The sequence below is a fragment of the Antechinus flavipes genome, chromosome 5 (genome assembly GCF_016432865.1).
Source record: "Antechinus flavipes isolate AdamAnt ecotype Samford, QLD, Australia chromosome 5, AdamAnt_v2, whole genome shotgun sequence".
Taxonomy (NCBI): domain Eukaryota; kingdom Metazoa; phylum Chordata; class Mammalia; order Dasyuromorphia; family Dasyuridae; genus Antechinus; species Antechinus flavipes.
The window spans coordinates 44,136,052-44,280,230 of NC_067402.1; the positions used below are offsets into that span (position 1 = coordinate 44,136,052).

The 144,179-nt window shown below is 36.9% G+C and overlaps 3 protein-coding genes and 2 non-coding genes across 5 annotated transcripts; 1 reads left to right on the forward strand and 4 right to left on the reverse strand.

Annotated features, from left to right (window-relative positions):
- Positions 1-14,776: 14,776 nt before the first annotated feature.
- TMC2 (transmembrane channel like 2) lies at positions 14,777-81,848 on the forward strand. Its single transcript, XM_051962349.1, has 20 exons — positions 14,777-14,822; positions 15,155-15,202; positions 29,686-30,028; positions 31,213-31,365; positions 33,135-33,225; positions 37,151-37,232; positions 37,397-37,503; positions 41,032-41,130; positions 45,579-45,721; positions 48,566-48,713; positions 49,696-49,884; positions 53,247-53,426; positions 55,736-55,885; positions 58,650-58,778; positions 62,459-62,526; positions 63,576-63,815; positions 66,994-67,119; positions 73,631-73,709; positions 74,870-74,981; positions 81,622-81,848. Exons 1-20 carry the CDS (start codon positions 14,777-14,779, stop codon positions 81,846-81,848), a joined length of 2,760 nt encoding a protein of 919 aa, XP_051818309.1.
- Positions 81,849-110,608: 28,760 nt separating this feature from the next.
- On the reverse strand, positions 110,609-116,836 carry RPSA (ribosomal protein SA). The gene is made up of 7 exons (XM_052000739.1): positions 116,745-116,836; positions 115,727-115,893; positions 114,229-114,347; positions 112,048-112,293; positions 111,281-111,409; positions 110,949-111,114; positions 110,609-110,767 (listed from the first exon to the last, which is right to left on the reverse strand). Exons 2-7 carry the CDS (start codon positions 115,857-115,859, stop codon positions 110,673-110,675), a joined length of 888 nt encoding a protein of 295 aa, XP_051856699.1. The 5' UTR covers positions 115,860-115,893; positions 116,745-116,836; the 3' UTR covers positions 110,609-110,672.
- On the reverse strand, positions 111,751-111,902 carry LOC127539502 (small nucleolar RNA SNORA62/SNORA6 family). Its single transcript, XR_007947937.1, has one exon. It is a non-coding gene; the product is annotated as a small nucleolar RNA SNORA62/SNORA6 family (small nucleolar RNA).
- On the reverse strand, positions 114,419-114,572 carry LOC127539501 (small nucleolar RNA SNORA62/SNORA6 family). The gene has a single exon (XR_007947936.1). It is a non-coding gene; the product is annotated as a small nucleolar RNA SNORA62/SNORA6 family (small nucleolar RNA).
- A 2,200-nt stretch (positions 116,837-119,036) lies between the features above and the next one.
- On the reverse strand, positions 119,037-134,400 carry LOC127538536 (caspase-14-like). Its single transcript, XM_051962350.1, is given in 7 exon segments — positions 119,037-119,791; positions 121,183-121,292; positions 123,430-123,546; positions 125,485-125,710; positions 127,320-127,469; positions 128,449-128,590; positions 134,150-134,400. Coding segments are annotated over 7 exon segments (1,101 nt in total). The 3' UTR covers positions 119,037-119,686.
- Between the last annotated feature and the right edge of the window lie 9,779 nt (positions 134,401-144,179).

Below are 144,179 nucleotides of genomic sequence, written 5' to 3' on the forward strand. Positions count from 1 at the left end.
AGAATCAGGAGATCATTGTACATGACAACAATAATATGATAATCAATTCTCTTCAACAATGGCTCTCCTCAACAATGAGATGATTCAAACCAGTTCCACTTGTTCAATGATGAAGAGAGCTATCTAGACCCAGAGAAAGGACTGGGGAAACTGAGTGTAGAACTCACCATAGCATTCTCACTCTCTCTGTTGTTCACTTGCATTTTGTTTTCTTACTCATTCTCTTTTCTTTTTTGATCTGATTTTTCTTTGCAGCAAAAGAATTGTATAAATATGTTTACACATATTGGATTTAACAGATATTTTAACATGTCTAACATATATTGGATTGCTTGCAATCTATGGAAGGAGGTTGGAGGAAGGAGGGGAAAATCTGAAACACAAGCCTATGCAAGTGTCTATGCTGAAAAATTATCCATGCATATGTTTTGAAAATAAAAAGTTTTAAAAATTTAAATTAAATTTTAAAAAAAGGAGCCATTTAAAAATTGGGGGCAAGGTGAGAGATATTTATCCGAGAATCGAATAATTCCCCTTTCTAGCACTCAGTACATTGCCTTGAACATCACAAGTTCTCAATAAACAGTGATGGTAAGTGGTATCTATGGTAGCAAAATCCAGATCCATAACCTATAGTAGTAAGGTGGGACACTTACTCCTACATCCATAACTCTTTCCTTTCACCATGGGAGAATCTCCATCTACTGAACAGATTCAAATTTGCTAATCTTTATTAATTTCTTTCAATCAATGGGAATTTAATAAGGACTAGCATGTGTTAGGCACTGTGCAGGGATACAAATGCAAAGAATGAAACAATATTCAGGACTCTTATAAACCATTTTATTCCTATACTATTGATCAAACAATCCTTCAATCATAAAGCATTTATTAAGTGTAACCTAAGTTACTAATTGTATAACACTGATCAAGTCATCCAACCTTTACCAGTCTCAATTACTACATCCATAAAATAGAAATAATAACAGCACACACCTCAAAGAATTATTGTGAAAATAAAATTTAATAAAGTGCTTTGCAAACTCTATGTACTATAAAAACCCAAATTATTACATGCTGTGCTAAGAACTGTGCTAAGTGCTGAGGTACCACTGAGGAAATATCTTATCTAAATGTTACAGATTATGTTATGCTTTTTCTTTGAATTCCCAGAACTTAGCACAGCGCCTGGCACATAGAAGGTATTTGATAAATGCTCATGACTTAACTAGCTGATAGATTAGTGACAGAGGCAAAAAGACAAGTTCACATTGGCAGCTTCTGTGCTCACATTTGTTTCTCTCTAAGAGTATAATGTGGCCTCTTTGGCTCAGCTTCCTCTCCAGTAACATAAGCCATCTGCTTATCTTTCTTGCTTGAAGTATCTCCAAACTGTCTTAAAATTTTCATCATTTTTAAACTACATTGTAAAAAAGTATTTTAAACATCATGCTCTCTGCGGACAGAGATCATGAGGTGATCCTCCTTTAAGAGATTCTGGAATATAGTGAGAAAAGACCTAAATTTAATAAGAGACCATGGGCAAAAAGTTCAGCCTCTCAGCCTCAGTTTCTTCAACTCTCAAATTGGGATAAAATTCCTACAACTTCTCTCATTCAATTATTACAAGTAATAAATGTTCCTTCAACTTTATAGAATTATTTGCATATGAGCTATTATTATCACCCTTTTTCCCATATAAGCCTAAGTACATTGATTTCACCATGTCTTCCAAGAAAGGTAAAAGCATCATGGTGCAGTGAGCAAAGTATTGTAGTATCAGAAGATGTGGATTTTAACACCAATAATGATACCCTCTGAGAGATTGGACCAGTCACTTCAGCTCTCTGAGACCAGATTGTCTCCTCTATAAAATGAGGAAATTAGATATAAATCATTGGAGAAATATTACTCAGAAGTAGGTCAGGCCAACAAAACAAAAATGTCAATTCTACCTAAATTAATTTATTTACTCAATATTATATCAATCAGACTCCCAAAAAATATTTTATAGAGCTAGAAAAAAATAATACTAAGATTCATTCAGAGGAACAAAAGGCCAAGAATGTCATAAATTATCATGAAAAAAAATAAATGGAAACAGAACAGGTCTATCAGCATCAGATCTCAAACTGTACTAAAAAGTAATGAACATTACAAATAATTTGGTGCTGTTTTATAAAAAATGTTGGGCAATGGAACAGAAAAGGTACAAAGTATGCATAAGCCAAAAAAGACTAGCATAGTCTGATAAACTCAGTTACTGTAGAAAGAGCATACTCTTTGACAGCTGCTGGGAAAGCTGGGCAGCAATCCAACAGAAATTAGGTTTAGACCGATATTTCACACCACATACTAAGATAAGCCCCCAATAGATACATTTCCTGAATATGAAAAGTCACATCATAAACAAATTAGAGGAACAAATTACTTTGGGGATGTATGGTTAAGGAAAGAGTTCATGACTAAACAAGTGATAGAATCATACAAGATTAAATGGATAATTTTGAGTACAGTATAAAAATGTTTTAACGGTTTGCACATTGTTATAAAAATAAGAAAGACAACTGGGGGAAAATCTCTACAATAAGTTTTCCTAATAAATATTATATTTTCAAGATATATCAGGAACTGATTCAAAATTATAAAAGCAAGATTTCCCCAGTAGGTAAATGGTAAAGGGAAATGAACGGACAGCTTTCAAGGAATAAATCCACAATCACAGGGGAAAAAATGTTCTAAATCACCATCAAATCCCCTTACATCTATCAGAATGACAAGGAGGACAAAAGAGAAAATGACAACTATTGAAAGGAGTATAGGAAAACATTAGTACATAGTTGATGGAACTATGAAATGGTCCCCTATTCTGAAAAGTGATTTAGAAGCATGCCCAAAAAGTACTGAATTGTGCATACTTTTTGACTCAATAGTAGTACCACAAGGCCCATACTCCCAAAAAAAATAATAAAAGGAGGGAAAAGACTCATGATGTACAAAAATATTTTAGCAGGTCTTTTCATTCTAACTGAAAGTCAGAAACTGAAGGGAATGATTAAATGAATTGAATATTATTCATACATTAGAAATGATGAAATGGACAATTTCAGAAAAAACTAGGAAAATCTTTATGTGCTGAATGTGTAAAAAGAAGAACAGGACTAGGAGAATAATTATGATAATAACATCATAAAGCAAAACAACTTTGAAATACTAAACTGATGATAAACTGCAAGTCTAAAAGATTGAAGATTAAAGTCACCACTTATCTCCTTACAGAGATTTGATCAATTTAACATACAAAAAAAAAAGGACATGCATTTTTGGACACAGCTAATAAGGGAAATTTGTTTTGCCAGACTATGTAAACATATATTGAGAGAGTAATTTTTTTTTTAATTTGTTTGTAGCAGGGGGTAACAGAAGGCATTACTGAGAGGGACAGACTAATTTTTTTTAAATCTAAAATTCAAATTAAGATCGTGAAAAGCTAAAAATTGTAGTAAAATGAAGAGATGGGACTAGGTGACATATGAGATCCTTTCCATTCTCTGTCATTGTAAGTCTGCTCCAGATCTCAGAATCCTTTTATGTAAAATGAAAGGGCAGGACTATATGACCCCTGGGGTCTCTTCCAGCTCTCTGTGATCCTGTGGTCACTCTGGACCTCAGTTTTCTCTTCTGTAAAATGAAGAGATAATATTAGATGACCTCTAAGGTCCCTTCTGTCAATTGATAAATGAAAGGAACTGAGATCCTGACTTGGAGAAACTTTGTAAAAGATCTCCTTAAACCCTTGCTACAACACTTTGACATCCTTCAGTTCCCTGATCAGAGTAAACCTAATTCCACTGACCTTTCTCTGAGACTCCAATCTTTGAAAGTTGGTATCATTTCGTGCTGCCTTACCCTACACCCTATCCCAAGCAATGATATCTTGCTGGCTGTAGTATGCAGTAGTCTGGTGACTAATCCAGTTCACATTATCCAGATGGGGTATAACCTCCCAGGGTAACTGTATCTGCTCCATTGTATTGTTCTGCAACTTTCTCCTAATGCATTCAGGTGTCTTGTAAGGAGAGAGCAAAGTTGTTGTTTACTTTTTTTCTTTTTTTTCCAATAGGAGAATACAGCAAGAATAGTGTCACCGTTGTATTTCTTCAGCAAGTTGCCTTACAAACTAAATACTACTAGAGTTGAACTCTCAAAGACCCTTGATTTTGGTTTCAAATTATATGGCTTTTGCCTCAAGTAATCTTCCATTTGTTTCTACTGATGTTGCATTGGAAGTCAGTATAAAGACAATCACATTAAGTTGAATCACTGCAGAATAAAGCATTGAAAATAAACAACAGCAGGACTTTTGATTGCCCTGCAAGAATATTGGTTTAAACACTTCAATTATAGTTGGGGTTGCATGAGGGGAGGAAATTCTGAGTCAGCTATTACTTATGGATGAGTCGAATGTTCAATAAATGTAACTGAAGTATTAATTAGCTAAAGCCCTGTGTTAACGAGAATGAAAGAAAAGAAACCAAATATCTCATTAAAAGTTAAAAGGCATGCTGTTTTCACCACTGGGATCTGGTTACACTTTTCTCAATCTAAACTGTTTTTACTTAAAAACTGTGAGCCTGTGAAATGTCAATCAAAAGGCATAATGTTACAAACATGTTATTAGTCAATGTGATAGAGTGAGATCGACCAGTGTGGTGCAAGCTGTGGGGAGAGTCAGCTAAAGGAGAAAAGGAGAAGAGAAATATCCTTTCCTAGATTTTCCCCCAAAGACTTGAGCACCATATCTCGAGTTCGTATTGACATTAGTTTTAGATTCATAATAATACTGCTAATTTATGGGAGACCATATACCCAAATGAGCAAACTTTATGCCTCTACCCTATACATTCAAGAAGTATTTCATGCTCACAATGTCCAATACAGTATTCTAGTTTCTGAAAATATAATTTTAATAGTTCTTACCCTCAATCATCATATATTCTACATCATTCTCAGGATAGGGTAAAAGACTTTGCTGACATATGGGATAGAGCTAACAAAAGAATCATACATGCTCAAAATCTATCATCCACTATAGTGTCCTGTACTCTTACCTGTAGAATCATTCGTTTGGGTTAAAAATTTCTATTTCTAGAAGGACACAATCAGAAATGTGTTATAAATAAAAAGTAGAATGCTGAGAAAAAGGGTCATGGAGAAAATCAACTAAAATATGGGAGCCAGTAAAGCCCAACAAAACGGGCTTCTTTCAATCAGTTTGATCAAAAATATTGTAGTAATGGTGTAGAGAACAATTTGTTAACCAACTGATTCAGTTAAGTCAGATTATCTGTGTGAGAATAGGCATTATTTCAGATAATTAATACTTTTTCCACTCTCATCTTCTTTAACTTCTCTCAGCATCTCATACAGTCAACCTACATCATCCTGCTGAATACTTCCTCCTACATTAGCTTGAGCAATTACACTCTTTCCTAGTTCATCTCCAAATGCTATAATCGCTCATTCTGTAATTCATTCACTGATTCTTTATTATCTGCGTCTCTGTGTGCATTTGTGTTATCACTGCTGCTAATCAAAGAAAATAACTTTAGAAGAGAAGATCATGGAAATGAATAGCTCATTTTAAAAATTATTTACTTAGAGTTGGATTTTTAAACCACAGCTTAAAATGTAAGAAGTATAGACTCCTAGAGATAGAAAGGGAAGGAAAAGAGAGTAAGCACTTAAAAACTTTGCTCTGTACCAGATATAGTACAAAGGATTTTACAAATATTATTCATTTGATCCGCACAACATTGGTTAAATGACTTGCCTGAGGTCACACAACTGGAATGTACCTGAGTCAGGATTTGAACTCAGGTCTTCCTGACTCCAACTCAGTGCTCTATCTACTGCACCACCAGCCTAACAAGTGATAGTAATTAATCTGAAATCTTGACATTTGAATCAACTATCTTTAAATTAAAAGGGAAAGAAGGAGAAAAATATTCATATTTATTCACCAAGCTAGATATAATAGAATGTGTTTTTGAATATAAAATAAGAAATAGTGTTAGAAATTTTCAAATATTTATGGGAAAAATTTTTTTAAAGAAATAAGTAATAAAATTTATATCTCCAAAGGTCTATAAATGTGCAAAAGTTTGGGTAATAAAAAAATGAAACAGAAATCCTAATTCAGGGAAGCAAATATGACATAATAAGTATGGCTGAAATTTGGTGGAAAGATGAGGCTCAAGACTAAAGCAAACTCATGTGAACAGACAATTTTCAGATGATGAAATTGAAACTATCTCCATATGAAAGTGCTCCAAATCACTATTGATCAGAGAAATTCAAATTAAGACAACTCTAAGATACCACTACACACCTGTCAGATTGGCTAAGATGACAGGAAAAAATAATGATGAATATTGGAGGGGATACGGGAAAATTGGGACATTATGCCTTGTTGGCGGAGTTGTGAATGAATCCACCCATTCTGGAGAGCAATCTGGAATTATGCCCAAAAAGTTATCAAACTGTGCATGCCCTTTGATCCAGCAGTGTTACTACTGAGCTTATATCCCAAAGAGATACTAAAGAAGGGAAAAGGATCTGTATGTGTCAAAATGTTTGTGGCGGCCCTGTGTGGAATAGCTAGAAACTGGAAATTGAATGGATGCCCATCAATTGGAGAATGATTGGGTAAATTATGATATATGAATGTTATGGAATATTATTGTTCTATAAAAAATGGCCAGCAGGATGAATACAGAGAGGCTTGGAGAGACTTACATGAACTGATGCTGAGTGAAATGAGCAGAACCAGGAGATCATTATACACTTCGACAACGATATTGTATGAGGATGTATTCTGATGGAAGTGGATCTCTTTGACAAAGAGACCTAACTGAGTTTCAATTGATAAATGATGGACAGAAGCAGCTATACTCAAAGAAAGAACACTGGGAAACGAATATGAACTATTTGCATCTTTGATTTTCTTCCCAGGTTATTTTTACCTTCTGAATCCAATTCTCCCTGTGCAACAAGAGAACTGTTCAGTTCTGCAAGCATATATTGTATCTAGGATATACTGCAACATATATAACATAAATAGGACTGCTTGCCATCTAGGGGAGGGGGTGGAGGGAGGGAGGGGAAAAATCGGAACAGAAGCGAGTGCAAGGGATAATGTTGTAAAAAATTACCCTGGCATGGATTCTGTCAATATAAAGTTATTATTAAGTAAAATTTTAAAAAGAAAGGAAATAGCATAGGAATGCCAGGAAAAGATCATGAACCTGTCACAAGGTTTACTTTGACAGAGGAGATTTCAATTAGTGAGATATCTTGTGTAACTTTCTGTCCAAAGTAGAATTGCTAATCATTTTTAATTACTTTAATCTAAATTTCATCCTTCAATAGGTGGGAAACCAAGCAAGCAACTACTATTCCATATACCAATGAGGAATGGCTTGACAGTTTTTGAATCAAGGAAACCTTTGAGGGAAGTGACCAAATGATCTTAGAATTTCTAATAGAGAAGAAATCCAGGCATAATCTGACATGAATCCATCATTTCAAAATTACAGACTTTAAAGCATTCAGATAAAGCCTAGGTAAAATCAAATCCTGTGGTCAAAAATTCCATTGGAAAATTTAACCCAGGAGTAACAGGAAGTTCTTAAGCATGAAATATTCAAGAGAATAAACTGGAAATATATTAAAAAACAATATCCCTAATGAATATAGATGCAAAGATTTTAAAGAAGCTAGAGTAACACATAAAAAAGATAAGACACTATGATCGGGTTGAACTTTTTGCCAGATCTGTGAAATTATTTCAATATTAGGAAAATTATAAATATAATATACTAAATTAATAACAAATAATGAAATGTTCAAAGCAAACAAAAAAGGATTTCAGTAAGGAAGAAAATGGAGAATTGTTTAAAGAAGTTAATATAAAAGAATAGAGAATTTAATGGCCAACTTAGACTTTTCAAAAACATGTAAAAATATGTAAGCAAGAACAGGTATTGTGTATATACAATATGTGTATATATGTGGGAGAGAGAGAGGGAAGAGGAAAGAGAAGGAGGGGGGGAGAGAGAGGGAAGAGAGGAGGTGGAGAGAGAGACAGAGAGAGAGAAGAAGAAGAAGAGAGAGGAGGAAAGAAGGAGAGAGAGAGGGAAGAGAGAGAGAGAAAGAGAAAGAGAGAGAGAGAGAAGAAGAAGAGAGAGAGAGAGAGAGAGAGAGAGAGATGGATGGATAAGAAATTCAAAGCTGAAAACAGGATTATCACTCAAGGAAAAGGGCATAGCTGATATTTGAGAAAATGTTTAACCAATAAACTTAATTTTCTTCTATTTTCTCCGCTAGAGAGCATTCTTATTCTTCCTGGGAAGCATGGGAGAAGAGGTAAAAGGGAGAAAATATGACTAATTTGAAATTAAAGAAGATAAGAGTTAGAAAATATCTAACTTTTCTTGATGATTTCAAGGAACCAGACCCATGTGAATTGTATTTCTAAGTGCTGTCTCAATTCTCAAAAAAGAAAAAGGAAAAGGAAAAAAGAGCCTAAAGATTGCAAATGAGGTCTGTGAGTTTAATTTCAACTTTGGCCAAAATTCTAGAATATATTTAAGAGTTAGCTAGTAAACATCTAAAAAGAAAATCATTGATCACAAAGGGCCACCACAGCTTTATCAAGAACAGGCCACACTGGACTAATTTTATTTCCTTTTTTGGTAGTTTTGTTAAACTGATAAATTAGACAATACTATAAATAAAATATACCTAGGCTTAAACAAAGCACTTTGTCTCTTATGATGCTTCTGTAGAGATATGTAGGATACATGATAATACAATTAGATAGATTTGGAAATGGTTTTGTGAACAGAAGGATAGTCATTAGTGATTTGCAGTACATTGGAAGGTCTTTGGCTGAGTGCCCCAGTGATCTGTATTTTGCCTTGTTTATATTTTGTCATTGATATGGATGAAGGCACAGGCAATATGCTTTTAAATGTACAGATGAAATATCCTGGTCCAGATCTAACTCAAGCCAGTCTAGCCTAGCATATAACCCCAAGTTGTCAGAAATATCTAATGTAATATATGAGAGAATACCTATCCAATAATGCATTAGGGGAATAAAACATTTGACTGAATGAAATAAGGTTGAAATTAATAAGAATTAATCTGAATGCTTATACTTGGGTTCAAAAGATCAACTTCACAAAAGCCAGGAGGGCAGAGGGATGACTAGAAAGCTGATCATGGGGGTAAATTTCCATCAGCTACAAACTCAAAATATTAAGAGTATGATATAGTTACCCCTGATCCTAATTGTAATTTGATCTTATGCTGGAATATCAATTCAAACCACAATATTCAGTTTTGAGTGCCCCATTTTAAAGATGTTGATAATCTAAGGAGTTCAAAAAGGAAAGTGATCAAGTAGGTGAGAAGTACTCAAACTCATGCCATATAATCAAATGAAGGAACTGGAGAAGAGAAATGGGGGGGGGGGGGGAAGGGACATAAAAGTTGTTTATAAACATCTAAAGAACTTTTAGGTAGAAACGGGATTATTTTTATTTCATTTGGTTCCAGAGGGCAGAAAAAAAGGAGCAAGCAGTAAAAATTTCAAAGAGACAAATTTAGATTGGAAGTCTGGAAATTTTGTAATAATTTGAGTTATCCAAAAATATTTTTTTACTATATTTTTATAGTGAGTTCTCTCTCACTGGAATTTTTCAAGCAAATTCCAGAAGATCATTTCTCAGGGACAATATCAAGGGGATTGCAATCCCAGTTCAAGTCAAATTTTATTACTTCTAAGCTTTCTTGAAACTCAAATTCTGTGATTATTTATATTTTTACATTTTTATCTGTAATGACAATGTATTTCCCTACTAAACTATTAGGTCCTTAAGCACAGAGGCCTGTCTTGTTTAAACATATCTATCCTAATGTAAATAGTATATGTGGTGTAGTGTAAACTGTCTATATTTTGTAAACCTAGAAAGGGCCTCTACACTTGTTACCTGTTTTACTCTCAGGATATCACATTGACAGACACTGACCAGAAAATGGAATAAGATTATAAAAGCTCAAGGGCGACTTTTTCAGGAAATATGTGCTTTGTTAAATGGCTGATCCTTTCTTTTTAAAGCATCATCATGATTGTAGCTTATTTTCCAATTTAGCCACTGTGCTCAGAGCCCTCTTTTCCTGTATGTAGGCTATATGTGTATTACATTCAACTTAGGGGACTCCAGGACAGAAGCATTCAAAAAAGACTTCTCAGCCTTGTGAGCTGTCCATTCACCCAGTGCTGAAAATTAACTCTAGTTCATGAAGCTCTAAGAGACCTGACATTGAGAAACATAAGACATTGAGCCTATAAGAAATCTAATCTACTGTCCATTCTAGTTCTTTTATGTGTCATTTTCCCTGCTTCCAAAGCAATTATCAGAGTAGAGGAAAGATGTCTGTAATATTTTTGTCATTATTGGTCTCAATCTTCAGTCAAAATGAACCATGGTTTGATAAAAACTTGATTTAATGGAGAGAGGTTCTATTCTGTCTTAAAGAGTCTCATGAGAGAATAAATTATTCTAAAGTATGAATTAACAGGAAAAGGACCCCAGGTGCTGCTGGTGGAACATGAGGCTGTGTCCTGTGTCTGTGAATGAGATACTTCTTCTGTATCTATTTCCCATCCTCTCCCTATACTTGAGTTTCATCTTTCCATCTCCTTTAGATAGTAAGATGGAAAGGAATGAATGGTTCACTGGCTTTTCCTTATCCCTAATAAGTCAATGCCTAAATATCTTTTCTTTCAGTTAGTCATATTTCCCCCCTCTCTTTCCTTTACAGGCCCAATAAGCATTCTCTTTAGCAGAGAAATCAGAATTAAAATAAGTTGATGAGCTATAACTTTCTCACAGGCATCAGCTATCAAGGAATTAAATCCTCCAACTTGGTAAGGTCGCTCTTAGAACCAAGAAAGTTAACAACAATGAAATTAGGTCCAATTTGGAAAGAGAGCACAAAAGCTAGGTCAAATTGATGTTAACACCAAAGAAGAAATGAAAAAGGCAAAAAAGTAATTGGGAGAGTTGAGGGTTAGAACTAGGAATACAGTATCAAAGAAGGGTATTGAGATACAGAAAGTGGCATGGAACTTACATTTTTTCTGGTTCAGTGTGTGACCCTCTAGATTGACATGTTACTAAAATTGCATGCAATCCCTAATCTTGACAGGAATCTGCCCAGCTTCCTCCTGACTCAGCCAACCCTGCTAATTCCAACTTAAACATCTAAAGTCCTCTGCTGTCATATACTTATTGTTTTCTCCTTTCTATCCTGTAGCCAATTAACATATGGATGTTTTGTTCCTGAGCTTCTTTGCGATAACTCTGGCCTCTACAATGGGTGTAACACATCCAAGGTGCTAAATAAATGTGAAAAGTAAAATCAATACCCCAGCATCAGAGACTCCCTCTACCCAATAACAAGTTTCTATATAAGCTTTCCTGGCTAACCTCAACAAATAATGTGCTGGTGCTGCTCTCAGACACATTTCTTCTTGAAATAGTTCATGGTAATGAGCACAGAAAAGAATAGCAACCTATCTGTTTGAAGGACCAATTCCCTTTTCCTTCCCTGTAATAATTAGAATCTGTTCTGCCAGATTCTATGCCCAGGAATTCAAAGGGGAGGGTCAGTGTTCATAAGTTCATGGTCAGAGAATCCTCAAAAATTAGTCTGGCTGTGAGCAAGTGAACATTAAAATAAAAAATGTCACCTACATCACTGTGGCTAAGATTCTCTAAGCCCCAGATATATAAATACAAGTCAATCTAATCCAAGAAGGTTTTATTAAGTACTTAACATACATGAGGCATTGTACTAGAGACTGAAGTTAGAAAGACAAAAATGAAATGATCCCTGTTTTGAAGGAGTCTACATCTACCTGGAAATTATCATCATCATCATTATCATCCTCACCATTATCACCATAATCAAACATTTTTAGATGTACAAAGCACTTTAAATATGTTATCACACTTAATTATCATAACAACCCTGGAAAGCAAGTATTGTTAGTATCCCCATTTTATAGATGAAAAAGCTGACACATAGGAACATTAAGTAAAGTGTCCAAGTTTACACAACTATCTGAAGGAGGTAAATATATGAAGGGTCTATAATGAGTTGATGATTTTGTGCCTATTTGTAAAATTAGTCTTCCTTGGGAAAAGAATCCCCCCAAAAATGTCCATAAAGACAATTAGTCTCTATTTTAACTTGATTAAATGTCAATTAAATCTAAGATCTTAGTGAAGTCAACAACAAATTATATATATGATGCACCTGTTGTATATAGAGCATTGTGCTAAAGCTGGGAAAGATTCAAATTAAATTGGATGTTGTTGTCCTTGTTGTTCAGTCATTTCAGTCACGTCTGATTCTGTGATGCCATTTGGGGTTTTCTTGGCAAAAGATACTGGAGTGTTTTCCATTTCCTTCTCCAGTTCACTTGGTGCTTTTATTCTCCACCAAAATGACATCACTAAGTTAGAGTTGAGTTACAGTATGTCCAACTATGGATGATGAGATCAATATGAGCTCAGAATGCTCTGCTATTTATCTATTACTGTCTATTACTATAGATTATTTGGACACAAATAGTCCCTGTGAACATTTGGGGTAGCTTCTATAATTTTGAGAATCTTGCATTTCTTCTGAGCTAATTCAATTCTACTTTGCTTATAGAGCACAGCATCTTCTCTAATGAAGGCATGGGCAATCCTGTGCCAGTATTTCCCATGTCATACACTCAATTCTAAAGTTCTTGAGAGATACCTTGACAGTGTCCTTTTATTGCTTTTTTCTGACCATCTCGTGAGCACTTGTTCCCTGTAAGTTCTCCATACAATAACTTTTTGGTAAGCATACATCTGGCATTTGAACAATGTGGCCAGTCCAACAAAGTTGGGCTCTCTGCTGGAAAATTTGGTACTTCAGTTGGAGAAAAGACCTCAGTTTCTGGCATCTTTTCCTGCCGGGTGATCTTCAGCATCTTCCTAAGACAATTCAAATAGAAGCAATTCATTTTCCTGGCATGAGAGTGGTATAACTTCCAGGTTTCACAGTCATTCAACAATAAGATCAGCACAATGGTTCTGTGGACCTTCAGTTTGGTGCTCAGTCTAATACTCTTCTCTCCCCCACTTTCCTTCAGAGCCTCCCAAATACTGAGCTAGCTCTGGCAATGCATGAGTTAATCTCATTGTCACAGTGGACATCCCTGGAAAATATACTGCCAAAGTAAGAGGACTTATCCAGAGCATTCAAAACTTCACCATTTGCTGTAACTGATGGTTCCACATATGGATGGTCTAGTGCTAAATGATGGAGGATTTTCTTGGTGTTAATTTTTAGACCAAAATTAGTACAAGGAGCAGATGATAAATCCATACTTTGTTGCAGCTTCAGAGACTACATTGAGACACTGAAGTCCTAATGATATAGTAAGTGCCAAAAATTCTTGTTGAATTGAACAATAGTACAAAATAAGGCATGATAACTTCATTAGAAAGAGAATTAATTTCTCTGTACTTTGGTTTCTTCATCATAGAAATCATAAAATCTGAATCTAATCACAGATTTTGAGTTGAAAGGAACCTTAATGTTCTAGTCCTTAATATTCCTCTCCAATAATATGGAAAAGGTTTATCAAATAGTCTAGTATCAAAGATGTGTCCAGTAAGACAAAGGGCCAGAACTAACAGGGCTTTAAGCTTTTCATATGTTTGGGGATTTCTTTCTAATTTCCAGTGCTCACTGGAAATAAGTTCAGGCCCAAGTCAAATTTACTTCAGAGCCCTAAGGAGCAAGAGGAGGGAAAGAGTGATTGATAATACACAAGGCATGTTCATAATCAAAATGCCCAGGCATAGCTCTATCCTGAGACACTCAATGTGAGTTATAGAGCAGGCATTTTAAGGTGTTTATTATTATATACCAGCCCTGAGAAATGGTCACACTGAGCAATGATTCCATCAGCAGAAGCCAGATTGATCAAGCCTTCTGGCTGATACTCCAATGAGTATCTATTCTATAGCCTAGACCATAGCTTTAACAGCCAAATGGGCAGTCACAAATGGGACCAGACACCTGGAGGAAAGAGGCTATTCATAAAACCCAAGGTGTCAGAGAGTTGGAAGAATTAATAAAGCATGCAACAACTTCCCCAAGGGAGCTGGGTGTCCTTAAATAAGCAGGTCATCCTGGCAAATAGGCTAAAATTTCCAAGTCCAGACGGGATATTCATCTAAAAACTCTTGCTTCCCCAGACACCTCTGCCTGAATTGCATGAGAGTAAGAGCAGCCCATGATAGATAACTCCATACAGTGTCTGTTGTCCAGGGCCTTGCTTCATGTTTAAATAATGCCCTGTAACCTAAGGCGGGCCAGAGCTTGGCACCAAGGAAACAGGAGCAGAAAAGTGTGCAGACTGGATTGATCGATACTCAGCATGTGTTCTCCCATTCCTCTTCTCCCCTCTCCCTTCTTCCCTGTTTCCAGTGCCCTGCCTTTGGCTCCCAATCCCCAACTGCCTTCTGGAAAAGCTTCAAACAAACTGACCAATCCCCCCAACACTACCCCAGCAATGTTGGAAATGGGACAATGATATCTACTATGATTTGCAACAGCATGCATTGAGGACCAAGGCGGCTCCCGAGGAGACAAAATGACCCAGAAAAAGAAAAGCCAATTAGAGGTCTTTGTGGAAGAAGGTGGGTCATGGGACTCGGGATCTTTGGGGACCCTCTCTTTCAATATCATTTATTGACAATAGGACTTTAAAGCTATTTATTATTTGCTGGTAAGAACAGCCTTTTTGTACTGTTCTTTATGGTGGAAAATCTTATTTAGGACCTTTCCAAAGGATCAGAAATGTTTAGCCTCTGGGGAATAAAAAGTTTCAAGGCTTCATCAAAGGATAGTAGTCTATCCCCTAGATATAGTTGGTTTACAGACACCTAAGGGATTCTGAAATAATATAGGGAGGAAGGCAAGCGTCCTAAAGGAAAGTTCCTTCATCCTGTATTCCTTTGTCTTCATGCAGTGAAAATCACCGTGGATAAGCCTGTGAAGAAGAACTCACCCAGCGGAGGTAATGGAGGAAATTGCATGTCCTGGGATATATAGTTATTTGAAAACTTCTTTTCTGTCTTGTCTATCTGAATATTAATGGAATTGCTTAGGGATATGGTTGTGCTAGAATTCTTATGAGATTTCTTTTTATTCCTTTCTTATGAGCTGGTCTCCAAATTTCCTTATAGGTTGGGGATTGGAACCTGTGAAAGGCAAGATGGAGTGAATAGATTACTGAATTTGGAGTCCAAAAGCCCCAAATTCAAATCCTGCCTCAGATCAGTCACATGACTTTAGGCTATTTACCTTCTGGTCCTTAATTTCATCTTTGTAGAATAAAGGGATTTGGCTTATGATAGCAAAACCTTGTTTTAGTTCCAAATCTTTTGATCTCATGAATTGAATTTCTGCCCTAGGTACCAGGATACCTAGCTTCTAGACCGAGTTTCTCATAACTAGTAGTATAGCCATAGGTAAGTCATTTAACCCCTCTGTACCTCAGTTTCCTCATGTGAAAAAGGAAAGGGTTCTATTGGATGATCTCTGAAGTCCTTTGCAAGCCTGATATTCTCTAAAATCTAAGTTCTCTTGCTTTTATTCTAATTGCTTCCAAAGGGGACAGTAAAGGATCGGAGAGATGCTGGTCTCACTGTTAGAGATGTTTTTGAACTGATAGGATTCCCAGAAATGTTAGGAGAATGTGTGAAAACACTGTATCCTGCAGTACATGCTAGAATCAGCTCATAATTCTCCCGATCAAGCTGACATGGTCAGACTTGGTTTTAACTCTATAAGAGTCATTGTTTGTAATCTATATCCCTTTGTGAAGACTGCCTTCTCCAAATATAATCACTGAGGAAGCTGTTGAATAAATTGATATTGGTGGAGTAATCTTATTTAGAATTCAAAAATTCATCCTTGTGTGACAGTAATGTGTGAACCAAGAGATTATGAAGTGGTATCCTAATAACTGATATATACACATACACATATATATTTATATTTATATATATATACATATACATATATCTCATATGTTAAGTTTGCAAAATATTTGACATATGCCATCTTCTTTGAGCCTCACAATAGGCCTATAGCATAATTCCTAGAATTATCTCAATTTGCATATTAAAAACTGAGGTTAAGAGATCTGAAATGGTTTGCTCATAGTCATAGTTGGTATCAGAAGCAAGATTTGAATGTGGGACCTTGTGGTATCATCTATCATTCTCCTTTATGACAAACTATCTCTTAAAAGGAAATATTCTGGAAAGCCTTGTTCCTCACGGGTAAAATTATTGCACCTTTGCCCACAAGAGAATATTTGCAACACCAGAATTATGAAACACAACCTAGATTTTTGACATTTTAGTGGAGCTTTCTTGTGGAATTTTTAGATTGGCTCCCTTAATAGCAAGGCTACTAGATATAAAGTTTCTTTTCTCATAACCCCAAAATGAGTCTAGGGGAAAAGAACATGCTAAATGAAGGTCACTTAAAGGAAGTAAGAGAATGTAATACTTAGGAGAGGAAATAATTTTTGGCAAGTTATGGGGGAGGGGAGTGATTGGAATTGTTCCATTTGTTCCAAGAGAGCAAGACTGTTGACTATGAGAAGAACTCACTGCCCCAGGCAACTTTTTAGGAACTAAGTCATGGGTCATTTGCAGATCCACTTTGGGAGGAGGGGTTTCCTCATGAATGTTCTCTGATACACCAATGAATTCACTGGACTAGACCGCAAAAAAAATTCTATGGAAGCCAAAATTTTAAGACTTTCCTGGCCCATAGTAGATGCTGCATAAATGTTTGTTGACTAGATTTACCTAGAAGTTGCAAAGAAATATAGATTCAATGTAAGAAAATACTTCCTAACCAAAAAAGTTATTCAGAAGCAAAATGAATTAACTTAGGAATTATTCAAGCAGAGACTAAATGATCTCTTATTTGTCAGAGAGGTTGTAGAAGGAATTTGTGTTAAGGTAGAAATTGTAAATTTGTAATTTTAGCCCTAAAAAGGATCTCAGAGTGATTTAGTCAAATCCCCCATTTTACAGATCAGGAGACCAACGTTCATGTGGAGTAAGTGATTTGCTTAAAATCACACAATTAAGTACCCATCAAAGGTAGAATTTGAATCCAATTCCTTGGCTCCAGAGACAATGCTCTTTCCATTGTGCTTTACCATCTCTGAAATCCTAGTCAACCTTAAGTTTCATCAAAAAGCATTATGTAATAAGTGACTGCTAAGAATTTTCTATCTGATCTTTGATCAATGTATAACATTGATGGGATGGAAAATTTGAGGGTAAGTTGAAAAATCAAAATTTTAGAGCTAGGAGGCATTGTTGGATTTGTAAATGCTAAATTTGATTTAATCTAATCCAATATCTCCTTTTACTGATGAAAAAATGAGGCCCAGGGAACTTGTAAGCTGCTAGAGGTCATTCAACTAGTGAGTTATAGAGAAACAGGATTCTTTTTCCACCATATTAAACAAACAATAGATGCTACAACAGAGACAAAACATACATGACCCAACCCTTCAAACTTCTGGTCCTGGGGCATATAACTTATTTAATGAAGTGGTTTAATAAAGACAGCATGGGATAGAGGAGAGAGAATCAGCTTGAAAGCCAAAAAGGTCTGGGTTCAAATCTCATCCCTGATACCCAAGGTGATCCAGTGTATGTGTGTGTGTGTGTGTGTGTGTGTGTGTGTGTGTGTGTGCGTGTGTATGTATATATATATATGACATAACCTCTGGAAGTAGCAATGACATGGGTAATGGAGGAAGTTGGTCACCCAGGAGTTCCCTATTCCAGAAAAATTGTACATAGCCTCAATTCCTCTCAAAGACAAGGCACTGAAAATAAAGCATTTCTGTTTTCACTGTATTCCATGATAGGAATTTTTACCTCTGTGTCACGGACATGGAAAGAAAATAAGCTACTGTCAATTCTGGAGCTTAAAATAAGGAGCTGATCTGGCCAGATTCACATCAATTTACTACCTATACAATTTGGAACAATTTACTCACCTCTGAATTTGAGGGAACAATCCAAAGATCTAGCTACTAATTTGTAACTTAGGTTGTGACCCACTTGTGTGCAAGGAGTCTCCTCAACCCACACTGATAATATAGCCTTGACGAATTTTAGCTATTTCAGTCTATTCTCATTATTCTTCAGATTTCTCACATTGCCTAGACTTGTGATAATTGCAGACTATTTGCAACAAGGAAAAAAAAATGAACAGTGGGAATCATTAAATCCCCAGCTTTCAAACAGCATAACTTTGCAGCACCACAGATGGATGTGTGGCTTGGGGTGCTATTGTTGTCATTGTTGTTGTTGAGGGTTTCATTTAATTTCAAATATTGAAAACAATCACTCTGACAAGTTTGGGAACCCATTTTCCACTCACTTAATGATTGTCTTTAGCATTCATTAAGAACCCACATCTTCAAAACCCAAAATTATAACACAGAGCGATGGCTACAAATGTTGTTTTCAGGTTCAAGAAGACTTGACTTTCAACTGTTGTCTCTGACATACGAGCTGTGTGACCCTGGGAAGGGTCAGTGTCTCAGTCTCAATATCTCAGGTAATTCTTTGGGATTAAACCAAACTTCTAAGAATCTTCATTGGTAGATGGATATTTTTTAAAAGATGGGGTCTCCCTTATCTCGTCAGGACTAGAAGTACAGGAGAGAAGACTGTGGAAAATGGCATAAGTACTTGAGAAAGGTAGAAGAGGACCCACCTGAAGTTGGGAAACCATATTTGTAATTCATTGGTGAAGGGAACTCCAAGTGAGAAAACTCCCTCTATCAAGGCAGTTTAACACCTTCCCTGCGACATAAAATCATCTTGGAGAGTTGCTTGGGGTCAGTGAGAAATTAAGCAATTTGCCCAAAGTCAAATTGCCAACATGAATCCCGACTCCTAAACTCTATCCTATCCCTGCACCATGCTGCCTTACTGGCTAAGAAATGTACCACAAATTCATATTATCTGAAGTCATCTCTATTCTGTGATTTTCTTGATCAGTGCTCAGAAAACCTGGAAGAAGAGCAAAGAAATCTGAAGGAGGGTTTTCTCTTATCAAGAAATAAGAATTTACAAGTCACATTACTTCTATGACTCAGATTCCTCATCTCTTAAAAGGGGATTATAATAGTATCTGTTTTCTAAGGTGGTTGCAAAGATAAGACGAAATAATGTTTGTAACGTGCTATACAAAAGCCAATTATTATTACTGGCCTGGATGATTTCTGCTTTTTGTTTTGTTTGTTTTTAGTGGAGATGTTGAAATGCAAATGGGGTTAAGTGACTTTCCAAAAGTCACATAGCTAATGAGTGTTAAATATCCGAGGGTGGGTTTGAACTCAGGTCCTCCTGATTTCAGGATCAGTGCTTTACCCACTTTGCCACTTAGCTGCTCCAATTTTTTCTCTTAATATTTGAGGTTAAGTAATTTCTGGGTGAAGTTTGGAATAAAAAGATTTCTGGGTTGAGTAGCATAGAGTTGAAATGGAAGGAATCCAGTGATTACTCTGTACCCCCCATTCAGCCTCATTTCCCTAACTTATCACTAAGCCTGCTCTGATGCTTCCCCTATAGGTCAAAGAGCCTGGATAGATGGTCCTTCTCCATCCATTTTTTGTCAGCTCTTCTTGAAACTCAGCCCTGTTGGCACACTGGAATATGCCTGCAAAGGGATTCTAATAATATAACAGAAAAACTAGGAGTTAAAAGACCTTAATTCATTTCTGCCTCCATAACTCTCCTGGTGAGCCTCAGTTTTTTCATCTATAAAACTAAAATAATAATATGGGGTGTCACAAAAGTCTCAGTGCAGTCTTAAGTTTTAGTAGTTCAAAACATACTGGCTTTGGGGATGCCTTTTAATTGGAGTGTCTCCATCTCTGGGTGGTTGTAAGGAAAGCACTTTGTAAAGTGTGGTATAAATGAGATTCTATTATTATCCTCACCATCATCAGCATCCCCCATAGAGCCTTTTTTTTCCCGGAAGAGGAATTACTAGGTCAAATACATTTTCGTTGGGGAAAGAACAGTGGGGACAAATTGCATTTCCAGAATTTAACACAGTTCCTCCCACAATGTAGGTGTTTAATAAATGTTTGTTAAATTGGAATGGATGCTTCAGGAAAGGCCACTGGACTCAATCAGGGAGGAGAGAACTTAAGGGTGGAAGAAGGAGTTCTATTGGGGCCAGATGGAAAATATAGGACATAAGGAAAACAAACTGGAGAAATAGGGAAAGGGACAGATCTCTGACTTCATTGGTACATGGACCTTCTAGGGCAAAACCTTTATCAATGCAGATTAGCATGTTCTCTACAACTTTGAGTTTTACAGAATTTCCAAGGACACTTTCCCTGAGCCACAGAATCAGGATGTATTAAAAACAGAATCCAGGTCTTCCTAGCGTCAAGATCATACACTATACCAGAAGTGTGGAACAATATACCTCTGAATACAACCCACAAGAATCCTGAGCACACCCAAGCCAGACTAAAATGCATTTGGAAAACATTTAACAAAATAAGTAAAAATACAATGAAACATAAATAATGTTAATTTGTGTCTAAGTCAATATGTAGTCCTCAGGGATCCTGATTTTAATAATAATAATAATAATAATAACTGATATTTATATCACACTTACTATATACCAAATAATGGGCTAAGCCCTTTACAATTATTTCATTTGATCTTCACAATAATCCTAGGAGGTAAAGATAGGGCTATTATTATCCACATTTTACAGATGGAGAAACTGAGGCAAAGAGAGACAAAATGATTTCCCTAGGGTTGCACAACTAGGAAGTGTCTGAGGCTGAAATCTTCCTGACTCCCATCCTAGAGCTCTAGCTTCTTAATTGGCTTAGTAGTATCCATTTCCATTTGAATTTGATACCATTGCTTTATGCCATACTGCCCTTAGAAATGAAAGCAAAATCAAACAAAAAATGTGGTGGTTCCCAGACACCCCCAGCATCCATTCCAATAGTCATTTTTCCTGCATTTACCTTAGTTTCTCTTCTTGACATTTCCCTTCCTTCCCAGCCCCCACCCCCAGTTCCACTGTAGCCTGGACTATAGTCCTCCCTTCTTTATTTTTCCCTTCAATTTGGCTGGCTCTTCCAGCTATCCTAATGGCACTAAGACCAGCATGGCTCTGTTATCCAAGTTGCTCCAGGGCAGTAAGGACAGGGGATAGACTGAGATATATACATACATATATTAAAATTTCCCTTTTAATTTTCCTTTCCCTTTTAAAATCATTACCAAACAAATCACTTAATTTTCTTATCCCTCCTGTCTACATTTAACTGAAAGGAGAAAAAAAGGAAAAGTCTTCTTAAAGATTACTTTTATCATACAAACTTTCAAAATGGATCAGGTCTCCTCCTGTGCATTCAAATATGCTATTTACTTGCTAAATAGATGTAGTCAATAATTTTCTGAGGATGAAAGCCTTCTCCCTCGCTGGTTCCTAAGTGCTATTACATGCTATTTCAATATTAACCTGTGTTTTCTTTATTCCTTTTCCCTGGTTTATGAATAAGGGATCATAAAATGACAGGGTAATAGATTTAAGCTGGAAGAGACTTTAGAGCCCATCAAATCTGACCCCTTCATTTTACAGGTGAAGAAACCGAATCCCAGAAAATTGCAATATGTCCAAGGTCACAATGCTAGTTACTTGAAAACCAAGACTAAATCCTGCCTGGAGAATGAACTAAAAATTGAATGGGATGATGATAAAATCCTGCCCTGCTTAAGGAGGGACTTTTTCTGCTTTCAGAATAGCCAAGAACATTTCCCAAGGCTATGAAAGGAAACAACTCAGGGATTAGACTATTAATAATAATTTATTCAGTTGTAATTATGGAACCATGGCACAGGGTAGTGAGGAGGTAGAATTCACCCTAGGTGTCAGGATTCTTGTTCGTCCTTCATTTCTGAAGAGGACCAATGATATCACAGGGTGGTGTCTTGATTTGTATACCAGGAAGATGTAGATTTAAATTCTGACTCTGATATATACTGACTGGGTGACTCCAGCAAGCCACTTAGAATAGCTCACTACAGACAGAGGTTAAGTTGCAGACATATATCAATCTGGGACCAACAAAATCAGAGGTTTGAACAAAAATAATAACGAATGAGCAGCTAGTTCTGCTAGGCACTGTGGAAATGCAAGTGAATAAGATAAGTTAGGGCAGCAGAGTGGATATCCAAGCTAGATTTACAATCAGAGAAACTGGGCTGAAATCCTAATTCTGCTAAGTCACTTACCTTTTTCTGGTCTTCAGTTTCCTCATCAGTAAAATGTGAAGGTATTGATAAAATGCTTCTGAGACCCCTTCTATTTCCATGATCCAAGGACTTGGAATTCCTCAGAGGAATTCCCGTCCAGTAATAATTAAGCAAGAACCAAAGTGGCAAAGAATATTTAGGACAGCTGGAGATTATCTACCGTCCAGCTGTAAAGGTTTTCACCAATAGTTTCATGGATATTTTAAGGATACATGATAATAGATAATACTAATAATAACAACAATAATAGCAGCCATCACTAGCATTTGTATAGCATTTAAAGGCTTGCAAATTAAAAGATAAATATCATCTCATTTGAGCTTCATAACAGCCCTGAGAGGTAGGTGCTAATTATTAGCTCCATTTTACAGATGAAGCGATTGAATGACAAAAATTAATTGACTTATCTGGGGTCAGAAAATTAGTGTCTAAGGGAGTTTTGAACTCAGATCTTAGTTGATTCCAAGTGCAGCACTCTAGCCTGATATGACCTGGCTGGTCCAGTTGTAGGGGAGAACAAAGACCATCACTAACTAAAAAAGTTGTGACTCATGGTTGGATCCACAGTTTCTTCCTCTGTGACACAGGGAAATTGAACCAGATGATCTCTAAGTTCCCTTAAACTCTAACAATGAATGAGCCAAAGAGAGCCTGTGAGTTCATCATTCTGCACCCAATGACAGGATAGGGAATCTGGCTAAAAACCATCATTATTAAGGATGGAGCTCTTAGTGCAATTGTCTTAGAGAGAGAGGTAAGCTACCTTCAATGTGAGGGTGGAAACAATGACTCTGTGGATAGAGCGCCATCCTCAGACACTCCTAGCTATGTGATGCTGGGAAAGTCACTCAGACTCTGTCTGCCTCAGTTTCTTCTTCTCTAAAATGGGAATAATATTAACATCTTAATCCCAGAGTTATTGTGAGGATCAAATTCAATCTTTGTAAAGTATTTTGAAAACCTTATGCTCCATAAATTATTTATAAATTATTGTCTAAATGAGTATTTGTGATCCATGGTGTTCCAAAGAGAGGAAGATCTGAGAATTTTGAAGCCTGAAGAAGGGTAAGAAGGCACCATTATTAGCTAAAAGTACCTATGGGTCATAAATTGCCTTTGATACCCAATTGGATCCTAGTCTCCTGTAGCTCCTGCTAAATGAAAAAGAGAGTGATTATTAAGGTTTATAATAATAATAATTCCTCAGATACCTGTTAGCTATGTGTCTCTAAATCACTTAGTCTGTCTACCTTTGTACCTTCATTTCTAAAATGGGTATAATAAAGGTTATTAAGCAGGGGCAGCTAGGTGGCACAGTGGATGGAGCACCAGCCCTGAAGTCAGGAGGACCTGAGTTTAAATCTGACCTCAGACACTTAATACTTCCTAGCTGTGTGACCCTGGGAAAGTCACTTAACCCCAATTGTCTCAGCAAAAAAAAATATATATATATATATAAAGATGTATCTAAGTACTTTACCAACTATAAAACTATATATTCTGAAAATTCTGAAAATAAGGAAACTGACACCCCACGAGGTAAAGTGTCTGGCCAAGGTCTTGTAAGATAGCACAAACATAAGCAATTGCTGTATTTGACTGTGGTCTAATAAGGCAGATTTAAATCACCCAAATTCATAGTAATTCTGCCCTTGAAAGTGTAATCATGAAACATAAAAATGACAATGACCCCCAGCTAAAAAGAGAAAATTCTCTAATATGGACTGTTGGTTTGGGCTCCTAGCTCTTATTCAAGAAAAGTGACTCTCCCCTACATGGCTCCAGGAGCTTTTCTACATCCTTATGCCAAAAATAAAGGGCCTAAAGGAAATCCAAAGGACAGGACCAACCCCAGGTATTTATAAGACCTAAAACTACATTAGTTCAAGGAAGCCTTTAACTTTAACAAGCTTAAATCTACAATTTAGATCCCTCTAAATTAAGGCAAAGAAGGCAACTACTAGTTCCCCTGTTCTCTCCTTGGAATTAGAACCACCTGAATGACTAGCCAACATCACTTCTTGTTTTAAAAAAGCAAATCTTCAGCTTTCACCTCTTCAGTATCCCAGAAAGAAGTATGAGTTTGAGGAGAGGAATTCAGATCCTCACTGCCTCCAAAGTCTTCGTGATACTTCATGGGTGGGGAACAATCCACCTTTGCCTTTTTTTCCAGTTTTCCTCTCATTTTTTGAGGTCTCCTTTTAGTCTGACCCCTGCCCCAAACCATGCAATGTTTTCTCACCTCAAAATAAAAGCCAAAAACTATAAATCCCAGAAGTCTGAGCAGGTTCAGGCCATTCTTGCCCATTTCTAGGGGAGACATTATTCTATCTTATGCCACATGCAGATCTCTGTGACTCCAAATCGCTTGCCACTATGCCATCCTACCTCACAAGTCTCCTGTATCTAGGAATCCCAGACATATCAGTCCTTTAAAATAAAGGACCGATAAAATCTTTTAATATGTCTCCAACCAAGGAAACAAATGCAGGGGATCAAAGGGACTGTACCAAATCTAGAGATGAGTGGCAAGGATTGTGGATGTGTGAGGGACTGGGAAGTAAATAAGTGGGTGAGTGTGTAGGAAAAACCCAGATATGACAACCCAATGGGGCATTGGATTGCATCTAAGTCAAAGCACTCAGTTTATGGGACAAGGGTTCCATAAAAGTAGCCTTGTATTATCTTAGAATTTTTTTCTTTCCTGAAATAACACCAGGGAAAGCACCTTTAAAAAGTATTAGGTACTATACAAATATGAATTAATCATCAGTGAAGAGAATAAGGCTGAAACAGGTTTGAAGGACATGCTGTTAGAAGTGGACAACTCGCCTTTCTGACTCTGTAATTTCCATCCTGTAATTAGCTGGGTGACTCTGGTCCGATCATGTCTTATCTCTGAACCAGAGTATCTTCACCTAAGAAGTGAGAGGTTGTAGCAGATGAACCCTAAAGTGGATTCCAGCCTGGCATCTATGCTCCTGTGACTCAAAGTCATCTGGAATTAAGGATATACTTGCATAATAGACCTGAGCAATTCACATCGTGACTGCAGAGGGGGAGGACTTGAATCCACTGGAGCTGATAATTGCATGAGACTCTGGTTGGGAATGCTGGTATTTTTTATTGAATATCTTGGTGAACAGTCAGTGCATGCTAGTTCTATTTCTATCTATGACCAAGGGATTTAAAAATGAAGAAGTATGATAGGAAGGAAAATTATTATTAATTAAAAGTACTCAAATGAAGTGGAAGGGTTAGGAGATTGATAAGAGATAAGAGCTAGCATTTACATAGCGCTTTAAGGTTTGTAAAGCATTCTATCTATATCATTTTGTTTGATCTTCACAACAACCTAAGAGGCAGTATGGTATAACAAATAGGGAACTAAATTTCAAGTAAAGAAGGCTTGGGTTCAAGTCTTACCTCAAACCCATAAAAGCTGAATAAGCTTACTGTGCTTCAGGATTTTTTTTTTAGTAATTAATAATATTTTATTTTCCCAAATACATGTAAAGATAGTTTGCAACATTCACCTTTGCAAAACTTTGTATTGCAGATTTTTCTCCCTCTCTTCCCCCTCCCTCTCCTCAATTCAGCAAGCAACCCAATCCATTATAGGTTAACCATGTGCAACTCCTCTAAACATATTTCCATATTCATTACACTGCACAAGAAAAATTAGATCAAAAGGAGAAAAAATGGGAAAAAATCAAGCAAATAAACAACAAAAGATGTCAAAATACTATGCTTTGATCTACATTCAGTCTCTATAGTTTTCTGGGTGTGGATGGCACTATCACAAGTCTATTGGAATTGCTTTGAATCACTTCATTGTTGAGAAGAGCCGGATTCATCACAGTTGATCATCATATGATCTTGTTGAATGGTGGTAAAATAGAAAGAGTACTGGGTCTGGCGTTAGGAAGACATGACCTGAGTTCAAAACCAGCCTCAGGCACTTACCAGTTGTATGATCTTGGACAAGTCATTTAACTTTGTTTTTGCCTCAATTTCTTCATCTGTAAAATGAGCTGCAGAAGGAAATGGCAAACTAGTCTAGTAATTTTGCCAAGAAAATCCCAAATGGGGTCAGATTCGTATATGTGTGAACAACAAACCTGGAGGATGGATTGAAGGATATTTCTTGCTGACATCATCTTTTTTCCTCAAGACCCAGTCCTTTCTCTATAGAAAGTTTTCTCTAATCTCTTCCACTCTCACACCATCTTCATAGGACCTCCCCCTTCTCTCCTTGAATCCCTAGTATCACTCTGATATTTCCAATAAACTTAATCATATTTTACCATTGTGTACACATCTTGCACCCTCATGGGGAAGTTTTTTGAGAGCAGGAAATAGATGGTCTTTCCTTTTGCAATATCCAGGATGACCCAACACATTGCCTTGCATAAGTGAGGACCTTATTAAGACTATATTGAATTATACTGTATTTAACTTATATTTCAACATATTTAACATGTATTAGTCAACCTGCCATCTGGGGGAGGGGGGGAAGGAGGGGAAAAGTTGGAACAAAAAAGTTTTGCAATTGTCAATGCTGAAAAAATACCCATGCATATATTTTGTAAATAAAAAGCTATAATAAAAAAAAAGAATATATTGAATTGAATTGGATTGGTTGAAATGTAAACCCAGAGGAAAGAGAGTGAGATGAGGGATGTAGATTGCTGTGCCCATTCTTCTAATCTCCAGTTTGATTGAAAGTTTGGTTTGAAGAATATTTTGATGTTCTGATTCAAAAGTAACAGACAAACAGTACTCTCTGTTTATGTACTACTCTTTATGTAATACTCTGTGCATATGTGTATGTGTGTGTGTGTGTGTGTGTGTGTGTGTGTGTGTGTGTGTGTGTGTAATGGATCTGGACCGAAGATTCCATCAAGACAAAAGAATCCTGGATGAGGAAACTCTTACTAATGTCTGATCTTCCTTTCCTGGTGCTCTTGGTCATTCTTGAAGACTGTAAGTCCCCAAGGTCAAAGAGCTAACATGTCAGAATTGGGGCTTGACATCAGGTCTCCCTGGCTTTGAGGGCCCTTTTATCCACTCTACCATACTGCCTCTCAAACATTTATATCTAGATATATGTATGTTAATTCTTTTTTGGGCAGGAAATATGTTCGTTTCCCCTTTGCCTTATATAGTCCCAGAGTCTGACATTACCTGTCACCCTTTGAAGTATTAATGCTCCTTTCTGGAAACCATGATGTCAAAGTCAGGATGTCCATACTCAATTCTTCCAGAAAAATTGATGATAATGCTCATGTTCACTTCTGCTTCTCACCCCAAATGCCCTAAATCAGTAATTCTCAAACTTTTTTGTCTCAAAACCCCTTTATGCTCTTAAAAATTATTGAGGACCCTCTTCAAAGAACTTCCATTTATGTAGGTGATATCTATTAAGATTTAATATCTATTAATTAAAATATCTATTAATATTTATTAATAATTAAAGTATGTTAGTATTTATAATATACATATTTACATTAGAAATTAAAACATCTTAGCATTATTATTAAAATAGTTTTTACCTTACTGAGCTCCTGAAAGGGCTCACGAACTCCCAGAATCCCTGAACTATGCTTTTGCAACCACTGACCTAGACAAAATCTGTGTTTAGTCTTTTTTAGCAAGAACACTGCTAAACAGGTTCCATGACAGCCCATTCCAAATATACTGAATATTGAGTAACTTTGGCCTTAGGTATCACCATTGGCCTTTGAGTCAGGAGAGTCCTAGTTCAATTAACTGTTCTGGCACTTACTAGTCAGATGCCTTACATTTTATATGACATAAAGATTAGAAAATAGGAACTGGAGAACCAGGCTTGGTTCAAGTGCCACTTTGGATATATACTCCTATGTGATCTTGGGCAAGACACCTAACTTCTAAATAATAACAATTTGTAAGTCATTTATATTTTAAGGCAATGAAATTATTAGACTATTTCCTGAGATAAGATTGGAGAAGGAAGAAGCTGATATTTAAAAAAAAAAAAAAAGATATCTGGGATGGGGAATGAGGAGACTCCATCAGGGAGGGGAAATTATTTAAGATAGAAACTAGTGGAAAGAGAAGAAACCACATGGTAAAATTGGCGCTGGTTTCACAATTTTGTTTAGGGCCAGGACTAGGAGGAAACTCACTGAGTTAGCCTGACATCATGGCCCTAAGCACTTGCTGGGGATATACAGTGCTAGTACTTGTGAGCTACAGTCAGGCAGCTCTGAAGATTCTATCCCATTAACAGGTTCTATGACAGCCCATTCCAAATATACTGAATATTGAGTAACTTTGGCCTTAGGTATCACCATTGGCCCCCATACCCCATGCTTAAAAAAATCATTTTATTATTAGTTCCTTCTCCTTTAAGATATGAATGTTTTCATTCCCATTTTGGATTTGGGAAGTAGAATAGAGACATACTTGAGGTAACTTGGATGCCATCTAGTCCAACCTCATCATTTTATAAATTAAGGGAGATTAAGGTCACTCAGATAAATGGTAAAGACAGAATTAGAATCCAGATTTTTTAAAATTTCAGTTCTGTTCTCTGAAGGGCACAGAATGATGCTATAATATACTATTTCCCAGAAATTAGAAGTATAAGAAGTACCAGATGAACTCACTCTTCCCTATGGAGGCCAGATAGTTGAAGAAAGCCTGGTTTATAAAGAAAAATATTTTTTCAGTCCATGAAAAGGACAGAACAAATCATCATCCTCTCCTCCCCCGACAGGAAGACCACAGTAAGAAAATAAATAATATTGGTCTACTGAATCACATGCTTAGTCTGAACTGTTCCTCACCCTGAGAATATAGTTATGGCAGGACTGGCTTGCCCACAGTATCTAGATTTTGAGATAAGGCCTGGATTTGGATCTTTTGTATTCACTTCACGCTTTTCTTGGCTTTTCAATAAATAAGGTTTCAGTGACTCAAAGCTTTCTAGGGAAAACGATGAGCTTGTTTTACTTGCTACCCCACAGGTAGAAAAGTGTCTTGCCTTCCTTTCCAAATTCACCAGAGGAAATTGGGAAACATCACATACTGGGATGGGTGGATTCCCCATCTCAGAACATGAGGTGAGCTGGTCCCTTCTTGGTCTTCTTCTATCCCTGTGCAGATTTGGTGGATGGGAAGAGAACTTCCAGAAAACCAATCCCAAAGGCAGAGGCTACAGCAAGCAAGCCACAGGTTCCTTCTTATAGGAAGAGGAGATCCCATGAGAGCAAAAGAGAAGAAAAACAAGGAGGGAATACAGAAATCAAGGCCAGGATTCCCCAGCGGAAAAAAGATGTCCGGAGGAAACGCCGTGAAGTATTTGGGGAAGATGAGTGGAGCAAGGCAGAGAAGTCTTGTAATGGGAAGAGGAAGAGGGACTGGAAGACTTCCCACAAGGAACAGAAAGAAGCCAAAAATAGAGAAAAGCAAATGCAAAGGAAGGACAAACAGCTGAAAAAACACAGGTAGGGTAATTTGCCTGTAAATTTAATTAGGGGGCTCCTAATCTGGGATTGTGGATCTCTAAAGAGCTGGTGGATAAAATCAAATGAAAAAATTACATTTTTATTTTCACCAGCTTTGTCATCTTATGTCTTTAATCTTATGTATTTAAATATATCCTCTGAGAAAGAGTCCATAACCTTTACTGCCAATAGGGTCCAAAGGAAAAAAAGTAAAGAATAAAGCTTCTTCTTTAGAGGGACCACTTCTCTCTCCTAATTTGGAGTCATCTTGAAACTTAATCCAGCCTCAAGGATTCTAATCCTTCTCTGCTCTCCTTTGGGCTACTTACCTCTGCTGTATTTTAGGTAGAATACAGGAGAAGGAAGAGAAGATGAAATTCTCTTGTCAACTTGATGGTTATTAGCCGCTCTGAGAAGCACAGGGAGAAAGTAGATAAAACTAATGGTCAAAATAATTTGTGGATTTAATCCATTCATTCTCTCCCCATTCCCAATGAGCATTACATGTCACCTAAAAAAAACTCCTTCACTTTCCTTTAAATCTGAAAGCAGATGTTGAATGGTCACTTATCAAGAGTATAATCCAGATGATCTCTTCTCAGATATTAGTTCAATTTGATGGCCTTTGACATTATTTTCATCATTAACCCTGGGGTTAATAACCCTGGAAAAGTGCCAGTGCTCAAGAACCCAGAGAGATCCCAAGTAATCAGAGCAATGGGTTGTTATGGGATCTAGAGGGAATCCTACCCTTCCTTCTCAATCTAGCATTGCTAGATGGCAATGGAAGCACAAGGAGTATAGCTAAGTGTGGAGTATATAACAACCTTCTTCACTGACATAATTGCTTATGACCAAGATAATACAGTGGGGAGAGCTCTGATTTTGGAGTCAGGAACATTTCACACCAGAGACTTCTTGTGTGGTTGTGAGCAAATCCCACAGACTCTCAGTTCCCTTCTGTTTAACCCTCACTATCTCAGTTTTCTCATCACAGAGGTGTTGTAAAGAAAATAGCTGTTAAACCTTAAAGCACTACTGAATGTGAGTGACATAATTATTGTGATTATTTCTTTATTTCTTACATACTTCAAGTTCCTTGGAATAGGGACAACATTTTAAAACAAAAAGTCTGTAGTTAGATTTTTTTAAAATTCTTCTTTCTATTTGAAATCTACCTCTAGCTCTTCTCCATCAATTTCCAACTCCTCGGATAATGAGTCCATTGCAGAGGAAGAAATGGCCCACATCATGGAACAGGTTGAAGAAAAAAAGAAGGTCATAGCCACTATTCGGAATAAACCTTGGCCAATGATGAAAAAATTAGAAGTTCTCAGGTGAAGTAGCGTTTTGGATCCCTTTTCTACTTGGATCCCTTTTCCCTCTCCCTCCAACTCCCTGCCGGGAGCCACCAGAGTCAGAGAATGGTTCTGATTCTGGCTGCATGTCAGGATTCTGAGAGGAATCCCAGGGCTCTTGACCCATTCTGGGGATGATCCCATGCCTTTCTCCAGGAAGGAGACATTATCTCCCTGCTCTCTTATATTGCATTCAAAGGCTACCTCTTCAGCATCCCTGGGTCCAGTCAAAAACTTTGGACCAAAACACAGCCTTCATCACACTGAGGGATGAACCAAAGCAATCAAATACTATATAAGCAGTATAAGGCCTGGGCCTACTACGATTGGTTTTAAAGTCTGATGGGTGAGATTAGACTACATCTAAGACTACCTCCTTCCAGAAGCTAAATAAGCTGTATGTTTCTATATTCTTTCAGGTTTACAGAGACTTTTTTCAGAACAATTCCATGAGGGAAGTAGTACAAGTATCATTATACCCATTTTACAGGTTTGGAAACTGAAAGATAAAAGTAGTCATATGATTTGTATCAGGTCATTCTCAGTGGATGAGGGTAGGATCTGTGATTTTACTGTTTTGGGGATCATCCCCAGAAAAGAGAAAGAAACTCCATCTAACCACATTATTTAAGAATTTGCAAACTCAAGGCATTGTCTGGGACATCTAGAGGTGAGGTGACTTGCCCAGGTCACACACAAGTACGTATCAAAAGTGGCACTCAAACTCATTCCATCTTGAGTCCAGGGCTGGTTTTCTAGTTCCTATGTTCTACCCTCTATGTCACACAAACAGTAAGTCACATAACCAGTAAGCAGCAGGATGATTAATAGTAAATGAAAGTTCTTTAGGAGAATCTTAGAATCAAGAACCAATTCTTACGTAAGTTGGCTATTTGATCCTGATGATTTATAGTCTTAAAAAGTGGCCAAAAGCACCAAGAAAGGAAAAGACACCAATGCACGTTAGTGCATTCTCATTCCAATGAAAACACAAATCTGGACCCAATCCAGAAAGATAGAGGCAGAGAGAAAGAGACAGACAGACGACAGAGAGTGGGGAGAAGGGGAGGAAAAAGAAAAATCAGCTTTTTTCTACCACTTTTGACAAGAATATCAAAATATTCCTCAAACTGAACTTGGATTCAAATTGATATTATCCTTGATTCAAGGACTGATTTGAATTAGGAGAATGGGCACAGCAAGCTACATTCCTCATCTCACTCTTTTTCCTCTGGGTTCACCAGTGATTAATTCAATTCAGTGTATTCTTACAAAGCCCCTAATCTATGCAAGGCAGTGTTCTGGGTCATTCAGGTAAAGAAAGACCATCTTTTTGTGTCCTCGAGAAGCTGCCCCATCAGGATGAAAGATGTATGCACAACAATAAACTAAAATATGATTAAGTTTATTGCAAAGGTCAGAGTGATGCTAGTGATTCAGGGAGAGGAGGCTGCTTCTGTGCTTCTATGGGAAGAGATCAAGCAAGATTTTCCATAGAGAAAGGGCTGAATCTTGAAAAAAAAAAGTATAATTTTCTAGCTTCACCCCTGTGAATGTATATGCATTCTCTCAAATGCTCTGACCTCCTGGAGAGTATTCAATAGATGGGTGGGTTTGTATCTTTCTGACCCAACACCTGTACAGATATTAAAGCTGTGTTATTATTATTAAGCCACCTGCACATCTTCAAAGACCCTATTTCTTTTCTGTTTGGTTTTTAATTAAGTGCCCGCCCTATTTTTGACTAGGGAAGCCCAAGCCTTTGTAGAGAAGTTTGAAGGAGCACTAGGAAAGGGAAAAGGCAAGAAATTCTACGCCTACAAAATGATGATGAATAAGGTATGTGCCGTACCAATGAGAGAGTAAGGGGAATGGGACACTTTGGGTCAATCTTGTCTTTCTTCCATCTTAATAAAGACTAAGAGCTTCTGTTCAAAGGGAAGCCCGTTATCAATACAAAACCTCTAATCCATGTAAACGCTTCTCAGATGTAATGAAAATGATCTCCAGAATGCCGATATGAGCTGACACAGAGTACTAAATGCCTCGCGAGGGCTCACACAATGAGTTGCTGATAGAAATGGGAAGTGGATCCAAGCTCCCTCTTCCTACCTCCATGCTCTGTCAATTTCTTTCTCCATAAGGTGGCCCTCTATATAAAACTTGGTTTTTCTCCAGCTCATTGTTCCAAGAGAAACTCTCTCTTACTTAAAGGAGTGATTTGTGGATCATTCTTGTGGAAGAATTCTATTCCAGCTATAATCTAGAGGGAAAAAATTAAATCCTATGGGCAAGGGATTCATAATCTTGTTGTCCAAAATCTCCCTTAGGTCACCTGGCTTGACTGGGTCCCTTTTCCTATCTCACACCTGGTCATGCATTTATTGCCTCATTTTTCTCATCTATTAAAAACTAAAAAGTAAAATGGAGAAGGAATTGGCAAACCACTCCAGTAATTTTGCCAAGATAACCTAAATAGAATCCAAAATAGTCAAACACAGCTGAAACAGCTGAACAAGAAATCATTATTTACATGGAATTTTTTTCTTATGCTATTCCTATAGGTTGCTGAGGTATAGTAAATAACAAACCAGTCTCAAAGTTGAGAAGCTTGGTTCAAACCCCATTTATGTTCTAGAACATAAATCTCTTGTTTCCCCAGGAAATTCTCTAAGACTCTAAGAAGCACGACCATTGCATTGGTGGAATCATTAGCCACACTAAAATGCTCCTTGCACCAGTTAAATCAAAGGTCTAAGGCTCCAGGGGTCCTCAAACTACGGCCCATGGGCCAGATGCAGCAGCTGAGGATGAAGTTTCTTTATTTAAAGACCCACAAAACAAAGTTTTTGTTTTTACTATAGTCCGGCCCTCCAACAGTCTGAGGGATAGTCAACTGGCCCCCTATTTAAAAAGTTTGAGGACTCCTGGTCTAAGCCAAAAAAAAATAATTATAACAATCTCTACTCTTATACATACTGTCCCTGGGTTTATATTTCTGTTTTCCTGGTGAGATCTTTAAGGCATAAAAAAATCAAGGGAAAAGACTAAGGGAACAGCTCAAAGTCTTTTATGTTAGAAGTTGGGATAATGTTTGGCTTTTGGATATGAACTCTAATTTGCACTCTGATCTTTTCTAATAGCATAGATTCAGTTGGTAGGTCATCTAGGAATGGAAGGCCAGTATAAAAATAATTTCTGTCACATTTTACAAAATGTAAGCTAAGGTAATGATAAATGATCATGAATAATCATTCAATATCAATGCAATGTAACAGATAAAAATGGCTGCAAGTAGTCTTTAAGGAATGTATATTTTGGGTCAAAAAGTCAACACACCTCCAAGTCACAGTGAGTAAATGGTCAAAAAATATGAAAGTGCCATGCCAAAAAGAATTAATATAAACTGTTAGTTATCATTTGAAAAAGTACTTGTTCTCATTAACAATCAAAAAGATATTAATTAAAACAACTTTAAAGAACTACCTCCCAACCAATAAATCAGACAAATTAAAAGCAATGAAATCATGAAAGTCAAAGCTAGAGGAGAAACAAAGAAATATCATTAGAAGAATTGCTAAAATGTAAAACTTTTTTAGGAGAGTAATCTGGTAGTATACAGTAAAAGTTATAAAACTAATCATTCCCTCTGACTTAACACTTATTATTGAAAATATCCCTGAAAATATTCGGGAAAAGATAGTAGCATTGTTGAAATTGCAAAAATCCTGGAGTGAAACTAGAGTCCAACAGTAAAGAAATAGTTAAGTTGTGGTATTAGCAGCACTACTCCTACTCCTACTACTAATAATAATAATAATTAATCTATATAGTGCTTTAAAAGTTACAAAGTTCTTTACAATTGATATCTAATTTTATCCTCATAACTCTGGAAGGAAGGTATTTTTACTATTTCCCACTTTACAAATGAGGAAACTGAGGCAGACAGAAATCAAGTTACTTGCTCAGAGACACACAGCTAGTAAATCTCAGAGGCTGAATTTGAACTCAGCTCTTCCTGACTTAGGTCCAGCCTCTTCATCACTAAACCACCTAGCCACAGTGATAAATTAATGTAATGGAATACTATAATATAATGAGGACTAACAAGTATAAAGATATACAAAAATCTTTTTTGAATTATGTTAGTTTTTTTCTTTTTTCATGTTTTTTGTAAGAAATTGCTCTCTAGAATAAAGCGTAAGAAAGGATACATTGGGAAATGTAATTAATATAAAAACAAAAGATAACAATAAAATTTATTTTAAAAGAAATATTTTAAAGTGAAAAAAAACAGAATCATAAATACAAAGTTCACAAAACTACCACCACCTAAAAGGAATTGTAAATTAGAAAGAATGGACAAAGCATCCTGGTGAAGACTTAAAAGAAAAAATTGAAAAATTCTTAGAATATTTTATTCATTAAAATGAGTATAAATGTAACTAGTTACTAGGCAAATTTAATTAGTTTTGTTGATAATCAATGTCACGTTTATAACAAATCATCTTAGTTTTTAAAGCAGGAATTGCTTGTATATTGAAAATTATTTAACATCTCTAGAGCCTTAGACATAAAAACCATCTATGTTTTTTTAATTGGATTAAAAAATAACTTCAACTCACATTAACTAGAATTTTAGCATGTATGAGACAATAGACTGGGCACTAAGTAAACCAAAAAATTTAAGAATATATTCTCTTTTTATGACTCATACAATCTAGGAAATTGGTCTTAGGTCTTGACAAATAGGGAAAATAATAAAGATACAAGGTTAGAATAACTCAGAGGGGGAAACTGCCATTTGCAGTGTTGGAAAAGCCTAATTTGGCTAGGGTTTCATTCTCTCTACTAATCAATCTGTGTCTGATGAATACTCAAATATTCAAACAGATCTGCAATCTTATTGCTGTGAATGCTCTTTCCATTGACACAGATTGCAGTCCATCCAACCTTTCCCATTCTCTTGTCCATGGAATTCCATAAGTTCACTGAAGAGGGTCCACCCTATTCATTAGTGATATCCCTCACTTAATTCACATTTCTATAGCACCCTAAGGTTTGTAAATCACTTTTCTCACAATATCCCTGAAATAAGGTGCTCAAGTATCATGATCCCCATTTTACAGATGAGAAAGCTGAGCACTAGAGAAATGGCAACTAGTAACTATTACACAAGTAGTAAGTGTCACAGACAGGATTTGAATCCAAACCTTTCCTGACTGCAAATCCAACACTCTTCATTGCCCCATTCTGTCTTTCCCTCATAGATAACATCACTATCTTTTTCAATCAGCCTGAGATTCCAAAATGATAAGATTTCAATTATGTTACGTTCAATTTTTTAAAGCTGTATTTGTTCTGTGCTGTTTCACTCTTTCCTAAGAGAGAATTGTATTGTTCCTAGTACAATGCTTGACACACAGCAAATGCTTAATAATTGCTTATTGACTCAACAATTAACAAAGCATTCAAGAGATTTGGCAAGTGAGTGTGTTGCTATCATACTTTTCATTATTTTTGCCATTGCTTCTTAAATGCTTTACAAGTGAATGGATGGAAACAAGGCTTGTCCAACCTAACTACTTCTTCCCCTTCTCTGGCTGGCCCTGCCACAGTTGCAAAGTGCTGGACCAAGATGACTCCAATTGACCAATGTCCCCAAAATGGCCCACCATCCCACCCCCATTCTCCACCTCCCAAGTAAGGCTTTTTCCACTTGCTGCTCTAGCAAGGGTGCAACAGGTCAATTGTTTCCTTTCAGAAATGGATCAAATTTAAACGGGATTTTGATAATTTCAAGACTCAATGTATTCCATGGGAAATGAAGATCAAAGAGATTGAAAGTAAGTGTTTCTTGGGCTCTTTTATTCTTTTATTCAAATTGATAACATTCAGCTGTGCAAGAGTTTGGGTAGTGGGTATATTTGGTGTTATGCTTGCTTATTGCATAGACCTAGGGATTTCCATTGTTCCTGGTCTTGAATGTTTTTCTTTTCCCTCACCCCAGGTCATTTTGGTTCTTCAGTCGCCTCCTATTTCATTTTCCTCCGATGGATGTATGGAGTGAATCTGGTGCTTTTTGGTTTGATTTTTGGTCTGGTTATAATCCCAGAGGTAAGAATAGAAGTCTCATAATTTGTAAATAATGATCTAAGATTTAGCCTTAGAAAAAATCTTAAATATCATACAGCCCACAACAACCTCCCATCTTATTGATGAAAAAACTGAGGCTTTGAGAGTTAAGTAATTTGTTCAAGGCTATATGGATGAAGGTGATGATGATAGTAGTGGTGGTAATATTTATATATATATATTTTTTTCCCTGAGGCAATTGGGGCTAAGTGACTTGCCCAGGGTCACACAGTTAGGAAGTGTTAAGTGTCTGAGGCCAGATTTGAACTCAGGTCCTCCTGAATTCAGGGCTGGTACTCTATCCACTGTGCCACCTAGCTGCCCCTATTTATTAGGTAACAGTCAGGATTTAGACTCAGATCCTCTAATTTCAAGTTCAACTACTCCTCAACATGATAATCCTAAAACAGACATTTGTTGAATTTTCATGACATATGGTAAAATATAGGCTTCTAGAGAGCAAGGACAGTTTTGTCTTTGTATACTCTGTAGGTGCTTAATTAATATTTAATTAATTTAAAAGAATATGCAGTCCATCATACTAGGGTGCTGATTCTGTGATCATGAACAAGCCAAAACTTCTAAGAACCTCTATTTTTTCATCTGTTAAATTGAGATAATAATACTTGTATTCTCCACCTCGCAAGGTGGCTGTGAAGTTCAAATGAGAAAGAGTGGAAAGTATTTTGCAAGTCTTAACACAATATCTAATTGTTAATTGTCATTATTGCTCACATCTATTAGCTTGTTCCATTCAACCTTTACAACACACCTGAGAGGTGTCCAAAGCAAGTAATATCATTCCCAATTTATGGTGAACAAAACAAGGCGAAAATAATTGAATGACTTGCCCTTAGCCTCTTTAATCTGAAATCCAGGCTCTTTCCAACAGAACACCAAGTCCATTAAATGCAGCACACATCCATAATTAGCTGCTTTGCTTATGCTACTAGCAGTGTCTTATGAATCCAAATGCATTCTTTGAAAGGGCTACAGGATAACGCGCTTTCTACATATAATATTTTCTGCTGATTTACCAATCAACCTTACAATAGCCAATAATAATTCTGTTATAAATGGCTTAATGAACATACTGGACCTAATTCTACCTTTCGTCATCACCCTTGGGACATGTTGCTGTTTAGTCATTCATTATGGAATTCAAAACCCTCAACACAACGCAAATTAAAATGGATGAGTTAGAAGTGACTGCCAGTGTGTTATAATAGCCCCAGACTGCAAATGCAAGCTCCATTATTTATAAGCCCTTTGTTCTGAACTATACATTAGCTATAAAGCCTACTTACAAATATCTTATTAACTTAGCAGGACTTCTCATCAGCAAGCCTTATAATCAAATGTAACTATTCAATTGAATGCTTCATATATTTATTAAAAGAGATCATTTCCTGACTCAGGGGCAGGATGATTTAAAACCTACAGATATAGTAGATTGAGAACTTGGCTTCAGAATCAGAAAGCTCTGGATTCAAGCCTTATCTCTGCCAAATATTAGCTGTGTGACCCTAGAGAGATCCTATGAGTCCTTATTACCTTCAAGAAACTCTGAGACTAGACAAGAAATGGGCAAAGCAACGGTCATTCTGTTTTGGTAGATGCAATTCTCTATGCAATGGAATCATGAATGCTAAAAGTAAATAAAGATCTACTGTATTAAAAAATAAAATAAAAACTTGTGATATTGTATTTATGGATGATAATACTTGCCTGAAATTTCCAAAGAAGGGAATAAAAAAGATTTGTGAACATACTTACTTTCACATCATAGGAGATACTAAAAATTCCCCTGGTAGCCAAAAGAATTGAATTTATTAATCTATCCCAATCCCATCTTATGAGTATTCGTTAAATAAAGGTTAAATCCAGGCCTGAAAATGCAAAGACAAGAAAAGAAACAGTCCCTGCCTTCAAAGAGCTTACATTCAACTTGCTAGCAAGAAATAATTTAGGTGCCAAAACAAGAATTCATTAAAATGTCAGTGATATATTAGATTTTCTGCAATTTCTATACATGTCCTGATTTGGGAGGACTTAGAATTGAAAGGGATATAAAAGGATTCTTCTTCACAGAAAGAAATTAGGAGCTGAAGTCAAGGGCTTAGAGGAGTCACCACAAGTCAAATGGAGGGGTCAAAAGTATAATTAAGATGCTAAGAACTTGCTGACTGGCTGACTTCTCACAAAAAGGAAGATGTGGAAATCATTTGCCTCCAAGGATAATAGTGCCATTGATCTACTTATAAGGTTATCCATCTTCCAGGAGCCTCCTCAAAATGAGATTCAGGGCTCCCTAAAGAGACCCAGTTCAGCAATCTCTCCAATATGCCGACAGCATAGTATGATGAGAAGGGTGCGAGCAGAGTGCTCATCCACCACATCCTAGATGTCTGAAATTCTGCTTTCAAAGACATGCTTTGGGGTTTACAAAGTTTTCTGATCTGTACTGACAATGCAAATATGGGCAGTCCACACATATACACATATACACACATACACATACAGAGTTGCATATATATTTCATTTTTAAGTGAATTGTTGGAACTTTGAAAGCATTTTATAATAGAAGCAATATTCCACAAGGGAATTAGGTTTATGGGACACCCCACAAAATCCTATTTAATTTGTATCATGATTGAAATACTGTTGACAGTGATATTTCATACTTTAAGTTACCTGGCATCTTGGAGGCTATCTCCTGTGTTTTACAATCACAAAGCCACATAGACTGTAAGCATCAGAAGCTGAATTTGAATCCTTTTGTAAGTTTGGATCTTCTTGTATTTCTAGAAGGGATGTCACCTTGCCCCATTATCAGTGAACATCTTTGCAGGTATTTACCTTAGAAAGTAGAGAATAAGGCTAGGGGATAGTTTGCCCAGAATAAGGTCTTGAAAAGAAAGACAGATATTAGAAGTAGAAGAAATTGAACAGGTAAAAAGAATTCCAAAGCACAGTTAACCCACTTCACTATCTCCCCTGGGCTTGTATTGCAATAGTAATATGACTGTAGGTAAATTTTTCATTCTATTTAAACCAGTATGTTGCTCTCTTCAAAGAGAAAAAAAATTTTCAAACCTATATATTCGAAACCAAAATCACTCAGATCCTCAGAGTAATTTTCTGTAAATCACTGTCATTTTGTAACACAAAAGTGCTATCACACTGGGGTAATCTCCTGCACAACAGTATTTGAAAATGCAACTAACTGTGGAACTCAATCTACTGGAGGGAGGCTGATAATTTTATGAAAGCTAGTATAGTTGGAAGAAGACACCATTCTGAATGTCTGTCTGCTCCTTCTACAAATAAATTACGGAGTTTGCTTGGAGAGGTTTTACTGAGACCCATCAGCAAATTCAGTAAACAAGAAAATAATGGAAAATGTATATTCCCTGCTTTGGCTCAGTAGAAGCTATAGAGAAAGGCACACATATATGTGGAATGGAGATAAAGACAGTGAAATAAAATATTAATCCTTCTCTCAACCAGATTTTAATGGGTATGCCCTATGGAAGTATACCCAGGAAAACTGTACCCCGAGCTGAGGAAGAGAAAGCTATGGATTTTTCAGTTCTTTGGGATTTTGAGGTATGTATAAAATCCATCCATGCACACCATTTTTGACTTGCTGACACTCATGCATTGTATTACTTTTTCACAAAGCCTCCATTTTTCAGTATTAACAGGGAAAGGTTAATGATTTTTGGAAATATGTGCAAATTTAAGCATTAGGTAATTAAAAAGCATGGAATTTAAACAGATAGCTCCATCTCAGACTTGAAAAACTGGGATAAAAAATAAACCAGCATGGAGCAGGAATTCAAATGGGAATCCAATACTTCCTAAATAACCATTAGAAGATGGAAAATGGATTCTAGAAATCATCTCTATATTCTGCACTTCTCCACCCTGACTTCACTTTAGCATCTTGGGCATCCTTTATTCCTCCTTGTTTATCTAATGGGAAGAAAAGGCTATTTACAAACTGGTGGTTGATGTGGAACTAAAGGCTACAAGTCCAATGGCAATATGCCAGACCCAATTCAGAAAACTTCAAATGTTAATTAGAGATTTACCATGTCAATTCTCAGCTATTGCCAAAGACTCTAATCTTCATTCAACAAGCCTAGCATCAAAGTTAATCCATAGTCCCCAAAGTCACATCCAAACATGAAGGAGGGAGGGGACTCCTAAAGTAGGGAATTGATAGGAAAAAGAATAGACAGAATGCGATGTAGTGTCTATAAGAGCCCTAAGGTTTTGGGAGTAAGAGATAAATACAGTTGACCTGGAGCTTTTAGGAATCCCTTCAATTGACCCAAAGAAAATCTTGTGCAGTAGAGATAGCAAGAACTCAAGAATACCACTAGAAAATGCTGTCCATACCCAAGATGCTTCTCCCACAAGCTGACTCACTAGGAGAAGGTGATTAGCTGATAGGTAATATCCTTTCTCTTTAACTTAGTGTAAAGAATCATCCATAAGTCACTAGAGTCAAAATAATTTAATACAAGTGTTTCCTGCAAAGGAAAGAGTGAGCCCTCTTTCCCCATTTATCCTACACTGGCCTCCCAAGATAACATCACTTCCTCCCCACTCAACTCCTTGGATTAGAAGCAGAAATTCTCCAGCAGCACAGAGTAACAGCTCTGGAAATAGGAGGACCTGAGTTCAAATCTAACCTCAAACACTTGACACTTACTAGTTGTATGACCCTGGGCAAGTCACTTAACTCTAATTGCCTAAGCAAAAAGAAAAAGAAAGGAAAAACAAATGCTATCAAGAATCAGGAATTGTGTCTTTTGTCTTCTACTCCCAAACCTAAAATCTAACATCTGGATGGAATTATTTTATGAAATAGCAGGGATTTCTTGCAATAAAGCAAACACACACACTCTCCCATCCAATACTAATCCTAAGGTAAATGATCAGGTGTCCCTAACTGATAGCACATTTTCAGGACCCTTTTCCCCATAGAATAAGAAGTGATCCAAATTCAGAGCCATTTCTCCTATCCCAGAATAGTTGACTGCTTTAACTATACACTGATCATACATACAATGTATATTGGCTAAGATTTGGTTGGAACCTAAGAAAAATAATATCCACAGATGCTATGGCATTTTATTTATCAGTGTCCAGACCATAAAGGGAAAAAAGCAGTTTTTGTGAAGCTGCACTAAATTCAAACATTGATACATAATGGAAACATGTAAATCATCTAGAATGGCTTCACACACACACACACACACACACACACACCTTACTTCTAACTATAACCCTGTTTCTAATTCTACATTCCATTCCAATACTAATTGGGCTTTAAAAAAAAAAAGAAACATTGCAAAGAGAAGAAACTAAAATAAAAGGAAAGATATGATTATGGAGAGTAAAGGGTAGAAAATGCACACAAGATTCATGATTTAAACATAAAAGGTGATACTATAAACAAATTAGGAAAACAAGGGATATTCTACTTCTCAGATCTATGAAGAAGAGGGAAATTTATAGCCAAAGAAGAACTAGAGCACATTATAAAATGCAAAGTGCATAATTTCAAATATATTAAATCAAAAAGCTTTTGCACAAACAAAACCAATGCAGCCAAGATTAGAAGGGAAACAGAAAACTGGGAGGGGGAGTTTTTACATCCAAGGGTTCTGATAAAGATCTGTTTTTTTTTTAAATAACAGAGAATCGATTCAAATTTATAAGAACACAAGCCATTACTCAATTGATAAATGGTCAAAGAATATGAACAATTTTCAGACAACAAAATTAAAACCATTTTTAGTCATGAGGAAAAAAAATGTTCTAAATCACTATTGGGCAGAGGAATGAAAATTAAGACAACTCTGAGGAACCACTATACACCTTTCAGAGTGGCTTAGATGATAGAAAAAATAATGATAAAAGTTGGAGGGGATGTGGAAATACTAGGACACTGATACATTGTTGGTATAGTTGTGAACTGATCCAACCATTCTAGAGAGCAATTTGGAAGTATTCCCAAAGAGCTATTAAACTGTGTATTCCCTTTGGTCTAGCAGTGTCTCTCCTGGTTCTGTATCCCAAAGAGATCTTAAAGGAAGGAAAAGGACACACATATGTAAAAATGTTTGTAGCAGCTCTTTTTTGTGATGGCAAGGAACTGGAAACTGAGTGGATACTCATCAGCTGGATAATGGCTGAATAAGTTATGGTATATGAATGTCATTAAGTATTATTGTTCTATAAGAAATGATCAGCAGGAAGATTTCAGAAAGACTTAAAGAAACTAACATGAACTGATACTAACAGAAGTAAGTAGAACCAAGAGAACATTGTATATAGCAACAACAAGATTATGTGATGATCAACTCTAGTGGACATGGCTCTTTTCAACAATGAGATGATTCAAGCCAATTCCAATAGACTTGGTTTTTTAAAACTCTGATCAATTTATTTTGCTCAATTATGGATACTTGTTACAAGGGTCATTTTTTATAATGAGGATACATTTTAAATATTCATAGCTGCTACATTACACTTTTGATTCATTTTGATTGTGAAATTCAGTAAAAATTCCAAATCTTTATTCAAAACAGCAGCTATCTACCAAGACAATCTCACCATCTATTTCTGGAATTGTTTCTTTGTACCAAAGTAAAAGGCTTTGCATTTATCCTTATTAAAATTCATCATTCTATAACTTCATCTGATTAAGGCCTCTTCTAATTCTTCAATTCTATAATTTTCTACAATCATATAGTATGAATTTTAACAAGCTTGTAAGTCACCGGGAAGAGTGATGGTTTTTTAATGCCTTCATTTTTTTTTTACAGAAATCCATGTATGTGTTGAGTGTTGTATTTTTTTTAATTTATTTTAATATACATTGCTTTTTGAACTATTTTGGGAGAGAAAAATCAGAGCAAAAGGGAAAAATCATGAAAGAGATTTAAAAAAAAAAAGAAAAAAGAAGTAAAAATAGCATGTGTTGATTTATATTCAGTTTCCATAGTTCTTTTTCTGGATGCAGATGACATTTGTGGTCTGTAGTCTATTAGTATTGCCTTGGATCACTGAACCACTGAGAAGAACCAAGTCTTTCATAGTTGATCATCACACATTCTTGCTATTATTGTGTACAATGTATTTCTGCTTCTGCTTGTTTCACTCAGCATCCATTTGTGTAAATCTTTCCAGGCCTTTCTAAAATCAGCTTGTTCATCATTTTTATAGAACAATAATATTCCATTATCTTCATATACCACAACTTGTTCAGCCATTCCCTAATTAATGGGCTACTCATTTTCCAATTCTTTGCTATCACAAATGTGCTACATTTTTGCACATATAGATCCTTTTCCCTCTTTTATGATTTCCTTGGGATACAGACCTAGTAATGGCACTGCTGAGTCAATGGATCTGCACAGTTTTATAGCCTTTTAGAAATAGTTCCAAATTGGTTGGATCTCCAGAAGATTTGGACCATTTCACAACTCCACCAACAATGTATCCAGTAGACTTGTGATAGAGAGAGCCATGCGCATCCAGAAAAAGAATTGTAGAGACTAAAAGTGGATCACAACATAGTATTTTCACCTTTTTGTTGTTGTTTGCTTGCTTTTTTGTTCTTTCATTTTTTTTCCTTTTTGATCTGATTTTTCTTGTGCAGCATGATAAGTGTAGAAACAGGCATAGAACAATTGCATGTGTTCAACTACCTTGGATTACTTGTTGTCCAGAAAAGGGAGTGAGGAGAAAGAAAGGAGAATATTTTGGAATACAAGGTTTTGCAAGGGTAAATTTTGAAAAAATTTTTAAAAAATCTACAGCAGATCTTAAAAGTAAGGTAGCTAGAAAAAAAGAAAGTCCTGCTCCCTTTCCCTTTTTCTACCCCAAGCAATATTTAAAGCAAAAATAAAAATCATCTGGGTTTATGTACTTCATATATACATATACACACAAATACATATATACACATTGTACATTCATTAAACTCAGTGACATGTCACCAGAATAGTAAACATTTGACATTTTCTATTCTGCAGGGTTACATCAAGTATTCTGCTCTTTTTTATGGCTACTACAATAACCAGAGGACAATCGGATGGCTGAAGTATAGATTGCCAATGGCTTACTTTATGGTGGGGGTCAGTGTGTTTGGTTACAGCCTAATGGTTGTCATTAGATCGTAAGTAGAGTTCTTTGGTTTAAAATCTTTTTGTTTCCTCTATGTTAGTTAATTCTTCAAGGTTAGCTTCCATAGCTCACTCACAAACTTCCTATGCAAAGCTCACATGTTTATCCAAAAAACCAATTATACTGTGTGACTATAGGCAAGACACTTACTTAACCCTTCTCTGTCTCAATTTCCTCATCTGTAAGATAAGGATAATAATAGCACCTACTTCTTTAGACTGTTGTGATCACACACACACACACACACACACACACACACATACACACACACACGGATAATATTTGTAAAGTGGTAGTTGGTAACCTTAAAGCACTATACAAAGATTAATTATGGTCAATTGTATTGTCCAGTACTGCACCATGGACAGCTCCCTCTTTCCTTCCTCATTTTTTACTGGAACAAGGAGGATAGAAAAATCAAATAATCTCTTAAACCTAACATGAAATACTAGCACAATGTAGGCAGGCCTGGTTGAATGTTCTACTTGGATATATCACTAAAAACTAAACTTTCTTCTTGGGGAGGAGAAGGGGAGAAAAAATGGAGGGAAAGAAGAAAAGAGAGACAGAGACAGAGAGATCTAAAGAAGGAAGGGAGGGAGGAAGAAAGGAAGGGAAGGAAAGAGGGAGGGAGGGAAGAAAGAAGGAAGGAAGGAAGGAAGAGAAAGAGAGAGGGAGGGAGGAAGGAAGGGAAAGAGAGAGGGTGGAAGGGAGGAAGGGAGGGAGAGAAGGAGGAAGGAAAGGAGAGAGGGAAGGAGGGAGGTAAGGAAAGATGGAGGGAGAAAGGAAGGAAGGAATGGAGAAACAAAGGAAGGAAGGGATGGAGAAAGAAAGGAAGGAAGAAAGGGAGAAAGAAAGGAGGAAAGGAGGGAGGGAGAGAGGAGGGTAGGAGGGAAGAAAGAAAGAAGGAAAGAAAGAAAGCATATTTATCAATTTTTCATTCTCCAACCCTGTCAAATCACCAAATTGGTCCTGGTTATACTCCTCGATTCCTACCAATGCTGATTTTATTCCATCTTGCCTAAAACATTCCTAAATTCACATGAAGTATTATACTTATGAGCCAATATTTGCATTTACATGAGGACCCCAAAATGAAAGAGCTTTAGTTTTTGTCATCTATAAAATAGGCGTATTATCTCTACTTCCTAACACACAGAATTTGAATTTCAAATGAGATCATGGAAATGAAAGCACTTTGAAAATTATAATGTCCTATATGAAAATAAGGTATTGATATTATTATTTCATATCTTCTCATCTTTTTCAGTAGGATTCAGAAGGAAATAATCTTGGGATAACTCATAATCCTGCAATTCTTTTCTATATAATGTTATACAAACTGTTATTATTGGTGTAAAATTCTATGATGCTAAAAATGATTAAAAATTAGATTGGACTTGATAGCCTCTAAGGTCCTTAAATGCATAGTAATCTGATCCTAAGAAAATCAAGCTAGAATGAGATAGTGAAGTATCTAATAGTTAACACAATAATGCTTCAAGTAAATGGCAAAAGACAATCTAGATTTATAAAACAGATCTATCTAGTAAGAAAAGGAGAGCTATTACTTCATAGGAGAATTTTTCAAAATACATTAGGATTCCTTTAAGTATCAATATTCTTTAATATTTTATGAAGGAAAACATGATATAGAACATAGACTGCTAGTGTCAGGAAGATTTGTGTTTAAATTCTACCTCAAGCACTTGCTAGCTGTGTAACTCCAGGCAAGACTTTTGACCTTTCTGAATCTCAATTTTGTCATCTGTAAAATGATGGCACTAATACACGCACTCCACAGGGTAGTGATGATCAAATGAGATAGTGCATGTAAATTATGATGAAAACTTAATGACACTATGGAAATATGAATTATTATTAATACTTTGCAGCTACAGGGAGTAGTAATCCCATGTCTGTGGGCAATGTTCCTATGACACATATGACAATTCCTTTATAGGAGTATATAGTATAGTATATGGATATAGTATATGAAGTATAGTAAATGGATCTTCAAGAGTTGCTATGGATAATAATATTTATCATCTGGTGGCAGTCTTTTGGTGCACATTTATTCAGAGTCTGGGAAATGTGTGCTTGTTTTGTTTACATTTTGATAACTCACCAAAACTGTTTCCTTTATAATCCTATATATTTTATTTTATGCATTTAAAAATATTCTAAAAATAAGTTCATAGGCCAAAGGAGACCAACACACACACACACACACACACACACACACACACATGTCCCTGATCTAGGCTAAAGAAGAGGCACATGGTTCATTAATGGACCCATATTTGAAGCCATTTTTTAGACTGGCAGAATCTACCAAGTCTTATGAGCTACTGCCATATATTCTAATAACTCCAAATCATTTTCACATCATGAGACACCAACAGAGGATGGTAATAGTGATTAAACTCACAAATCCAAGTGCAATTTCCATATAATATATATATTATACAAGTAAGGCATCCAATAAAGTCAGAACTCAGTCCTAGCACACACTTGCTGTTTGACCTCAAGAAGGTCTTTAGCTATCTCCATATTTTGAATGATGAAATTAAGAAGGAAAAGGAGTTGCTCCTTTTTAACTTGACAAGCTTCACGTTTGGAAATGCTGAAGCCCAGGAGATGAACTCTATACAGAGCATCATCAGCTTTCACCAAGATTCCTGCTTTGCTGGCATTTTATGCTATAGGATTTCTGTCTTCCATATTCTCCAGTTCTTTATAGCCTTGGAGTTTTGCTAGGAGCATGGGCCAGGGGAAATCAATACAGTTGATCAACTGCATTGACTCTTGGTCCCAAGTAATGTTTCTCTTGCAGCATGGCCAGTAATGCCCAAGAAAGCACAGGTGAAGGAAACGGTGACAACTTTACTTTCAGCTTCAAGATGTTTACTAGCTGGGACTACTTGATTGGCAATCCAGAGACAGCTGATAATAAATATGCATCTATTACCACCAGCTTCAAGGTAGCCTATTGGGGAGCACTTTTTTCTTGGGGAAATATCTTAGCATTTCAGTACTGGCAGAAATCATCTTGGATAGAGCTTTGGGAAGAAATTTCCCTATTAACCTCAAGGCATAAATTGTATAAGGTAGCGTTAACCCTGTATTTCAAGCCTTGGGGGGGGGGGGGGGGAGGGAGAATTGTTATTGTTGATTAATGAATGAATCTCTTGTTAGCCATTTTTTACCATCATAGAGAATTGATACCTTCCTTTTCTCATTCCTTCTTTCACTATTTCTCCTTGTTTTCTATTTCTCATTTTTATTATATTGTTCATTCTTCTCTGGTCTGCACTTTCAGGTTGGTCCCAGAATGCCCAAACCATTACTTAGCATTTTTGTTAATGGTAAGGGACAAAAGAAGTTCTTGACTACTAAGGAAAGAACCAAGTCACTCAGCAATAAGCAAAAGTGATATTGTCTACTTAGTGCAATTTGAGAATTATTAGGCAGGGAGCAGCTGGGTGGTATAGTGGGGATGAGCACCAGCCCTGAAGTTAGGAGGACCTGAGTTTAAATCTGGCCTCAGACTTAACACTGTGACTAATGCAAATCATCAGCTCTGCCATAATTTATACCCTTAGAAAATTATCTGGGTCACTGAGAGGTTGGGGCTAGTCACAAGGCTGACATGCATCCCAGACAAGACCTGAACCCTAGTGTTTCTGATTCCAAGGCCAGTCATTCTGCCTCTCATTTTGCCCTTAGTAGCTCTCATATGTGTTGAGTGGATCACATAATATTATGCTTCAGGAAAAACAAAAATTTCTAAGGCTCCTGCCCTCAGCGAGTTTGTAGTTTATTGTAACTTTTGATGCCTGGTCATACCTTCCATTGGAGTCTGAAAGCCAGGCTATAGTTCCAGTTACTCACTTATTATTTTTGTTAATTTAATATATTTGTTAACATATATTATAATTATATATCTACACGCACACATGAAAGGAGTCTATTGTCGATGAACAAGAAAGCAACAAAGAAGAAAATATCCACTTGACCAGATTCCTCCGGGTTTTGGCCAACTTTCTCATCATCTGCTGTTTATGTGGAAGTGGCTATCTCATTTATTTTGTGGTGAAGCGATCCCAAGAATTTTCCAAAATGCAAAATGTCAGCTGGTACGAAAGGAATGAGGTAAGAAAGAAAAGGCTGAATTATCACTCATATTGTATCAAATAGTACATACAGTGAAATCTGACTGACTTGAGTCAACAGAGATGTGGACAAGAAAAGCCAGTCTAAGAAAGTTTGAACTATAAATTTTTAGACACATTATATGTAGATGCATATAGATAAGTATATATATATGTGTGTGTGTGTGTGAATATGTATATGTATGTGCATGAGGATATATAAAGGATCTTCTTCAATAAACAGATAAGACTGATTTATAATTAGTAGACCAATTATCTATAGTTTTAAATGAGTGCTTCCAGAGTATAGGGAAATAATTGGATCTCTGAAATCAATTAAATATTCTTGCTTTTGATCTTATTTGTCATACTAACTTGCTTAGCAAACTCATTCCTACTATAATTATAAAATCAATTAATAAACATCGATTAAGTACTTTTTTATGACAGGTAAACTAGGCTCACAACAGTTAGCAGTGGTAATGGATAGAAGCCTAGAGTCAGGAGAACCTGAGTTCAAATCCAGCCTCAGACACTCACTAGTCATGTGATCCTTAACCATTTTTATCTATTTCCTCTTCTGTCAAATGACCTGGAGAAAGAAATGGAAAGCCACTATAGCATTTTTGCCAGGAAAACTTTAAATGGGGTCATGGAGACATTTCTGAAATAACTAAAGAACAAAAATGAGGTGCTGGGAACTAAAGAAGCAAAATCAGAATAGCTCTGTCCTTGAGGGACTTATATTTGATCACAGAAACAATGTGTATAAGAAAATAAAAAATATAAAGTATAAGAAATATATATATAGATATATAGATATAAAAGTATATCCCTAGTAAATACAAAGTGATTTCAGTGGGGAGAAGGCACGAGCATCTGGGAGGGATCAGGTTAGTGCTCAGGTAGGAGCTACTTCTTTGAAGAAAAGTTAGCTTTGAAGAGCTTTGAAGAAAGTTAGGGCTACTCCAACTGTTTCCCCTGCTGCTCTTCTTCCTGCTTCTGTCCCTATCTCTAGTCTTTCTCCTACTTAGTTAACTCAACACTACTTTGAATTCCCTCTTTCATTAAATGTTCACAATAGCCTAGGAAATAGGTGGTACAAGAAGGTCAGCTTGACCCTGTGTGAATAATCATTAATAGACCCAGCATTCAAATTGGCCTTAATCATATTTTGCATTTCCTTCAGAAAAATAGAATCTCCTTGAAAGAAAGGATTGTTTCATTTTTAAATTTGCAATCTGTAATACCTCCAGACACACAGTAGGCACCTGATAAATTCTCATTGAATTATAATTTTACCAGGGAACACTGGCTGCTTGAAGAAATAAAACAAGTCAAAGAAAAGAAATAAATGAATTAGATGAATAAATGAATGAAAAAAGTGCCATGCTAACTACTGAGAATACAAATAGAAAAGTGGGACAATCACATTCTAATAGAGGAGACAACCCATGTAAGGTTTCAGTTATAAATTAGTTGGAAAATTTTCATAATTCTTAGGGTGCAGCAACAAAGTAAAATAATGATTCTTCCTTAATATCAGTTCTATTAATAAAATGATATTACTTTCTGGTAATGAACCATTTAACAGGACAAGGACCTTGCTGGCAAGAGCTTTCCTTTCTGGGTCTTCAGTAGCAGGGGCTACAGCCCTGTAGAAGCAATGTCTAAGGCTTCTCAGGGTGATGGAGGGCAGTGTGGGCTGGAAGCCTGGCCACTGCCAAGGCTATTAAGTTCAAGTTCCTGGGCTTTCTCAAGTAGAATTAGTTAGTAAATGGATCAAAGTACCCAAGTGATTAGCAAGCTTTTAATTTTGTGCCTAGCAAAGCATATTTTTGATAGTATCGGAACTCCACCTACTTTGAGGACAAATCTGAGGGAGCTTTCAGTGGCTCTAAGAGAATGAGTGACTTAGTGAGGGTTCCACAGCTAGAAAATGTCCTAAGTGGGCTATGAACTTGCCTCTTCCTCATCAGAAATCTGGCACTCTGGCCATGATACTATACTGACTCAGCTTTGCACATAATACGTGCCAAAAGAATAAATTTCTTCATTCACTGAATGAATGTATCTATCCTCTCTCTTTGTAGAGAAATCTGCAAAATAAATTAACTTAAAGTTTTGGATCTAAGGACAGACTTAGAAAGGATAAGAACTGAAAGATGGAAGACAAGTCTAGAAAAAAAAATAATAATGAGAAAGTGAATTAAATGTGGGTCGGTCCTGAAAGCCAAGGAAACAAATGGAAATGAGATAGAGAAAGGGATAAAGGCTGGAAAGTAGAGATTCACTTCTAATTCATTGTGAAAATAAGTAGCACAGACTGTGTCCTAGCCAAGCTTCCCAAATTCTGTTCCTCTCCCTCCTTGAAGGTCATTGTCCTTACACACCTGGGCTGGCCCGGGGAGGGTCACTGATACAGCCGTCCCAGTTTTGATCCACACAGTCAGCATGAAAGGCACAAACTCCACCAGCCTTCGTCCTATTTGCACATCAAGAGTTGCAGAGTCAGGGGCAGCAACATGAGACAGCCACCCAAGCAACTCGTGCAGTCATTTCCCAAAGGAAACAATAACTAGCAGTGGGGAGAGGGATGGAGCAGGGCTAATTCATCCGGACATAGCCGTGATGACAATTGCCTCATCCTGCACATTAGCAAGCTGGAGAGACGTCAGACTGGACCGCTGAGGTGACTGTAGAAAGGAGCTCAGGAAAACTCTCCCCAGAATCTGCTGCCGCCACTGAAGCTTTGCTCCCATCTGTATTATTAACAGAGAATAATTTCAAAACACAGCAAGAGGAATCATGTTGCTATTCACAGAAAGGAATCATAGGTGCCTTGATTACATGAAATGATGAAACAGTTTCTTCTGATTGAGGGCTGCTCCCACTGACTTGACACCCACTGCTTATAAGAATGGGAGAGCCAAAATAAAAGGGACAATGCATAGAGCTAAGAGCATAATACTCCAACAGACTACATTTTTCATTTATCCATCCATTCATTCACTAAGGGTCTACAATAATCAGAACACTGCATATAGCTTTTGAGCTGAAGGAGACCTTCAAGGTCATCTAGACCAACCTGAAGCAATTAGATTCAGTCATAAGCAACAGGAAATTCTCATTTTCCAATATTCCATCTACAATCTGAGTTGCCATCTTCTAACAGATCCAGAAACTAAGGAGATGGGGCAAGGAGCTGGATTTGATATTGTCATCCTAAGTCAAAACATTAGTGAGCCAAATGGGAATAAAATGATGAAGTTTGCTTGGGATACAGGTATTGTGAATATACCAGCAGAGATTAATAGTGATTTTCAAAGATTTACTCATTGACTGACTCCCTCCATTTGGCAGGTTGAAATTGTAATGTCCCTGTTGGGGATGTTTTGTCCACCACTGTTTGAAACCATTGCTGCCTTGGAGAATTACCACCCTCGAATTGGGTTGAAGTGGCAGTTAGGACGCATTTTTGCTCTCTTTCTTGGAAATCTCTACACATTCCTGTTGGCCTTAATGGATGACGTCCATCTGAAGGTAAAAAGCACAAACGCTGCCAAGGGCATATCCCCAGAATATTTGATATCTGATCTTTTTTTTCTTATACTAACATGAACCACAGTTTTGATTTGTAATCTTATGGCAAAATAATTTACTCTGATATTCAGCTGAATGATAATATGCATGGTGTCCAGGAAGTCAGCCTTTGAATCAGGAAAATTTGAGCTCAAGGACCACTTCTGACAGACACTGGACAAGTTCATTGGTAAACTCTCTAATATTATAAGTTGCCAAGTAGGTACCAATATGCATGTGGAGAAATTTTCCTCACTGGGAGGTCCTAAAACCAAAAAACCACAAGTCCACCCCCCCAAAAAAAAGCCACTTTATGGAGAACATAACAACCCTGAAAAGTTATATGGGTATTATTTCAATTTTATAGAGGAGGAAACTGAGATTCAGAGATTTGTTCATGGTCACATAAATTAACAAGCATAGAATCAAGACTTGCACCCTGCTCCAAATATAATGCTCTATCCATTGCCTCCCAGCATGAGATTGCACCACAAAACGGCATCCTTCAACATTATCATCTTCACTGACAACATCCTTTTGAACATTCCTAATAGTAAAAGCTGCTTGCGTTCTCAGTTTCCAATAGTCCCTTTAATATTTAAATTAAAAGGGCAAGTTTTGAAAATGGAGATCAATAAGTATTTCTTCTTTTTTGCTGTTCCAGGTGAATGGTTAATAATAAAAAAAAGCTCAGGACAAGTAGCTGAATGAGTGGATAGAACACTGGTCTCAGGAGAAACTGAGTTCAAATGTGACCTCAGATGCTTAACACTTATGAGTTGTATAAACCTGAGCAAGTCACTTAACTTCAATTGCCTCATCTAAAAAAAATCAGGTTAAAAAAAAAGACTAAGAAACTCAAGCTTCTCTTCCAGCTTAGTCACCATTAAGCTGGATTTACCTTGCCCAGCTATTATTAATCTATCCAAGCCTGCAAAATTACTATTTTCTCTTATTGTAAATTAAGAGAGTTAGATTATGTCGTCTCTGAGTTTCCTTCTCATTCTAAAATCTTATGCTTCTAGGAACTTCTAGGTTAAAATCCTAGATACTGAATTACCTCTAGCTAGGTAGTCCCTACGACTGTGTCACTGATCATTGGCATGGCAGCCAAAGTTCAAGAAAGAGATATTCTTCTTCTTGCCAGCAACTGAGAGGAAATTCTGATGCAAAGGCATTGGATAATTGTTTAAATTAAAACAACTGATCCTTCAAGACCACCTTGGGGTTAAAATGCCATATTTGGTACTAACCAGTTCTCTTCTCTGCCCTACATCCCATTCTGCAAGCCCATCATTAACCATTTTTCCATCTTTCTCTTATTGAATATCTTCTCAGTCCTTTCCTAGCAATGTACCCTTTTGAACCTCAGTGTTGGAGGTTTGATTTTTCAGTGTCATCTCATGAAGACTGACCTAGGTTCTTTTCTCTTATTTATACCCACTGCCTAAGTTTACATAACTACAAAATCAGGATGACAAAACTTTGTCCCTGAGCATCTTCAGATGTTCTATTCAATTAAAGATCTTGAGACTTTTAATGATCTAGAGGCAAAGAGAGATTGATCCATAGTTTTATCAGTATAAGGAACTCTAGGGAAAAGAAACTCCCTGTATCTGCACAGGCCATCAGATTATAGTCTGGTTAAGAGATTGAGTGGACTAGTCATACAGCCAGTATGTGTCAAAGGAAAAACTTGAACCCAAATCTTTTTCTACATTCCACACTGCTTCTCCATCATATATTCGTCATATATTTGAGGAAAATCATTACAATCCTCTATTACTTTCTCTAAAATGGTCACAGTTCAATCATAACTCCTAACTTTTCAGAACTCTCAAGGAGTCCTATACTGATTAAGGAAAGGAGAGTCAAAGAAGAAAGGTCTCCTTTCCCCAAATCCTGGTATTAGAAAGGTGGGATCAAGAGGTTTTGAAATTGTAGTGAGGTTCTAGATATTAAAACCATTCCACTGCCTACCTCCTTGCTACTCCCAAGTTCAGTGTAGCTATTTGGGGATAATCACTTATGTAAGTCATATAAGTGATAAGCCCAACAATATATCATATAATTGCTGGACTTCACCAAGGGCAGCTGGGTGACATAGTGGATAGAGCACCAGGCCTGGAGGCACAATCAAAACTAAGAGCCAGATCTCCTGCCTCTTCTCCAGGCCTTCTCTTGCTTTAAGTTACTTTCCTTTGATGGATTCACAATTGGATGGATTTAAGTTAAAACTTAAAGCTGACTTTGTCAACCTTCCTTTCTAGCTTTCTAATGAAGAAGCAATAAAGAACATCACCCACTGGACCCTATTTAACTATTACAATGTCTCCATGTGGAATGAGAGTGTGACTCGGCCCCCACTTCATCCAGCAGATGTGCCCAGGGGTTCTTGCTGGGAAACAACAGTGGGCATTGTGAGTAAATTAAAGATGCTTTGTTCAGTCATTTCATTTGTGATCCCATTTGGTGTTTTCTTGACAAAGATATACTTCTCCAGCTCATTTTACATCTGAGGAAACTGAGGTAAATGGGGTTAAGGGGCTTACCCAGAGTCACACAACTAATAAGTCTCTGTGGCTGGATTTGAACCCAAAATTTCCTTACTCAACACTCTACCCATTGTACCATCTACCTGTCTATATTCTATCACAACTCAGTTGCTTTTCATTTGTTTGTTTATCAACTTTTCTAAATAACAGAAATATCATACCTACTTTCTTTGGTGGATTCCAGCCCCCAATCCCATTTTCTTAATTTTCTGTACCTTTTTTTCACATGCCTTCTATAACCAACAAATACCATTTAGGCAATCTCAGAACATAACTGAAGCATTTGCTTTAAAAAAGGGACCTTCTCTCCCGCAGTCACATTGGTTGTAATGATTCTCATCAACCTAGACTGGTACTTCTTCCTGGTGTGTATGACACATGCACCCTGAAAACAAAATTCAAGTGTTCCCTGTCCATCTAAATGATTCATCTGCCTTTTTCCAGACTACCGAATGGCCTATGTAACTACTGTGCCATCTACTGTGAGTTTTGCCTTTCAACAAGTTAGAACACCAGTCTAGACATTTGTCAGAGAAAATACAAGCACCCTGAGATTCCAAAATTGTATGTTTTTTGGCCATATGGCTCAGCTTTAATGGCAAAGTGGGGGAGAGGATATAGAAAGGAGACAGTATTTACATACCATACTAGACCAAGGCCAAAATTCAGAAAGCCATTTGAGCTGATAGGAAAAAGGAGCATGACATTTTTTTTCCAGTATTTTGCTTTGTAATATGAAACCAACAAGGAGAAGAACACACAAAATTATAATTTTAAGGTACAAAAGACCCTTAGAGATCCTCTATCTAGTTCAGCTTCTAGTGGCCAAGACTGACCCACCAGAGCAGGGTTGGGAAAAATTGGGATTGGAACCTTACTTCCAACACAGGCTCTTTCCATGGTTTAATCCCTCCCTCAGTTGACACTCAAACCAAAGCTAAACAGGAGAAATATTAGTTTTTTAAATATTTAAATATTACTTTTTTACAAGATCAATTACTTTTTTATTATATATATACATATTTATTTAGTTAAAAAATATATATTTATTTAATTATAATTTATTACAATGTTTGTGTTCCAGAAATGCTGCACTAACATTTTCAGAAAATACATCATTCAACCCCTCATTTATTTTCTTTCTTCCTCTTGGTTATTTTCATCTCATCTGTTGTAATACCTTCTTAACCAAGTGTCACATTTTGTTTCCCCCCTTTCCCATACATTTTTCACACTGAAAACAGGATAATCATATCTAACCACCTCTGTTCAAAATTCTTCACCATCTCTTTATTGTCTACAGAGTGAAACACAAGTTCCTAAGCTTGGTCTTCAAGGTCTCCTTCTTTCTTCCTGAAATCTACTGGGCGATCCTTACTGTCTCCTTCTCCCTTCCACCACTCTGCCTTCCAGCCAAACTGATTCAAAATTTGGTACCCATGCAAGAAGTGATCACCCTACATATCTCCTCCACTTCTTAAAATCTTTTCCTTTCTGCAAGGATGGACTGAGGTGCCACTTATTCTACGAAGTCTTTCCTGAGCCATGAAGGATTTGTCACTCCTTAATGATATCTCATTTTATCTCAACCTCTTCAGTTCACTTATCAGTTAAAAAGTTTTGTTATCTCTACTCCAATGTTAACATTCCTGCTAGATGAGAATAGAGACTGTTTTCTTCAACAAGCATTTAACATTTATTTATCAAGTGCCAACTATATGACAAATAATGGAGACCCCTCCCCACAAAAAAAAAAAAAAAAGGAGTTACATTGTATTAGGGGAGAGAATAGGTACATGTGTAAATAAGTATACAACATGCAAATGTGACAAACATGGTGATTTTTTTGAGGGATGAGATTAGCAGCTGGTTAGGGTGAGAGAATGGGATTAGGAAAAAATTCACACAGAAGGTGGTACATGAGCTGAAATTTGGAGTAGATAGGGGCTTCTAAGAGATCAAGAGTGTATTCCAAGAATGGGGACAATCAATGCAAAGGCACTGAGGTGGGAAATGGGGTGGTCAACTCCTTCGAGCACCCCCAAAGCCTACTACAAGCCATTGTAAACACTAGATTTTTATGAATTCCTATTTAATTGATTAAGGCTCATGGCCTATATACTATGTGTGGCTATGGAGAAAACTGGATTTCTGTTATTAGCAAAGCACCCAGATGTGATGGCAAGAAGCAGCATTTAAAAACATCTGTAATAGGGAGAAGGCAGACACTCATAGATACCTATTATTTGGTCCATCCTGCTTCCCAAGATTTTTGGAACCCTCCTGTTCTGTGCCTTCTAATAACTAGGAAAGAGGTAGAGCTTTTCTCAGTATACTGAAGAAAATATCAATAAACAGAAGGTGCTGCTGTGATTTGATCCCAGATGCCAAAAGAGCCCCTCACTTGATTTTCAGTCTGTTTTTGAGTCCTATCTCTGAAATATGGAGTGAGATTCTGGTTGTCGTTTCAAAATAAACCACAAGGATGCATTTTAGGTCCAGGATAGAAACCATTCTATTACTCAAAAAAATCAATGAGTAGAAGTCAAGAAAGAATAACTGACATTCTTAGGGGAAAGTGAGGGAAAACTGCAACACTGACTGTCCTTTTCTTTGCTTTCCTTTTTAGGAATTTGTGAGGCTCACAGTTTCTGACATCCTGGTGACATTTATAACCATTCTGCTGGGAGATTTCCTTCGGGCTTGCTTTGTCAGATTCATGAACTACTGTTGGTGTTGGGACCTGGAGGCAGGATTTGTAGGTCATTGTTTTTTATAGGCTTTGAGTGCAAATGTTCTTAACTCCTTTATTTTATTTTTATATGTAGGTTTATAGATTTTTTAATGCCTAAGGACAGCTTATTTGCTATTTCAGAGAATGGAAGTATCTATTCTGCACATTCTGCAGGCCAGGAAATTTGCTTGGAAAGGAAAAAACATAACTTATTCCAGTTTAATTTATACTATGAACTTCTAAAATGGTGGTCTTTGACATAAGGAAAATTTAGTCAATACATTTAAGTATTACTTAAATGAATGCTATGGAAATATGAGGATGGCAAGAGTTATTAATGAGGCCAGAAGACCAGAAGAATAATGGAGAGAGAGAGTAAAGCAAAAATAGAATCATAAGGAAAGAAGAATAAAAAGAAAAAAATAATGTAAGGAGGCTTTGTTATTTCACAAAGTACTAGACAAACCAAATAATGGCGTGACTCTTAGTCTAGTCCTTTGAAATAAACCTTCAGAAAGGCCCTTCGTATTCAATTATCTCATATTTCATTCAACAGGCTTTAATGATATACCTACCTTCTGAAAATCATTATGCTAGGTACTGGGATACAAAAAGCAAAACAAAACTACTCCCTGTCCTATCCTATTTCAGTTAGGAAATAGGATGTTACTATGGCCTTTCTCATTTTCATACCTAAATGGAGCAATGGCCAATGGACTCAATCTATAGTTTAGCTGCATTAGGGTCCTTCTTCTTAGTTCAGTCATAAAGGGCTGCAATCACCATAAAAAAATCCTCCTTAGATAGTCATCTACTAAAGTTCCAGTCTTTCCACAGCTTCTCCAAGTGGGACCCAGTGAACTAAAACATTAAAATATTCTTAGAATTGGACAAGATTAGAAGTCATAAGTTAGCTTTGTGCTTTCTCTTCCTTCTCTCTCTCTTTCCCTCCTTCAAGGTGTATCTTGATTGTAGAACTATCTTTAGTAATGTACTAATTATTGCACCAAACTTGTCCTTTCCTTGATAGAAAGTAAATTGGCTTATGAACTTATAAAATTAGTGACTTATGAATTCGGGGTTCTCTTTCCTGGTTGTAAGGCTGAAGTACCCAAGCCAGAGATTAAGAAGCCAAACTGTATTTCTCAAGCAACTAGAATCTCTGAAAATCTAAATGTTCATTTTCTCCACAGCCCAAATTCCTAATGTTCCTGTTGTCTCCATGGAGGGTTACTTAAGCTTGTTTGATGCTCCCTTGGCAAATACAAAAATCCAATCCAATTCCAGAGTTTGCAAGGTTTTTTGAAGGGTTTTACACCATAAGAAGTACTCTAGGTTATCCTAAATCATAGCTATTCCACTTCACAGGCATCTTTTTATGGAGAAACATAAAACATCTGTTTAGAATAGAAGTGAATAGGAAAAATACAGAAAGTAACCCAAGCCTACATTCCTTGTTAACATAGTTCTCCTGTATTACTTTCTCCCCCTGCCCCAACCAGGCCTTTGGGGAACTCTAAAATTTAATAAATTGTGTAATATCTGAGCAAAGATGTCTCTCTAGGTACCTAACCACTGACAACCAAAAAAGTTACCAGAGGAGTAGGTCTTGAATTGTTTTTAGGTGATTGACAAAGTAAAACAATGTCTTTTGAAAGTGTGTACAACATTTCAAATATGTAAAACTCTTCCCTAGCCCTAATTTTTTATTGTTTTTAAATAATAGAAATTTCTTTTCTCTCCCTGTTGCCCTTCCAACCCATTGGAGGGAAAAAAAGAAAATAAAAACAAATTAATTGTAACAATACAGTCAAGAAAAACAAATTCCCTCATTGTCTAAATAAAAAATAAAATGTTTCATTCTATGCCCTAAATCTATCACCTTTTTATCAGGAGAGATATAATATGTTTGTTTCATCATTCTTCTGGAATAATTATTAGTCCTTATATGGATCACAGTTCTTACAGCTTTCAGAGTTGTTTTATTTTAAATATTGTTGTTATTGTAGAAATTGTTCTCCTGGTTCTGCTTACTTCACTAAGCATCGATCCATAAGATTCTTTCTAGGTCCCTTTGAAATTATCTTTTTCCTCATTTCTATTCCTCATTCATATACCACAAGATATTCATCTCTAATTGAAGAGTATTCCTTTAGCTTCCAATTTTTTGCCACCACAAATAGAGCTTCTATAAATATTTTTGTATATATAGAACCCTTATTCTTCCATTAATCTCCTCTAAATATAGAATTAACAGTGGTATGGTTAGATGAAAAAAATGTGCACTATTTAGTAATTTTTATGTATAATTCCAAATTGTTTTCCAGAATGCTTATACTGTTCTGCCAGCAGTGCATCAATGTACTTGTTTTCCCACAATCCCTTCAATATTTCTGTTTATTTCTTGTCATCTTTGCCAATATGATAAGTGTAAAGTAGTACCTCAGAATTATATTAATTTGCATTGTTCTAATTAGTATTGATTTAGAGCTTTTTCCCACATAGTTAAATAGCTATAGATAACCTGAATTTCTTCCTTTGAGAATTACCTAGTCATATACTTGGACTATTTATTAATTGGGAAATAGTTCATATAAATAGGCATATATATATATATATATATATATATATACACACACACACACACACATATGGGGATGAATGTATATATACAGTGTGTATGTCTGCATATATAACACACACACTGTTCTAGGCAGTTGGCAAACAAATTTTAGGTAAGGTCTGATTTTAAAATGTTAACCACATTTCAGGAATTAAGTTAGACTAGAGATTTAAGAGCTATTTAAGACCTGATTATTTCAAAACATAGACTCTGGAATACTTTAAGGAAAGCTTTAGATTGTTATCATTTCTTCCTTCCTTCTATATTTGGTTAAATTTTCCCCCCTTCTTAATTTAGATGCTTTCTCTACTCCCCTCCATAAATCTCTTCCTCAGCTTCTTGAGAAGTCCAACCTTAAGAATATCTACTCTCTAATCCTTCCTTCCTCTTTGCTCTTAAATACTTTACAAAATCCATATTGTAATAAAAAGTTCAAAACAAAAATCAAACACCTAAATCAAAGTCAACTCACTGCCCTCCCTGGTAGGGTTCACAGATTCATTGATGCTGGTGGGGAAGAATTTACAAGTATTCTCTTTGTTTTTCAAAGATTTCTTTTCATCTCACAACTTAATGAATGAGATCAATCTACTTATTTAATAGATTCACTCTTTACTTGTTTTCTCCAAGCCACATTTACAAGAGTGGAAAAAATAAAGTCAGTTTTCTATCTTAGCTCCCCAGTAGATGTCCAAATTAAATCAAATAGACTAAAAGAGAATGTTTAAAAACTACAACCCATAGAAAAAAGTAAATTCCATTTCCTTTTTCACAAGAGAACATGTATTAACTGCTTACTGTATATCAGAAACAATGCAAAGATATAAAGAAAGGTAAAAATAGCTTTTGGTCTCAAAGAGTTTACATTCTAATAGCCAGTGGTTAGCTTTAATAACATGTTTATTAACTCTGAAAAATCTAAGGTAACATCAAAGGAAGTGAATCCCAGTGGGAGGACGGTATCGATGACTGCATCTTCAATACCAACAGAGTGTGATTGCTGTGAATGATCACTGGACTATGACTAAGCACTGGTTGACTTTGTTTAATTATGCTTCCCCTCTTTCTCCTTTTGGGGCAGCCCTCATACTCGGAATTTGACATTAGTGGAAATGTTCTGGGTTTGATCTTCAACCAAGGAATGATATGGTGAGACACTTCTTTGATTTTTACAGGGCACCTGCTTTGAGGAAATGAGATATTGGAATTGGATTCCTGATTCAATCAGTAACAATGATGTCATATATTTCTACTATGTTTAACATGTATTGGACAACTTTTCATCTAGGGGAGGGTGTGGGAGAAGGGGAGGAATGTTGAAGAATTGTCCACGCATATGTTTTGAAAAATAAAAAGCTTCAATAAAGAAAAAAAATGATGTCAATAAGAATGATAATCAAAAGCTATTCATTTATATAGCACTGTGTGATCACAGGCAAATCAATTCACCTCTATAGACCTCAGTTTCCTTAACTATAAAAATTATTGTAGGATTAGATATCAGCTTTCATATTCATTGATTTTATGTCACCTTTCCCCTTGATATCATATTGCTCTCTAGACTTTTCCCATCTGGCTCAAGTAGGTATCCATTTCCTCAAAGAATTATCAGCCACTCTGGGACCATCCTTTTGCTGTTTTCTTTGTCTCTTTCTCTTGCCTGAACAGAAAAATTAATTTGTGAGACTTTGACACAAGTATTAGTGATTGATTGATCCTCCCTCTAAATGCCCTACTTAAAGGAAATAATGAAAAAGGGCATCTGTAGTTTTTGACAAATACCCTTCTGGATTTTAGAATTTCTAGTAGATTATTATTAGTCAGTAGCCTTGGCCCTCCATTTAAAGGGCTCAGATAAATTTCTGAACACCAACTTCATTTTATATAGGTAAACTTCCAGATGAGACCCAGAGTGATTTGCCAATGACCAAACAGCTGGACAATAGAGAAGCTAAGATTAGAACTCAAGCCTCCTGATTCTGCCTATCATCTTCTCCCCCTGCCTTATTGCCTGCCTTACATGTTATGATTTCATCACAAAAAACTTCAATAATAAACCAGATAATATGCTGAGTGGAGCTCTCCTACTCCTCTGCTCATATAGCCTTCCTCCTGTTACAATAAAAACCCCATTGGTCCACTCTTCCTCTTCCCTTCTGCTGCTGTTCGTCACCACTTCTGTTGTTTCTGTTTTTCAGGATGGGCTCCTTTTATGCACCTGGACTAGTGGGCATTAATGTGCTACGCTTGTTGACCTCCATGTATTTTCAGTGCTGGGCAGTGATGAGCAGCAACGTCCCCCACGAACGGGTTTTCAAGGCATCCAAATCAAATAATTTTTACATGGGCTTGTTACTGCTGGTCCTGTTTCTCAGCCTCTTGCCAGTGGCGTACACTATCATGTCTTTGCCCCCTTCTTTTGACTGTGGACCATTCAGGTATAGTGCACTCTATAAAAAGCACCCTAATCTAGATTATACATGATCAAATCCATTGCTTGGATCCAGACTTGAGAAAGAGCAGAAGGTTTAAGTCAGAACCCTCAGGTTTAAGTCAAAGGGCTGATTTTATTATTTTATAAACAAAACAAACATTCATTAGACACCAGCTGTGTTTATGACATAGTCGTAGGGGCTGGGAATACAAAAACAAAAGCAAAATATCTCAATTCTCAGGAAGTTTCATTCTACTCCCCACCTTACTCCCACCACAGTGCTTGGTCACCTATAGGTGAAAGGTTTTCTAAGAAAGGTGGGCTGAGGTGAGGATAATTTATAAGCTATTGGAGAACACCCAGAATTTATACATTGGCCATTTAACCTCCAAGTAAAACCGACACTAAATTGGACAATCCAGGAGGGAAAAGGAATAGTAGGACACTGTGTTGGTTAAATATTGCTGGGGGCTTGGCTCACCCTGTGACAAAGCTCCATTGACTTGAGCCCAGTCCACCTCTGCTTCCCCAAGAGCATTTTTCCCCATGTTTCTGCCTTGGCCCTGGCTGGCGTGCTAATCAAGCCCTAATTGGATACAGAAACACAGCATCTTGTCTGAGTCAGAGGAAGGCAACAAATCTGGACAAATTGGACCCTTGGTTGCGAGGTCCTGAGCTTTTACTAATGAACAGACCTCTGGCTAGAAATCTGCTGAGGGCTTAAGAAATGGCCCTGTCATCGACTTGTTAAATCAGCTATTGTACTCCGGGCACACTTATTTGTGTCTGTACACAAGACAGAATTAGGATTTCAAAAATATATTTCAGATTCTAAATTCGTTCATTTTTAATTTGATTATACTGTGTTGGGGTTGGAGGGAAAGCAGGCACCCACGCAATTTACAAATCAAATCTCTCACATTTTGTGCCTTTTGGGCATGATAGCTACTAGTAAGAAAACATCACAGATTCTGCCCATTCAAATGAAGCTTAGTCTTACTCTTTGATGCTAATAAAAGAAAAGGAAAAAGTAAGCAGGGAAATCTACTGCCCCCCATACTATATTTTAGACCATAATTCAGCTTACCTTTCAAGTTAACCATTTGCTGAAACTATAAACAAAGGGAAAAAATAATGGACTCATTGATCTTTCATTGCCATTTTATTCTATTAGATTGTAAACTCTTTGTAAGTAGAAATTATATCATTCTTTGTATTTTTCATCCAGGGCCTATCACAGTACCTGGAACATAGTACGTGTTTAGTAAATGCTTACTGATTGATTTAGTTCCTATCTCCTCAAAAAAAAATTGAAGAAGTTCTAATGCTAGGTGATAGGCAAAGTCTAGGCCAGTGGCTCTCAAAGTATGGTCTAGAGAATCCTGGGGATCGCTGAAACCCTTTTAGAGAGTCTACAAATTCAAAAATAGTTTTTATTTCCAATATGGTAAATGTCTATAAATATAACCCAGATAAACAAAAACGATTTGGAGAGATCCTCAATCATTTTTACTAGGATACAGATACTGAAAACAAAAATTTGAGAACCACTGGCTCTAGGCCCCTGGATAGAAGACTGGCAAAGAAATCAGTCTGCCAAAGGAGGCTTCAGATCTATACCAGTTTCACTCTTGGCCCTATGGAGTCAACTTGGACATATTCTTTGATCATTATAGGTTATCCCCTCTGTGTAATTGAGATATCAGTATTGATAAAGAACATTTGTAAGAGAAAATATGCAAAAGTGTAGGTATAAAGCAAAGCATTCCACAAAGAGACATACAGTCCCCAAAAAGATAAACCATTGAAGGAAGGTGCCCAACACAATGACTAGACAGAAGGATTTCATATATATAATTAATTTCTTCAAGTTCTTCTATTTCCATATTTAATCCCAATTGCACTAATTCCATCAAAATCCAATATACTCCAAAGCCTCCTTAATAAAATCTACAAGAATGCTTGTAGACTTGGCTATCCACACTAGAGAAATAGAGATGGAAAATGTATAGACTATGACATTCTCCAAAGCAGGAAGCCCATCAAGTTAGTCTCTCAAAGTACATAAAATATGTAGGACAGACCTTGCAGATACACAAGTGAGAAGCAAAAAAAAATTTTCTAGTAAACCAGACTGGATCACATTTTAGAAGGTACAATACGTACTTACAATGATCCAACATTCTGTTATTGTACAAATCCATCCCTTTAAAGCTATTGTTCACTTTGTATTATTGTATGATGCTATTCAAATGATTTGAACTCTTTTAGCCTGTTTCTTCATCTGTAAAATATGAAATCTAACTTACAATGTTATTATGCAAATCAAATAATATAACATATATAAAATATTTTGCAAACTTTAAGGAGTTTTATAAATATTAGCTATTAGTTTTGAAAAGTTCATGTTTGTTCATGTAAGTTCAAAATGAAATTAGATATTTTAAAATAAACAGAAAGGAGGGAGTGTAAAGACATAAACTTCTATAAAGAGAGAAACTAAACAACAGAGAATTAAGCATATAAGTATGTAAGGAAATCAAGAGAAGATCTAGCTAGAAAAAGGAAACAATCATTTGTTAAGCACTTAATATGTGGCAGGCACTGTGTTCAGCCCTAGAGATAGAAATACAAAAAGAAAGGCAGTCCCAGTGCTCAAGTGGTTCATTCTAATGATGTAAGGTAGTACAAAATTGGAGCTCAAAAGCAGGAGCAGACAAAGATACCTACACTGAGGATATCTACTGAGTGAAGGATCAATCACTTGTCTGGGCCCTTCTTCAAAATGGAGGTTCTGGGAGGAACTCACCGATGGTATCATAGGGGTACAAGCATGGAAGAATGGTAAAATACAAGATAAAAAAAGGGGGGAACAGAAGAAATCAAGAGAATGTAAATATATGATCATATGTTATGATATGTGAATGACATAAGTCTATGGGAAAGGAAAGCAGAAAACATGGATATAAACTAAAAATTCCATTTGAATAGTCTGTATCCTAATAATAATTTTTCTTTAAGCAAAGAGTTATTCTCTGTTACATTAGCAATGGGACTTGATGATTCTATATTGACAGGAGTAACAACAACCTGAAATAGCAGGAACATAATTGCTATTTATATATAAATCATAATGATGATAAAAAGTTAAATGGGGCTAACCAATCCTCTCTTCTTCCTAGTGGGAAAAACAGAATGTATGATGTCATCCAGGAAACTATTGAGAATGATTTCCCAGCCTTTGTCAGCAAGATTTTTGGCTATATAGCAAATCCAGGCCTGATCATACCTGCCATTCTACTCATGGCGTGAGTTGGATGTGGACCCTGTGTACTTGCATGCCTTTGCCTTGTGAAAAGACCCTAGTCTTTTCTCTGCAGCTTATGTAACTCTTACAGGGGTCCTCAAACTTTTTAAATAGGGGGCCAGTTCACTGTCCCTCAGACTATTGGAGGACCGGACTATAGTAAAAACAAAACCTTTGTTTTGTGGGCCTTTAAATAAAGAAACTTCATGGTCCTGGGTGAGGGGGATAATCATCCTCAGCTGCTGCATCTGGCCCGCAGGCGTAGTTTGAGGACCCCTGTCTTATGATGTTCTTCTGGAAACATGGACTCTTTGCTGGTCTCATTTTCTTAGTTCCCAAGATATTCTATAAACAAATCTGTTTCCTTCTCATCTCCAAACTTCACAAAAAAAAAAAAAAAAAAAATCCAGAAGGCATGTGGCCTCCTATTTGGCGATCCCTAGAGAATTTTTCCCCAGAAAATAAGAAGAATATGAGGGAAGGGAGGTAAATTCAAAATAGTGGTTGCCAAAATACCCTTGTCCTAGTGTCATAAAAGTTCCTTCTCCTAATTGTGTATGGCACCTCCCCCAGTAAAACCAGTCCATAACAGAGCAATGCACAGAAGGAAGGAGGATTTTTTGGTTCTTGATCTGCATTTGGTCAACAGGATTCCACTGAATGGAAAAAAATTAGGTACTAATGAAATTGTACAGCCATGTTTTGATCACTCACAGCAATTTTTAAAAGATAAAAAGCTTTTCTATGTTAAAAGCACCCTCTACCCTCTATTCCTCTCTAACTTATATAGCCCTCCCACCTTATACTACACCTCTTTTTGTATATTTATAAAATATAAATAGATGCTAATATCAATTTAAGTAAAATTACACCAGAAGTTATAATTACATGAGAAAAATGTAAATGGCTTCTTACCTGGGGATTATCAATCATCCACACCTGGGTACCCCTTCTTGGTGTGAGTAATCAAGAGTTATCTATATTGGATTAAGCCTTCGGGATCTTGAACATTAAGTATTTATACTTTTCTCTATTTGTTACTATTTGTAGAAAAGTCTTCCTTCTTTCAGAGTAATTCTTATTATGACCCCACACTTGCACATGTGCAAAGGTAAACTATTTCTGCCCTTCACCATTCCAGTAATCCAACTTCTCCCTCAGTCTTCTCCCCACACTTCTGGCTACCTACAACCTCCCTTTACTTCCTGAGTCTTCAGTAGGTTTACTTGCAGCTGGTTTACTGAAAAGCAAAATATTCTTCTTGAAATTCAACTCCAGGATTTTTAGCAGAGAGCCTTTTAGAAAGCAGCAGAAAATCAATACCAAGGACAACATGCCCCCCAACATAGAAATGCCCTCAAAGACACAAGAATTGTCAGATTGCACATGATAGTTCCTACAAGTCACAACCCTTCTTTCCCCATGATTCACTTTCCAATGATGCTTTAATGATTTCATGGCCTATAATAAGGGCATGGTGGTAAAATAACATTAGACCAAGTCCAAAGAAATATTAGACTCAGGAAATAACAACAAAGGGAGAAATCCACTGGGCAGTATACTAGGTGAATTAAAGAAATGAAATCACCTTGTCTCAGAAAGAAAGCAGAAAATATCACCAAACAAGGGAGTCGCCTGTCACCATGGTCCCAGCTCTGTTCTCTAGTAACAACCCAGAGATGAGAACATTAGGAAGTTGTATCCTAGGTTACAGCCTCCAGATGCCTTCCAACCTCATTAGCACACCTTACACCAGCTTAAATGCTGGATAAATAGGGGGATTATTAAGCATACCCTTTGGAAAAGTTGTACATTCCAAGGTCCAGAGATGCCCACTGACAACTGAAAGGGTTGAAAGTAGTTCATTAGTTAAATCGCTCTGCAGCCTTGAAGATGTCACTTAACTCATTTATTTCAGTCTCTTCTTCTGCAAAACAGACATCATATTTACCTATCTTACTAGAGAGCTATGAGAAAAACAGGATAAATTTAATTATTGCATTTGGGAAACAAAAATCTTGATTAACAAAAGTGAATCTCCCAGATAATAGAAGAAACTACATTTCAAATTGATAACTGACAACCTTGTCTTTGGGGAAAGTCTCCAGATTCAAACCTGGCATAGCTCGATACTATATTTAATGAACTTAATTACTTGGGGAAAAATAAAAATAATATTATTAACAATAACAAACTTAAAAAAAATTCTGGAGAACTCAAAAAAAGAACCAAATTAGAATTGGAGCATTATTATAAACCGAATTGTCACCCACAATTGTCTGTCTAAACATAACAATGATCACAAAAAATTAAGAACAATGTTTTAATAGACATTATCATACTGAATTTCCATAACCTCTCCAAACTATGTGAAATGAAAAGTTTTCAAAATATCAAGCCGTAGCAGAATAAATCAAAAGTAGATGGGAATCAAAAGGTACATACATAAAACTTTTATTGTCTTTTTGAATATTGTAATTGTCACAAATGTGCCTGAAGTGAATCTTTAGAAGACAAGCTTGAAACCCAGCACTTTCGTTTTTCCCATTTTTTTTCCTTTTTATCTTTTTTATTTGAAAGAAGAATAAGAAAAAAAGGAAAACAGAAAAAAAAATACAAAACAAAAAGAAACAAATCAAAAAAGAACATTGTCATGTGCCCAGCAAAACATCAGGAAGGATTCTAAATATATAACGACAAATTACCAGATCAAAAAAATATGTTAGTTGAAGAAATTATATTCATAAATGACCATTTTTTCTTTACTTCCTTGTAAATTATTTTTGGGTTTTCTGCTGTACACCTTATTTACTTTATTCTTTTGTCCCCTTTTGTCCCCCCCCACCACTCCCAAGCAAGCTACATTTAAGACAAGATATATTTATGTATACACATGTAGCTATGTAAATACATATACATACTCACACATACACATAACTCACATACACACCTTTCCTATTATTGCTGCCTCTTTAATTAAATTCTGCTCCTTAATTTGCCTTGCTATTACTTAACCTCCCACTCAAGGATCCTCCCTTGCCTTCTTTCTTTACCCTTGGTTTCCCCATCTACCCATCCCTCCCTCCTCATTTCTTTATAGATTTGGAAAGGTGTTATGCCCTTCATGGTATATATGTAGTGTTATCTATTGAAGTCATTCTCAGTGTGAGTAGATTTTCAGAACTACAAGCCCTCCTCCCCACTCTTAATGCCTCTGTGTCTATTCTTCTGCACTTCATTTGTATAACACGATTGTTATTTTTAGCTTAACTCTGTCAATCTTTCTTTTGAGCTACCTTATTGTGGATGTGAATCTTATGTATGTATATATATATTGTATATAGAAATATATAAAAAACAAATAATTTGTCCATGTTTAAACAATTTGTCCATGTTAAGTTTCTTAAAATTGGTCTTTCATATAGGTTTTTATATGTTAAATTTTCTGTTAAATTCAGATTTGGTTGATAGAAAATCCTGAAAATCTGCAAGTTTGTTGAATATCCATTTTTTCTCATTCAGGATTATGGACAGTTTTGCTGGATAGTGATATTTGTGGCCGCAGGCCTAGTTCTTTTGATGATCAGTATATATGATTTCAGGATCTGTGGTGTTTCATTGTAATTGCAGATAAATCTTGTACATTTCTAATTATAGTTCCAGTGTATTTGAATTGGTTTTTTCTAGTTTCTTGCAAAATGTTCTCTTTGATCTGGGGTTTTCAATATCTGGGAATAATATTCCTGTGTGTTTTCCACAAAGGATCTCTTTGAGGTGGTGATCGATGGGTTTTTTCTGTTTCTACTTTCCCCTCATATTCTATTACTCCAGGATAATTTTCTTGGATTATTTCCTTTATTGTGTCAATGTTCTTTTTTTGGTCAGAACTTTCTGGCAGTCTAATTATTCTTATATTTTCTCTCCTTGATCTGTTCTATAGTGCTGTTATTTTTCTTCTATTCACATTCTGTTCTATTTTCCCATTCTTTATAATCTGTTTTGTTATTTCTTGGTCTCTCATAGCTTCACTGGCTTCCCCTTGCCCAATTCTAATTTTCAAAGCATTATTTTTATCTCTGAGATTTTGGATCTCTTTTTCTAGTTTGTTAACTTTTTTTTTCATAAGTTTCTTACTTTTCTTGGCCGGTTTTAATTTTTTCTTTAGTTTTTTCTCAATGTCTTTCATTGGATTTTTGAATTCCTTTTTGAGGAATCCTGCCAACTCTAGGCAGGGAGTCATTTCATGTTGTTCTTTGGAGCAGAACCTTTTTTTTTTTTTAACACAAAAGTGTCCTCCTCTGAAGATAAATCCAATCTTCCCTGTTCCCATAATATGTTTCAATAGTGGGGTTCTTTCTTCTTTGCTGGTTCATTTTTTTAATAAGAGATATTAGGGTAAGCACCTCTTATCATGGGGTGGGGGGTGGGGGTGCTTCAAGCTTCCCTTTAGCTCTCCACCCTGACTAGGAACCCCAAAACAAGAGCACTACCCTCCTTCAAGTGCCCACAGCCAGCACCCTGCCCTGCTACTTCTACACTCTTGCTGTGCTGGTTCCTTTTTGCCCGGGACCGAGTCTCTGCAGCACAGTTGGGCCTGATGTTCCCAATCAATTGAGGTTCCCTTAGCCTTCCTTGAATCAGACTCTTGACTCCACAAACAATCCAGAAGATGAAATTCTCTGTGGTTCCCGCTGAGGCTCCAGCCACACCCAGCTAGTCTGAGGGGTCCCTACTTGATGTTTCTGAGGAGATAGCCCTGAGGTGTTTGCACTTCAGACAGACCCCAGCCTGGAGCCTTTCTTCAGATCTAGGGTTGTACCTAGAGGACCCCATTCTAATTCAAGTCTTCCTAGTTTTTCACCGATCTATGTTCACCTTGAGGCACAAATTTGTTCAATTTGTGAAAATTGGGAGAGCTTGAAATTTACCAACTTACTCTGTCTTCTCCCCAGAATCCTCAAAACCCAGAAATTCATTTGATTATAAAAATCAATCATTTTTGGTGTGGGTACATTAATAATAAAAGAGCAGTAAAAGAATTTGTATCTCACTTTTAAGGTTTGTAAAAATGCTTTACAAATACTTCTTTTGATTCTCACAACAAATCTAGAAGGTAAGTATTGTTATGATTCCCATTTTACAAATGAGGATATTGAAGCAAAGAGATTAATGACAAAATCCAGATCAGACAGCCAATGAGTATCTGAGGTTGAATTTGAACTCAATACTATCTGTCTCATGGTCATTTAAGAAGATTGGAAGTGAGAAGAGTTCTCAATACAGAGAGAACAGAGATAGACAAAAGACATAGAGAGATAAACAGACAAAAAGTCAGAGAGAGAAAGAGAGAGACAGACAAAGGGGGAGAGAGAGAGAGAAATGAAATAATTTCTCACATTGAAATAGTGCAATAAATTTGCAAAGTACTTAACATACATTGTCATTTAAACTATATATATATATGTATATATATATATACATATATACATATATATATATATATACTGCTCTATGGACAAACTCAGGAACATTGGGGCCAAAAGTAGCAAAGTCATTGGGGAAAGTCAGGCAGGAGAGTGCCTAGAGCACAAACCTTGAAGACAAGAAAAGCTGAGCTCAAATCTTGCTTTTCTAGTTCTATCGCCTTGAAAAAGTCAATTATCGTCTCAAGCTAAATTTTTATCTCTTAAAGCAGGAATTGAGAATGATCTACCAATTACCTAATTCTACCTACTAGCTACTACTATATTATTCTGGATTGAGCAAATTCGGTCCAGTTCCCTGGTAGTTTATAATCAACATCTGGATGAAATGGGATACATATTGGTTATTTGAAAAGAATCTCCAATAAGGATGTGCACAGAAGATGCTCCAAACTGATTCAGCTGAATGAATATCTCTTTCTTCTGAGTCAGCCATCCTGGCCCCATCAATCAAGTGTACCTCAAGCTCCTCATTTATTGGGAGACAATGTTTTTAAGGAAATATTCTGCTTTATTTTACTGGACATACTTTCTTTAATTATGTGCAAATTGTTTAACTATATTTCAATATTTGTCATATTGTATAAGAAAAATCAAATCAAAGGAGAAAAAAACCACAAAAGAGAGGGGGGAAATTGGTCTGAGTGCCCAATACTTAGCATAGTACCTGGCACACAAATGTTTAAGAAATGCTTATCAAATCAAGGAATGAATGACTCTCCATGGTTCAAGAAGTTTTAGAGTAGGAATGGGAACACTACCTGCCTTCGGGCCTCTCACCCCCAACACTCACTGTTTTCTTCTCTCTCAAGTCACAGTCAGACAACCCCTTACCACTCAGAATCATCAATATTCTCCTCCAATATGGAAAACATTTTTAAAAGGCTTTAGGAAAATAAAAAGTAACTCTTTCTCAGCTAAAGAGGCTTCAGGCTTCTGTACTCTGGATCCTTGGAAAACTGAGCAGCATTGGGTTGCATCTATGATTATCTCCAAAAAGTAACTGAACCACGTATTTATCTTTTGCAGCTTGGCTATCTACTACTTGAATTCTGTTTCTAAAGGCCTTGCACGAGCCAATACACAGCTGAGGAAGAAAATCCAAGCAGTGAGTAGAATGGATGTTCCTTCTTGTAAAGTATAGGGATAGATTCATTCATTTTCAGAATAGATTTGCCCTATAAGCCCAGATATATTATTAATACTAATGATTTTAGCTAGCATTTATATAGTAATTTAATGTTTGCAAATCACTTTACATGTTATCTCAAAATAATCTGTTAAGTGAATATTGTTATAATCCCCATTTCACAGAGGAGGAAACTAAGGCTGAAAGAGATTGTGTCAGGGTCATACACCCAATAAACATCAAGGGAAGAATTTGAACTCAAGTCTTTCAGACTCTACATCCAATACGTATCCATTATACCACCTAGAATTAAATCAAAGAATTAGTTGATATCCTTCTCAACAAAACCAAATCTCAAGTTCAGCATCAAAAAAAGAAATTAACACTAATATTGTTCAATAGCATTCATTCACATATAAAGCTCTTTGGGAATTAATTGTAATAATGGTAATGATTTATAACAAGTGGGAATATTAGCTCATGCCAAATTAGAGTGGAATTACAATGAATTCACCAACTATGCATGCATGATAAATTCATAACCCCAGCAATTTAGCCTGATTAAAGCTAATCCTACAATAATACTTCAAGAAAAGCCTATTGTCATAATAACATACTACTTAATCCCCAGAGCCCAACTCATCTGCTGGACCTCACACCAAGAAATAGTCCAACCCACCTCTGCCTTGTCTAACAATAATCACTTACATTTATATAGTAAGTCAAAGTTGGCAAAATGTTTTATATACATTATGCTACTTTATTCTATAAGCATTTATTAAGTGCCTACTATATGCAAGGTGCTAGAAACACAAAGACAAGACAACATCGCCTATGTCTTATGCCCACCTCTGTATCACAGAGATCACTGATGAGGCAGCTAGGTTGAGTAGATAGAGTCCTGGATATAGAAGCAAAAAAAAAAGTTCAGATCTTCTCTGATCAAATCATTTTACCTCTTTTTGATGCTATTTCCAGCATCTATAAAATAAGCATAATTTTAATACCCAGCTCCCAGAGTAGTTGTAAGAAAAAATAATATTTGTAAAGCAACATTAAACATTAAAGTACCATCTAAATGCTAGCTGCTGCTGCTGCTGTTATTGCTATTGTTGTTGTTATTATTATCATTCCTCCAGCTCCGAGAGGCAGAGAAAACAAATAAAAGCAACAAAGCCAGTGCAGCCATGAAAAGTTTACAGGACACAAACAACTTCAAGAATATGAACCAGCTCCAAGCCACTGAAGAAGGTAAGCAGTGCTAGAATCCCCCCTCGCTCCCCTTCAGTTCTGAATCCATTCAGACCAGGAACAGATGGAAAATGTTCGCTGAAGTTTCTGGATGTTACTGAGTGGGGCTGGTGAAGTAATATAGCTTATGAAGGACATTATTAAGATATTTTGGAGTTTAAGGGTTCCATTTCTTTCTTAAGGACTTATACTACAAATCCAAATCCCTCTGCCTCTCTGAAACTTGAATATTGTATAACTACGGCCTGATTAGTGCAAATAATTGATTCCATGAAGTAGTCACATATAGTCAAACTATTCAAAGTTATAATCATGAAAAATATACTGAACAGTTCCAACTCACTGGACATACACCATGCAAATTCTAATAATGCAACCACTTATTCACATTAATTAGGACCTGGCTACATAAAGGAAAGAGTGCCAGAAACACAAGAATTTCTGTGATCAGAGGCAAATTACTCAGCTTTTCTGAGGCTGTTTCCCTATCTCTAAAATGCAGATAATAATCCCAGTAGCTCTTCTTCAATAGGTTGTCATGAGGCCCCAAGGACATGATATTCATAAAGTGCTTTGTAGACTGTAAAACACTGTAGAAATGCCAGCTATCATTTGGATTCCTCTAGCATTCTCTCCTGTTCCCCATCCCTCTCTCCTCTCATCTTCTCAACTACCGATACATTTCACTACAGACAACCTGATTTATTTATTCCTTTTAACCTGCAAAGCACTCCAAACTCTGTTGACAGAAAAAAGCATTCACAAATGCCTTTAAAGCTCCCTTCAAATGCACTGTGCTGTGCCAGTCCCTTATGGATTGGTTTCAGAAAAATCAGCTCCAGAGTTTCCAGGAATCTCTAAAGATGATTCCTCCATTCCATGGGAGGAGGGTTATGGGGTTTGGGGGAATAGGGGAGCTGAAGGGAGGCTTTAGAGAATTTCCAGTGCAGGTTTTCTTTGTTTTCATGCTTAAGGAGGAGAAGCATAACAATCAGGAGCTTTTCTTTTTTCATTTTTTTTTCTCTTTTGAAAAGGTAACAGTTCAACTCAACAAACATTTAAGAACTCCCTGCTACACACCAGGCACACGGCTTTGGGGCACCTAGACAAAAAGGAAGGGAGTTGTAACTCTCAGGGAGTTGATATTCTACTGGGCAAATATAGCACAAACATAAATAAGCAAACACTAGGTCATACTGAGGAGGGAAAGAGTACAAACAACTTGGAGGGATCAGGAAAAAAATTTTATGAAGAAGATGGCCCCTAAGCTGAGTTTCACTTTAAAGAAAAATCAGTCTAAAAGGTGAAAATGATGAAAGAGTGCTTTATAGATATGATGGCTGGTTTGTGTAAATTTATGGAATTGTAAGATGGAATGTTTAATTCAAGGAATCAGAAGTCTTCCAATTTGACTACAATATAACAGTGGTTCTCAAACTTTCATTCTCAGTATTTTTGTTGTTAAAAAATCATCGAGGATCTGTTCAAAGAGTTTTTGTTCACTTGGGTTATGTTTATAGCTATTTACTATATTAGAAATAAAAAATAATTTTGAATTTGTAGACCCTCTAAAAATGTTTCAGAGACCCCCAACAATTCTTTGGAGTACACTTTGAGGACCACTGATATAGAATATAAACTCAAGCTGTAAAGGGAGGGAGTTTGAAGCCTGTATATTCAGGGACTTCCTTTGTTTGCTTTCTGCTTGCACATCCTTGAAGAGGGATCACTTGGGAAAGATAAATAGAACCTTTTAATCTATCATTCACATTTTGATGGGAGGAGAAGGAGGAGCTGGAAATTTACAAGATCAAAAAATGGCTTGGTAATAGATTGTTATTACAGCACATGAGAGATTGCCAACCTGATTAGTCCCTGACATCAATACTCACTTGATAAGACAACATCTGCTGTGGTAATTGAAACTCATGAGGACATCTCTGATCATCCCAAAGCATCAGGACTCTCCACTACCTCCAAACACCAACCAGCCAGGCTAGCCCTGATGGGCAACCAGCTCTATTGGAAACAATGTGCCAATTGTTTAATATTTCCTAGGCAGATTAGGAATGAATATGAAAGAATATAGCCAAATCTCAGAAAAATCAATAGAGTGGTGATTGGAAGGATTCAGAGTGGAGAAGAGGGAAGCAACATTACTCTGAAACAATCCCTTCTCCTGCCACCTCAGGACAAATGGCTCCACTGCTACTCATCTAGAGCTAATTAAAATATGTGCCAGCTGGGAAGAAATAGAGATTAGTTCCACTCATTTCACTAGCCATAGTAAACCATGTAAGAGAGGGCAGACTTATTTATTACTACTTTCTTTACATAAAAGAACATCCTCCATTTCTGCTTCCCCAAAAATTATCCTGATTTCTAAATATAGTCTCAAGGGTGAGACATGTTTACCTATAACACTAAATGTTATCATAATTTCAAGAAAATATGATAATCACGCCACTCATTTCATGGTACTTAGCTTAACCAAACTCCCAAAGCCTTTTTTAAAACCACACACACCAAGCAAAGGTAAATGTTATCACAAAAGCTGAGAGTGAAAGTGCATGGACTCTTGGACAAAGGGCTTGTTCTAATTTTCCAAGGACCTTCCTTATGTTGGAATCAGACTGAGCCTTCTGCACATAATCTCTGATCAAAGCACAGATGAAGAGAAAAGAGATCAGAGCCTTGGGAAATTGGTGGGCTGATTCCACCTATTCCATTTGTATCAAATATGAAGCAAATACATTGCAATAATTTGTTGCCTCTTACTTTATTTACTGACCATGGCCACTCAGGAAAGAAAGAAAAATACAAAATGATGTTCAGTCCATCTGGAATGTTGATTATTGATATTGATAAATTTGATCAAGAGCAATTGATTGTATTGATAAAGAGCAAAGGTGGCAGATAGTGCCAAGAATCATACTTTTTAGATTGTGATTAACTTACTATTGGTACTTTTCAATGCTGTATCCTTATCCAGTGATCAATCCATCAATCAATAATCTTTATTAAGAAATTACTATTTAAAAAAAAGAAATTACTATGTGCTGGGAACTGGAGGTAAAAAAAATGAAAAATAGGTCTTGCCTTCAAGAAGCTTACATTTTAATAAGGGAAATGGCACGTACATAAATAGATACATAGAAAGATCAGATAGAAAGTAACCTTAGAGGGGGAGGCATTAACAGCTAAAGGACTAAGAAGGACTTCCTACAGAAGGCAACTAAAGCACAGATATAATCATAGGAAAAAAAAGTCACACTCAGCAAAAACACAACTTTGCTACAAATGAAATACAAGACAAAAAAGAACTTGCACCTAAATATGATTCATAGGTTCTCTCTAGAGAAGTAAATGGCAAAGTTGGTTTCATCATGTATTTAAAGACAACATCATTTCACAAATTTTTAATCATCTCATGTTACAGTATTTCATAAACATTTACATAAAGACCATTCTAAAGATAATTGCAGCTTTTATAACATCTATCACAAAAGATAAACAAAATAGAGCAATTCAATAAAGAAGTCAATATACTCCTATACTTAATATTCAATGGCTCTAAAAATGGGCAGAAGGAAGGGAAATGAAAAATATGATAAATAATATGATTCAGGAATAAAAAAATGAAAGATCACAAGATCTCTGTGTAGAGAACTGGGAATTATCTAGGCAGCAAGCACCAACTAATATAATAAAAAGGACATTAATTATAGTTTCACACACAAATGCTGCTTACCAATGTAAGAGTCATTTCTGAATCAACTAGCTTATATAGCCTTATTAAGGCAAGGATCAAAATTGATACCAAATTAGAACAAGAATGAGAAAAAGAAACATAATATGTTTCTTTAAAACTCCAATTGACTTATTTAAACAAGCTTATTAAAGCTCATTTCAATTTATTTAAACTACTTTTAAATGCTGAAAATGGGAAGTGGATAAAAGAACAGAAGTCAACATAGACAATTATTATTTTCTTTTAAAAACTTAATCTATATTAATGAATCACCACAACAGGCCCAAAATAGCATAGAAACCCTCTATCAATGGGCACTTAATTTATTTGCCAAACAGAGTACTACAAAAAGCAAGGGCAACAACAATTTGAGATATAAACTCATTTTTAAAATCTTAAGAAGGAAAACTGGAATATTATGAGTAGTGTTGCCTCATAAAATAGTGAAAAGTAATGGAGGGAAAAACGAATGTATAGAAAACTTGGTGTAAAACCCAGTTACCCTCAGATGGTCCCAAGAACATTTAAGGATAAGCCTAGAAGGACAATAGATGAAAAATAGAAAAGATTCATCAATATTTTTATAACAAATTATTATTTTCCATCAATGACAGTGGAACTGCCATATTCAATTTCTTCACATCATGGTCTATGTTATTTATTCTAAGTGGAAGGAGCGATAGCATTAAAGTAACCAAAGATGAAAAAAGCAATTATACTAGAACAATTATTCACAAAGGAAGTTCATATTGGGGACAGTATAAATGTGAAGGTGTTGACAGATTGATTCTCCAGATAGTCAAAAAGAGGAAAAGATTATGAGTGATTGAGAGAAAAAAGTCACACTGTAATGGAAAAATGATTTGATTTAAAGTCAGAGGATCTCAGTTTAAGTGGCTCTGCCATTTACAACTTGTATGACTGTGGGCAAGGCATTTCACTGTTCCAAAACTCAGCTCTTCATCTGTCATCAGTCAATCAACAGGTAATTATTAAGTGCCTACTATGTGCTGGGCATTGGGGATACAAAGAAAGGCAAAAAACAATCATTTCGCACTCTAATGGGAGAAACAAGGTGCAAATAACAAAATATGCACAGGACTAATAAAAGATAATCAATAGAGAGAAGGCACTAAAAATAAGGGGGATGGGAAGGTTTCCTACAGAAAGCAGGGTTTTCTCTAAGATTTAGCTGTAGAATGAAGGAATTGAACTATTTGTCCTATCATGTTCCTTCCAATTCTATATCTATGACTATGATTTTCATTTTTATTTATTTGTTTAACTCTACAATTTTCTACCACAGAAATTGACTGAAAGGTACAAAATATATAAGATTCACCGTTAGCTGTTGACTATTAAAAATGTATTTGACTTGATAAAGCAAAATACTGCCTCAAGCAAAAATAGCTTCCTTCAGCAAGGTGTCCCATGGACTACATATTAAAATCACACAAAATTCTGTGTGTGTGTGTGTGCACGTGTGTGTGAAAGAGAGAAGGGGGGAGGGAAGAAGGAGAGAGAGGGAGAAGGGGGAGTGAAAGGGAGAGGGAGAGAAGGGGGAGAGAGACAAAGAGATAGAGACAGAGACAGAAATAGAGGGGGGGCAGGGAAGGAGAGAGAGGGAGAAAAGGGGAGGGAAAGGGAAAGAAGGGGAAGAGAGAGAAAGACAGAGAGAGCAGAGAGAGAGAGGAGGGAAGGAGAAGTGATTAGGATTAAGTGACTTGCCCAGGATCACACAGCCAGTAAGTGTTAAATGTTTGAAATCAGATTTGGACTCATGTCCTCCTGACTCCACTGCACCCTCTAGCTGCCCCAAGGTTCTTTGAAAGATGAAACAAACAGGTTTGTTTGACAAACCTCTGATCATTAATATCAATCAAGACATAGGACAAGAAGAATGTTCACCAAAGATATTTGCCACTGTGTTGGAGGACATCTAGTACAGAGTCCAAATTAAATAATCATTCCCTATAAATGGCAAGATCATTTTAATGCTCCTTTTTTGCTGATAATATTGTGTTGATAGTATCAAGCGCTATAAACTCTTAAAAGAGATCAATCTATAATGACTCAAGAGTTCAGCCTGACTCCCCACACAGGAAAAACTAAGTGAATATGAAATGCTTATTTTCTAGATTGTAATATGCAGTTGGATGGATAATCCATACAGCTGGGCCTATCTGTGCATTGCTCTTAGCACTGTGAAAGGATGTGAAAATAAAAAGAAAAGCAGGATAGTTATACATGAAAAATGCTTTTAATAAGTCCTAAGCTTTTTCCTGAAATAAAGGCCCATCTCTTTGGATCAATATTTTTCTGGCTCAGATGAGATGATGTCTTTAAAGTGTTTGAGAAACTTGAAAGAATTATAGAATGTCCATTTTTTTTAATTTTTATGGTAGATGTGTAGGCTGTAGCTTATTTACCAACAAAGAACTAGGCGGAAGTAGCATAAAGCATACGCACCCTAGGACCAAGAGAAGGACTTAAGGATCAGGAGAGGAAGCTATCATGTAATAAGAGTATGTGATAACCAGTTAGCAAAATGTAGAGTCAAGCATTATATGGGGCAGCCTATAACACTTGGAGTTGGAGGATTTAGGGGAATTCATGGATAAGGATAAAAATGTATGAATGGCAGTTGAAAATGAATGCAGCATGCAAATGTGCATAGAAAAAAAATTATATCCAGAGAAGTATGTTGAGCTTTATTTCATCCAACAGATCTAGGAGTGAACAACTTTACCAGTGCATTATTTTAGTTTGAGGAAGGAGTGAAAAAAAAATGAAAAATAAAGGGAGAGAGGGAGATAATACACTGGTACTAATATTATTTAATCCTTTTCTTCATTTCTCTTCTCTCCCATTAAATTTTGTTGCCTCAAGGAAATAAGTCGGGATCTGATCATCAAAATCACACTAAGAAGAAAGAGGAGGGGGGCAGCGGGAATGTTAGCTCTGGCAGAGGAATGATGTTACCAGCTACCCTGCATCTGGCAGTAACCAGACCCCCTGGTCCAAGGCCTGGAGCACCCCCACCTGGGCAGCGCCAGCCCCACCTGCAGCCACCGGAGTCAGCGCTGGGAAAAGGGAAGGGGAACCCAGGACAATGACATGGAGGGAGAGTTGGGGTGGAGAGAGCAGGGCCTCTGAGTCCTCCCATCACTCCCCTCCACACAATCCTTCCATTAGACTAAGCACATTCCATTTCTTAAAATGGGTTTGTTTTGTTATTTCTAGTCCAGGTTGCAGCAGAGTATCACTTGTGGAGGGACAATGATTCAGTTTTATTTTAAAACAAAACCAGGCCTTCCCTAAGGAAGTCATAGTTCCTTTAGGTTCCATTGGTCTAAGTTTACATAATTTTGAGATTCCCATCCCTGGGAAATGGGAGCAGGATTGGATCCGCCATTCTTGGCTTTCTTGGTGTGTGTGGTTGTGGAGAGGACAAATTTCTGCTACGTGAAATATTGGGACCAAAGGTAGAGGGAAAAACTGGAGTCCAAAGGGGCTGCCTTCACCAGCACAGATAGCACCCCACCCTATCTCCTCCATTATTAATTAATTAGCACTTATTAAGTTTTTACTATGTGCCAGGCACTGTGCTCAGTGCTGGGATACAAAACTAAAAAAAAAAAATAATAATAATCTCTGTTGTCAGAGAGCTTACATTCTCACTGGGGAGCTCTGTTCTCTAGTCCTGGGGGAGAAGTGCTAGGAGTGGTGGTCTGAGAGCAGAGAGAAATCAGCACCAGTAGCTCAGGGACCGCAACCAGCCATCCCATTTTAACCTGAAGTATACAGACCTTGTGGAGGAGAGGACTGGGTCCTTGTTCTGTTCCAGCAGCTCTGACTGTGCCGTCTCACAGACCAACCTCCGGAAACCCAATCAGTGTCTAACCGAGCACAGGCTTGAAAGGAGGTCCTCTCCAACTCGCATCCACAGAATCACAAAAATGGCTGTTAATGCTGGATGGGGTCAGTTGTCCTATTACAGGTGGAGAAAGGGACACAGAAAGATGAAGCAGACTCATCATGGTGGGGAGTTATCCCAATAAGGGAGCAAAGGCAGAGAAAGTCAGTGACTGACTTACTGAAACTCTGACAATTAATTAGCCACAAATCGATCACCAAAAAAACAAAGAACCATGGGGTTGTGAGATAAAAGAATCTTGGACCATAGAGACAGTGTCGTGGAGTAGGAAGAGCCCTCAAATTGAAATAAGGAGTTCTGGGTTCAAATCTCAACTCTACTTACTTGCTACTTCTGTGAGCATGAGTCTTCCCGCTCCCACAAGATTCTTGTAAAGAGTAATAAAGAAAAAAAGATAAATCTGTTTATATTCATTCATACATATATACACATCTATCTATATCTACATTTAAATAGATATAGATGTATTTATGCATACTATATATATATATATATACATATTACATGTATACATGTATATGTATTTATATTTGCTTTTTAAATGTAAGCTACCATAATAAAAGATGAATAGAAGGCAGTGATTTGCCCAAGTTTCATGGTCAGTAAGTGACATAGCTGGGATATGATCCCTAGATTTAGAGAATTATGGGCTTTTCCAAATGAATCCAGTTTTTGAAGACTTTGGGTTCAGTCAATATTTGACTAAGGTGGAAGAGACAATTCCTGAGTAGAATATATACTCCATCCTACAGAATGGACAAAAGTAATTTGATTTCATAAAATCATAGAGTTATAAGCTCAGAGACTTAGGGATAGACCAAACCTCAACTTACTTTTCACATGAAGAAATAAAAGTTCAGAGAGTAAGTAAGGGGTGGATCACAGAAACATAAAATCACAGAAATGCAGGATTATGTTATCTAAGACCAAGAAAGGAAATGCAATGGAAAAGGGTCACACAACTAAAAGGTCCAGGACTAAATCACAGAAAATCAGAGAATCAGTGGAATCAGAGAATTAATAGAATTCTCAAATCAAATCCGTGAAATAAAGGGATCATGTGACCATAGTCTAAAGCAGGGGTCCTCAAACTACGGCCCACGGGCCAGATGCGGCAGCTGAGGACATTTATCCCCCTCACCCAGGGCTATGAAGTTTCTTTATTTAAAGGCCCACAAAACAAAGTTTTTTGTTTTTATTATAGTCCGGCCCTCCAACAGTCTGAGGGACAGTCTGGCCCCCTATTTAAAAAGTTTGAGGACCCCTGATAAAGGAATCAGAGATCACAAAGTGCTAATACTAAAAGAAAATTTTTAATTCAACAACTCATAGGATCATATGCTATCTGAAGTAAAACTAAAAATGCCCTTAGAGTTCCTCTAGTGCTGTTTATTATTTTACAGGAAGCAAAGTGGTACAATGCATAGACCATTTGACCTGGAATCAGTTCAAATTTGGCCTCCGATACTTATTAGCTCATTTTCCTCATCTGTAAAATGGGGATAATAGTGCTAAAGTTGCTGTGAGGATCAAATAATAATAATATTTGTAAAGCATTTAGCACCATGCCTGGAACATAGTAGACTCTATATAAATGCTGTTGTAGCTATTATTATTAGAAAAGAAGCTAGAGAAATAAATTAGATGAAAAAGATGGCATTGATTTGAGCAGCATAATATTCATTATTGACTAGTAAGGGGCCAAATTCAGATCCATATAACAGAATAATACATTCATAAAATAACAGAATCATTCCATCAATGAATGTGCAACTGAAAAGAACATTAGGGATAATCTAGTCTAAAACCCCTTCATTTTATAGAGGAGAAAACAGGACCCCAGAGATCAATGACTTATTCAAATCCACAGATCTAAGAATGATATAGATAAGAATAGAAAGAAAAAAAGCACAAAAATAATCACAGAAACTATAAAAGTACATCTCTTTTCCCCTGTATTTACTCTGTTTGTTAAACAAAAAAATATAATTCTTTCTTTTGTAGGGGATTTTCAAAATCATTAGCCACTCACTTTCCTATTGCCTAAAGGTTACATTTATATCCATTTATCAAGCTACCTGTCAGAGTATTATATCAGTTCTTTTTTTATGAAATAAATATACAACTGACAATAAGGACCATTTTGTGAATTGATGTGAAAAACCATTTTTAAAAATTTTTTCTTCTGGCATTTGCAGGAAAGATTAAATTCACTTCATATTTCTCCTAAGGCTAAAGAAGAAAAAGCTCAGTGGTGTGGGACTAACACCACTGTGTTTCAATGTCCCTCTGCTACTGCCTTTGGCTACATATCACAGGACCACAGATTTAGATCTAGAAGGAAGATCAGAGGTTAGCCAGTCTAGGAACTCTATTTCATAGCTCAGCTGGGGCTCTTGGAGAATATGTAATTTGTCCAAGATCCTAGGGAGTGAGCAGCAGAGCTAAAATTCAAATGTAGGTTCTCTGACTCCAAACAAAATATTTTTCCACTGCCCTACATCAAAAAAACACCAATAGATCGGCCAAATGGCACCTCTAAGATGGCCAAGTGTGAACATTTTCCCATGGGAGGTTTGGTGGCCACTGTCTAGGATGAACATTCAACAAATGGTCACCAAGTCCCTACCCTGTGTGAGACACTATACAAAGCACTGGGGATATGAAAATAAATTAAGAGCCAGATCCTGCCTTCAAAAAAACTTGCAATCTAATGTAGATCTAGAGGTGGCTTTATATCAAAATAGAATAGGTACCTACTCAGCAAAAGGTGAGGAGCACTGGTAAGATGTCCTCCAACCCAAAGTATTTCCTCCCACTGACACCTAAAATTTTGTTTACTACCACTTAGCCATTACCATGGAAAGTCATGGCAGCAGCAAGAGTTTTCCAGGTCCAGTGAGCTCAGAAAAAGCTATAGGGAAGAGCCAGCTAAGCATGACTGAAATGAAATCCTATATATGCCCAAAGAAATTCTGAAGCTTGGTACAGTGGAGAAAAAAGCACCAATTGGACCAAATAATTCAGATTAAAATCTCAGTCCTGCCAATTAATCCCTTTATGACGGAAGAAGTCACTCGGTGTTTCTAACCTCAATTTGCTCATTTGTAACAAGAAGATGACTGGGTGACCTCTGAAATCCTGTCTAAAAACTATAGCTATAACTAATGTGTGCAAAAATGTTTGTGGCAGCCCTTTTTGTAGTGGCAAAGAACTGGAAACTGAGCAGATGCCCATCAGTTGGAGAATGGCTGAGTAAGTTATGGTATTTGAATGCTATGGAATTGTTCTATAAGAAATGGTGAGCAAGCTGATTTTTTTGAGGTAATTGGGGTAAAGTGATTTGCCCAGGCTAGGAAGTGTTAAGTGTTTGAAGTTGGATTTGAACTCAGGTCCTCCTGACTTCAGGGCTGATGAGATTTACATAAACTAATGCTAAGTGAAGTGAGTAAAACCAAGAGAACATTGTAGACTTCTCAGCAATGCAGCAATCAAGACAATTCCATTTGACATAGGATGGAAAATACCATTTGTATCCAAAGAAAGAACTAAGAAAACTGAATGCAAATAAAAGCGTATTGTTTTTACATGTTTGTTTTATGTAGTTTTTACCTTTTGTTCTCATTTTTATTTTCCAACATGATTCATGAGGAAATAAGTTAAAAATGAATATACATGTATAACCTATATCAGATTGTTTGCTGCCTTGGGGAGGGAAAAAAAACTGTAGAACTCAAAATCTTATAAAAATGAATGTGGAGGAGGGAAGGAAGGAAGGAAGGAAGGAAGGAAGGAAGGAAGGAAGGAAGGAAGGAAGGAAGGAAGGAAGGAAGGAAGGAAGGAAGGAAGGAAGGAAGGAAGGAAGGAAGGAAGGAAATGATAGAGAGGTTGTGATCTGCCCCAGGTAACACAAAAAAAAAATAGCTTCAGAGATGGAGTATAAGCTTAAGTCTTACTGACTTCAAATCTAGCTATCGACAGACCAGTTTGGTCTCAGTGCAGAGCTCTTCCTGGGTTCTCTTCCCCAAGAGGGGTACTATTATGACCTAAAACACCTTTGTGCAAGGGATTTCTCCAGCATAACACATCAAATCCTTTTTCTAGTTGTCAAGGAGACCTGGAATGGAGATGAAAGGGACAGAAAGAGGATGGGGGGAGAGGGGAAAAACAAAGCAGAACCCTAAAAAAAGAAAGGATGAATTCCAATTTTGAGAACTCGGCACTCCATGTGCTACTTCCATGTATTCACATCAGCCATCTCCCAGCCACTATTGCACCCATCCCCTCATTATTTCTCTCTCTCAGATCTTTCTCTTCTTTAGTGCTCAGCTCAGCTGTCATTTCTTTCAGGAATATTCCCCTGATTTCTTCTCTTGGAGAAAACCAGAACCTCACCCTAGCAATCAGTAGTATTTTCGCCCCTCCAAGTTTCCTTGAATGATATTCATTTCTGTACATTTTCTATCTCCCCAGCAGAAAATAAACTGATTAAGGCAGGAATCTTCATTTTTCTCATTGCATCTCCAGCATCTTGTACACAGTAGGTATTCAATGTTCATCAAATTACTTCACAATTGTGCCCAAGACTGGCTCTTTATGGAATAGAGATTGATTGGATAATGCTTCCTTCCTTCCTTCCCTTCTTCTCTCCTTCCTTCCCAATTTTTCCTGCATGTAAAAAATTATTCTTTAGGTGTCCTGAGTGCCATAAGGTAAAGATAACCCTTATGTCAAAAGTAGAAGGGCAGAAAAGGTCCTAGCTACTTTTTGGAAGTTATACCTTTTTTCAAACTTGAGCCTTAACCCAGTGATATATTTAGCAAAAACTAAACCAGCACACTTGTAAATACTTATAGCTTGAGTAAATGAATTACTTTTCCTAACAAGATTTGTACCCCTTTAGGACTACTGACTCAAATTCCTATTTATTCTCAGAGGGAAAGACTTCTTTAGGTCTCAGCTCATTTCCAAAGCAGAGATGACTAACATAGCCTGAACTTAATGAGTAATCAAGCTTTTCCTTTCTTGTTATACACCTTACCCATTTCCTCAAGGTCTCTCTTGAATTACTTAAATGAACTACACTGTAATTCTCTCAACACCCAGAATAACTGTCTTCCAAAATCTTATGACTGTTTTAAAATATACATCAAATATGCCTTAGAGTAACATCAAGGAGACATAATTCAGAGACTTGAGACTTTAGACACCAATTAGAACAATCTCTCATTTTACCAGTGAAGAAACCAAAATCCAAAGAGATTTTACCAATAAATTCTACCAAGGGATGAAGAGAAGAGAATGATCTCCCACTCAGAAGGATGCAAGGCTGGTGGCACACTGACACTTAAAAGCCAAAATAGAAGGACCAAGAATATTTCTGAGGACCTTTGTCTCCTAGAGAATGATTGGAGCTCTGATAACTAGTTAATCAAAAAATAATAATAATTCATCTGGTACTGAAGTAATTTACAAGAAAATGGAGTCATTCAACCTAACCCCTTAAAAGGGATGTATTTGCTTTGATTTGTCACTTTTCTCTCATTCATTCAATAAACTGCTGATTTCCTATTTGTTAACTTCCATTTATACTATTCCTTTAAGAAATAAAAGTTACATAGTATTTTCCCCCTTTTTTTGGTGTTGTTATTGTTTCCTTGTTTGTTTTTTCTTTCTTGTGGTTTTTTCCCCTTTTGATCTGATTTTTCTCATGCAGCATGACAATTGTGGAAATATGTTTAGAAGAACTACACATATTTAACCTATATTGGATTACATGTTGTCTAGGGTAGGGAAGAAGGAGAAGGAAGAGAGAAAATTTTGGAACACAAGGTTTTGCAAAAGTGAATGTTGAAAACTATCTTTACATGTATTTTGAAAAATAAAAAGCTATACATTTTGTTTTCTTACTCATTTACTTTCTTTTTTGATCTGATTTTTCTTGTGCAGTAAGAGAATTGTATAAATATGCTTATACATATTGGATTTAACATATATTTTAACATGTTTAACATATACTAGATTGCCTGCCATCTAGGGGAGAAGGTGGGAAGAAGGAGGAGAAAATTTGAAACATAAGGCTCTGCAATGGTCAATGTTGTCAAATTATCTGTGCATATGTTATGAAAATAAAAAGCTTTATTAAAAAAGAAAAATAAAAAGCTATTATTATTATTAAAAGGGAATAAAAGCTCCACTTATTTCTATTTTTGGAATAAAAGTTGTACATTTGAGAAGGGACTTTCTCATTATTTTTTTAAAAAACAAGAATGAATCATCATTAGATTGTGATTCACTAGTTTGACATCAGAGACTCTGAGTTAGACTTATTATAAAGACAAAGGTTGACATCCTGCTGTTGGTCTCACACAGTCCTCTGCTGCAGAAACAGCTATTGAGGGGGGAGGAGGGCACAGTTGATAGCATTAGAACATTATTACATAAATGGTAGCTCAAAATGAACTGAATAGCTAAAAAAGAGAGTCTAAAAATATTGAGATCATAATCTGTAAAGGCAAAGGGATATATCCAACAAAAGAATATGGTTGAATAGATTGTGGTACCTTAATGTAATGGAATATGATGAAGCATTAAAATTGAGCAGTATGAAGAAATAGAGAAATCTGGAAAGTATGAATGAAATAATGCAAAGTAGGATGAAAAAAACAGGTAGAATAGCACATACTAACAGTGACTATAGAGGAGGAAATGTGAATGAGAATGAATTGGAAAAACATTTTTTGAAAACTTAAACAAAAAATTTTTGTCTCTTTATGTGTTGAAATTAATTCATTTAGATTTAAATAATTATAAAGTATGTAATCAGTAATGATGTCTAATATTAAGTCTTAATAAACCATTAAAAACCTGAATCAAAAATATATAGAGTTGTTTATTGATATTAGAAGTCAAGGGTCACGGGATCAAGCTAGAAGGAACTTCAGGGATTCATCTATTCCAACAACCCTCTTCATGTAATAGAGGAGAAAAGTTAATGCTTCAGAAAATTAAGTGCTTTGCATGAAGTCATAGAGGGAGTAAGCATTTAAGATGGGAATTGTACCAAAGTTCAGTAACTTCATAATCAAAGTCATCTCTTCCACAATGAGCTATCTCTCATATCCCTAAAAATTTTGAAGAGAAGTTTGGGTATGAATTAAAGGAATTCCTACTTAACAATAAGGAGTTATTTCCCCCAAGAAACTATACAAACTGAAAATATAAGTAGGTTAAAGACAACTTAAGTCACATAAGTTAGTTTAGCCAACATCCTATAGTTACAAATTACACTTTGGGGATTACAACTCTCTCCTTTCTTATGATCTTTATAGAAATAAAGTATTGGCTTACAGAGGGCATCAGTCTAATTCAGTATGACTCATTGATTCATAGAATCTTCAGTATAGAAAAATACTAGTAGACCAAATAGTCCAATCCATGTCTGGATAAAAATCCCTTCCAGCCTCCATCTGAAGTTATACAAAGAGAGAATTCATTGCCTTATAAAGCATCTCACTTCACTTTTGAACACTTCAAATCATTATTTTTTTTCTTTGCAACAAGTTTAAATCCATTTCTTTGAAACTTCTCTCTATTATTCCTATTCTGCTTTCTGGATCCAAGGAGAATATCTAGGCATCTGGAAGCTATAGCAGACACAAAGATCCTTATCTATCATCTTCAGGTAAATTTTAGTAGCAGCAGTCATTATTTTAATCAAGACAACAATAAAAATTGACATGATTTAAAAAAAAAGATAAACTGTGAAGTTGTATTAATGCTTATAACCATAGAAAATGAATTAATATCTCCCCAACTGATTAATGGTCAAGGGATATTAACCAGCAGTTTTCAGAGGAAGAAATCAAAACTATCTGTAGTCATATAAAAAGGTTCTAAATCACTAATAATTAGAGAAATAGACATTTAAAAATCTCTGAGGTGCCATCTCTCATCCATCAGATTGTCAACATGACAGAAAAGGAAAATGACAAATGCTAGAAAGGCCATGAAAAAATTGTGACACTAATGCACTATTGCCAGAGTTGTGAATTAATCCAACCATTCAGGAGAACAATTTGGAAGTACACCCACAGGGCTAAAAAACTGTGCATACTTTTTGACCTAGCAACACTGCTATAAAGTCTATAATACTCCAAGGAGATCAAAGAAAATGGATAAGGACTCATACATACAAAAATATTTAGAACAGTTCTTTTTGTGGTGGAAATGAATTAAAAAATGAAGAGATGTACATCAACTGGGAAATGTTAAACAAGTTTTGGTATATAATGTAATGGAATATTATTGTGTTGCAAGAAGTGATGATGTTTCCAGAAAAACTTGAAAATACATTTGAACAAATTGAAGCAAACAGAACCAAGAGAACAATTTACACAGTAACAACTATATTGTAAAGATAATCAAATTTGAAAGGCTTAGTAACTCTGATCAGTACAGTAATACATTAACGCCAAAGAACGAACTTATAGAGTCAGAATTCAAGTTAAAGATATTTTTCTTTGTTTTTCTTGCTGTTTTAAAATGACTAATGTAGAAATCCTTTGCATGATTTTATTTGTATTCCTTGCCTTTTCAATGGGTGAGAGAAAGGAAGGAATAGCATTTAGAACTGAAAACAAAATTAAATTTTAAAAAATTATATTGGAACTATACCCAAAAAGCTATTAAACTGAGCATATTTTTTGATATAATAGTACTGCCTCTTGGTCTATATCTCAAAGAAATCGAAGGAAAGGAATAAGGTCTAAAATTTTTTAAATTTTTCTTTTTATGGTGATAAAGAATTGAAACCTAAAGGGATAAACATCCACTGGGGAATGCCTGGACAAATTACAATGCATGAATGTCATGGATTACTATTGTAATTTTATAGAAGATGGTTTCAGAAAAAAATACCTGGGAAAAAACATACAAATTGAGGCAAAATGGAGTGAGCAAAACCAGGAGAACAAAACAGCAACATCATTATAATAAAAATAATCAACTGTTAAAGACTTGGAAACTGATTAATATAGTAATCCACCACAATTACAAAGATTCATGATGAAAAAAAATGCTATCCATTTTCAGATAGAAAATTGATAGACTTGGAATAAAGTCTGAACAGTATTTTATTCTCTTTCTTTATCTCGTTTCTTTTTTAACATGGCTTGCACAAGAAAATTATTTTGTATGACTTCATATTTGTAATGGGTTTTGTATTTTTTGCCTTCTCAATAAGGAGGAAAGAAGTGAGAGAAAGGAGAGAATTTGGAAGAAAAAATAAAAATAAAAAGAATTATCAGTGTTATATATATGCATATATGTACCTATACATATTTTTACCTGATATCATAACATCTAAAAATCATCAATTTATAGAAATGTAATAAAATCTAATAGTCGGGTAGCTTAATATACTTTTATCAGGCTTAGACAAATCTAATCAAAAGATTAAAAAATTGAAGATCTGAGTAAAATTTTAGAAAAGTTAGATATAATAAATGCCTGGCAATTAGTGAATGAGAAAAGAAAAGAATGCATATGTTTATCAGTTGTAAATGGGACAATTACAAAAATTGAGTCTTTGAAGAAATAATTTAAAATTAGAGACTAAATAACTTAATCCCAAGGAATTTGTAGGTCAAACAACTAAACATAAATATGGTAAAAAAAATATCATCAATGAAAGTGACAATGAGACAACATACAACATGTAAGATACAATCAAAGCAGCCTGAGAAATATACATACATGTTTGCATATATTATATATGTGTTTTACATGTATATGCAAATGCATGTATATATACACACTTTCTTTAGCAAAAAGATGTTGATTGATGACTTGTATGTATGGTAATCCTAGTAGAAAACTAACACAAGTAGTAATACAAGTAGAAAACTGGATACATTTTTAAAATTCAACTAAGATATAAAGTCTAAAATTAAAGAAGAGATTTAAAAAGTCTAAACAAAAAAATGGTAAATAAAATGAGAACCCATTTTTTAAAAAATAATCTAATGTAAAAGAGAAAGAATAAATTTCAAGTATCACAAATAAAAAAGGAGAAAACACAGAAATAAAGAATAAATAAAAGGAAATATTTTGACAATTACCTGCTACCAAAATCTAAAATTTAAATGAAATAGATAAATATCTACAAAAAAAAATAGAAAACATTAGGATCAACAGAATAAGAAAATAAAATTTTAAAAATCCAATCAGAAAAAAAATTGAATAAGTAATAAAAGTATTCATAATTTTTAAAAGACCAAAACAGAACCTTGACACAATAATATAGAAAATAATGAAAATTGGAAATTAGTATGGCAGAAACTAGGCACTGACCCACACTTAACACCATATACCAAGATAAGGTCAAAATGGGTTCATGACCTAGGCATAAAGAATGAGATTATAAATAAATTGGAAGAGCATAGGATAGTTTACCTCTCAGACCTGTGGAAGAGGAAGGAATTTATGACCAAAGAAGAACTAGAGATCACTATTGACCACAAAATAGAAAATTTTGATTATATCAAATTGAAAAGTTTTTATACAAACAAAACTAATGCAGACAAGATTAGAAGGGAAACAATAAACTGGGAAAACATTTTTACAGTCAAAGGTTCTGATAAAGGCCTCATTTCCAAAATATATAGAGAATTGACTCTAATTTATAAGAAATCAAGCCATTCTCCAATTGATAAATGGTCAAAGGATATGAACAGACAATTCTCAGACAAAGAAATTGAAACTTTCTAGCCATATGAAAATATGCTCCAAATCATTATTAATCAGAGAAATGCAAATTAAGACAACTCTGAGATACCACTACACACCTGTCAGATTGGCCAGAATGACAGGGAAAGATAATGTGGAATGTTGGAGGGGATGTAGGAAAACAGGGACACTGATACATTGTTGGTGGAATTGTGAACACATCCAGCCATTCTGGAGAGCAATTTGGAATTATGCCCAAAAAGTTATAAAACTGTGCATACCCTTTGATCCAGCAGTGTTTCTACTGGGCTTATACCCCAAAGAGATACTAAAGAAAGGAAAGGGACCTGTATGTGCCAAAATGTTTGTGGCAGCCCTGTTTGTAGTGGCTAGAAACTGGAAACTGAGTGGATGCCCCTCAGTTGGAGAATGGCTGAATAAACTATGGTATATAAATGTTATGGAATATTATTGTTCTGTAAGAAATGACCAGCAAGATGATTTAAGAAAGGCCCAGAGAGACTTACATGGACTGATGCTGAGTGAAATGAGCAGAACCAGGAGATCATTATATAACTCAACAATGATACTGTATGAGGATGTATTCTGATGGAAGTGGATCTCTTTGTTAAAGCGAGCTAATTCAGTTTCAATTGATCAAGGATGGACAGAAGCAGCTACACCCAAAGAAAGAACACTGGGAAATGAATGTAAACTGTTTGCATTTTTGTTTTTCTTCCCAAGTTATTTTTACCTTCTGAATCCAATTCTTCCTGTGCAACAAGAAAACTGTTTGGTTCTGCACACATATATTGTATCTAGGATACACTGTGACATATTTAACTTGTATAGGACTGCTTGCCATCTGGGGGAGGGGGTGAAGGGAGGGAGGGGAAAAGTCAGAACAAAAGTGAGTGCAAGGGATAATGTTGTAAAAAAAAATTACCCAGGCATGGGGTCTGTCAGTAAAAAGTTATAATAAAAAATAATAATAATGAAAGAAAATTATCCTGGAGTGATAGAACAAGAATGGAAAATAGAAATAGAAAAAATACACCAATGACTACCTCAAGGAGATTCTACAAAGAAAACATATAGAAATATCATTGCTAAATTTTGAAACCTCCTAGATCAAAAAGAAAATTTTATCAGCAACAACAACAAAAATTCAAATATTCTGGAGCTACAATAAGAATACTTCAAGATATATTAGCTACAATAAAAGACTACAGGTCCTGGAATAATATATATCAATAATCAAAGGAACTAAAGTTACCTCCAAAAATATTATATCTAGAAAAACTAAATATAATGTTGAATGGGGAAAAAATGGACATTCAGCAAGTTGTCAGATTTTCAGAATTTTGTATCAAATCTGAACTCAATAGAAAATGTAACATATAAGACCCAACATCAAAGACTAATTTCAAAGGACTCAAGAGAAAGAGAGAGACAAAGAGAAGATAGAAGAGAGAGCTGGGGAAATTTTGAGGAGCAAACTGGCAAGCTTTCACCATTTCCTACAGTAAAACAGCAGTTTTACCTGCAGCATTGAAAATGCTTCCTAATGAAAGAAATTTGTGACCAAAGATGAACTAGAGACCATTACTGATCACAGAATAGAAAATTTCGATTACATCAAATTAAAAAGCCTTTGTACAAATAAAACTAATGCAAACAAGATTAGAAGGGAAGCAACAAACTGGGAAAACATTTTCACAGTTAAAGGTTCTGATAAAGGCCTCATTTCCAAAATATATAGAGAACTGACTCAAATTTATAAGAAATCAAGCCATTCTCCAATTGATAAATGGTCAAAGGATATGAACAGACAATTTTCAGAGGATGAGATTGAAACTATTACCACTCATATGAAAGAGTGTTCCAAATCATTATTGATCAGAGAAATGCAAATTAAGACAACTCTGAGATACCACTACACACCTGTCAGATTGGCTAAGATGACAGGAAAAAATAATGATGAATGTTGGAGGGGATGCGGGAAAACTGGGACACTAATGCATTGTTGGTGGAGTTGTGAACGAATCCAACCATTCTGGAGAGCAATCTGGAATTATGCCCAAAAAATTATCAAAATGTGCATATCCTTTGATCCAGCAGTGTTTCTATTGGGCTTATATCCCAAAGAAATACTAAAGAAGGGAAAGGGACCTGTATGTGCCAAAATGTTTGTAGCAGCCCTGTTTGTAGTGGCTAGAAACTGGAAAATGAATGGATGCCCATCAATTGGAGAATGGCTGGGTAAATTGTGGTATATGAATGTTATGGAATATTATTGTTCTGTAAGAAATGACCAGCAGGATGAATACAGAGAGGCTTGGAGAGACCTACATGAACTGATGCTAAGTGAAATGAGCAGAACCAGGAGATCATTATACACTTCGACAACGATATTGTATGAGGACATATTTTGATGGAAGTGGATTTCTTTGACAAAGAGACCTGAGTTTCAATTGATAAATGACGGACAAAAGCAGCTACACCCAAAGAAAGAACACTGGGAAACGAATGTGAACTATCTGCATTTTTGTTTTTCTTCCCGGGTTATTTATACCTTCTGAATCCAATTCTCCCTACGCAACAAGAGAACTGTTCGGTTCTGCAAACATATATTGTATCTAGGATATACTGCAACATATCCAACATATAAAGGACTGCTTGCCATCTAGGGGAGGGGGTGGAGGGAGGGAGGGGAAAAAAAATCGGAACAGAAATGAGTGTCAATATAATGTAATTATTAAATAAAAAATTTAAAAAAAAAAAAAGAAAAGAAAAGAAAATGCTTCCTAATTAATCTCTGGGCTTCCACTCTCCAGATCATCCCCCATGCAACTACCAAAATACTCTTCCTAAAGCACAAATCTGACCTCATCATTCTCTGGCTTCAGTGACTCCCCGTCATTACCTCTAAATTAAAAGACAATCTTAGAAAGGAAAAGGACATATGTGTGCAAAAATATTTATACCAGCTTTTTGCGGACAAAGAATTGGAAATTGAGGGACTGCCCATCAATTGAAAAATGGTTAAACAAGTTGTGATATATGAATGTAATGTAATGTAATGCAAATTAGAAATGATGAACAGTCAGACTTCAGAAAAACCTGGAAAGACTTGTACAAACTGATGCAAAGTGAAATGAGCAGAACCAGGAACACATTGTACACAGTATCAGCTCCATTGTGTGATGATTAACTATGACTGATTCAGTTCTTTTCAGCAATACAATGATTCAGAACAAATACAAAGGATTCAAGAAGGTAAATTCTATCCACATCCAGATAAAGAACTGATGAACTCTGAATGTATACTGAAACATATTTTCTCACTTATTTTATTTTTTTATGTTTTTTTCTCTTGATCTGTTTTTTTATAGCTATAACTAATATAGAAATATTTTTCATATGATTAGACTAGATGAAACTGTTTTCCTTTGTCAGAAGAGAAGAGGGAAAGGGAGGGAGTGAGGAGAAAACCTTGGAATTCAAAATCTTATAAAAATGAATACTAAAAATTTTCTTGCCATATATTTGGGGAGTGGGGAATAAAGTACAGCAGGAAAAAAAGACTGAGTTTATGTACCATCTCCTACAGGAAGTTTTCCCTGATTCTAAGAGTTGTTGACATTTTGTGGTTATAAAATACTTTCATCTAATGAAATACTTTTATCTAAAGTTTTCATTTAATCTTTAAAATTCAGTGAAGTATATAACAAAAGAATTACTAACTCCTTTTTTCTGAGAGGAAAACTGAGGCACAGAGATAATGATTTCCCTCCCAAGTTTACAGAGGTAGTAAATAGAAAAAGCCAAAAATTACAAATTTTCTGACAAGTGTTGTACTTTTCCCACTCTGCAAAGATAGTTCTTCACATAGTAGTCACCTAGTAAATATTTGATAAATGATTGAATGAATGAATGAATGAATGAAAACTTAAGGAAACCTTCCCTTGGGAAATTCATAATCTCTTTTTCCTGATCTGCCTGCAGTATAAACTTTCCTGGGCTATCTGACCCATTCTAACAGTCTTTTCTGTAACTTAAGCCAGAAGTATCAAATAGTCCGTGGGCAATGCTCCCAAATGTGCTGGGGACAGATTAAAATGTACTTAGAAAATTACAAAGAAAAATTGTAATTGAGAAATTTAGCAAAGTAAATAAAAATATGAGACATAGATAACATTACATTTTGAAAATAAGTCAATATGTAGCCTGCAGGGACCCTTATATACAGATTATTGAGCCCCATTTCTGTCTGGATTCTCTGTCACTAATCAAAGCCAAGAATCTGTTGTCAGACAGAAGGAACTGTTCAGATCTCCATGTCTCAATGTCTCTCTCTGTATACTGAATCCATTACCATTTGTCATAGCTTCACTGGCTTTGAACCCTTACTTTTCAATAGACATATAAGTGACTGAAATATCTGAGTGTCTCTACTCCAAGCCCCACCTGGAACTCCAGGCACTCCAAATTCACAAAGGCACCCTCCACTCTTACCTGCCTGTTTGAGACTCCAAATAGGTTTGGGCATGAATTTTCAAAATTTTTTTTCTTCTCTCTTTCCATGCTCTCCATTCTTTCAGATCAAAGCAGGTTCCATATTTTTATTATCATTAAAAAACAGAAGCAGGGCAGCTAGGTGGTGCAGCGGGTAGAGCACCAGCCCTGAAGTCAGGAGGACCTGAGTTCAAATCTGACCTCAGGCACTTAATACTCCCTAGCTGTGTGACCCTGGACAAGTCACTTGACCCCAATTGCCTCGGCCAAAAAAAAAAAAAAAAAAAACAGACAAAAATCCCAGGTGACTTCAGTTCTTCAGTTCAGTGAAACTTCAATTAACCAAAATTTCATCTTCTGCCACACTCTCAATGAACGGGAATTAGAGTCCTTGAGTTTTAAGAAAAAGAAACAAATGACAAAAAAACAAACTGATTCCAGGAATTCAGTTTAAAAATTAAAAAGCAAAAACAAAAGCACAAACCCTCCACTTTTGTCATGGAATTAGCACAACTCCAGTTCAGTTTTTTGTACTGTTGATATACAATGAAATAAGGATGGTCCTAAGATTATAACTTTAGAAGTCATCTCCACAACTGAGTGAATGCTCATCAGCTGGAGAATGGCTGAATAAGTTGTGGTACATGAATGTTATGGAATATTATTGTTCTATAAGAAATGACCAGCAGGATGATTTCAGAAAGGCCTGGAGAGACTTATGTGAACTGATGCTAAGGGAAGCAAGTAGACCAGGAGAACATTGTACACAGTAACAAGACTATATGATGATCAATTCTGAAGGAGGTGGCTCTAACAATGAGAGGATTCAAGCCAATTCCACTTGTTCAGTGATGAAGAGAGTCATCAATACCCAGAAAGAGGACTGAGGGACCAAGTATAGACCACAACATAGTATTCTCACTCTTTCTGTTGTTGTTTGCTTTCATTTTGCTTTCTTTCCCATTTTTTTCTTCTTGATCCAATTTTTCTTGTGCAGCAACATAACTGTATAAACATGTATACATATATTGGATTTAACATGTATTATAACATATTTAACATGTATTGGACTACCTGCCATCTAGGGGAGGGGCTGGGGGGAAGGAGGGGATAATTTGGAATAGAAGGCTCTGCAAGGGTCAATGTTGAAAAATTACCCATGCATATGTTTTGTAAATAAAAAGCTTTAATTAAAAAAAAAAAAAGGAAAAAAGGAAAAAAGAAATGGGAGGTTGCAACTTCCTCTCCTCATTTTGTTAAGCAGAAAATAAACTACAAAGCTAAAAAAAATGAATAAATCTAATATACTGCACTTACTAAGGTAGGAAAGCAGATTAATACACTTTAGAAAGAATTTCAACAAAGATTTTTCTGATGAGGGGTTAACCAAAAAAAAACCAGTTAACCAGAATTTACCCTTCTGCCCATTCTCCCTTTTCTTTTAATGGAAGTTTGGTATACTTTTTTTTGTACTCACTACTGCAGCCTACCTCGGTAGATATAGCAGGAAAAAATGGAAAAAAATGAGGGGGAAAGACATATCAGAATGATAAAGAACTGCCAAATCTTCACTGTATCTTATTAAGTGAAATTTATTATGTAATAACTATAGTAATATAATAACCTCGCTACTAAGAATTTTGGCTAACTCAATTCCCTCATCTCCTACCATTTGCATCACCAGTTTGTAATCAGGTGCACCAGCATCATGTGCTAGATTTCCAAAAATTTTCCCCTCGAGCTGAGTCATTTCAAATACCTTTCCTGCAAGACTGCTAAAAAACAGTTCCCTGTGGTTCCCTCCAGGGTCTCACTAATTAGCCTCCATAAGGTTGTGTCTCCATTAACAAATCTTAATTCCCCCTCTAACTGTCTGGTCTGAGACTCTCCACCAAAATAGAAAGCTCATGTTATAATATAGTAATAATGCTATCCAGCAATTGAAGAATACTTTCCTTTTATAAAACGTATTTTCTAATCTTTTATCTTATTTTATCCACCAAAAATCCTCATGAGATAGGGAGGGAGGGAGGGCATTATCTTTCTTATGTTTTTATGTATGAGAAAAATGAGATCTAGAGAAATAAAATGACTATTTTTTTTGTTCTAAGACTGAATCTCTCTATTTTGTCCAGTCTTGAAATTCAGTGGCCACAGGCTTAACCACCCCAATTCCTCACTGACTGGCCAGATATTCAGCATATTAGTGCCAGACATAGTGCAGAGAGCATCCTCCCACCTATTGGGGAATACTGGCAGGTGCCAGCCATGGAAAGATCATACTAGAATCAGGAATAGCTCATAGACTTATAGAATTACAAATTATACTAGGAGTACCCTAAAAACTATCTATTCCAATTTCTTCATTTTACAAATAAGGAAACTGAGGGCCAGGTAAGAAAATTCAAACCCACGTTTTCTGATTCCAAACTCTGTGCCTTCCCCAGTGCACTATGCTCTCTGATTTTTTCCATGATTTATCTTTCAGGCAGCTCAGTAGTACAGTAGATACAACACTGAGTCTGTAGTCAGGAAAACCTGAGTTCAAATCCTACTTCAGACACTTCTGTGTGACTCTGGGCAAAATACTTAATTTCTGTCTTCTTCAGTTTTGTCACCTGTAAAATGGAGAATGACAGCATCAAATGAGATAAGGTTTGTGATGCACTAAGTACAGTATTGCTAGGTGGCAAGTAAGTATCAAGTGATGCTAGATTTGAACCTAGGAAGATAAATTTTTCTATCTCCATGACCAGCACTCTATCCACCATATCAGTTAGCTACATAAATAAAGCATGACTTTAAAAAAAGATTAAAAGTAGAAAGAGATGCAGTTCTCCTGTTATGATGTAGACCTTAACTCAACTATATCATGGAGTTGTACAAATATGATTCCTCAAAAGGAAGAAAAAGACTAAATGAGAATTACCAAAAAGGGAAAGGTCCTTATGTCCTTGGGAGAAAACTGGGTCCAAAGTCTGGCCCAGAGTCAAACCAATTAAGGCTTGGCCTTTGTCAGTGGAGTTTGCCTTAAGAAGCTGCCAGTTTGGCTCTGAATTTCTCACAGCATCCCCGTCAAGTGGGACAGATTGCCCCGTTATCTCCATTTCACAGAAACAACAGAAATGCAGAGGGTTAGAGGCAGAGCTGAGCTTGAAACTCACCACCACAGGGCATTCGGTACCAAACTGTCCCCAAAGTCTGACTCATCTTGTGACTGTGGATACCCCAAAGCCCCCTCCATTCATCCATCGAAGGAAGGAAGAAAACCAATCTCTCTCTCTCTCTCTCTCTCTCTCTCTCTCTCTCTCTCTCTCTCTCTCTCTCTCTCTCTCTCTCTTTTCTCTGTGACTCTCTTCTCTCTCCCTCCCTCTTTTTCTTTCTCTTTCTCCTCTCTCCCTTCCTCTTTTTCTTTCTCTTTCTCCCTCTTTCTCTTTTTTCTTCCTCTATCTCTTCCTTCCTTCCTTTTCTTCCTTTTGGGGGACATGGTTATTATGCAGCTTTGCTGTTAAGGTAAGTTAGAGGTCTACTTCACCCTGGTAGAGGGCTACATCTCTTTCTATTGCTAATCTTTTTTTTAATCCTTTTTTATTTGTATAGTTAGATGGTTCAATAGATGTGTGCTGGTCTGGTCCCAGAACTGGAAAGACTCATCTTCCTGAATTCACATCTGGCATCAGTCAACACTTACTTGCTATTGACTCTCGTCACTCTCTTTGTCTCAGTTTCCTCATTTGTAACATATGAACATATTTAGGCACCATGTGGGTTGGAAGTTTACATAAACTTAGAAAAGTTCTTTGTGTCTTATGATTATGGATAGATCTTTAATGAAATCAACTAGAATAATTAGTTGAATTTGATCCCTTGGTGCATCTTTTCTAATTAGTCATTTGTGTGTGTATATTGTATTCCCTCATTAGTTTATGAGCTCCATGAGGGCAGTAATTGTACCTTAATTCTTGTTCCTCTCCCCCGGAAATTTGGGTTACCCAAAGGGCAATAGAGAGATATGAAGAGGGTGTTAATAAATTCCAGCAAATTATCAGCAATGTTTAGTAACCAAAAGTGATGTTAGCAATATCATATGAACAGGTGAGATAGTAAAATAGCAATTGCAAAGAATAATACCAGGATAGCCACATATTGTACTGATGGGGGAAGGAAGAGAGAAGATATCACATTAAGAGACCTAGTAGAAGGATTCCAGCACATGGTGGGATCGAGGAAGGCTCCATGCTATCTGATGGGCTGGAAGAGCTGCCAAACATCTAGTAAGATTGAGGGAGAGTCTCAGAATGTTTGTAAGATAAAGAGCTCCAGCACATCTGGTGGATAAGAGGAAGTCCTCCAGCAAAGACTGAGGGAGGGTTCCAGCCCATCTGGTAGCTTCTCTACAAAGCATCTCAAGGGGAGCATGGGCAAGAGCCACAAAGCATGAAAAATAGATTATCCTTGGCTCTATTGAAGGGTTCATTCACATCATTAAGGTCAAAGAGCCATTGAAATATTGACGTGTCAACTCCAGTTCATAGCATCATGTTCTCCACAAAGAAGGCTTCGTAAATAGTTGTTGAAGTTGGTTATCCACACAAACTCTGTAGACCAGATAAACTATGTTCCAAAGCCTGTCCTAAACCCATGCCCCTTCATATACTTAGGTGGAAGTCTGGGAGCACAAGACATGAGTTCAGAAGCAAAAAAAAAATCTTGGAGATGGTCCCAGTCCATTGGAAATCCAGTCAAAGATAAGGCAGAAAGAAAAGTTCAGGCAGGCGATATTCACAATCCAATTAGGCTTTAATAAGATGTGAATTTGTTGCCCTTCAGAAAGGATAGCTGCTTGTGGTCTAAGCAGAATACTTTCCAATGCAGCGATGACTCCTAATAACATCAGCATTATTACCATTCCAGTCAGTGCCACAGGATGCAAACCTTGAAATAAAATGTCATTTCCCTAATTAAAGAATGTCCCTACAGAAGATTATTTCCACAGCTTGTAGCTCAGACATGGATCGTCTCACCATGTCAAGGGCCATATATTTAATTTATTTAGCATATTTCTGAGAGTTAAACAACTGATTTACTCATGTACAGGTGTCCATCTAAAGACTTTTTTGTTAAAAAGCTAGTAGCTCAGCACTTCTGGGAAGTGTGGTCTGGCATCTGGACAAAGATGCTTTCTTCTTTCCCATGACTCTTGTAGGGAAAAGGTACTACAGAAACCAATACTGGGTTTAGAGATAGGGAACAAAAGGTTCGAATTCCTCCATAGCAAAGAACATAAATAATCTAGACTCAAGTTTCCTTGGTAGTAAAATTAGGAGATTGAACCAGATAATCTATGAGCTTCTTAGCCAAAAAATGATGAAAACTATGAAACTAAATAAAGACTACATGTTCTAAGAGCAGCTCAGTTAAGGAATGACGTCAAGATAAAACAAATGGTCGATAGGACACTAGGACAGCTAGGTGGGGCAGTGGATAGAGCATCAAGCCTGGAATCTGATTTCAAATGTGACTTCACACATTTACTTCTGCTTAGTAGCTGTGTGAACGTGGTCAACTCATATAACCACGTTTTTTTATCTGTAAAAATGGAAGTAACTATAACTTCCCTGCCCCGCCTCACAATGAGATAAATGGAACTTTGAAAACAAGCCTCACACGATTGTTACTAACTTCCTACATGAGACTGTTTCCTCTTAGTCCCCAGATTACTCTTTATATGTGCAAAGTACAAAGCTATAATTAAAAGTGAGCACACAGTGCCCTCTGCTGCTCAGGACCAGAATCTCCTGCCAAGATAATGACTGGAACAATTTCCACTTCCTCTAAGGCTTGTGACATGATAGAATGAGCTGGAAGCTACCTTGGAGATAATCAAATTCAGTGGTTTTCTTAGAAAGTCACAGATTCACATGCTCTATGTTATATTATGCTTATATTTATTTCATTAAACATTTTCCAGTTAATTTTAATCTAGTCCAGATTTTACAAGAGTTCTGCTTGGAAGGTTCTCAATGTAACATTTCTGATTTAATTGAACCTCATTTTTCGAAAATGAAAAAATAAAGGTCCAGAAAGGTCCTCTGACACTTTAAACTAAATTTTTTTTTTAATTCAGCATTCTAACCACTCACCATTATGCCTGCCCTCCTTCCTTATTTCTAAACAGGACAGAATACTAAGAAGTAGGAAAAGTTTATTTTCAGATCATGTTCCCTCCATATTCACTTAATGCTTAAAAGAATTAAAATTTAAAGCTTTTAAGAATCAAGTTCTAAGAATAGAATTTTAGGCTTTGAGTTATTTTTTGAAAGGAGCAAGGGAAACACCATTTTGGCAAATATCTATTCTGCTTAGATATAAGAATGTTGTCTTACAATGAATAAGGAATAGGTCTGCAATTTAGAGAAAAAAAGAAATCTGGAGGAAAAATAACTTTGGAAAGACCCCAGATTCATAGTTCCTAGAAATCTGTAAGTAGGAAAAAAAAACACCAACCCTATAGTTTGAGGTTAAACCCTGAATCTCCAAGGGAAAATCTCAAAGAGTACCCTTCTCATCTGTAATGTGGAAATCGGTGTTTTTGCAACCCAAAATCATCTGTTGAATGGCATTTATATTCATGCATATGAGATTGCCAGACCTGGAGCTGGAGAGATCAGAGTTCAAATCTGGTCAGGCACTTACTAGTTTTATACCTCTGAACATCTCATTTCACCCCATTTGTTTCAGTTTCCTCCTCTGTAAAATAAGCTGAAGAGAGATCTAGGATTTTTGCCAAGAAAACCCTAAACGGGGCCACAGAGACATAATTGAATTGAACAACAAACATGAAAATTAAGTTTCGCATACATCCATCTCTCTATCCTTCCTTGAAATCAGAAGATAATCTGATCCTCACTAGATAAAACATAATCGTCTTGTTGGATTTGAGGTCAGGAAAAGTAGCATAAGGGAGACATAAGGTTCTAGATTTAGAGGGAGCACACTGTGAGTTCAAATCTGGTCTCATATAATCATTATCTGAGTGACCCTGGGCAAATAACTTCACTCTGCCTCAGTTTATTCATCTCTAAGTCAGGATAATAATAGTATCCTAATTTATTGGTGTGTTGAAAAGATTAAATGTAATAATATATATAAAGTGCTTTTGCAAACCTTATTATGTAAATGATTTATCATTATTACTGCTAATGATACTACCACTAACTGGAGCTGCTGACTACTATTAACTACTGCTGCTGCTGACTACTGACTACTGACTACTGCTGCTGACTACTGCTGCTGACTTGTCAACTGCTGTTGAGAATTGCTGCTGATGGCTGTTGATTGTTGATTGCTATTGATTACTGCAGCTGCTGATTACCAGCTATTGACTGCTACTGCTGATTGTTGTTAATTACTACTGCTGCTGCTAGAGTACTAGTGCCAGAGACTGCACACACACACACACACACACACATACACACACACACACAACCTTGCTCTCGAGGGGACTGAAGACACTATAAATACAAGTGATTTCATTTGCTAAGAATATAGAATGAAAAAATAGTCCCTAACTGTAAAATCTTTACAATCTAATTGAGACAAGCAAACAAATATATATAAAACCAGCATTATGTAAGATAAATAGGCAATAATTAATACAGAGAAGGTACTGAAATTAAGAAAGATTTTTAGGGAAGGCTTCCTGTAAAAGGTGAGACTTTGGATGGGATTTTAAGTTTAGGCAGGTCAGGAGAGCATTCCTGGGGAGGACAGCCAGGGAAAGGTGTCTTGATCTAGTTCATCCAGAAACCATGTGAGGGGATGGAATTAAGGAGTAAAATTGTTTAGTCCAGAGAGAGAACTGTGAAGACTGAATGTAAATCAATACATACTATGTTCATTTTTTTTTTTGTTTTCTTTCTTTTTCTCCTGTTCTCTTTTGTTCTCATTTTTTTCTCCCAACATGATTCATATGGAAATACATAAAAATACACATATATAACCCCCCAAAAAACACAAAATGTTGTTTTATATGTAACTGTGGAAAATAATATTTTAATGAAAAAATAAGAGTAAGATTGTTAAAACAGAAGGGGAACTAGTTTATGAAGGGCTTTGAATGTCAGTTGTTTGGCATTTTATCCTGGAGGCAATAGGGAAAGTCAAGTTTATTGGTTGACATGATCAGACTTGAGGAAAATCTCTCATCAATCACAGACTTCTCATCTCTTACCTGGTTGCACAATTGGGGGATTTTTTATTTCTCTACCTTCCTATTCAAGATACCTCTATTTTTTCCATCACATTATGCTGCCTCCCAAGATGTGGGATGTGTTTGTCTACTCACAGTTGGGCAAGTTAAAAGTGGGTGACTCCACAGATTCAACAGAATCATTTCTCAGTTGAAATTCTCTCTGTAAATGCTAAAATTGATCAAAATGGCTAATTGCTTAGCACTACTAAGTCTGTATCCCAAAGAAAAAAAGAGTGCATGTACAAAAAAAAAATTTGTAGTACCTGTTTTTGTGGCAACAAATCATTGGAATGACTGAACAAAAGGTGGTTTATGAATACTATTGAATATTATATGTTGCCATAAGAAATGATGAGCAGGCAGATTTCAGAAACACCAGAGGCTCCAGTGTGGAATGCCCCATATTGTCAGATTCCCAAAGATATAAGATAAATAGGCAATAATTAATACAGAGAAGGCACTGAAATTAAGAAAGATTAGGGAAGGCTTCCTGTAAAAGGTGAAATTTTGAATGAGACTTTAATTTAGGCCACTATTTTGAGAGCTGATGCCCTTGGGCTCTCTTCAGCCTTCATTCCCCCCTATTCCTGACTCATGGTCATTCTAAGTGGCTGTCACCATCGGCCTGGCATCCAAAATCAAGACGTACCCCTCAGGGTACCATGAAGGCAATGAACAAAACATCTTGGACAAAACCACTGTCCATCCAGAAAGAAAATTAAAAATATTCCATGAAAATGGCTAGTTTTTCAGAATTTATGTTTAATCCATTTCTGCTGTCAGGGAACTTGGGTGCTCAAGGTAGGAAATGCAGCCCATTTTTGTAGCTCTCATTATAGGAATGCAAACTCACAAGACAGAACAAGTGAGGCATCCAGCTTGCCTCTAGGTTGAAGGAGTCAGGTGGGGCCTTTCGGGCCTTTCATTCGTCCAAGAATCACATGAAGATGGCAAGAGCAATAGGGCATTAGAGGACAAGAGTATTAGTCCCAAGTCTTCCAACTAGCACGTGTGATTTTAGGCAAATCACCTAACTGAACTTCAGCCTCATCTGTAAGGAAGTTTACATGATTTAGAGATGAGAAATTACGTAGGAAGGAATCAAGAATTATGCACCTACAAAGGATATGAACAGACAATTTTCAATGAAGAAATTGAAACTATTACCACTCACATGAAAGAGTGTTCCAAATCACTATTGATCAGAGAAATGCAAATTAAGACAACTCTGAGATATCACTACACACCTGTCAGATTGGCTAAGATGACAGGAAAAAATAATGATGAATGTTGGAGGGGATGTGGGCAAACGGGGACACTGATGCATTGTTGGTGGAGTTGTGAATGAATCCAGCCATTCTGGAGAGCAATCTGGAATTATGCCCAAAAAGTTATCAAACTGTGCATACCCTTTGATCCAGCAGTGTTTCTATTGGGCTTATACCCCAAAGAGATACTAAAAAAGGGAAAGGGACCTGTATGTGCCAAAATGTTTGTAGCAACCCTGTTTGTAGTGGCTACAATGAATGGATGCCCATCAATTGGAGAATGGCTGGGTAAATTGTGGTATATGAATGTTATGGAATATTATTGCTCTGTAAGGAATGACCAGCAGGATGAATACAGAGAGGCTTGGAGAGACCTACATGGACTGATGCTAAGTGAGATGAGCAGAACCAGGAGATCATTATACACTTCGACAACGATATTGTATGAGGATATATTCTGATGGAAGTGGATTTCTATGACAAAAGAGACCTGAGTTTCAATAGATAAATGGACAGAAACAGCTACACCCAAAGAAGGAACACTGGAAAATGAATGTGAACTATCTGCATTTTTGATTTTTTTCCCGAGTTATTTTTACCTTCTGAATCCAATTCTCCCTGTGCAGCGGGAGAACTGTTCGGTTCTGCAAATATGTATTGTATCTAGGATATACTGCAACATATTTAACATATATAGGACTGCTTGCCATCTTGGGGGGGGTGGAGGAGGGGTGGAGAGAGGGAGGGGAAAAAACGAAACATAAGTGAGTGCAAGGGATAATGTTGTAAAAAAATTATCCTGGCATGGATTCTGTCAATACAAAGTTATTATTAAGTAAAATAAAATTTAAAATTAAAAAAAAAAAATTATGCACCTACATGGATCAGGCACTGTGCTGGACACATAACAGTTAATATTTATATAGCACCTATGGCCCAGGCACTGTGCTAAGCACTGTTTATATGGCACCTACTATGGTCAAGGAATTGTGCCAAACACTGTAACAGCTAATACTTAATACAGAATCTATGTGCCAAGCACCATAAAGGTTCCATCATTATTCCCATTTTACAGATGAGAATAAATGCCTGAACTAGTCCAAACGCCCTCTTTGAAAGCAGAAAGAGGCCAGGCTTGCCTTCTCAAAGATCACACATAGAAAGGCCTAGATTTAAAGGATTTTCCTGGCCTTTTAGAGGATCGTAGGTTTAGGGACACCTCAGGTCATCCTGTGCGCAGTCTTCATCTTACAGAAGTTTCAGTCCAAAAGGAGAGATGCTCTGCCCAAGGTCACCGAGCTAAGTAGCAATGTGAGACTGATGAGCAGTCAAGTGGTCCAGTGGTTTACACACAGGACCTAGAGCTGGGAGGAGTACAAATTTAGACTCAAGACACTAACTAGCTGTGTAATTCTAAACAAATCACTTAACCTCTCCCTCAATTTCCCCATCTGGAAAATGAGAATAGCACTTTTACCTGCCAAGATAACCCTTGCTAACCCAATGCTCACCATTATTTTTTACAATGCTCTCATTCTAGGGCTAATGGGAGCCCAGAAAAGTTGGCACTTGCCCAAGAATCTTTTTTTTAAAAGAGCTCAGCAGTGATCCTAGTTAATATGTAAACCAATCGTTAATCCCATCAAACCTATATCTGCCTGTCTGATCCCTTACTTCCATGGGGTGTCTTCATCAGAGAAAGAGCTGTGTTCCATGAGCAAAGAATCGAGTTAGCTCAGAAAAAACTCCAGATGCACAAAGTTAAGAGAATCCACCCCAAATGTTCATAGGGATTATCTATGTCTTGTCTGTGGCAGAGCATTCTAAGCTCATATTGGTCTGATCAGCCAGACACTAACAAAGTGAAACAGCGATGTCACTTAGGTCCTCTTGGAAAAGGACAATAACCTATTTCTGGGGGCTACACAGAACTCATCATCAGAGACCTCTGAATACTTCAACACTGAGATCCTGTCATTCGCCCTCTCCCCCCAAGTCCCCAGGACAGCTCTGTGCAGTCAAAGCCATTCCCCAAATCACTGCCTTCAGGTACTAACAGAGGGATACAACAAATTGTGTAATGGCATACAACCAGCAAACTGGTACCACTATTCAATTAACCCTTGGACACCTAAAGCATTCAAGAATTTGCCAGGCTATCAGCATTCTACAAATGGCTCAATCCCACACCCAGAGCCTGCTCCACAATAAATGCATCCATGTTTTTGTACTTGAATAGGGAAATGAACTGATCTGAAGGGATTAAAAGTGTCTTCCACAGACCTCTTCCCACCATTATACTTTTATTTACGCAATTAAGGGGGTATGAATCAAAGTATTAAAACCACTTTGGATTTAAGCTATAGGTAAAAAAAAAAAAAAAAATTTTTAACCTGGTGTCTGTCAACTTATGCCTGCAACATTGATAGCTACTTTATTATAATGGATTTCCACCATCATAACCCTTTTAAGCATCAAAATTTTCTGAAAAAGGCACAATGACTTAAGACATAAAGAGCTAAGACTACATGAAACCAACTGAGGGCTTTGCTGTGGCTAGCCATCAGGTAATAACTCCCTCTGACCTGGGAAATGCAAGGGGCCCCAGCCATGGCTACATAGGACAAGCTGATATTCCTCAAACCACCAAAGCTTTTACTGGCTGAGGCACACTGTAGTGAGTGCTTTCTAAATGAAGTTAAGTTGGCTCTAATGGACTCCTTGTCAGATCCCTAGCTGTTACGAAGTCACTAAATCCCAATTATCAAAATGTTTCAATCTTTGGTGCAGAGTATGATACTGGCCCAGAAAGGATTAAATCCACACCTCAATTAATTATGTCTATCCCAGACTCCTAAATTTCCTGGCATTGTCTCCGAACACATCACCCAATAAAAACACATTTTGATCTTACTGTAAATCCTGTGCCAAATGAAGAAATATTAAGGAAATTCCATTAAGTATCACAAACCATTTTAAGACACATGGACACAGAAGTGAATGCAAGGGATAATGCTGTAAAAAATTATCCTGGCATGGGTTCTATCAATAAAAAATTAAAAAAAAAAAAAAGACACAAAGTTTCAGGAAGATTCTTCCTAAAGTGTGAAAAGCTGGGGCAAAAAAAAAAGAAAAACAGAATCAATGTAAAGGACGCAACCACTCCAAGAATATAAGAAACAAACGTTTATTCTCCATCAGTGTTTTCCCAGCACTTAGAGCCTCCAGGTAAGACTTAAGACCACTCGGTGGTGGTTCCTACCCACTCGGTAGCCTGAGCAGTAGGGGCTGCCGACCAGTCCTCGGTAGCAGGCTGAGCACTCCAGTCTTCTAAAAAAGAGAAAAAAAGCACAGGCATGAGCTCGGTTCCCACTGAGAGTCCCCCCAGCCCCCTCCCTGCCTTGGGATCAATGCTGAGCTGAAAGACCCCTATGACCACTCTCCTGCTCCTAGCCTGGCCCCCAGACTCCAGGGTCCCCTTGCTCTAACACAGGGATGGTGCGGCACTCACCAGTAGGGAACTGCTGGATGGGCACTGAGGGCACCTGCACTCCCTCGGACCAGTCAGCCACCTCTGGCTGCGTAGCTGTGAACTCTGGGGCAGGGGCAGTCCATTCCCCCTGGAACTCCTCCTTGGTTACTGCCTTCTCGGCAGCGGCCTGTTCCTCCTTTTCAATCTGGTTTTTAAAAAAAAGAGGCATTCAGTCATGACATGTGCTGAGCACCTGACCCCAGAGGCCCCACCCCATCCCACCCCACCACACCCTGTGGCAGCTGCCTCCCCCAACACTGTGCTGGTTGGAGCCATGAAGACCATTGCCCACCCATCCCTACTGAAGTTACCTCCTCTGGATCCCGGTAGAAGTAGAGATCAGGCATGACCTCCCATGGATGCTCACGGGAAATGGTGCCGCGCATGCGTAGAACTTCCCGGGCCAGCATCCACCACATCAGCCCCACAGAGTGAGCTCCCTGCAGAAATCACACAGTAATGGGGCCAACTCCCTCATTTCACGACTGCCACTGCCATACTTTCTCTAGCTCCCACAACGAAGAGCACATTAACATCTACCTGTGGTTTGTTTCAAAGCTCACCGTGGTACAGAGGACCCTCAGAGAACCTTAAACCAGTGTTACTCATCTGCAAATTCATAAAGTTGGAATAAGGCAAAGGCTAAGAAATTATTGAGGTTTAAAGGAGGAAGTCTATTACACGTGGAAGCTCACCACCTAATGTGTCACATGCTAACATGCCCCCTTCTACTGCCCATTCTCATTCTTTACTCCTTTGGCATTTTAAAAATATCCTAATTATTTGTTGCACAGAATACTATCAAACTCCACTCATTGGACCACAAAGGCCCTTGTGGTGTTAGCGAAAAACCTGCCATTAATATAGCACACGACCTACACTTGTGAGTTCAACGGCCTACTGGCCTCGCTCCAAGCTCTAACAGTGTGCAAAATGTCACTTATTTCAAGAGCTAATTCAAAGCCCAAGATCAAATGAGATTTGTGGGAAGCCCTGTGCAGTGCGTGGCACACTACAGCTGCCCCTGGCCCCAAGACTGAAGTGGAAAATAAAATGGTGGCGAGGTGCTGGCTGATACCTTGTTGTTACAGGGAATGGCAATGTCCACATAGCGAAGTGGGGAATCCGTGTTGCACAAGGCAATGGTCGGGAGGTTCACATACGATGCTTCAGTCAGAGGCTGATGATCTGCCCGAGGATCAGTGACCACTAAGAGGCGAGGCTCCCTGAAAGCTGCTTGGATCTGGTTAGTGAAGGTGCCCGGGGTAAATCGTCCAGCAATAGGGGTGGCGCCAGTGGCAGCAGCAAATTTCAGAACAGCTCTCTGAGGACAGAAGGGAGGAACCCGAGTTACAGGGGAACAAAGCTACATTCCATGACAGCGTGAGGATCCGCCAACTCTTCTGCGTATACACAACTGACTGGAACAAGCTTCTTTCGCAACAAACTTCAAAACTACACATCCACACTTCTATGTAGGAAAATGCCTCATTCTATTATACTTGTAAGTGACAAAATGGACAGTTTCAGAGGAAATTATGAACTGATGCAGAGTGAAGTGAGCAAAACAATTTGTCCAATGATAACAGCATAGAGAAAAAACTTTCAAAAAGACTTTAGAACTCTAATCACCAACTCTGCTAGAAGTGACTCTTTTCAACAATGAGGTGACTTGGACCAATTCCAACAGGCTTGTGATTTAGAGAGCCATCTGAATCCAGAGAGAAAACTATGGAGATTAAATATGGATCACAACACAGCATTTTCACCTTTTTTGTTGTTTGCTTTTTGATCTGATTTTTCTTATGCAGAATTATAAATTATGTATCGAAAAATTGCACACATGTTTAACATACATTAAATTACTTGCTCTTTAGGGAAGGAGAAGGGAGAGAAAAAAATTTCTAAAGCAAGATTTTGTAAGGGTGAGTGTTAAAAACTATCTTTGTATATATTTTGAAAATAAAAAGCTATATAAAAAAATTCTAATCAATGTAGTAAGATAAACCTTATGTGCTCAGGCCTGAGTATTATTTCATCCACAGCCTGTCAGACACAATGGAATTAAATCCAAAGACAGACCTATTTATTTTGCTAGATTCTCCTACTGCAAAAGAAGGCCAGTTTGAAAAAAATGCTCATAGACGTAATAGCTTTAATAAATTTATTCTTAATTTTTTTTTTTAAAGCCACACATCCAAAAACATTCCTGAGAAAATCTTTAAATACAAAAATAAGTATTGATCAATGTAACGTTTTCATGCTTTGAATAAAAAGATGTCTTACTTATTTCAATCAAGAACTAGACTTGGAAATGACAGTTTGTGACTTAATTTGTGAGACTGGTTTTGGTTTATATACTCTTCCTTCCCCCCCCCCAAAGAAATTAGAATCTGAGTCCAAGAGAAGGCAAACAATACTTTATTATTTTACCTTGGACTAATTCTGTTAAGGGTTTTTGAAAATCTAACATATTAAATTTATGATATGCTACCTTATGGTATTGCAGGGAAACTTTTTCTACAATAAATTAAAAAAAAAAAAAAACTAGGCTTAGTAAGGTTTGTTTTGGAGTTTTGTTGATATAATTTGTCTCCAGATCGAAATAAATGCAAATCTAGAGCAAATTCTAGTCAATGAAATGGTTTTATTATAAATGGGTCTCATATGGGGCTCCAGCTTTGATTTCTGAATGTAGCTTATACAAATTATACAACACTAATGAGGTCAACAGTAAGAACACATCTATATTACAATTTCCCCCCATTCTACATTTGCACTGCTTTAGACAACTTCAAGATGAAATATGCCTGCTCTGGACTTTTTTAAAGAGATAAAGCAACACTAAATCATTTACATTTGTATTTTGCCAGCTCATCTTTTCATATTTACTATATCTTAATAATCACTTACTCATTCCAGTTCCATGACAGTAAACCCCCCAAAGATCCCTAGAAATTATAAACATTGGAACTGATCAAAGAGCTAAAGCAAGGGACATCATGTCTGTGCCTCTAGATTCCCAGCTAGTTTTGGTACACCTAAAAAGACCTGGTTATGAAAGAGCTTTGTCCTCCAGATCAATTCAAATCTTCCTATCTGAGCTTAAAAAACTTCATGTGTTGATTAATGATGGATGATGACCTGTATCTTTTATACCTTGTTAGGACTGTTGAGAGAACCATACGGAAATGTACCTGAAGAGCTATCAATATGAAATATTAATTCCAACATAAAACTCTTTCCAAGCCCCACGTACCTGGCCAGTGTTCCTGGATGAGATGACACTAACATCAGCCGGATTTTCAATGGCTACAATGGCACGAGCTGCCAGCAGAAGCTTTTCCCAAGTTCTCTTCAAATTAATGATGTAGATGCCTATAGTGGGCAGAATCAAGTTCTCAAAACCAACTTAAAATGTTACACCTAAGGACACCACCTAAGATGAGACATGTGGCAGTGACTACTATCAAACTCCAGTCATAGAGGCAAGCTCTACTGGTGTTAGCGAAAATCCTGCCAACATACTGTAGCACACTTCCGACACTCAGAAGTTCATTGGCCTAAAACCGGCCTAAACTCTGGGTTTTAATAATGTGCATATTGGAATTAACAAACAGTAAAGTCTTTTGCTTCCATTCCTACTTCTACCAACCTCTTACATATTCTAATAACCAAGAATAGCTCCAAGTTAATCTAAAGTGGTTTCTATTATGCACAACATTGTTGTGATGACTGCAAATCTTTTATCCTCAGTTTCCTAGTTATTTACAACTTATCTCAAAATTTCAAGGAATTCAAATATAAGGAAAAGTTCACTTTCTCTAAAAAGCTATTGCATCATCAGAATGAATCTCTTGTCTCCTTCACTTGGGGCTCGGCTAGCTTTCTGGTGACTCTTTCAGACCAGCTTGGTCTCAGTGGGGGAAGTGGACACATAGGACCTGGAATCACAAAGATTTTTGTTCACATAGAGCCTCAAATACCAGCTAACATAACACCCTGGCCAAACTCTCTTAACCTAACTGCTAGTTTCCTCAAAAGTAAAATGGGATTATAGCACACACTTCACTTACACTGTGTATCAGCAACAGGAATAAACATTAAATAAATGCTTGTTGCATGGTGAAACAGTAATGTTCACCCAACCTGTCTATCAATCTGCCAATTCCAAAATTATACTAAATCAAAAATGAAACATGAGGATGCTTATATTTACAATGCTTTTTCTCTTTCAAAACATATTTTGAAGGACATAGCAAACCAATAGAGTACCTTTGCCAAGAAAACCCCATTGGAACACTGATCCACAGGGTCACAAAGAACAGAACACAACTAACAAAATTGATTTTCAAGTGTTTAGACAATCTAGAAAATTAAGTGAGTTCATGTACAAACCATAGTATGGCAAGAGGTTTTGCCCTTAAAAGGCAACTTCCAAGACAATATAAAATGGTAAGTGAGAAAACCTGGTTTAAAACCCTATCTCAGAAATATTTCTTTCCCATAATGATCACTTGATTAACTTTGTTTCCTTATCTGCAAAATGGGAGAAACACTCACCTCTCACTCTATTAAAGATGAGTTTATTACTACTACTCTCTTTTCAGGAATTTCCTAAACAGAAGGCTCCCTCCAAAAACCATCCATGAGCATCCATGCCCCAGCCACTTTCTTGAGTAGGTGCCTACAGGACCTGTTGAGAATAAGCAGGTCTCACAACCTGTGCAAAACCTACTTTAATGCTAGACACCCACCATCGCTTTTTCTTTTGTAGATATACTGTTCCATCTGGAAGTCCAAATTGGTGCCGCCCAAATGGGTCCCTGCAGCAAGGAATTTGAGGACATCCTCCTCCTTCATCTGCAAGACATCTAGGGCTCCGGACATTGTGAAAGTTTCCCTTTAAAGTTACGACGGAAACCTGAAACAGCAGAAAACAATTAGAGTGACCAGGTCCTAGTTGCCCTTGGAGAAGGCCCTTCCAGCTGGTCCCACCACCACCAATTTCTTCAGCCAGCTCAGCACTAGTCTAAAGCTGCCCTGGCTGGTGTCCTAGCAGGATTTTGGCAGGCCTCCTCCTTTACCTAGTTTTCCAAATTGTTTACATAGCACTGGAATTAAACCAGAAATGGCCAAAACAGAAAGAAAACTACAGATCAACCTACCTAATAAATATTGATCTGAAAATTTTCAATATTAACAAAGAGATCACAACAAATTATCAGCACGATAATGCACTATGCCCAAGTGGGATTTAGCTCTAGTAATGGGTTGAAAAGTGACCCGCAGGACGCCGTTTGAGGCTTGGGAAGTCCGGCGGTTCTGACAGATGCAACTCAGCGGGGGCCCCCCGCCCGACCCGGCTGCATGCCTCGCTCCGCCCCGACTCGGGGCGGGGAGCCCACACAAGCACTGTCCCTGCCCCGCGCCCCCCCCGGGACAGTTGCCCAATCGTGCCGGGGACGGCCCCGATTGACTTTTCTTGCAGAACCGCAAGGACGCGGCGCATGGGACTCCTTCCCGACTGGGCCAGGAAGCCGGAATCTTCCCTTGGAAGGGGAAGGGTGGGCAGGGGGTGACCGAGGCCCTGACTGGCGGGGCCGCCACGTGCGCCGGAGCTCCCCAGGCCTGGGGCCCGCGCGGGGCCAGTGCCGGGCCGAAACGTACCCCGGCACCGTCCCACAGCCTCCGCGGCCTCTCGCCTCCCATCTCTCCCCTTGCCCGTCCCGGCTGCGGCCGCGGAACCGCGAAAAGCGGCGCGTAGACACTGACCGAAGACAACGCCGTATGGAACCCTCTTCTGAGCAGCGCGGAAAGGAACCGCGGGCGGAAATGACGTCCTTATATAACCCAGCCGCCCCCGTGGGCGGTACTAACGCAGGAAGTGTTTTCCTTTAGCAAAGCGCCTCAGTTACCGCCAGGGGGCAGAGCACGGCAGAACGCCACATTCCAGAGGCAACCCAGGTTAGACATCAACGGGTAAGGAACATGGCTGCTACCTCCCTCTGACTGCCTTCCTAGAAAGACGTCGCGTTTCTGCGTGCGCGTGCGCGTCGGAAAGAGCCGCCCCCCCGCCCCCACACACACACCCCCTTGAGACACACTACTCACAATACGCATGCGCAAACCAGAGCGCCTGCGCGCAATCCTCTAGCTTTGGCGGGAGAAACGTATACTTTAAAGTCTTAAATTCAGTTATAAAGTCTCTAGGTTCAGAAAAAAAGACAAGTAAGTGAAGGAGGAAAGGAAGAGAAAAAGAAAGGAAGACAAAAAAGGAGAGACGGAAGGAAGAAAAATGAGAAGCGAGGGAAGAAGAAAAACAAAAAGAACGAAGGAAGAGAGGAAGGAAAAAAAGAAGGAAAGAAATGCGTGAATCCGCCTTTTGTGCCGAGCTGCTGGCTACGCTCGGGCTTCGGAGTCGAAGGCGAAGCAGGCCCTGCCCGCAGGGAGCTTCCATTCTGCAGACTTTACAATCCGGCAGTCGAGCCCTCCGATCTACAGGTGACCCACGCACTAGGCCCGGCAGCCCCTTCACAGCAAACAACATCCCGCTGCATCACTTCCTGGAGCCCTAGTGCCGCCGTCTCTTTTTAAGTGGAATAACTCCAGTTCACAAAACGAAGACACAAATTAGTTTTTGTCGCAATGGAGATCGATTCAACAAGCAATGATTGGATGATGTGACACAGCCGGTGTTTTCGAAAGGAAAGAGTGTTGGACTTAAAATCAGGAGTCTGCGCTTTACATGCCACCCATGATGGAGGCATACTAGCTCTTTAAGCACTAAAAGTCCCTTCATTCCTCTAATTTCCTCATCTGTAAAAGAGTACTTGTAGTACCCACCTCATCGGGTTCTTCATATTTATGCTCAGCACCGTGCTCGGCTTATAGTAAATAAACATTATGCTGATTGCTAATAATATCAATTTGCTTCAGCAAAAACGCTATTTTTTTCTTTGCTCTAAAGCCTTATGCAGCTACATTTGCTTTTTCTACATCTACCTTCCCAAAATTATATCTTCCCTTCCAAAAATCCCCTTTCTACAATACCTGTTCCTAGCAATGAGGCATGAAGTTGGATTAAAGCAATTCTTTGTGGCATTGTGGTTAGAGAATTAGCCTTGGAGTGAATAAAAACTGAATTAAAATCCCACCTCCAACAGTAGGTGGTACCATGAATAAAATGCAGAACTTTCAGCTAGGAAGACAGCTTTCTGAGTTCAGATCTGGCCCCAGAGACTAATCGTGTAACTCTGGGCAAGTCACTTAATCCTGTTTACCTCCGTTTCCTCAGCAGTAAAATAAGCAAACTACTAGGATATTTTTGTCAAGAAAACCTTAGATGGGATCACTGAGAATGAGATACAATTGAAAAAACAAAAGAACAACAAAGATCCATCTTCTACAAACACTTATTAGCTGTGCAACCTAGAGAAAATCACTTAACCTTCCATCACCTCAGGAAATTGTCTGAGACACTTAAATAGCTAAGAATATTCTAATCTGAGTCGAAAGGAATTTCAAGGCAAAAAATTCTCTACGCTGTTCCTAAAATAAAACTGCCAAAGAGATAATTGCATTGTGTAAAGAGAGAATTCATCTAAAGGAATCTTTGATAGTTGGAATGTCAGGAGGAGGCATTTTTGAGAAGAACCCCAGAAAACCTTTGCCTATTCCAAGCTTATTCATTTGGGGGGGGTTGTGGGAGGAGGGTTGGAGATGATGATTTAGTAATATGTCTAATTTCAGAGGAACTTGAAGGAAATTATCAATCCTTTATACTTCAATGGCAAATGTATATGTACACATAGCAACAGTTAACATTTATGTAGTGTTTACTATGTGCCAGGCTCTGTGCTTAGCATTTCAGTTGTTGTAAAGTAGGGGCCATTATTATCCCTATTTTACAAATGAGGAAACTGAGGCAAACAAATTTAAGTGACTTGCCGATAATCACATAGCTAGGAAGTATCTGAGGGCAAATTTGTATACATATACACACAAAGGTCTATATCAGTCTTAGTGGAGTTTTAAGGTTTGATAGCTAAAAACATCCTATGTGTATAGAAATAGTGGGGTATGTATTACATATTTACATAAACATACACATATGTCTATGTATATACACAAATATATAGAAACATAGTCATTTATTTGTCTCTCCCACTAGATTGTGAGTTCCTTGATATCAGGGACTTTTCTTGTCCTTCTCTGTATCATCCTGTGGCTGGGAAAATTTGAAATGACTGAGAGAATAAAGGTTTAAATTTTTTTTTTAATGACAGGGAATTAAAAGTTCAATTAGTAAATAAATCATTTTTTAAAAAATCTTGAACCAATTAAATATAGAACAATTAGAGAGATTCATCTTTTAAAAGAAATAACTTCTGTCAGGAGAATTGTCTTTGATTCATATCTGTCTTTACTCACAATCTACTTTCACTAATTTATACTGGAGGAGAAAATGAAGCAAGTGACATTGCACAGCCTTTCCTCACTTAAAGCCAATTAATTTCTCCTTGATATCCTGGTCTTCAAGAACAAAGGACAAACAACAATCTTAGAAACTTCCACAGCAGGTTCCAATCAATAGAAGAGCCAGTGTTTTATACATTGTGAAGCACAATGTAAATACACAAAGAAGTTATTTTATATTTAAAATCTTCCACCTCCTCCTTTTCTTTTTTCACTTCCTTTTCTTCCTCCTCCAAGTGTCAAAAGTACACAGCTTTGGTGAGAGTGGACTCCATGACCAGTACTACTTTTATGGGACTCTTATCCACGTAATAATAGTCTGTGTGCACCACTTTATTGTTCACCTACAAGATGAAAAGCACAAATTATATATAGAAATAAGTAAATTCATTTCAACAGATAGTTGAGTTTCCGGTGGGCACAGCTGGCTTTACCTTTTTGTATCCCCGAAGTTTAGCAAGATATCTGGCATTCAATATTTATTGATATTTACTGATAATAAATATCTACTGATTATTAAACAAACATTTCTTAAGCACACAGTATGCACAGAGATAAGTATATACAGAATATATGCAAAATAAAGACAATAATGGGGAGGGACAGAGATAAAGGCAGAGTAATAAGCCCAGTACATTTGGCCAAAACCTTTGTATAGGAAGCAAGCTAGAGCTAGAAATTCCAAGAGGCAGAGGTGAGGAGAGACTGCATTCTAGGCATCAAAGATAGGGTTTGAGTCTGCAGAACCAGAGAACAGGCCAGCTTGGCTGAAATGTAAACTCTGTGTGTCTGTCGGTCTATCTGCCTGTCTGTATATCTCTGTGTCTATCTGTTTCTATGTCTGCCAAGTTGGGTAGGCATCCAGATTGTAAAGGGCTTTATATGTCAAATAAAGTAACTGGAAGCCATTGAAACTTCTTGAGCAGGAGAATGACAGAGTAAAATCTATAGTATACTATACAAGTATAGATTTTACTTGAGGAAGATTATTATATATCATAATGATTTATTATTATTTTATTATTACTAATTACAGATTATTATTGTAACTATGTAGAAGACAGACTGGAAAGTAGAAGACCAGTTGAGATACTACAGTCCTCATAGCATGAGTTGATGAGGACCTTAACTAGAGTCCCTGTAACATGAAAGAGGAGACAGATGCTAGAGATGCCATCTTCCCAACCTACAAACTTGATTTGAGGCTTGGGAGGGTTTTCTGGAGGTGTCTCCAAGGGGAAAATGTTTCTGTAGAACACAACAGCAATGTAAAGTATTATTAGATTGAGGATAATGATGATAATATCTATAATAGATTTGACACTGATTTCCCATCAGTCAGTCCTAAGAATGTGAGGGCTCACTTGTTCCTCCTAATTCCAGGTTGATCTGTCAGGACTGAACAATAACTAAACTGTTGGAATACAGAGGCAGGAGATAGGGAAAGAGACAGAAATGACTGTTTAATGAACACATCAGTCCCTTGTTTACTAACTACACCAACAGGTGCATGATCCTGTCCTCAGAGAAGTTTAAAATCTACTGAGAAAACAAAACAACAGGAAAAAAAAATTCAGAGAAGGAAGGAATTTAGAAAGAGAAAGACTTCAGGGAAGAGTTAGGTCCCCAAGGCATATGTACACACACACACAGAAATCCTCCTTAGGGAATTCCAGGGAATGTGCTGGTAGAATGAAATAATTATGGAGCATGAATCCACTTACTGAATACTCACTTGAGTAAAAAAATCTGCAATATGCCACTTCATTCCATGCTACTCAAAGACTTCATTTATTGCTTGAATCATCACAGAACCATCTTTTGGGTGGTGTAAAGCAACATGATCTATCAGTGGAAAAATAAAAATATGGTTTCTATTTTTTCCTAAAGTGTTCTAAATTATTATTACAAAATATTATTTGAACTATTATACAAACACAATATATGGAATGGAAGCTAGAAAAACCTTTTATGAAGTAAGATATCCCTTTGTTCTCTGAACCACTAAGACATCTCTACATTTCCATTAAGATGGCCAGTATTTACACTTTCACTCCTTCTCAAAACTGTTCCTTGGGTCCTTAACCCCACTAGTACACTAACAAGGCAGTCTCAATGCTTTGCCCATAAAGAATCCATGGCAGATGAGATCAGTAATTGATAGACAGATTGGATCAGGAATCAGTAAAAACCTTGACTGCTCAGCAAAACAATCAGAAGGATACCAGATACTATCTAAAGCGTGGGCTATAATTTCCCAGTGATGTTTCAGCCAAGAACTTGCAACTTTCAGAGTCTCAAATAGACCCTATAAAAGTAGCTGGCTAGTTCCTAGATCATCCTGCTTATAGTCAAAAAGGATTTCATACCCCAAGAATGTCCCATACAACATCCTCAAACATATGCTCAGGCAGTCTTTACCTAAAGACTTCAACTGAGGGAAAACCTACTGTCTGCTAAGGTAGCCACCTTATGTTATTAGTCCTGATGGGCTCTAGGAGACCAAACACACTATCTGAATTTTAGAGTTAGAAAGAACATCAAGAGCCATCTGTTCCAACACATATCTGAACAAGAATCTGCTCTATAATATGGTTTACAATTAAATGGTCACCAGGGCTTTGCTTGCAGGTCTCTAGTTTAAGAGCCCCCAGCAATTCCCAAACCAATCTATTTTAAATAGTGGGAAGTTTTCCCCATCATCAAACCTATACCTGTTCCTCTACAGCTTTCACCCTCTTTCAGCCACTTTTCCTATTTCTACCTTTTTAGTGCCAAGCTCAATGAATCTAATCACTCTTCTACAATTGTAGTCCTTCAAAATCTTGGCAACAATTATCATGTCACCCCTAACCTTCTCTTCCAAATAGAACATCCCCAACTAGTCTTCAAAACATATTACCATCCTGGTGATCCTGCTCCCACTTGTTCCACGCTACCAATGCCTTTCCCAAAAATGAGGTGGCTGTTCTGGAGGCTTCTAATACTGTCCATTCTTCATTACACTTTTCTTGGCAGAGATATTGGAGGGGTTTGTCATTTCAAAGGTAAGGAACTGAGGTAGACAGGATGAAGTGACTTGCCCAGAGTCACACACTTTCAAGTGTCTGAGGCCAGATTGGAACTTAGAAGATGAATCCTTCTGACTCCAGGCCTGGCTCTCCATGCATTATCATGCCATCTAGCAACCTGTCGGGCTATTCAAGATTCTACATGTGGTTTGACCATGGCAGAGGACAGTGGGATGATCAACAAGTTTCTTTTTTTTTTTTCTCTTCTATTATGACATACTTTCTTCCTTTTTTTTTAAATAATAATAATTTTTTATTTTTCAAAATATATGCAAAGATAGTTTTCAACATTCAACCTGATCAGTAAGTTTCTCTTGAAGGCCTCTCTTAAAACAGATGCTCTTAATGCACTGCCCATCGACCTTCTCATACAATATGGACTTATTAGCTTTTAGTTCATGAAATATGCCAGATATTTTTTCAAATGTATTGCTCTCTAGTTATACCTCCCTCTATTTTAGTGACGTAGTTGAATTAAGACTTTGTATTTATTCCTGTTAAATTACATCTCACTAAGTTTTGACCAATAGTCTAGCCTGTTCAGCTCCTTCTGGATTATGATTCTGACATCCAATACGTTAACGTTCTAAGTGTCATCTGAAAATTTGATCATTATGCCATCTTTATTTGCATCTAAATAAGGGATTGAAATATGAAACAACCGAGTCAATGGGAATCTGCCTTACTACAAATGGTTGAGCAGAAGGCTTAAATACTAGTGGGTTGAATTAATTGAGCATTAGAAAGAATGTGGAATTATTCATTTTAATTTTTGGTGCTCTATATTTACATGGTGATTAACAAGCATAGATTTAGTACAAACATGAAATCTAAATAACCATAACTAGATTTTTAATAACATGATCACTTTTACTTAATATGCCTTAGCAGCACATAAATTCACTGGATACCTTTCTGGGTGGGATAGATGATATAGTAATCACTGAATGTGGGAAGTCGCTTTTTCTCGGAATAATCCAGGTCCATTGGTTCATCGTCAGTTAGAACAACGCCACCATCTCTTCGAACTGTTTTTGTGAGACAAAATGCAAATACACAATGATCTGGTACTAATGAGTGTTGGAATCCTTACTAACTGCTAAGTAATTAGAGTTGATCTAATCTTACAAGAAGTTGTTTTGGCCAGAACCTGAAACAAGGTACTAAGTAGAACTAATCAAGACAAGGCTTGTGTTCCCACCTTTACTCATTGGACTCCACAAGTATGCTAGCTTCAAAAAGTACACTTTCTACGCCACACCTTAAAAGCTCTTTGGGCCAGAGAGCACTATGGGAGAAAACCCATAATCCCATTCTCTCAGAAGGTTCACATATAAGGCGAGGCAGCCATTCCAGAATACACATTTTTTCCTCTTGGCTGGCTGATCGCGCTAGACTCGAGAGAAACGACTCTGCTGCAGAGAACACTTTTGGGATTTCAGTGGAGCTACGCCAGAAGCCCTCTCTCCGCGGCAAGTTGGTGCTGGGCTCCCCAGAAGGAGATAAGAGAGATCTTCCATCTCTGTTGGAGGCAGAAGAAAGCAGAGGCAGAGGCTGAAGGGCAGAACCTTTGGATTTGGAGACATCCGAAGGGCTCTAAGCCTCTAAACCGGCTGTGCCCTGAGAAGAACAAACTCCAACATTTGAACTCTTAACAGAGCTCTCTTGTAGTCACTAATGTTGTACCCATTTAATAGAAGAAATTAATGTTCAAGAAGTTTAAAAGACTTGTCCATGCTTACAGAATATGCCAGGGAAGATTTAAATCCTGCTTCAGACACTAAATAATCACCAGGCTGTATTCTTTTCATTTGGAGCAATTTCACTGAAATCCACTGAGGGGTCTGTTTGTCCCTGTTCGGGCGCCAAAATGTGGTGATCTTTTTCTTCTCAAAAACACAGCCAGTTGATCAAAGTTCATATCTTTTATTATTTCCAATATAGCCCGGTTAGCTTAGAGGCCTATCTCTCTGCTTGGTTCCAAGAGCTCTCTCCAAATGTCTTTAAATCCAAAAAAACAACTTCTTGTAAGATTAGATCAACTCTAATTACTTAGCAGTTAGTAAGGATTCCAACAAATGAGAAAAGAACAGATCATAAATAAGCTTGTGTCACTGCATATGCTTTGGAAAGGGTAGTTCACAAACATAGGCCTGAAGAGCTCCAGAGAAGGCAGGCAAGCCAGATCCCAGGAGCAAATGGCCCACATCTGAACAGTGACATTTCTCACAATAAGTAGTCTAGGAACTAGCAAGTTCATCACGTTAGAGCCTAGTAGGATCATAACATCATAAATTTATAGCTGGAAAGGTCCTTAAAGATAATCAACCCAATCCCTCATCTTACAAATAAGGAAACTGAGCCCCACAGAAGTTACATAATGACTTGACCAAAGTCACAGAGAGAGTTAGCACAAATCATGTAAGTAAAGCACTGTGTAAAATTCAAGTTTCTTTAAAAATGCAGGGTATTATTAGTAGTGTTTTAAATGACAGAACTAGGATTCAATCATCTACCTCCAAATACAGAACCTTTTCCACTGCTTCTCACTAGATCCTAAGAAACCATGGAACAGTATCCCAATTTGAGTGAAGAAGATACAGTCCCATGGCAACACTCATTACAAAAACAGGAAGAGATATCATAAAGGAAAAAATAGTAAAAACTTGGATTTAGGAATACTTAGGAATACTAAGATCTTGAATCCATTTACTTAAAAAGATCTAGGACACTCTAACTAGTTAGAGTTTAACAATATGGTACTTTGGGGCTACAAATATACAAGATTTGACATCTTTATGGATATGAAGAGGCAGCTAATGAGGATTTCTTCTTGTGGTCTGAGGAATGGCAGCAGAGAAAGGAAAAGTCCTTTTTGAATGAAAATCAGAATCAGAATTTCCTAGGAACAAAGATCCCCTAAGAATCCCCTGCCAGTTGGGATGGGTTCTGTTTCTTCTGCTTACCTTCTCTACAAGCCTAGATTACAAAAATCTTTGGTTTCTCTTGAAGTGCTGGACAGTTTTCATTGTTGAACATCTCAAAAATGTCTGATAAATTGACTCTCTCGTCCAATCTTGTTCTTATAAAGCCTTCTCCTCCATGCGCCATAAGAGTAACAAGACAACAGCTAACACCATCATTTATTCCATTTATTCCATCTCGAAAATTCCTTAATTCTTTAGTTAATTCCTGCAGCAAAAAGCATTGGAAAATGTGTTTGTAAAAAGGTTGGCCTTAGAATCATTTAGATTATCTAACAGTAATTCTCAGAATTCCCTCATTTTTCCCAGGGTGCAACATTCATTACTCATCTTCTCACATAAAATATAGAGCCTTAAAAGGAAGTGAGTGGCTAGGATGGTCTCATCATTATGTATGTAGGCAATTTTGAAAATAAATCTGGCATCCAGGAACACAGGAGGTTCAAAAGGCAAGAAAAAATCAGAAGAGTAAATACTTCATATGAGACTGGAATTATTTTCTATGATTGCACTGAAGTTCTAAGCTAAATTACATCATGAATGTTCAAGTTACACATGGGAAATCCAATCTCCAATTCTATTTACAAAATAAAAATAGAATAAATGAATGTACAAAAATCCAACATTGATTATTGTTGTGAATAGTGGGACCAGTGATGGAATCCAAGACAAGGAGATTAGTTGATTTCCCTAAGCTATTTTTCCAGTCAGGCAGGGTACTAGTCAGGAGAACGACTTTTCTGTTTGTTTTCTCTTCATTTTCTTGAAACATAAGAAGGCTTTCTTTTAGAGTAAATGTTAGGAAAATAATAGGAAAATAATACCACTGAAATATTAAAAGGCTGAAAAGCCCATAAGAATGTAATGGAATTCATTAACTCCCTGACCCTTGTCTTTCAGTAGAAGTACTGAATTCATCCAATTTTTTTTTTTTTTTTGCTTTCTGCTTTTGCTGTGGCAGTTGGGGTTAAGTGACTTGCCCATGGTCACACAACCAGGAATTGTTAAGTGTCTGAGGCTGGATTTGAACTCAGGTCCTCTTGACTTCAAGGTTGGTGCTCTATCCACTGAGCCATCTCCTCCTCTTCAAAAAAACAGAAAAGTCGTTGCAATGACAAAAGAGCTAGCAGAGCAAGTGGGGCTGAGCTCTCCTCCCCTTCCTTTTTCACTCCCCTGCCTCCACCCACCAGAATCGTCATTTCCTATACAACACATCAGGACTTGCACAAAGAGTGGGTGGGGGCCATTCTTTCTCCAAGCTTATATATTAATAGATTATGGTCCAATTACTATTTAGCCTCATGTGCTTGGGACCTCAGTGCATCAACTCAAGCCTCAGCCCATTACAACATTGTTAGCTAGGTAGCATTCATGATTACCTTATAAAAAGGAAGAACACTTTAAAAGTCAGTTACCAATGTTGATGTCTTAATGCTTAGCTCTTCTCAGCAATACAATGATCCAAGATAATTCCAATAAACTTGTGGTGGAAAATACCATCCAAATCCAGGGAAAGAAGTATACAGATCAAAGCATACTATTATAACTTTTTCTTTCTCATGGTTTTTCTCTTTTGTTCTGATTTTTTTTATGACATGACTAATATAGAAATATGTTAAAAAATTATTGCACACATGTAACCTATGTAAGATTACTTGCTGTCTTGGAGAGGGAAGAAATAAGGGATGGGAGGGAGTACAATTGGCACTCAAAAATCTTACAAAAATGAATGTTTACCCTTCATCTTTACATGAAATTGAAAAAATAAAATACTATTAAGTTAATGAAAAACAAAATACTATTAGGATAATACTTACTGCTTCATTAGGATCTATACATGATATATATTCAAACTTGCACTTTTTAAGCCAGTTTGTTATTAGGTTTAAATCGTTTTCAGCTCCTGGTCTGCCATCCTTCACACACATCACAAAGGTCTTACGACTTTGGTCCATGTTATAGCATTCCTGTTTGTAAGTTAAATGAATAAACACAACTTAATTCCATGCATCAGGAAACATAAAACCCTAGACACACAAGCTCCTATGCTATCTATCCATCTCCTGGGGTTAGTGATGGAGATTATGTGAGAGCTCAAAACTCCATCTCTCTTTGGGATGAAGGGTGTGTGTGTGTGTGTGTGTGTGTGTGTGTGTGTGTGTGTGTATGTAAATAGATTTGTTTTCTAAGTCCCTAAAGTTCTCTGAAATATTGTAGGTTTAACATTACAAATCACCCATTCTGAAGTACACAGAACCAGTAGAGCAGGGCCATTCTAACAAAACTGGCATGAATGTGTCCCTATCACTACACACCAATTAGCATCATACCACTCTGAGGTGAGGGAGGGGTTTGATTTGACTTTATATGGGGAATGGGTAGTCTTTAAAGGGACAGGAATGATAGTATCATGGATTTCCTAGGTGCTAGATACTTCTCATCCTGTCTACAAGTCAGGAACTTCAGTAAATTTCATTGGGTTAGATATAGTGTGTAGTTCCCAAAATTTCTCTAACTCCAGAGGGATGGTACTTAAAGACTTTGATGAGAATGTGCCATTTAAGTCCCCTCATTCTTTCCTGCACCCAAAAGTCAGTCCAGAGGTACCTACTCCTGAAAGGGATATCTTATCCTCAAAGGATAGAAAACAGAAATAGCCCAAGTGAGATAGAGATAGAAACTCTGGCATTCCTTAACATTTTAGCTTTTGGGAGGGGGAAATAAATGACAGAAGAGACTCTTCTTCCCATAAAGTATCAACCTTACTATTGGCACCTTGCTAAAAGGACAAAAATTGTCTGTTTAGGTCTTAAGGCCTGGATATTGGATGAATTAAAATAAATTTGGCTTCTTGGAACCTGGAATCCATATCAGTGGCTGAGACTGCTTCTAGGATACTCTGGTGGCTTGAGACCAGGGAGAACAGACTCTTTAGAGAAGCCATACCTCAGTTCTACCACTCTCTTCCCTTTTCCTCCTGTTTGTTTTCCATTGGTCTTTTTCTGGAATGCAGCAGGTATTCTTACTCTTTTCTGGGAGCTCTGGTGGGACATGACTGCCTTGTTTCCAGATGCCCCCATACAGCAATCTAGTAATGAGGGGACAAATAAGGTAACAACTAGAAATGAAGGTGGATGTGGCAAAAAAGACCATAGGATTTGGAATCAAAAGAACAGGATTTAAGTCTGAGTTCCAGCATTTCCTAACTGTGTCCTTAATCCAATCAGGTTTCTCATTTAGAAAATGGAAACAGAAATGTACTATCTAATACTTATATGGCACTGTATCATTGGCATAATATTTAAAGAGATCACCATCTTTGATCATCATAACCATTCAGGAACATTGGAGGTATTATTATCTCCATTTTATAAATGAGGAAACTGAGGCATGGAGAGACTGAATGTTCAAAGGTCATGTAGATAGTAAGGGTCTGATAATGGGTTTAAACTCAGGTCTTTTGCAGATCGAACATTCTATCTAGGGCATTATCTAGTTATCTATAACAGGAATGGGAATAATAACTGTTCTTCCTTCCTCATTGAGTTTAAGGATGATTTAAATCAGATGATTAGATTCAGCAAATATTTATTAAGTCCTTACTATACCTGAGGCACTGTGCTGGACACTGCAAGTGAAAAGGCATAGTCTTTGCAACCTATGAGTGATAATACATTCTACCGGGAGAACTCAAACAAATGGTGTGAAAGGAAGCCCTGGGGAAGGAGGTGGCAGCTAAGGTAATTTTGAATGAAACCAGGGCTTCCATGAAGTGGAAGTGAAAAGAGAGCTCTGGAGACAATGTGATGATAAAGGCTGGCTATGGAGAAAATCAAGCGGTTCAGTTGGACTTGACCAGAGAGAATGTATGAAGGGTTACAAGAGTAAATCAATTTAAAAATTAGGCTGCAGCTAGCTTTCAAAGAGCTTTAAATGTCAAACAGAGCAGTCTGTTTCTTTCCTGTCTGACTGCTCTCTCAGTATTGTTTGCTTGAATATCATCTATAATTATTTTCCCTTATAGTGTGTGTATCCCAATGATCTAGAACTACTTCTCTTGTCTTTCCTCTCTAATTGGTGAATCACTGCAGTTACTGTTTTCTCATTTGGAAATTTCATTAGCTTCCATAGATTTAATCAGGGTTCTGGTACAGATGATTTCCACATCTATATATATGATATATATAACTAACTCTATCCTCAACTCCAGTCCCATATCACTAATTGCTTCTGAACTGTACCATAGACATATCATAAGAACCATGTTCAAAGCATAACTCATTGTCTTTCTTCTTAAACATAACTGTCTTCCAAACTTCCTTAATGAATTTCATGAAGTCAGAAAAGGAAGCATCAGAGGCTTTTGTCCAAAGGTATAGCTTGACTATATGGGATTGTAATAGGAAAAAATATAAGTGGATAAATAGACAGACAGAGAGATGGATAGATAGATACATGAATGAACAGATAAATGAATTAATGGATGAATGAATAGATGGAAAAAATTAATTTTCTTCAGTACAAATTTAATAATTTAAATTTAAATTTAATTTACTCCAGCTTTCTCTTTTTTAGTAATTTTTTTTGGAGGGTAAGGCAATTAGGGTTAAGTAACTTGTCCAAAGTCACACAACTAGCAAAGGTCTGATCCTCTTGACTTCAGGGCTGGTGCTCTATCCACTTTGTCATCTAGTTGCCCCCTTCAGCTTTAAATTGACAATGGAATAGTTTAAAACTGGAATCAAATCAGCAAACATTTATTAAGTGCCTACTTTGTGCCAAGCACTCGGATAAGCTCAGAGGGTACAAAGAAAGATAAAGTATAGTCCTAAAGAGACAACATGCAGATTGCTATTCACAGACTAGGTCTAAATGGGTTCTATAGAGATCGCATCAAAGAAAAAGCTCCAGAATTAAGGAGATACTTTGGCTGGCACTTAAAGGAAGCTAGGAGGTAAAGATGAAGAGGAAGAACTGAAAGTTGTGAACATGTTACTGTGAGCTCCCCCATAACTGTATTTGCTGCTATGACAGATACTGTATAAAGCTCCTCACAAAGGAAAGTGTTTATTGTTACAGAATAGCAAAAATCTACTGGGATCAAACCCTTCCCAGTAAAGTGGGTGGAGTGAGGGGAGGGATTGAGGAGGGACATCAAAGATATATCAAGAAAAAAGGTGATAAAAGAGAAAATAAGGTCCCTAGCAAGAGGTTTTCCACTTAAAAGATGTAATCCTAGTTTGAGTCCCAAGATTAAAGCTCAGAGTCTAGTTCACTTGACTCTTTTCCCATATGCCAACCAGGACTTAGTCTTTTCCAGCAGAGTTGGACTGAAGCTATCCAAACCTGATCAAGAATCACTTTCTACAATATCCCTGATAGAAGGTCCAGGAGCTCACTGAGGACACGCCCACTGCCCTCCAGTGAGGGGAAGCCATATTGAAGCCTCTCTGGCCATACATTAATCCTAAATTTACTTTTTGTGACTCCCACTCCATTGACATTATTCTCCTCTCTGGGACCAAGCAGACAAAGGATTGGCGCCTCTCCCATATGTATTCTGAGAAGGTTGGGTTGACTAAGTCTCCTTATACCGGTTGTATCTCAAACTTGAGTGGAAAGAGCATGTTTGGAATCAAAAGACTTGAATTCCAAGGCAACTAAGTGTCATAGTGAATAAATCACCAACCTTTCAAGTCAGGAGGACCTGAGTTCAAATTTAGCCTCAGACACTTAATGCTTCCTAGCTATGTGACCCTGGGCAAGTCACTTAACCCCAATTGCCTCAGCCAAAAAAAAAAAAAAAAAAGACAAATTAAAGTGGCATACTGAGAAATCCATTTAACAACCAATTTGGAGTTAGGGGGCAGTGGGGGGGGGGGGAGGGTAGATTATATCCTGAACATTTTAAATTTTAACATCATTACAAATATTTTCTCCATCACTTTTTAAAGTGTAGACAACCAACAAACAAATCAAGTCCTGATTTCAAGTGTAAATGCTTGTATTGACAATTTACCAATCTCCAATGGGGGAGAGGGAAGGGAAGTTTTGCTACTTATCACTGTTGATCCTGGGCTAATGACTTGACCCCTCAGATCCTTACCTGTCAAGTAGAAATGCACATATTTTTACTGTCTGGACTGTTGTAAGAAAAGCGCTTGGTAAACCATGAAGTGCTTTGGAAATGTAAGCTAGGGACTTGAGGATCCCACAATGCTGTAGAGCTAATGAAGTCTCTCCCTTAGAGCCTGCAACCCTAACTGAGCAGTTCCAGACAGGTTCACAGCAAGTGCTTAAATATAAATTTTCTGCCCAGATTCCTTGAGGAAACCCCCTCAAAAACAAAGAGTTCACCAACTCTGAGTTGAGCTTTGAGATACAATGGTCTTCTACAACCTGGCACCTTTCTAACTTCATCTCATTACTCTGTGCTTTGGTCCCTGTATTACACACTAATTGGGCTATTTTTTGCTATACTCTCCTACCTCCTTGTCTTTGCTCATGCTTCCTAAACCTGAGATCTCTTCCCTCCTGCTCCTCTTCTACTGAATTTCTTCTAAAGCCCAAGCTAAATGCTTACCCAAGGGGCTGCATGGTACTTGAACTTGCAGTCAAGAAAACTGTATCTCTTCACAAACTATTAACTAGATGAACACAGTCAAGTTCCTTCTCTGAGACTCAGTTTCTTCACATATAAAATGTAACACCTTTAGTTTTCATCATTCTAGGGTGCAGCCACACTGGCCTTGTCTGACCCTGATACAAGATTCCAGTTCCAATCTGTGTCTTTTCACAGGCTTTCTCTTTAAGCCAATTAAGTACTTCTGCTTAATAGAAACCCTGTCTTCCTTGAGCTGACCAAAGGGAATCTCATTTGTTGCTTTGTAATTAGAAGGGGGAAGTGAGGAAAAGTCCCCTAAATAATACCATTTCTTCCTGTCCTGAACCCCCAATGTAGTACCCTCTCAGAAATTATTTTGTATGTAGTTTTATTTAATTTTCTGTGTATATGTTTGTAATGGGCTGAGGCTTGAGTTGATGCACTGAGGTCCCAAGCACATGAGGCTAAATAGTAATTGGACCATAATCTATTAATATATAAGCTTGGAGAAAGAATGGCCCCCACCCACTCTTTGTGCAAGTCCTGATGTGTTGTATAGGAAATGACGATTTTGGTGGGTGGAGGCAGGAGAGTGGAAAAGGAAAGGGAAGGAGAGACTTTTTGCATTGCGATTGGGAAGGTTTGCTGAGCTCAGATCTCTCTCTGTTAGCTGGCTTCCTGTCGCAGCTGCCCATATTGTTATCGCAATCTTTCTTGCCCGTATTGCTATCGCAATCTTTATTCACCTCTTCACTTCAATAAATATTGAAGATTTTTCCCTTAACCTAAATTCCTGACTCCGGCTGATTTTAAAGACGCTGTCATTACATATGTTGTTTTCCCTTGCCCTTGAAGGCAAGAACTAAATTAGTTTTAGCTTTATATCTCCAGTATCTAGCACATATTGAGTGCACATAGAATGAATGAAGCAAGCTGATAAAGGCCACTGATTTTTGTCAAAGTCCTTTCTTATGTTCAACAAGCATGAAGCACTTGCTATGTGCCAAGTATTGTATTAAGCACCAGAGATAGAAAGAAAGGCAAAACCAGAATCTCTGTCCTCAACAACCCCCCATTCTACTGGAGGACACAACATACAAACAACTATATATACTCCTGGAATTTATACTGTAAGCCAAACTTATCTAAATTATATATATCACATACTTGATTTTTGTCCCAATCAGTATTAGAAGATACTGTTGGAGATCTTTCATGCCAGTGATGTCAAGAGTTTGGGGATAAACTCCAAAGATCAGATCGATTATAAACTCCCTCAGGTGTCTAGCACCCTGCCTGGCATATAACTGGACAAAGTGAATTTCAGTAAATAAAGGGAAGTGGGAACTGTCCCCTGAATAACTTTTTGGAGAGTGACCAAAATGAATCTTTAATTCACTGATATTTCTGGCTTCCACACTTGGGCATCATGGTACTCTTAAAAAGAGCCTGGTTTAGAGGTCACAAGACCTCGAATCCTGTCCTAGTCCCAACTTCCTAGAGAAGTGATGTTGGACTACTCAAATAAGCTCTATAAGCATCAATTTCATCACCTGCTTCCTGCACTTCCTGGTTGTTTCAAGTCCTATTCTTTTTAACCAATGCTCCAAATGTCAATCTGGATCCCTGAGCTTTTAAAACTCTCTCCATCTTTTCTGAGTGCCAGCACCTAGGGGGGAGCGAGAGAGCAAGGGGATAGGGTTCCTGTATAGCTCTGGATTCCAAAAACTACATGTGATTTTCGCTAGGAGTGCAAATTAAGCAACTTTGCTGGCTTACTAGCCCAGTGACTATAAATAGCCAAGTCCTCTAATTTCTAAGCCTCGGTTTTTTAGTCTGTAAAAATGGAACTAAGAATCCCTGGAATAGGGGATCTAGTTCTGTTCACACATGAGAAACTGAGTTAAAGAACTCAATGAGATTCATCCCTGATTATTCTTACGTGGGTGGGGATGGGGAAGGAGACAGTAGGGACAATACCTGGAGGGTAGTATCTTCCTCCCAGCAGAAGAAAGGCGCCCCGCCCATTCAGCCCTATCTTACCCCACTCTTCTACTCGGTCCTCTCGGCCCATCTGATGGAACACCCGGCGTAATACCCTGGGCATCTCGGAAAGGGAATAATTCTGCAGCAGCAGGTCGGCCAGTGTCGAGGTCGTGGAGGCTCTTTCCACATCCAGCTGCGGGACTCTGGGATCCTCCCCGGAGTTTCTCAGGTGTAACGCGAAGGTGTCCAGCTCCCGTTGGGTCAACTTGTCCAGCCTGCTCACCACCCAGGACCTGAAAAAAATCCATGGTGGTCCGCTCCCAGGACTGCGGGCAAAGGATGAAGGACAGGGTGTGGGCAGTGCCCCGGGCTAGCGGGAGGAGGCAACCGAAATGAAAGCTACTGGGCAATTAGCCCAGGTTTTTCCTGCAAAGACTCTTGAGTGGAAGTTGAGAAGAAGGGTGTGTCAGTGTGGATCCAGCTCCCATGAGAATGGGCTGCGAGGAATTGCTTCCCTTTTCCCACATCCTCCTCATTCCGCCACCCCGCTTTCCGAGAGTCCCAGCTGGTTTGTTTCTCTGCCTCAGGCTCTGGCTCGTTTCAGTCTCTCCCTCCTTTCTAAACTTTCTCTTTCATTTCTTCCTTCTTCCCTATCTCTCTTTTCCCCTCTCCCCTTTAGGAAGGCACAAGTGGAATTATACAAATCATTTCCATAGAAGTCGAGTTGTGAAAGAAAATATAGACCTCCCTTCTTCCCCCAAAAATCCTCAAGAAACATAAAGTAAAAAACAAGCAAACAAAAAAGTATAGTTCAATTTATATTCAAACAATCACTTCTTGGGAGGGGGGAGAGTATGAATAGCATTTTTCATCATAAATCCTTCAGAATAGTGGTAGATCATTGTATTGTTGAGAATAACACAGTCATCACCACCAACAAAATCCAAGAGCAAGAGATACAAAGAGAAATTCCATTCAAAATAACTGTTGATAGCAGAAAATATTTGGGAATCTACCTACCAAAGGAAAGTCAGGAATTATATGAGCAAAATTACAAAAAAGTTTTCACACAAATAAAGTCAGACTTAAATAATTGGAAAAATATTAAGTGCTCTTGGATAGGCCGAGCGAATATAATAAAGATGACAATACTCCCTAAACTAATCTATTTATTTAGTGCTATACCAATCAGACTTCCAAGAAAATATTTTAATGATCTAGAAAAAATAACAACAAAATTCATATGGAACAATAAAAAGTCGAGAATCTCAAGGGAATTAATGAAAAAAAAATCAAATGAAGGTGGTCTAGCTGTACCTGATCTAAAATTATATTATAAAGCAGCAGTCACCAAAACCATTTGGTATTGGCTTAGAAATAGATTAGTTGATCAGTGGAAAAGGTTAGGTTCACAAGACAGAATAGTCAACTATAGCAATCTAGTGTTTGACAAACCCAAAGATTCTAAATTTTGGGATAAGATTTCATTATTTGATAAAAACTGCTGGGATAACTGGAAATTAGTATGGCAGAAATTAGGCATGGACCCACACTTAACACCACATACCAAGATAAGATCAAAATGGGTCCATGACCTAGGCATAAAGAATGAGATTATAAATAAATTAGAGGAACATAGGATAGTTTATCTCTCAGACTTGTGGAGGAGAAAGAAATTTGTGACCAAAGATGAACTAGAGACCATTACCGATCACAAAATAGAAAATTTTGATTATATCAAATTAAAAAGCCTTTGTACAAACAGAACGAATGCAAACAAGATTAGTAGGGAAGCAACAAACTGGGAAAACATCTTTACAATTAAAGGTTCTGATAAAAGCCTCATTTCCAAAATATATAGAGAACTGACTCAAATTTATAAAAAATCAAGCCATTCTCCAATTGATAAATGGTCAAAGGATATGAACAGACAATTCTGTTGATGAAGAAATTGAAACTATTACCACTCACATGAAAGAGTGTTCCAAATCACTGTTGATCAGAGAAATGTAAATTAAGACAACTCTGAGATATCACTACACACTTGTCAGATTGGCTAAGATGACAGGAAAAAATAATGATGAATGTTGGAGGGGATGCGGGAAAACAGGGACACTGATGCATTGTTGGTGGAGTTGTGAACGAATCCAGCCATTCTGGAGAGCAATCTGGAATTATGCCCAAAAAAGTTATCAAACTGTGCATACCCTTTGATCCAGCAGTGTTTCTACTGGGCTTATACCCTAAAGAGATACTAAAGAAGGGAAAGGGACCTGTATGTGCCAAAATGTTTGTAGCAGCCCTGTTTGTAGTGGCTAGAAACTGGAAAATGAATGGATGCCCATCAATTGGAGAATGGCTGGGTAAATTGTGGTATATGAATGTTATGGAATATTATTGCTCTGTAAGGAATGACCAGCAGGATGAATACAGAGAGGACTGGCGAGACTTACATGAACTGATGCTAAGTGAGATGAGCAGAACCAGGAGATCATTATACACTTCGACAACGATATTGTATGAGGATGTATTCTGATGGAAGTGGATTTCTCTGACAAAGAGACTTAACTGAGTTTCATTGGATAAATGATGGACAGAAACAGCTACACCCAAAGAAGGAATACTGGGAAACGAATGTGAACTATTTGATTTTTTATTTTCTTCCCGAGTTATTTTTACCTTCTGAATCCAATTCTCCCTGTGCAGCGGGAGAACTGTTCGGTTCTGCAAATATGTATTGTATCTAGGATATACTGCAACATATTTAACATATATAGGACTGCTTGCCATCTTGGGGGGGGGGGGGTGGAGGGAGGGAGGGGAAAAAACGAAACATAAGTGATTGCAAGGGATAATGTTGTGTAAAAATTATCCTGGCATGGATTCTGTCAATACAAAGTTATTATTAAATAAAATTAAATTTAAAAAAAAAAGAGAATAACACAGTCATTCACAGGTAATCATGCCACAATATTGTTATTACTTTGTACAAAGTACGTTTTACTTTGCTTGAGTTCATGGAAGATTTTCCAGGTTTTTCCGAGAGCATTCTGCTCATCCTTTCCCATAGAACTATAATATTCCATCATAATCACATATCACAATTTATTCAATGGATGGACATCCCTTGTCTTGAAAAGAGAGGCTTTATAAATATTTTTATTTATAAGTTTTTTTCCTTTTTTTTTTTTGAAATCTTTTTTGGGATTCGTGTCTGGTAGTGGTATTGTTAGTATAGTTCATATCTTTTCATCATTTATCAATTGGGGAAGGCTTTTTAAAAAAAATTTAATTAATTTAATACATTTGACTCATTTCCTTATACATTTGAGAAATGAAGCCTTCATCAAAGAAACTTGCTTCAAAATTCTTTTTCCAATTATTATTACTAATTACCAATCTCTCCTGTTTATTCTATTCTGTCTCCTGTCAATCAGATCCTCCTCAAAAGTGTTTTGCTCCTGACCATCTCCTCTACGAATATGCCCTCTCTTCTATCACTCTTCTCCCTTCTTATATTCCTTTCTCCTCCTACTTTCCTGCAGGTGCCTTGAACAGGTTGCTGAACCTGCAGAAGACCTAAATTCAATTCTATCCTCAGTCACTTTCTAGCTACATGATCCTTGCACATTTATTTTCTATGCCTCAGTTTTCTCATCTATAAAATGGAGATGATAATACCACTAACCTTCCTGAGCAATTGTGATGATCAAATAAGATGATCTTTTTAAACGCTGTGCAAATGTTACAATGCTATATAAGTCTTAGAGCTAAACATTTCTGTTCCCTTTTATAGATGAGAAAATAGGTTGAGATTGGATCAAGAATACAGTTAGGAATGTTCAGGGGACATTTCCTACTTCTCTTTATTTACTGAAATTCACTTTGTCTAGTTATATGCTAGGCAGGGTGCTAGACACCTGAAGGAGTTTATAATCGATCTGATCTTTGGAGTTTATCCCAAAACTCTTGACATCATTGGCATGAAAGATCTCTAACAATATCTTCTATGGGAAAGGATGAGCAGAATGCTCTCAGAAAAACCTGGAAAATCTTCCATGAACTCAAGCAAAGTAAAACATACTTTGTACAAAGTAATAACAATATTGTGGCATGATTACCTGTGAATGATTTTGTTATTCTCAACAATACAATGCTCTACCACTATTCTGAAGGATTTATGATGAAAAATGCTATTCATACTCCCCCCAAGAAGTGATTTGTTTGAATATAAATTGAACTATACTTTTTTTATTTGTTTGTTTTTTACTTTATGTTTCTTGAGGAAATAGATACATTTTTATACCTATATTGAGTGTGTATGTTATTTCCTCTTTGAACCAATTCTAATGAGAGTAAAGTTCATTCACCCCCTCTCCTCTTCGCATCCATTATAGAAACTTTTTCTTGCCTCTTTTATGGCAGACAATTTATGCCATTCCTCTCCCTTTCTCATTTTCCAATATATTCCTCTCTTATTCTTTAATTTTTTTTAATTTTTATTTAATAATTACTTTATATTGACAGAATCCATGCCAGGGTAATTTTTTTTTTACAACATTATCCCTTGCACTCGTTTCTGTTCCGATTTTTTCCCCTCCCTCCCTCCACCCCCTCCCCTAGATGGCAAGCAGTCCTTTATATGTTGGATATGTTGCAGTATATCCTAGATACAATATATGTGTGCAGAACCGAACAGTTCTCTTGTTGCACAGGGAGAATTGGATTCAGAAGGTATAAATAACCCGGGAAGAAAAACAAAAATGCAGATAGTTCACATTCATTTCCCAGTGTTCTTTTTTTGGGTGTAGTTGCTTCTGTCCCATTGAAACTCAGTTAGGTCTCTTTGTCAAAGAAATCCACTTCCATCAAAATATGTCCTCATACAATATCGTTGTCGAAGTGTATAATGATCTCCTGGTTCTGCTCATTTCACTTAGCATCAGTTCATTCTTACTCTTTAATTTTATTTTTTTAATCCCTTCATATTCAACTTGCACCTATTCCCTCTGCTATATATACTCCTAACGCCATATAATAACCAAGTTCTGATAAGTTATAAATATCATCTTCTCATGTGGGATTATAAACAAATAAACCTTATTAAGTTCCTTATGATATAAAAAATATGCAAAAATGTTTGAAGCAGTCCTTTTTGAAGTGGCAAGGAACTGGAAACTGAGAGGATGCCCATCAGTTGGAGAATGGCTGAATAAGTTATGGTATATGATTGTTATGGAATATTATTATTCTTTAAGAAATGATCAGCAGGATGATTCCAGAAAAGCCTGGAGAGACTTACAAAAACTGATGGTAAGTGAAGTAAGTAGAACCAAGGGAACATTGTATATGACAAGAAGAAGATTATGTAATGATCAACTATGAAATACTTGGCTCTTTTCAATAATGAAATGATTCAAGATAATTCCAATAAATTTGTGATGGAGAGAGTCATCTACATCCAGAAAGAGAATTATGGGGACTGAATATGGATCACAACATAATATTTTCACCTTAGTTACTGTGGTTGTTGTTTTCTTGCTTGTTTTTTTTTTTTTTCTTTCTTAACCCCCCTCCCTTTTGATCTGATTTTTCTTATGTAGCATGATAAATGTGGAAATATGTTTAGAAGAATTGCATATGGGTAACCTTTATTGGATTACTTGTTGTCTAGGGGAGGGGAGAGCAGAGAAGGGAGAAAAATTTGGAACACAAGTTTTTGTCAGGGTGAATTTTAAAAACCAATTTTACATGTATTTTGAAAATAAAAAACTATTATTAAAAAATATTCTGTGGGGGAAAAGTTGTACATGCAATGAAATAGAAGACTTTCAAGCATTCATCATGAAAAGACTAGAGCTGAATGGAAAATTTTATTTTTAGATACAGGATTCAGGAGAAGTATAAGGAGGTAATTGAAAAAGAATATAAGAAGGAACTTTTTTCATATAAATTTCATCTTTTTTATTTTTCAAAATACATGTAAAGTTGGTTTTTAACATTCACCCTAACAAAACCTTGTGTCCCAAATTTGTCTCCCTCCCTTCTTCCCTAAACAGCAAATGATCTAATATATGTTAAACATGTGTGATTCTTCTATACATACTTCCACATTTATCATGTAGCACGAGAAAAATCAGCTCAAAAAAGAAAAAAATGAGAAGTGAAATAAAAGCAAGCAAACAACAAAAAAGATGAAAATACTATGTTGTGATCCACATCCAGCTCCCACAGTTTTCTTTCGGGATACAAGTAACTCTCTCCATCACAAGTCTATTGGAATTGGCCTGACTCACCTTTGTTGAGAAGAGCCACACCCATCAGAGTTGATCATCACATAATTACATGAATGTAAACTGTTTGCATTTTTGTTTTTCTTCCCGGGTTATTTATACCTTCTGAATCCAATTCTCCCTGTGCAAAAAGAAAACTGCTTGGTTATGCACACATATATTGTATCTAGGATATACTGTGACCTATTCAACATGTAAAGGACTGCTTGCCATCTGGGGGAGGGGGTGGAGGGAGGGAGGGGAAAAATCGGAACAGAAGTGAGTGCAAGGGATAATGTTGTAAAAAATTACCCTGGCATGGGTTCTATCAATAAAAAGTTATTTTAAAAAAATAGCAAATCTTAATAATCAAGTTTTGCAAGTGCAACACCAAATTAATTAAATAATAGATACATACTGGAACATTTCTGAGTTATAGTAGGATGCAAGTATGACTATTTTGTCATTTTAACTTATACTTAGGATCAAATTATAACAAAGGGATTATATCCTCCACAGAGGGAAATGATTAGTCAAGGTAATATGAAAGTTTTCTAGTTAAATGGAATAGTAAATTTTGAGAAAAGCAACAAAACTAGATTGTTTTCTCTTAGAACCATAAACTAATTGATAAATTTAAAAGGCAGAACAGACCATAAATGAGCTTCCTAAGAAAAAGCCTTAGAACTAAACAAGTATATTCTAGCAAACATTATATTAGGTACAGAATTTAAGTAAGAATAGAATCAGTAAATGATATATGAACTGAAATGATATATGAAATGAAATGAAACAAACCAAATTTAAGTGATTCTATTAGATTAAGTGAAAACCCCTAAATTTGGAACCAGAAAAGTAGAGTGGTCCTGAAAATAAAACTTATTGTCCAGTAAAAGATATCTAGGGACCAGATAACTATATGAAACATTTGGGACTATCATTTCTATATATAATTGTTTCTGCTTGCAGAAACATCAGGCTTCCCACCCCAGGTTAAGAGAGTGTTCAGTTAGTTACTTGCCTCTGTTAGATGAACTTGTGTTTAAGTTTTTTTAGTTGCTTTCTCAGAACTAGTCAATTGTGAGCCCTCTAAGTAATCTGATCTGTACCTAACAATGTAATTATACATTACGGGAACTGTGAGAAAAACTTTATTGCATTGTTTAAACGAAATCTTGTATGGCTAGGAAACTGAATCATCTGAAAAAAGCTCCTACTCCCCAGTAAATTGATCCAGAAGCAGCTGACATCCAGAGATGACATGTGTCCTAAGATTCAGGGTGAGGGCTGAGTCCACTGTCCTAGTTTTTTTCCTTATCCCCTTTTGATTGTGTGCCCAACCAAGAAGGCCCTGATTCAAGCATATGTTGACAATTTCTCTCTCTGATGTTGGAAGGGTTGTTAGAATTCTTCCCCTTCCTTTTCTCTAGAGTTTGAAGTCCTTCTGGAGTGACACACAACAATCCTCTGCAATGCTCTCTGAGTAAACTGGAAATCCTCTTGCTGTGTCAGCTAACACAAAATTGTATTAAACTGGCAGACATCCTAAGTAAGGGGCACTTCCTTGTTTATGGTTTTAAAAATTCCAATTCAACCTTTTCTCAAGTTCAGTTCAATCTGCAGCTCTGCATGAGTATTGCCACTTTGAGACAAACAAAAGAATGCCTAGGATATTGTATTGTCTTTCTTTGAACTCTGGGAAAAGGTTGACATGATTAAGATATTTCTATTTTAACAACAGACTGTGGTATTCCAATAGGTCTTTTGTGTTGTCTCAACATCTTCAGCAGATCCATCAAAGGCAGAATATACAATAATGCTGGCAAATTAATGAACGGGGACCTTAGGTAGAGTAGATAATGTTGGATCTAACATTAGTAAGACTTATCCTACTTTGTTCAAATCTGGCCCGAGACACTAGCTATATGACCTTAGGCAAGTCAGTTAAACCTGTTTCTCTCAGTTTTCTCATCTGCAAAATGAGTTGGAGAGGGTCATGGCAAACTACTCCAGTATCTTTGCCAAGAAAACCCCAGATGGGGTCACTAAAGAAAAATACACGACTAACAACAACAAAGTTCCACCTCCTACAAAGACATTTTCCCTATACAACCCAGAGAAACTTAACCTTTTTATCATCTCAGGAAATTCTCTGAGACATGAAGTAGCTGAGATGATGCAGATGTGAGTTGGAAGAAGTTTCAAAGTAAGAAATTCCCTATGCCATTTCTAAAAAAAATATGGAAGAGATATTTGCATTTTAAAGGAGATAGTTAATCTAATCAATCTTTGATTATTGGGATATCAGGGGGTGAAGAAAGGACCTTCCAGTAACCTCTGCCTACTCTAAGCCCACTCATCCATGGCTTTTCTTGAATGAGGAGTCAGCAATGTGGCTAATTTCAGAAGTACCTAAAGGAGATAATCAACCCCTTATGCTTCAATGGCAAATGCTATCATATAAATAGCATTTATATAAATAAATAAATCTATCATATTAAATAAGATATGTGAAGATACAGATTTACAAATCAAGTGCTTCCCTTCCTACATCCAACCCTTATCCCAAATCCAACAAGTCACTAAATTCTTTCATTCTCACATTTGTCCCTTCCTTTCTCATTAGAATTTCTGTGTAATATTTTAAATATCAGAACACTGCTTTCTCCATTTGCCTGCTGCTCAAAGGAAAGTAGTAGGAAACATTAGAAAATGAAAGACACACTAAAGATTTCAGTACAGGTTTACTGAACTTTATGAAAATCAGGGCCACACGAAGAACTGAAAACAAAGCAGATATCCATTGATTAGAGAATAGCTAAATATATTGTGGTCTTTAAATATAATGGAATATTGGGCCATAAGGAATGCTGAATATGAAGGATTTAGAGTAGCAAAAGTTCTATATAAACTGATGCAAAGAGAAATTAAACTGACCCAGAAAAAACAATACCACATTACAAGAAAAAGAAAAAAAATGAGTTATATGACCAAATTTGAAATTGAAATGAAAAAATATGCCTTCCTCTTTTCTATGCAGAGGTTAGCAGCATGGATATGGAGCATTCTATATCCTATCAGATTCTCCTGGTAGGTAGTTGATTTGACTAAAAAAATTTTTCTTCTTTTTAAAATTTTTTTTATTACAAAGGGCAACCCTTTAATTAGAGGAGAGGAGAAAATACATTGGGGGGGGAGGAGAGAAAGGTGACATAAAAACAAAAGGTAATAAAAATGTAAAAAAAAAAATTAGATCTTCACTAACACCTTGCTAGGAAATTCTGTGACTAATTGTCATTTAAATCTTTTAAGATTGGAGTCAAATTTTGTTTTTTTTTTCCATTTTATATATGTTCCTGATAAAACCAAAGTATTAAATTTTAGTAAAAGATAAAATGCATATAAATCTAATGTTTCATGACATGTCACAGAATCAAAAAATTCTTATAATGATACAATGTTAAGTGGTCTGTTTTCTACTTTTCTAACTATATTTTTTCTCCCAACTATTATCAGCATTTTTAACACAAACCATTAACAGGTCTGTTACTGGTAGAATTGAAATATCTTACCTAACAGTTCAACTTCATGGGAGAAAAAGTTTTTACAAACTTGTGAACTCAGATCCAGACCTAGTTATGTCACTACCTAGTTGCATGACCTCTATGTTTCAATTATCTCATGTTTAAATGAAGGGATTGAAGTAGATAATTTTTATCTTGTCATTTTCTAGAGCCTATGATATTAAGAAGTAACTTGAGGATATTAGATAATACATAGCAAATGCTAAATTGTGTTATCCAAAATTTAAAAAA

Bases quoted from the DNA above. Each gene is read 5' to 3' on its own strand.
- TMC2 (XM_051962349.1), top strand. From the start codon at position 14,777: ATGACCCAGAAAAAGAAAAGCCAATTAGAGGTCTTTGTGGAAGAAG. The intron at 37,504-41,031 runs GTAAGAATAGAA...TCTCTCAACCAG, and splicing joins GTCTGGTTATAATCCCAGAG to ATTTTAATGGGTATGCCCTA. The intron at 41,131-45,578 runs GTATGTATAAAA...TCTATTCTGCAG, and splicing joins CAGTTCTTTGGGATTTTGAG to GGTTACATCAAGTATTCTGC.
- RPSA (XM_052000739.1), bottom strand. From the start codon at position 115,859: ATGTCCGGAGCCCTAGATGTCTTGCAGATGAAGGAGGAGGATGTCCTC. The intron at 111,115-111,280 runs GTAACTTCAGTA...TTTAAAAACCAG, and splicing joins TCTACCGGGATCCAGAGGAG to ATTGAAAAGGAGGAACAGGC. The intron at 110,768-110,948 runs GTGAGTGCCGCA...TCTCTTTTTTAG, and splicing joins CATCCAGCAGTTCCCTACTG to AAGACTGGAGTGCTCAGCCT.